The sequence below is a fragment of the Acomys russatus genome, chromosome 22, assembly GCF_903995435.1.
Source record: "Acomys russatus chromosome 22, mAcoRus1.1, whole genome shotgun sequence".
Lineage (NCBI taxonomy): Eukaryota > Metazoa > Chordata > Mammalia > Rodentia > Muridae > Acomys > Acomys russatus.
The window spans coordinates 10,722,839-10,867,017 of NC_067158.1; the positions used below are offsets into that span (position 1 = coordinate 10,722,839).

At 43.2% G+C, this 144,179-nt stretch overlaps 2 protein-coding genes across 2 annotated transcripts; both read right to left on the reverse strand.

Annotated features, from left to right (window-relative positions):
• Positions 1 to 1,152: 1,152 nt before the first annotated feature.
• Positions 1,153 to 1,353, reverse strand: LOC127206011 (28S ribosomal protein L42, mitochondrial-like). Its single transcript, XM_051165387.1, has one exon. It carries the CDS (start codon positions 1,351 to 1,353, stop codon positions 1,153 to 1,155), a length of 201 nt encoding a protein of 66 aa, XP_051021344.1.
• Positions 1,354 to 27,351: 25,998 nt separating this feature from the next.
• Mtmr3 (myotubularin related protein 3) lies at positions 27,352 to 64,609 on the reverse strand. The gene is given in 18 exon segments (XM_051165376.1): positions 27,352 to 27,792; positions 29,549 to 29,575; positions 30,152 to 30,240; positions 31,922 to 33,320; positions 34,335 to 34,480; positions 35,628 to 35,798; positions 36,456 to 36,641; positions 37,386 to 37,581; positions 39,952 to 40,063; positions 40,582 to 40,713; positions 41,375 to 41,580; positions 47,019 to 47,132; positions 49,867 to 49,963; positions 53,646 to 53,812; positions 56,544 to 56,626; positions 63,873 to 63,989; positions 64,522 to 64,539; positions 64,541 to 64,609. Coding segments are annotated over 18 exon segments (3,495 nt in total). The 5' UTR covers positions 64,604 to 64,609; the 3' UTR covers positions 27,352 to 27,620.
• Positions 64,610 to 144,179: the final 79,570 nt, after the last annotated feature.

Here is a 144,179-nt window from a genome sequence, read left to right on the forward strand (position 1 = left end):
GCATTTCTGTTGGGTGTCTGGGTCACAGCAGTGAGAAGTGATCCACTTCTCTCCTTGGCCATCTCCAGTTTGGTGGGCTGCTGCCTGGTCCCTCTAGTGGAGTCCTCACTTCCGCTACGGTGTTCTTCAGCTCCGAGGTGTCTGTGATCCCTTTCTTCGGATTCTGCCTATTTTGTTCTTCGCTATTATTCATATTTCCTTCAGTTGACTCAGTTCTCCTACAACTCACTGAGTGCTTTTCAAACGCTTCTTTTGAGTTGTCAAGTAAAACAGCTCTCTGAAGATTCATCTCAGTCCTTTGGGCCACGTGTCCCTGTTTTTCCGTATGTGTTATTTTGCTGGAGTACAAGCATTTGGGGAAACTCCTTGCTCGGTCTCTGCAGACCTCCTGCCAGCCCAGCTAGAGACTGTTTGTGACTCCCACGTTCTCTGGAGCTGCATCTCTCAGCGCTTAAGCATCCCTGGTGTGTAGGGTTCCCCAAACCCGAGCTTCTCGCGCCCCCTGGTGTCTGCATGCAATGCTGCAGCTAGCTGCGTAGTTCTCTGATGAGCACGGAGCCACCAGAGTTCCAGGAGGCTTCCTTTGTTTTCGGGGCTTCTGAGTTTTACCAGTTACACTTAGAATCAGATAAGATAAAGTCAATCCTTGGGAAGACTCCTAGGGAGCCAGATAATTGGGCATACATTCCATTCTTTCCTTCCAAAGGAAGAAACAAGAACCGGGCACTTTTCCTGGTTGCACGGAGCTGTCTGGTTCATTGGAGGACTGTTGTACATGGACAACCAACAACGGAGACGTGCCTATCTTTTTTTTTTTTTAATTGAAACATACACTTGAATATATGAAATTTTATTATTCTTTCTACATGACATCTTAAGGAATACACTCTGTACAATTTCTCAACTGGCAAATAAGACACAAAGCAAAATGTCCTTGATGCTCATAGAATCCTCTTTGGGAGGATTCAGTTTGTTACGACGTCTGTGATACAGTTCTCTTGGGTACCAGCGCTGCTTGGCAGTGAAGAACACCCTGCTGAGTTCTTCTATCATGGGTCCTTGCTCAAAGTGTTCGCTTTTTTCTTCTAATTTGGTTTTCAGCACTTCATTATTATGCAAAAGATCTGGTTGAGGGATAGGTTTGGTGTATTCCTAGGGGATGTCCACAGAGGGTGGTGGCACACTTGTCCTGCAGTTGCCTGTCAAAGGGAGTTCTACTTTGCAGTTGTAGTCATCTGGAAGAGAAGAATATGTAGACTTACAACAAGCACTTGATGAAGTTCCATTTTGGATTGGAAATAGATGCTTCCAGACAGTTCTGTTTGATGTCACCCATTTTACTGTTGCCACCATGGTCCTTATCAAGTGACTTGAAAAACCGATATTGTGAAGAGAAACTGCCTCAAAAAATCTGTGTCTAGGGACAGGGATTTTTATTCCTCCGGCCCGCCATCTTCCTTCAACCTGCCTATCTTTTTTTTTTTTTTTTTGGTTTTTCGAGACAGGGTTTCTCTGTGTAGCCTTGGCCATCCTGGACTCACTTTGTAGACCAGGCTGGCCTCAAACTCACAGTGATCCGCCTGTCTCTGCCTCCCGAGTGCTGGGATTAAAGGCGTGCGCCACCACGCCCGGCTCCAACCTGCCTATCTTAATACGGCCGTTCTTGCCTATGACTTTGCGGGTTTGGTGTCTTTCCGTTAGTTTCAGTTAGTTGAAGATTTATGGGCTGTATATTGTGATAAAGTCAGTGTCTTTGGTCTGCGACTTTTCATCCCACAATCTTGTCCTCCCCACTCTTGGAATTATGGCACACTGATAATATGATAAAAGCTGTGAAATTCCTACCTAGAATAAAAGCACACATACATAAAAATGCAAGGTATAAGCAAGGTGTGGTGGCCCGTGCCTGTAACCCCAGCACTTGGAAGATAGAGGCAGGAGGGTCAGGATTGCAAGGGCAGCCTCAGCTACATAGTGAGCTAGAGGTTAGCCTGGGGTATATAAGGTCCGCTGCCCTGGTGTGTGTGTGTGTGTGTGTGTGTGTGTGTGTGTGTGTGTGTGAGAGAGAGAGAGAGAGAGAGAGAGAGAGAGAGACAGACAGACAGACAGACAGACAGAGACAGAGAGACAGAGACAGAGAGACAGAGAGACAGACAGACAGAGACAGACAGACAGACAGACACACAGAGAGAGGCAGAGACAGAGAAAGAGACAGACAGAGACAGAGAAGAGATAGACGCATTTGGATAGTGTTAGGTCCGTATACAGGTAAATATATTCCTATGCACATGTCCTAATTTACAAACCTTGATAGCGTGTGCTGTGAGGAGCTAAATCAACAGGTTCAAGCTACACAGACTGCACATTCAGGAAAAGACTGTCCCTTCACCAGCACCGGGAGATGGCCTCTGGAGAACTGACTGTTCTGCCCCAGGCCTTTATCTGCCCAGGACCTTGGACCCCATAATACGCATTTGGCCCCAGGAAGTATGCTGACACTGAGACCCACAGTGGTCATTTAACAGACAGTTGGCCTGACTGTGTGAGCTACAGTAAAAGTCCTGGACTCTGAGGCCCAAGAGAGCCTCTACTTAGTGACTGACACTTTGTACATCGTTGCTGAGAGAATTAAGCACTCTCTCTGGGACCAGCAGTGGTCGTCTGGGATGCTTGTGTCTGTTTTCTTCTGGACTTTTTCCCATGTGCCTTTCTCCTTATGATCCTAATCCCTAGCCTTTCATTGTAGTATGCTTTAAATCGTTTTTTAAGGATTTATTTATTTATTATTTGTACAGTAAGTGTTCTGCCTGCATGCATGCCTGCAGGCCAGAAGAGGGCACCAGATCACATTATAGATGGTTGTGAGCCACCACGCGGTTGCTGGGAATTGATCTCAGACAGTGCTCTTAACCTCTGAGCCATCTCTCCAGCCCCTCCCCCATTGTGAGCATAGCAACATTTTCTGAGCCCCATCAGCAAACTACCTTATCTTGGAGCCCATTTGTGCTCTAAAGCACTTATACTGGGCGGCCAGCCTTGCCAGGCCCACTGCAGTGCGTGACTCTCATGTCACTCAGCACTTGCAACATATATAGGATGATTCCAACAGAGTGTTATTGGCTACGAGTTACAGAAGTCCAAGGAGTCCAAGGTCAATAGGTTCAGACCTCAGTGTCGACCTTTCCAAATCTAAGTGGTAGACCTCTGCGTGTAGCTCATAGCCTTCCTAGCCTTCTTGTTTCCAGTTTTCTCACTCAGCACGCCATCCTCACCTGGCAGGGACACTCCACGGCCCCCAGTGGATGCCCGAGGCAGAGGCCAGTGCCAAAACTCTCTGCCGGCTCTTCTTGTGGCAGCTAAATGCCTCACAGGCTGCACTCATTACTTCTGCAGTTGGAAGCAGAACAGCAAAACCAGCACCAGCACGGGCTGCTTTTCACTTCTTCATGATCTCACAAAGAAATCTCCACTTAGCGTAAGTTTCAGCACTTTCTCCCATTGCGCATGACTTTTTTTTTTTTTTTTTTACTTACTAGCTCAGAGCTTTCACCTTTCACCTACAGGAAGTTGGTTATCCCCCCACCCCCACCCTGACCCCCACCCCCACCCCACCCCCTTTCTCTCTTCTTCTTCCTTAACTTCTGCTTTCAGCTTCTCTCTCCAGACCCTTCTTAACAGATTCGGTAGCCCTGGGCACCACTCTCTTGTTTCTACCACATGGTTTCAGAATTATACGCTTTTGTGTCTGCCTCTTCCGCCTCGTTTCTTTAGCTTAACGCAGTGTCGTGTCGCTGCTGTGGCTTTTTGTGAGCTTCATCTGTGTTACGTGTGTGGCGTCTGTCCCTCTCACCGCTGAGAAGTGCTCTGCTGCCTGGATGTGCCACCGTTCGTTTTAGTTATTTCCAGTTTGGGGATACCGTGAACACATATTTAGTTCTTTATGTGGATATACTGCAGTACTTTTATGTAAAACACTGGAAAAGATGATTGCTTGAGTATGTTTGGAAAGAATTGCCTAATGTTTTCCAAATGGCTTTCCAATGTTGTATTCTAACTAGCAGTGTGGGAAAGAGACCCAGAGCTTCGTCAGTGCTACTGTCAGCCTTTCTAACCCCAGCTGCTTACTGAGCGCATAGTGGTTAACATGGTTCTAACTGGCATTCATCTGGTGACTAACCCTGCTAAACATGCCTTTACAATTACATTTAGCCAGGCACGGTGGCGCAACCCTGTAATCCCAGCACTCAGGAGACAGAGGCAGGCAGATCGCTGTGAGTTCAAGGCCAGCCTGGTCTACAAAGAGAGTCCAGGACAACCAGGGCTATACAGAGAGACACTGTCTCAAAATAAAATAAAATAAATGAATGAACGAATGAATAAATAAATAAATAAAATTACATTTATATGGGGACTGGAGAGATGGTTCCAGGCTAATGAGTCTGGTTGCTTCTCTGGAGGGTCTGCGTTCAGTTGGTGGGTCACAACTGTCTTTAACTCCAGTGTGGCTCTGACACCCATTTCCGACCTCCGCAGACACCAGGCACGCATATGGTGCACAAACATTCATATAGGCAAAATACGCATACATAAAACATAGAGTAAATAAAATACTTAAAGGTTATTTATTTATTCGTATGTGTGTGCATGGGAAGGAGTGCAGGTGTACCACAGCATTCATCTGGAGGTCAGAGGACAGTTCGTCTTATTACAAAATTTTACAAGCTCTTTATATAAACACATACATATTTGTATGTGTATTGGCTGTTGGTGTTTTGTTTGGCTTGGTTTGGTTTTTCGAGACAGGGTTTCCCCGTGTAGCTCTGGCTATCCTGGAACATGCTTTGTAGACCAGGCTGGCCTCAAACTCACAGAGATCTGCCTGCCTCTGCCTCCCGAGTGCTGGGACTAAAGGCGAGCGCCACCACACCTGGCTATGTAGTGGTTTTCTGAAGAGGGTCTTGTGGTACATCAAGCTGATGGCAACTCTCCTGCTTTGTCTCTTTAGTGCCGGATTACAGGTGCCCACCACTTGCTAGAAGGCTGTCACAGGTCTGAACACAGGCTCTTTATCCTAAACCCTCACTCTGCAGCCCAGGATGTCCAGGAATTCACAATGTGCAGCCCAGACTCGAATTCCCAGCAACCCTCTTGTCTGGCTTAGCCTCTCACATTCGAGGCTCACAGGCAACCCGGCACTGCCCTCCCCAGTTGCTTCTTCCTAGTTTGTGGCTTGTGTTTTCATTCTTTCTGACAGTGTCTTCAGCTGAACAGCTTCTAGTTTCGAATAGGAACGGTTTATACTTCCAGCTCTCATTTTAGTGACATGGATCTGAGGTGAGGGTCTGAGCTGGGATACAGCTTCTGCAAACGGATGAGCTGGTTTTCCAGCACTGTCTATTTAAAACACCTTCCTTCCTCCCACTAACATATATTGGCACCTTTGAAGAAAACCGATGAGCCGGGCGTGGTGGCGCACGCCTTTAATCCCAGCACTCGGGAGGCAGAGGCAGGCGGATCACTGTGAGTTCGAGGCCAGCCTGGTCTACAAAGTGAGTCCAGGATGGCCAAGGCTACACAGAGAAACCCTGTCTCGAAAAACCAAAAAAAAAAAAAAAAAAAAAAAAAAAAAAAAAAAAAAGAAAACCGACGGCCTCTGTGTGTGAGTCGTTTTTGGCCACTGTGCAGTTCTCTTAATCTGTATGTCTGTCTTCCGATGCTGATTTCCATGGTTTACGAATAAGACTTGAAAGTGTGTAGTTTAGTTTCTCCGGTTTCATTCATGTTCTTCTTCCACATTGCTATGGCTTCGACAATTTTAGAATCAACACGGGGTTTTTAACTGGGCTTCTATTGAATCTTTAGATCAATTGGGGCGGTTTAATATCTTAACGATTCAAGGCTTTTAATCCATGAGCATGGATCATCTCCCGTGTATCAGGTCGCCGTCGTCTTCAATTCCGCTCAGCGGTGTTTTGTAGTTTTCATTGTGTATGTCTCGTGATATTTTGTTTAATTGACCCCTTGATGCTTTCTTTATGTTGGCCGCTACTGCTTTCACCATTATACCTTCATTTCAACTTGCAATCGTTATTTTTTAGTATAAGGAAGCCCAGCTGGTGTGGTGGCGCACGCCTTTAATCCCAGCACTCGGGAGGCAGAGGCGGGCGGATCTCTGTGAGTTTGGGGCCAGCCTGGTCTACAAAGTGAGTCCAGGACAGCCAAGGCTACACAGAGAAACCCTGTCTTGAAAAACAAACAAACAAAAAACCCCACAAGTCCAATAGACTTCAACGTGTATGTTTTCATTTTTAAATAAAATGGAGGCAAGTGAACTCTGAATATGCTGAAGTTGTCGAAAGGTTTCTTGTTTTCTTTCTTTGGGCTCTGTGACCCTTCAATTTCATATTCTTTTAAAACATATGTGTCCATTCTGTTTACTTTAACAAACACAAGAATATCATATAATGCTTAATATTTGACAAGCAAACGCCCTGTGTTATAGTTACTGTTATTATCTCAGTTTAGAGATGAGGAAACAGAAACCTGGAGCCATGAATTAATAGCCAAAGTCCCACAGATAGTAAGTGGCTGGGACTGGAGACTGATTCTGGTCTCTGGCTTCTGAATCCTTGGGCTTCATCAGAAATACTTCGACCTGGTATGTGGACCCCATCATAGCTTAATGTTGAGTGAGCCAGCATGTGCACAGAGAGAGACCGTATGGCTGAGAAGTGTCGATTAAGAAAATGCTGGTGGACTTAACCACCAGATTCACATGCCTGCATAAGGCTCCAGATATGACCTGGAGTCTGAGTCTGGGGTCAAGTGTAGAGAAACAGGAGGAAAAACCGAGAGGCAGACTCTTAGTTGTGCTGTCCTCCCCGATAATCCAGCTGCCCCGACAGAAGCCTGAAATGCGGTAGTTTTGAATTCTAGTAGAAATCAGACTCTGAACTTTTAATTGTTATCGTTTCCTGGACAAGTAATCTACAGTGCCTGGCTCTGCTGGGAAGCTGGACAGAGCGTGAACAGCACACCCAGTCAGCCACGTGATGGCGGCAGTTAGCAGCGGGTGTGAGGTCGGCCCAGACAATTGGTTTGCCGAGATGACTGATTGGCCAGTGAGCAGTAAGGTATACAGTGCAGACTCTGAACAAAGCGATGATTCGTGCGGAACGCGATGGGGCGGGACCAGTAGCTCAACACCAGAGCACTTTGCCTCTTGTGTATGAGACTTTGGGTCCAGGTCCCAAAACCACAAAACAAACAAACAAAAAAGTAAAAATGGAATGGAATACTATGAGATTTCATTACATTGCTCTACACTGTATTAAAAATGAAGAATTTAAAAGTTATTGTTCGCCTTTAATTCCAGCACTCGGGAGGCAGAGGCGGGGAATTGCTGTGAGTTCGAGGCCAGCCTGGTCTACAAAGTGAGTCCAGGACAGCCAAGGCTACACAGAGAAACCCTGTCTCGAAAAAAACAAAAACAAAAATAAATAGATAAATAAATAAAATAAAATAAAAGTTATTGTTTAATTTGAAATTTTGCATTAAATAGTACTGAACCGAACTGTGAGTAGGGGTAAAACTATAGAAATCAAAGCCATGGGTGTGTGTGTGTGTGTGTGTGTGTGTGTGTGTGTGTGTGTGTGTGTGTTCACAGCCTCAATAATTCCATGGCTCGAGGGTGTGGAACAATGGCATAAAATGGAGAGTAAGGGGGCTGGAGAGATGGCTCAGAGGTTAAGAGCACTTGGCTGCTCTTCCAAAGGTCCTGAGTTCAATCCCCAGCAACCACATGGTGGCTCACAACCATCTATAGTGAGATCTGGTGTGCAGGTGTCCATGCAGGCAGAGCACTGTATACATAATAATAAATAAATCTTTTTTAAAAATGGAGAGTAAAGAACTCTACTCCTTGACTCAGACTGTACACCAATGTTTTCAGGTATTCTTGACCTATATTCAAAAGTTTTTTAAACTTCTAAATAAACAGGAAGAAGTCACAGGAAAATCTTTTCCTGATACTGGATTGAAGTAGGGAAAGTTTGTCATGACACAAAATAGACCAAACTGAAAACTAAGCATTGATAAATGGTGCCTAATGAAAATTAAAGAACATCTGAGCCAGTGAAATACAAGAAGAAAACCAACTCTTAAAAGCCGTCCTCTGACCTACATACATATGCTATGCTATGGCATGGGCACACACACACACACACACACACACACACACACACACACACACACACATACACATACACACACACACACACAGGGGGTAGGGAGGTAGGGAGGGATGAACAAAATTAATAACATCTGGCTATCAAAATATATCATTTACGCCGGGCGGTGGTGGCGCACGCCTTTAATCTCAGCACTCAGGAGGCAGAGGCAGGTGGATTACTGTGAGTTCGAGGCCAGCCTGGTCTACAAAGTGAGTCCAGGACAGCCAAGGCTACACAGAGAGACTTTGTCTCTAAAAACAAAACAAACAAACAAAAAACAAAATATATCATTTACAATGTGTTTTTATTTTCTGTGCATGTCTGTGGGAGTGCATGCCATATGCACACAGTCCGACAGGCCAGAGGAGGGTGACGGACTCCCTGAAGCTGGAGTACCAGGTGGTTGTGCGCTCTCTGATTTGAGTATTGGACTGAACTTAGGTCCTCTAGAAGAACAGCAAGCACTCTTAAGTGATGATGCATCTCAAAACATAATGTTTTAGAAAATAAGTAGAGGGCCTGGAGAGATGGCCCTACAGTCAAGTGTGTTTGCTGCTCCTGCAGGGGACCAGGGCTTGGCCCCCAACCCCCCACATGGAGATCCCCAACTGTGTGCAACTCCAGTCCTAGGGGAGTTAGCACCCTCTTCTGACCTCTGCAGTTTCCTGCACCCATGTGGTACACATAAAGTCACACAGGCATACACATTAGTAAAAACTAAATTAAGAAGAAAAGAAGTAGAGCCAGCTATAGTGACATATACCTTTAATACCAGTACATAGAGGGGGAGGCAGGGAGATATCTGAGTTGCAGGTCAGTCAAGGGCTACATTGTGAGACCCTTGTCTCAAAAAAGAAAGAGGGGGAGGGAGGGTAGACCAACTATGGACTGTTGAAGAATTTATAGACAAAATATACCAAAAAAAAAAAAAAAAGTCTTCAAATCAATAAGCAAAAATTAGTGCATTACCCACTAAGAGACTGCTACAAAAATGTTTACGGCAGCTCTGTAATTGACTAAAATTAGACAAAATCCAAATATGCATCAAGAGGAAACTAAAACAATTTGTGATATAGCCATATAATGTAATATGATTAGCAGTAATAAAAGAAATGGATTACTAATATACAGAACGCAGATGAATCTCAAAAGCACGCTGGGAGAAAAGCCAGATATGGGGCTGGCTTATGGGCAAAGCATGTTCCTAACATGCACCAAGCCTTGGAGTCAGTCCCCTACCCAAACAACAACAAAACACACACACACACACACACACACACGAATATAAACAACCGGTGCTCTGGATCAAATTTGTAGCCCCATCTACACAGGAGATTGGGTCAGGAGGACCACAAGGTCAAGTCCAGCCTAGGCAATTTAGCAAGACCATGTTCCAATAAGGGATATGGCTTTGGCTCGAAACCCTGAAGTACATACTATATGGTTTCATTTATATGCCATGAAAAACTAAGCCAAGTTAATATGTGGCGATATATATAACTGGTCACCTCTGATAGACTGTGCATTGACCTAATGAACACAGTGGCTCTTCCAAGGTGATACAGTGACCTGTTCATTAAAGTGGACACAGGTTAGGATGTATGCATTTAGTTAAAAATAAGGTATGTGTTTAGGATTTGTGTACTTTATTGTATATAAACTCTGTGGGGTTTTTTGTTTTTGTTTTTGTTTTGTTTTTGAGACAAGGTCTCACTGTGTAACTCTGACTGTCTGGAATTCACTCTGTAGATCAGGCTGGCTTGAACTCAGGGATCCACCTGCTTCTGCCTCCTGTGTGCTGGGACTAAAGGTGTGTACCACCATACCCAGCCCTAGAAGTCAATTTTTAAAACTTTAAGTAAAACAAATTGTTGAGGATCCCCCAAAAGCCTGTGTTTTTGTTTTCTGTCTATCAGCTTTTAACATTTTAGAAATTAAAAGGGAATTTTAAAAATATTAACTGATTAAAATAAAATTATATTTTTTCCATATTGATATAAAGAATATCTTTATGAAAAAACTATTTTTTACTCAACATAACATTTGTATTGATTCTTTGGGAGTTTCCCATCATGCACCCAAATCATACTGCCCATTACTTCCGTGTCCGCCCCTCATTCCCTTGTATCCTCCCCTGGACAACAACAACAACAACAAAAACAGGGGGCTGGAGAGATGGCTCAGAGGTTAAGAGCACTGACTGCTCCTACAGAGGCCCTGAGTTCAATTCCCAGCAACCACATGGTGGCTCATAACCATCTACAATGTGATCTGGTGCCCTATACTGGCCTGCAGTTAGGTGTACATGTAGGCAGAGCACTGTCTATATAATAATAAATAAATCTTGAAAACAAAACAAACATCTGGGCAGTGGTGGCACACGCCTTTAATCCCAGTATTCGGGAGGCAGAAGCAGGTGGATCACTGTGAGTTAGAGGCCAGCCTGGTCTACAAAGTGAGTCCAGGACAGCCAAGGCTACACAGAGAAACCCTATCTCAAAAAAAACAAAACAAAACCAAACAAAACACAAAAACAAACAAACAAAACAAGTCCAGTTTGCATTGTCTCTATACTGACTGGAGCGTGGCCAAACTCTTAGTGGGCTGCCCCTTAAATAGAGCTGAGTCCTTCCCCTCCCTCATCCTCAACGGAAGCCATCCACTGTGGATAGCTATCTTCTGCAACCTTATCCCACTTTTTAAGAGCTCTCTTCCATGGCTTCCTGTTTAGGCTGCTCTTTACTTTTTTGCAGGGGGTGAGGGTTGGGGTAAGGGTAGGGCTTGTCACAGAAGCCTTTTATGTCCCTCTTTCTCAACTGTGCAACTGCAGTCATATCACTGTCAGCGTGGCTTCCTTGTTCTTCACAGTCAGAGGGAGTGTGGAGAGCTCTATTTTCATCATCGTCATCGTCGTCGTCTTTGTCATCATCATCGCCATCGCCATCATTATCGCCATCATTATCGCCATCGCCATCATTATCGCCATCGCCATCATTATCGCCATCGCCATCATTATCGCCATCGCCATCATTATCGCCATCGCCATCATTATCGCCATCGCCATCATTATCGCCATCGCCATCATTATCGCCATCGCCATCATTATCGCCATCGTCATCATTATCGCCATCGCCATCATTATCGCCATCGCCATCATTATCGCCATCGTCAGCAGCAGCAGCAGCAGCAGCAGCAGGAACAGCATTGTCATCATAAGCATCAAGCCACAGGTGCATGCCTGCAATCCCAGCATTTGGGAAGCAGAGGCAGAAGGACTGTACATCCTAAGCCAGCCTGGGCTGGTAGTGAGACCTTGTCTCCAAAAAACATTCCTGAGAAAATTGGTATTCAGACTCTCCTTGGTGAGAAGGGTGACACGATTGTACTTCTTTGCAGATTTCTTTGGTGTCTGGCTTAAAAGAAAACAGCCGAGTTTAAAAAAAAAAAAAAAACAGAACAAACAAACAAACAAACAAAAAAACCTGTGCCTGCATTTAATTTGTTACAACCTCATATTAATGAGCCTTGGGAAACTCCAGTGTATACTTAGGGGCAAAGCAAATGAAAAGACAAACAGCAGGTTAAAATCATTAGGAAAACAGCTTGGACCTCATGACCCTCCCGAGTCTTGTAGACGTTGTACCCCCTTCCCCCCCCCCCCCACGCCCCTGCACCCCCTCATGGCAGGTTGACCCCTGGCTCTGACTCACCACCCTTGGTTGCTTCTTCAGCACGAGGCTAGAAAACAAATTAAATGCCTTTTCAGAGCGGAGTTTGCATCCGCAGGGCCTTCCAGATCTCCCACTGTTTCTACTCTCCCCTCCGCGACATTTTCCAGGTTTGATGGCGAGACCATATTCCAGCCAGCAGGGTAGATGAAAGCACAGCATGGCTGAGTCGGTGTCAAGGTGACCTCTGTCTCCACTTTCCTAGGGATGACGATCATCTGACAGCACAGCTAGAATGAGTGTGCTCTTATGTGTTCGGCATCCATTTATAAATACAAGGGTAGAAAGGTCACTTGTATCCTGTCTCAAACACTGTCCCATACACCCACCCCACCTCCACCCCCACCCCACCACCACCACTCCCGCAGGTACTCGGGATTTCTCAACATTTTCTTTTTACCTAAAGCCCTGTGAAATGTTTCTAAAGATTTTAATTTTTATTTATGGTCTGTGTGTTTATGCCACACACACATGGCGTCAGTTCTTGGGAGCTGGAGTCACACTGGGGGTTGGGAGCCGTTCACTGTGCATATTGGGAGCTGAACTGCCCCCCTCAGCAGGAGCAGCAAGTCTGTGAGCCGCCAACACATCTCTCCAGCTCCTGAAAGTTGTCTTTAAATGATTTGGGAAATCTTTGTATTACTTAGACCCCCCTGGTCTTCGTTTAAGTCAGGAACATTCTCCAATTTTTCTGTAAATCGCAACAGATAATGCTAGGGCTTTTCCCCCTCCCCTCACAAATTAAAATTATTTTAAATTGTTAAAACAAGAACAGATCTTCAAGCCACGGACCACATTAAAAACCTTTTTATTTCAATACTTAATTGCATCTTCCTAAGGGAGAATATATTTAATGGCTAAACTTTGAGAAGGAGAAACAGCTCTCTCATTTCCACATCTGGGTAGCAAGCACAGCGCTCAGTGGGGCTTCACAGTTGTGGGGAGTGATTAAAGCCAGGAGACAACAAGGCCTCTTGCTCAGACAGCTCAACCTCTTCAGGCAGCTCAGAGCCTTTCAGGGCTGAGGGAAAAATACATCCCATAACGCTTAATCATACACATCTCCAGGCTTTGTAGATAAACTCTGTTATCAAGAGACGTCTGGAGTCTCAGATGAATATCGAATGGCTCACTTATTCCCTCTTGCCCTACTAAAGTGGCTTTTTAGTGCTGAGGATCATTCTAGGCACGTCTGGGATGTCCTTGTGTAGACCTCCCCCTGTAGCGCACGTGGATGAGGAGCGTGACTCCCAATTCCACAGAGCTGCTACTTCTGTTTTATGGAGGACACAGAGTTTAGGAGGATTCAGACTAAGATGGGGGAGGGGTGGAGAGGAATGGGGGCGGGGCTGGGGGCGGGGCACACTAGACACCAACCTGTGGAAGAGAAATTGTGACCTAGGCCTTAGAATACTGGCGAACTGCAGCCCAAGTGTAACTCCACTGTCCTGGGTGAACCCTAAGGCATGGGGTGTCTTATGCCCACACAATCAGTGTACGGAAAGCTTTCGGATTAAAGGTGTACGTTAGGGCTCAACTGCACCAAACAAAAGACCGGTTTTTACAGTTCACACTCTGAGGGATCACAATGGGACCAAAGACAGGTTTTTACAGTTCACAATTGGATCAAATATCCTGCAGCTCTCAGTGACTCAGGACATTAGGACAGGAAGATTTACAAGTTCAAGGCTAGCCTGGGTAACTTAGTGAGACCTTTCTTAAAATGAAAAAAAAAAATTTTTTTTTTTAAAAAGTGGGGAACTGGGGATGTAGTTCAGTGATAGAGCACTTGCCTAGCACATGGGAAGCCCTGGGTGTGAGTGACGCCCACAGGTTGTAAGCACTTAAGCCAGCAACCCAGCTTGCCCATTAACATATCAACTATTCCTCAGTGTGTGTAATTGCACGCGCCATTGTTTTCACATGCTGGCAGCGCAGGAGGCTTGTTGACAGGAGCGCCAGCATAAACAGATGATTAATTCATTGGACTTCGACCTTAGGATGACCAAGATACAACCAGGCAGTAGGAAGTTTCAATTCCATCATCATTTCCTGGGACCACTGACAGCTATGCTGTTTGCCATCGCCCCAGATGTCATCTGGCAGCATGTGACTGCGGACAGTGGTGAGGGCGGGGTCTCCTGAAGAGAAGAAAGCGAGGGAGAACCTAAAAAACAGAGCAGTGGGAGGGAGGGAGGAATGGGAGGATACAAGGGATGGGATAACAATTGAGATGTAATATGAATAAATTAATTTAAAAGAAAAAACAGAACAATGACATCGCCCACAAGAGAACCCATGGAGATGGGCTTTTATGGGGCAGAGCGGCTAACCAAAAAATGCTGTTTTAGGATTTTTATTGCTGTGAGGAGACAGCATGACTACAGCATCTCTTATAAAGGAAAATATTTAAGATTTAGTCCACTGTCCTCGTGGCGGGAAGCATGGCGGTGTGCAGGCAGACATGGTGCTGGAGAAGGAGCTGGGAATTCTACCTCCAGATCACGACGCAGCAGGAAGGGAGAGTGACAAAGCTACACCTATTCCCACAAAGCCACACATCTTAATTGCTTCGAATAAGGCCGCTCCCTGTGAGCCTGCGGGGGAACATTTTTTCATTCAAATCACCACAAATGCCAAAAGTGGACGACTTTGAGCACCAAGAGTGAAGCAGGAAGTTAAATTTGTTATTGGAATTAGAAAAGATTGCATGACACAAGACCCTGTTAAAGAGATGCTTATATGGGGCTGGAGAGATGGCTCAGTGGTTAAGAGCACTGGCTGCTCTTCCAGAGGTCCTGAGTTCAATTCTCAGCACCCACATGGTGGCTCACACCGTCTGTAATGTGATCTGATGCCCTCTTCTGGCCTGCAGGTGTACATGCAGGCAGAGCTCTGTATACATAATAATAAATTTTTTAAAAAAGATTTATTATTTATTATTATGTATACAGTGCTCTGTCTGCATGTATATCAGGCCAGATCACATTATAGATGGTTGTGAGCCACCATGTGGTTGCTGGGACTTGAACTCAGGACCTCTGGAAGAGCAGTCAGTGTGCTTAGCCTCTGAGCCATCTCTCCAGCCCAATTATTATTTTTTTTTAAGAGATGATTATTTTTTTTTAAAGATTTATTTATTTATTATGGATACAGATCTTGTTATAGATGGTTATGAGCCAACATGTGGTTGCTGGTAATTGAACTCATGACCTTTGGAAGAGCAGTCAGTGCTCTTAACCTCTGAGCCATCTCTCCAGCCATCTCTGAAAGACTGCAGTACCAGCTGTGCAGAGATTCATGTCAGCCCTGAACTACGAACAAGCGTATGAAGTAAATACCGCAGGCAGCTATTTGCCTTTAATAAAGGATGGTTAAATCAACAGAGGAGATGGTAAATCCCCTCTGCAGAGGAACGCCAGATACTAACTATGTGGAATGGTTTTCTCCCAGGATGGTGGCTCTTCTCCGTAACTCCAGCGTTAGGGAGGTGGAGATGGAGGGTCAGGTGTCCCAGGCCATTTTGAACGAGGTAATGAGTTTGAGGCTACTCCAGTCACTAAGAATGAGCTTCCAACGGAAACACTATGAGCTGAGAGTTCGGTTCAGAGGTAGAGTGCTTGCTGAGCATGCTCAGTCAAGGCCGTGAGCTTGTTTCCTACCCCACCCCCCACCCTAGGGCTGTAGAAAATTATTCACAGTTCAAAGTTTCTTTTTTTTTTTTTTTTTTTTAGGTGCTGGGCCTTCAGCCGAGCGCCTCGCTGATGCACTGGCACCAAGCCAAGCCTGGAAAGTTCAGAGAGACATTAAGCCACCCAAAATGGTTTGGTTTTTTGGTTTGTTTTGTTTTTGTTTTTTACAAAAAAAAAAAAAAAAAAATCTAGGGATATTTGAAAAAATAAAAATAAATTTAGAAAATTATGAAATACCAGTTTTCATAGCTTCTAATGAAAATAGTCCTGTAGCATGCAAGATATGGTAGTGATGGATTGCCTGTGCTGAGCGCAGTCAGGTGAGGTTCAGGCTGCTGGTGACCCAAAGTGTGACCTTCCTGAGGTGTGGGCAGGGCTTGTGATGCCCAGGCTTAGCCAGGCAACTGTTTACAGGGGTCAGCAGAGATGGCACAGACTAGGTTTGTATTTTTGTCCTTTTTCTCTCTCGGGGCTGAGAGTATAAATCTAGGGCCTTCTATATGACAGACAAGTCTCTATCACTGAGATGACTCCTGCCCAGTTTGGCTAGCAATTTTATCATTTTATTTCTTTTGAGGTAAGTGCTCCCGGTGTCACCCTGGCTGTCTTAGGACTTTCTCTGCAGATATGACTGGCCTGGAACTCATAGAGATCCACCCGCTTCTGCCTCCCAAGGGCTGGGATTGAATGCGCGCACCACCACCGTGTCCAGTTGGTTTCTAATTTCAGGTAAAAATAAAATACATGCTGTTCATAAATAAAACAAGAAAACGCCACGGCACCAATCATAGCAGTGACACAAAGAGGGCTTTGGAGTTGGTTGGTTTAAAAAAGGATTTTTAGGTGAGAGTGGGATTTGCCACGGGGGACATGCCTTGACCCTGTCCTGGAGGCAAAAGGACCACACTGCAAAGAATCCAAGCACTGAAGAGCTAGAAGCAGCCCTGAGCCGCAGGTGTGGGGTGGCTCATGGAGTGGCACGTGATTTCAGCCTCGGGAGCTCCTTGAGCCAAAAACCCAGCCACTTGTGGAAGCAACGGAGAACAAACATGTGCTGCTGCCGCTGAGCTGATGGGAATGGTGCATCCAGGTCACGGGGTGCCGCTTAGTGAAGAGGGGTTACAACACACCCTGTACACAGCCATCCTAGGTGGAAGGAGATGCTCTGCCCTCCCTCTGCCTGTCACTGCCAAAACCATGGAACCCAGGGAACCACAGTGCCTCAGGAATCTCAAGCAAGAGAGGGAAAAAAGGCTGAAGCCCGGGGCAGCTGGAGGAGGAACTTGTCTCCTCGGTGGAGATTAATAAGTTCTGACACTGTGACAGACCACATAGCAAGAGAGCCTGGAGCCGGCACAATGGTGGTAGTGGGTCCTAGTTACGCGAAGGGTCTAGCCCTCTGTTTAAACCTAAATCTCACGCCAGGACCCGACCGATGAGTTTACGTGCACGGGCGGAAGGAGGTGAGGTCACTAGACATCTTTATTGGTTGTTCTTCCCAAAGCGGCAGCGTTGAATAAATCTCCTTTCTCCGCTTGACTGTTTAATTGAGAAAAGGTGGCTTGTTAGGGTTGCCAGGACCCAGGCTCCCCTCTCAACATTTCCAGTAAGAACTGGGAGGCTGAGGCAGGAGGATCACTTGTTTGACACCAGCCTGGGCTACACAGTGATACCCTGTCTCATAAAACCAAGACACACCAGCATGTGATCCCACCGGAGCACGGCCTGCTGACGGGATAGCAGCAGCCCTGACATCATGTAGACTGGTTGGTTATTTACTGCGGCAGGAAAAGCTCTGGATCCGCTGTCACCAAAGTCCTAATGGTGGAGTGGCATTTGGCAGACTGATACTTCTTTTGGGCGGCCTGGGGGGCGGGTATTGGGCTTTTTTGGGGGAGGAGGAGTTCGAGACAGGGTTTCTCTGTGTAGCTTTGACAGATATTTCTTTGATGATGGGTACATTTCTTTGTGGCTAGAGTTTATTTGGATGGGAGGATGGGTGTGGCCTTGTTTGATTTGCCAGGAAGCAGCAACTCCTTTTAGCCAGTGTGCATAACAGAGGCCTGACCTTTCCCCCTCTGTTGCCCAGACACTTTGTAGTGACCCCCTATGAGTGTCCAGTGCCTCCTGGAAGGTCTGTGCGGAGCACTCCTCTGTGCAGAGCACTCCTCTGTGTGGAGCACTCCTCTGTGTGGAGCATTCCTCTGTGTGGAGCATTCTTTGGCATGAAGCACCCCCCTGTGTGGAGCACTCCTCTGTGTAGAGCACTCTTCCTTGTGCTCCAACACACCCGCTCTATGCTGCCTTTGCTTGGACAATACCACGCTCTGTTCAGACAAGCTCCTCTGGCCCAGCTCAGATGCCGTCTTGCTCTATGGCTTGAAGCATCCACTTCCAAGTTACCTCCTTTTTCTCCTCTCCCCGTACCCCCTTGTTTTTCTCCTCTTATTCAATTTGCTGCTGCTGCTGTTGTTGCTTTGCTTTGGTTTGGGTTTTTTTTGGGGGGGAGGCATAAGGTCTCACTCAGCAGCTCAGTCTGGCCTGGAGCTCACAGCAGCTCTCCTGCCATAGCCCCTCAGTGCTGGGCTTATAGGCCTGAAACAGCTCCTAAGCTTTGTAATCTCCAAGAAGAACTTTCTGACACTCAGACAGAACCAAAGGCCCAATGGGGTCCCTGTTCCAGCCTCACAGCCAGACACCTTCCCTGGTGGGACTCCTGTGTTCCCGAGAACGGCTGTCTGCTCCTCCTTTGCATCCTCCAGGCCTAACAAGGGTGTCTCCCAATGCATAGAACAAGCAAGCTGTGCGAAGGAGGCAGGGGAGAGTGGAGGGGAGAAAGACACTGGTAAATAACAGCAGGGTTGGGGTGGGGGCTGCTGGGAAGGTGAGTGGCAGGAATCCAGACTTAGGGTTAGAGTCTGTGGTTGGAGGCTGGAGACATGTCAACTACCCATTAAACACCAGCTCTGGGTGTGGGGGAAATAGAATGGTCCGACAGATTTTTTTTTTTTTTAATTTTTATTTTATGTGCGTTGGTGTTTTGTCTGCATGTATGTCTATGAGAGGATGTCAGATCTTGGAGTTACAGACAGTTGTGAGCCGCCATGTGGGTGCTGGGAATCGAACCTGGATCCTTTGGAAGAACAGTTAGTGCTTTTAACCGCTGAGCCATCTCTCCAGCCGGACTGACAGATCTTTAAACATCTTGAATTGTCAGTCTGGGTTGATAATTGGCTCTGTCTTTGGAAACTGGCGAGAGGTATATTTTCAGTACTCCATGTTCACTGAGAATCTGGTATTAAAGTATTTCAGGGGACTGTGCTCTTGGCATCAGACTGCCTTGCTAAGGACGAGAAGGGATGTGACTATAAGCATTTTATAATCTCTCTGCATTTTTCTTAGCAGGAGATGCTTTAAATGTTTTGGGGGGGTTAATTTCTTTTTGGGAGCATGGGCCGGGGATTGAACCCAGGCCCCATGAATACTAAGCTAGTGTACTGACACTGAGACACACCTCTGTCCTACAGTAACTGAGATTGGAGCCCGGGAAGTGGGTGAGACCAACTTCTGAAGGATGCTGTGGTGTGCCTGTCAATCACTCGCACATCAGCAGGAGCTGGGACCACAGGGAAGGGCCCTAGTTACCCACGTTGGTGAGAGGTCTTGTTACTGGGTGTAGAAGCTGGGGCCTCAGGAGCCAGTAAAGGAGTCCTCTGCGGCTCCTGCCTCTGCCTCTCTGGGAGCTCCACGTCATATTTAAGCAACCTTCCTTCACTACCAGCAACTGAGTGCCCCAGCAGCTGAGCCCAGCCTCCACTGCAGGCCATAAAGAAACAATTAGGCACAGTTAATGGCCCATAATTTGTTACTCCTGGGTTCTGTTCCCAGGGGTTCCCCCTCCTAAGTTATTACCCAGGAAGAGACATAAAACTGTATCTCACGGAAACAAAGGCAGCGTGTTTTCCCTGTGTCTCCCTGTGATTAAAAGCTGGAAATGATGCAGCTCTCACAGACGGGAAGGACTGTCACTCACTGGCACACAGCACTGCAACGGAGACATATGGATAGGAACAACCACCAAATGTGTGGGCCTAGTGCAAAGTAAACACATGGGGCCTCTTGTTAACTATATCATGTCTGCCGCACAGACACCATAAGCCCGGAGTGCGGTCCTTCTCCGTGTAGGGGCCCTCGCACCACAGAGTCTGCGCCTATAGAGTGTGGCCATCTTGCAGGACCGCTTGCAGTGGGCTGCTCTCTTTGTACAGAGAATGAGCTGTCCAGTGACACCGCTCTGCAGGGAGAGGATGGAGCAGTGAGCTAGTTACTTTCCGAGTGTCAGAGACAAAATACTTGACCACAGCATCTGAAGGAAGAAAGTTTATTCTCGCGCTCTGAGGGTCCGGTCCATCGTGGCACAGGGGATGGGAGGCAGCGGCGGGTGGGGCGGGAGGTGGGGGGGGGGGGGGGGGGTGGGGACAGCGGTCATGCTGAATCTGTAGTCAGGAGGCGGAGGGAGACAAACACCAGCACTCAGCCTGCCTTCCCCTTTTCAGTCCGTTCTGAGCCGTTGCCCATGTTTAGGGTACCTCAGCCCAGTCTACAAACTTCCTTACAGCCGCTCCCAGAGCGGTCTCCAGGGTGATTCTAGAGCCTGCTAAGGTGATGAGCAACACAAACCATCACAGGTGACTAAAGACGTTACCTTACTGGCTTGGGAATCTAGGGCTAAGACAGGGGGGGGGGGGGCAGCCAGTATGTGAGAATTTTGGAAGGAAGAGGTAGTGGAGGTGAGAATATAGGGATTGGGGTGTGGGCCTCAGAGCAAAGGGTCCAGGCAGAGACTTAATTAACCCCATTTCTTTCTTTCTCTCTTGGTCCCCCCCCCACAAGACAGGGTTTCTCTGTGTAGCCTCGGCTGTCCTGGACTCACTTTGTAGACCAGGCTGGCCTTGAACTCACAGCGATCTTCCTGCCTCTGCCTCCCAAGTGCTGGTGGGATTAAAGGCCACCTCATTCGTTTTTATTTACTCAACCAATTTTACTTACTAAAGTAGAATGCATCAAGTTTAAATGAATGCCTTTCCCCTCCCTTTTCCCCTCCTGACCCACTCTTTCTTTTTCTCCACCTAGCCATAGTTTCGCTGTCCATCTCACTGATCACAGCAGACTCTGAAGCTGTCTGTCTGTCTGTCATCTTCACCCTACCTCACCCTTCATCTCCTAACTTCCACCATTGGAAACCCCGGTGAGCTCCTATGTGCTCGTGGGTCCATGTTTGCCGCCGACAGCGATGCCTTTGAATCGGGCAGACTGGAAGCGAAACCCTGATTCTGCCGTGTGCGATGCAGCATCTCTGAGACTGACTGTTCTTCGTCTGAAAAGTGGGAACAATGTCTGTCTTAGAGGGGTGCTGGGAGAGTACACTGGCTTTGCGCCATCCCTCTATCCCTCTTCATCTCCAGGCCTGAGCGCAGCTGACTTGGAGACTACTTTCCCACCTGGCTCTCTGTAACCCCCCTGGACTCCTCTGCAGCATCTTTCTTACATGTATCTTTTCTCAGTGGTCCCTCAGGAGGGCAAGGATCCAGGCTTGTCAGCCTAATGCGGATCTGATCGAAGCTTGTGCTCCTATTGCTGTGTGACCGGCAACCTCAGATGCAATGGAAGGTTCTGGTAACCGCTAGATGCCACGTCGTATAGCTAAGCAGCCATGCCTAGATTATCACACTGCAGGTGGCATTCCTGAAGCGTGGTGTGAGGTCCCTCCTCAGGAAACTGGGAGCTGCTGGCTCATGCCTGGAATTCCAGTACCCAGAAGTGAATTTAAGGCAAGCATGGTCATCCTGGGCTACACAGTGATACCTTATCTCAAACCACAACCCACCCCACCCCCGCCCCCAAATCCCACATCTAGGTCAGGGGTCACCCACAGCAGACCTGTCAGAGCCAGATAGGGAGCACTCCAGTCAGAAGAACTGGAGGGAATGGGGGTGCGATTCCTTGGTTCACTGATCCCAAGTCATCTGAGTATGTAGGCCACCCCCCCCCAACTGGAGCTCCCTGTACCAGCTGGTTTTGTGTCAACTTGTCATAAGCTAGTCATTAAAGAGGAGGAGACTCCATTGAGGAAATGCCTCCATAAAGATATGGCTGTAGGCCAGTAGGGCATTTTCTTAATTAGTGACTGATGGGCAAAGGCCAATGCCACTGTGGGTGGTGCCATCCCTGGGCTGGTGGTCCAGGGGTGTATGAAAAAGCAGGCTGAGAGCCGGGCATGGTGGTGCATGCCTTTAATCGCAGCACTTGGGAGGCAGAGGCAGGCCGATCGCTGTGAGTTCGAGGCCAGCCTGGTCTACAAAGCAAGTTCAGGACAGCAAAGGCTACCCAGAGAAACCCTGTCTCAAAAAAAAAACAAACAAACAAACAAACAAAAAAAAAACAAAAGAAAAAAGAAAGAAAGAAAAGCAAGCTGAGCAAGCCATGAAGAGAAGCCAGTAAGCAGCACCCCTCCATGGCCTCTGCATCAGCTCCTGCCTCCAGGTTCCTGCCCTGCTTGAGTTCCTTCTCCCTCCAAGCTGTTTCTGCAGTCAGGAGACTAACATTACCTGCTGACACTGACAACATTCTCCAAGCTCCTTCCCTGTAATGCCTGCCACTCACAGCCTCTCAGCTCCCGCACCTATCACACAGTGATGAAGGACACTTCTGGTGTGTGGGTGACGCGGTGAAATATGAGCTGGCATTCTCCAAAGCAGGAAGCATTTCATAGCACTAGGTCGAGAGGTTCCTGGAAAGTGCTCTCACAGGCCAGCCATTGGGAGATGGGGATCTGAGGGTGCCCCTTAGCTCTACACAGACCTAACCAGCTAGGTGCTTCATGAAGGACGAGCTGAATATCAGAGTTAAAGGGTTAAAGAGAAAAAGCATGACTGAATTTCATGAAAATGACCAAACATGAAATGCTATCTTACTGTGCAGTGTATAATTCTGAGAGAGAGAGAGACATCTAAAATATGTGTTTTGTGCTAATAATCAGCCTGGAGTTGCAAGCCCATCCTCTTGAAGTATACTTGCTTTAACAGAGGCCCTGGTAATGAGACCAAAGGATGTACGTTTTGGTTAGAAGGAAGAACTTCAGAGCTGCTAGTAATAAAACGGACTGCTACTGAAAATTAAGCCAATTTTACATTTTCTCATTATGAAGGGATAATTAACTCGGTCTAGCCACCCTACAATGTACATACACCCTCCCACCAAGCATGCACGTGATAAATAATGCAATTTCCTTCATTAAACTAGGAATGCAGCTCGGCAGGAGGGCACTAGCCCAGCTCATGCCCAGGGCTCCACTTCCCACACTGCAAAGCAACATTTCTTTTAAAAGATAACTAAATAAATTTGTCAGCTAAAAATTAATTCGGGGTAGGTGCTGAAGAAATGCCTCAACTGAAGAGCACCAGCTGCTCTTGCAGAGGATCCAGGTTCAGTTCCCAGCACCCACATGGCAGTGCACAACTGTCTGTGACTCCAGCTCCAGGGCATCTGGTGCCCTTTTCTGGCTCCTATAGGCACCAGGCATGCACAGGACGCACTGATATATGTGCAGGCAAGCATTTATACACATTAATTCTTAAGTATAATTTTTATCCTGAGAATTTCATACATGTAGTATGTTTTTTAAATCCTATTTATTCCCCCTTTTCTCCTAACTCCTCCCAAACCCACATCAGCTGCTCCCCTTTCTCAACTTTATAGCCTGCACTGCCCACCCACCCTCCCACCCACCGAGTTCAGTTTGTGCTGTTTATGTAAGCACTGGTGTCATGCCAGGCATTGGAGCAGTTAGCCTACAAGGGACCACAGCCCTGAAGCACCCCAGCCTACCCCACCCCTGCAGCCGCCATCAGCTGTCACCAGTTCTCAGCCAGGTGGAGGGTGATGCTGGTTTTAGTAACAGTGTATCTTTTCCATGTTTTTTTTTTTTTTCACATTTTTGTATGTTCATGTGTTTATTTGGAAGTGAGTACTCCTGTCATGCCTGCATATGGAGGCGCAGTTATTAAGTCTCTCAGTCCACCATATAGGTTCAGGGGAATCAAGCTTAGGTCGTCACACTTAGGAACAAGGGTCCTTATCAGCTGGTCCCTGCACCCCATAAAAGGTGACGTATTTTTGAGGACCCTCCCCCAAAAAAGCCAGAGACAAAATGTCATGCCATCTCATAGCACAGCAAGACAGGGGCACACCAGAGTCAATGAAGCCGCCAATGGCATGTTAAACACATTAGTTACTGGGTAGATTCATAGCTGATGGTAACAAAGTCCCCGTGCTGGTGCTCTGGTCAGGGTCCCCATGGTCATCGAGCGTGGGGATCTAGGGCATGCTCTGACTGGCCAGTCTACCAGTCTACCTGGAAGGTACAGAGTGGGCAAGGTACCGGGGCTGCCCTCCCGGTCACCCCTTCACCTTGGCATCACTCTGAACCTCATGTAGCAGTTTTAGTTGCTGGGATTCCCTGCTCCCCGCTAAGGGTCAGAACTACAACCAGGCTTCACAAACAGGCAAAACTCCAGGCCCAGACTATGCAGGTGAGGCCTCCAACCACAGACAGAGCCAGAAGGCAAACTTCCTACTTGGGGTTGTTGGCACTACTGTTGGCCAGTTTACCAGACTCGCAAGCAGAGGAGCACAGAGGCAGAGTCTGGGGAGGCCCTACTGCTCCACTCCATCCAGCTGACAAGGCTGGGCTAGTATAGAAGGGCGGGGTGAGGCACAGGGAAAGTGTGTTAGGGTGGGACACACCTGATGCAGCTGAGGAACGAGCCTCCGATGAACCTCTGGCACAGATTCATTACAGAACTGTGGTTCATAAAAGGCTCCTGTTTTGGGAACATTTTTAGAGGATGGGGTCTGTGGACTGAACCCTACCAACATTAAAAATAATTCCCTAACACAGAGCTGCTCTCTGCCTGATTGTTCAGTCTTCTGGGAAGCCAGCGCTCTAGATCGAGAGCTGGGACTCCAGGGCTGCTGTACCAGGGAGCAGCAAGGGGCACAGGGGCAGCTGCAGGAAGCACCAGCAGAGGTGCACTGAGAAGAGGTTAAGGCAGCCAGAAGGCCGGGTGACCCCTGGGGATATGAGCACAATCCAGAGCATCAGGTACCAGTCAGTCATGAAAGCTGGAAGGGCAGAAGACAGGAGCCCTTCTGGGGGGGGGGGTGTTTTTCAGGCCTTAGGGGCAGAAGGGGAAATCAAGCTGAGCTGAAAGAGCCCCATTCCACCTGGTTGCTGTTACCTGTCACTTATTTCTGTGTCCTACCCTTGAAGTGTTAAGGTCCCTAAGGTAGTAAGGTACCAGGGTTTGATGCTGAGGCTCTGTGGCACCTTATTTAAAAAGAGGGGGCTGTCAGAATGGCACAGCTGGTAGACGCTTGTCACCATGAGATACCACATTGTAAGCTGGAAAGAGAGAACCAACTGCTACAAACTGTCCTCTGATCACCACACGTGTACTATGGCATACACATCACACGCACATATGTATATGCGCCTAGTCAATGAATAAATAAATGTAATCCCATGCCAGGGACTGGAAAGATGACTCTATGGTTAACAGTCCTTACTGCTCTCTGGTGTTGGAAAACAAGAGCTTAAAAACAAATTCAATGGCTGTTTTTCAGCCCTTACCTATGTACCAAATTCAATGGCTGTTTTTCAGCCCTTACCTATGTACCAGGTATGAAACGCTGAAGGTTCTAAGCACTGAAGTGATTCAGAGAAAAGTCTTGGCAGTCAGCTGCTGCTGGACTCACTCACCAGTCTCAGTCAGTGGCCTTACAAATTTAACATGACAAGTTCAGGGGGCTGGGAGACTTTAGAGGCTGGAGGTATATTAACTACTAGCATGAATGTACAGTTGGCCCTTATGATGCCCAAGTGGTCTGCCCTCGTTCAGCGTGGAAGACCTCAGAAACAAAATTACGAAGAAAATGGTTTAAAGTGCTTGACCATCTTGGGAAATCCCTTTGTCAAGACCTAGAAGAGTTGAAATATGTCATTTTCCTTTGCTAAAGGTCAAATTCCCAGCAGTTCCTCAAACCACTTCTCCTGTGGGAGTGGGGGAGAGTAAGGGGAATCTATACAAAGAATTAGAACTCATTCGCAGATGCCACCGTGCGGACACTCAACTTTATTCACTTTATCTATATATTTAACAATTCTAAAGTATTTACTTCTTGCTTTGACAAAAAAATGAAAAATATAGGAGCACTGACTCCTCTTTAGGAGAAAAGGGTTATATGTACAGCTGCGGAGAGTTATGGTTCCTCCTTTACATACAAAGAAAATATTAATAAAAAAGTGCTTCGTTGATCAAAAAGGGCTAAGAGCTGCGAGCATTTATTCACACTGTACAACAGACCCAAGAAACCCGTATCATAACCTCTTGGCACCTGTCACTAGGAACTGCACAATTTTCAATTATGCCAACCTTGCCCCACCTGGAGGAGACTGTCACCCTGCTGCGTGACTCCCTGCTGGAGGAATGAGCAGTGCTCTGTGGCCTGGGCCACCTTCAGCCGACAGTGCTAGGGAAGGCTTCCAGCTTCTCGCACCCACACTCAGAAACACACAGAAGCCACCTTCCTGAGACACAGAAGGCCCATGGCCAGGTAACAGCTTCCGAAGGGGAGGGACAGGGACATAGGCCAGGCTAGAACTGAGATGGCCCACCAACCTCACCCAGCTCCCAGTGCTGTTACCAGTCTGCAGTTTTTAACAGTGAGCATAAACATAGATGCCAACAATTCAAAGCACAAACCAAAACTACTCTCCACCCTTCCCATACCCGCCTCCAGCACAGCTGACTACTAGCTTAAGGCTCTCTTGGACCACGTCAAAGCTCACTGAGGAAAGGTACCCCAAATCTTCTCCAGGCCATGTCATTTACTAAGAACCCTGCAATCACCAAGGGGCTCTTCACTGGTAGCAGAAGCCAGAAATGTACCCACTCAGGTAGCTAGAAGGGACTCCTGGGTCCTTCCTGCTGTCCCACAAGTAGGGGACGAGAAAGGCTGATTGTGTGGGGAGCCTCAGAACTATGAGGGTTCCGTCCCTTAGGGGGAGATGCATGATTGGTTTGCTTTGGGAATGGGGAATTTGTGGAACCCTGAGTCTGGATTTCCCTGTGTTGGCCGAGGAAGAGATTGCTATGGGACTAGGCTCCAGAGGGGCCTCCCAGGTGCCCAACTCAGTGCAAGCCTTGACAGCATTCTGGCCAGTCTGCACCTTTAGGTCTGCAAGCCCAAAGGAGGCAAAGGGAGCCCTACCCAATCTGGTCATGTTAAAGATAGGATCCATGTGGGCCAACATGTCAGCCCCCCAGTAACTCAAAAGCAGCATATACCTCTGTTTTCAAACTGAGGCCTGTAGAGTATCTCCCCATGTACCCTCCTCCCAGGGCCTTTCTGTTTTTTATCTGTGAGGTGGGATGGCCCTACTCCTCTTAGGAATAGTACTCTTAAGAAAGGGGCGTCTAGCCTCCCCAGCCCTGACACAGCCGTGATGTGAGGAATGGTAACTAATGTTAGGCTGACTTTCTGTCCTGCTCTCTCAGGCCTTCATTCTGGCTCTTTTCAGAGGGAAGCACTGCACCATCCCCCAGCATGCCTGATTGCAAGTGGCTCAGCAGTTTAAGAGCCTGGCAACCTCTGGGCTTCCGTTTAAAAAAAAAAAAAAAGAATTAAGACAACCAGGGAACATTTTGTTTTTAGAAGGCAAAGGAGCATGGAAAGGGAGGGAAAGATGAAACAGAAATCAATTTACAATCCAGTGGTACATCCCATCTCTATACAGATTGTTCCATGCCCCCATTCCAAAGCGAATGGGCCTCTCGGACTGCCCAGGCTGTGTATGAGCCTGTTAAAGAAACAGCAGCATGGTCTCTGCCACCCAGGTCACTTGAGCTTCAGTTTGAAGTGGCAGCAATAGGCTTATCCAGTTCAAGGTCAATGCTGGAGCTTGTGGGATGGAGGCTGCTATAGCAAGACTTGCACACTCGACTGGGTTCAAAGAGCTGCTGGCTAGGAACTGGAACCTTCTGGTTACAACAACTGGAGCAGAATACGTTCCCACAATTCCTTAAGACAAGAAGAAATAGAACAATATTAGTTTCAGCTGGTAGATTTTTGTGTGTAGGGGGAACACCCAACTTCATAGAGCAGCATGGGGTGTGTACAGTCTGGATGTGCTAGAAACATGTTCATTTCTCCAGGCCAGGCCAGGCCAGGGAGACGCTCAGTAGGAAGATGTATGTACCTAGTGAAGCCCTTTCACCTTGGGCCAAGCATGACACGTGATGCCTCCCCACTCTGGCACAAGGCTGTCAGACACACAGGAGAGCCCTTTGTGGGCAAATGAGCCCAGCACTGAAGCAGCTGCCAGCTCAGCACTACGTACGGACCTGGGGATGTACCCAGTGGCTGCACTAACCTTGGCACTGGCCATCTGGGTAGCTTGAGGTCATAGGGAGGTCAAAGTCAAATGGACTCAGCCTGTGGGCCCTCAGGGAAGAGAAACAACTATGCTGCCCAGCTGGAGATGAGGGCTTTGCCTAGCGGCCACTGCTTCAGAGGCAAGTTGGATGCAGACTGCTGCGGCAACATGCAAAACCAGACACAAGCAGCACGTGCCACATGCTCAGCATGAAAGGGAGGTGGAAGGACGAGGCCACGGAGCAACACATGCTCACATACATCCCCCGCAGACAGTGCTCAGTCAACTATGGTTCACTGCGCCTCCCCATGCATCTCTAGGCTCCCCTCTCTTTTCCCACCAAAATCCCTATTTCTTTGCACCTGTGCAGCACAGGTTTGTACAGCGAAACTGACCTCTCCCCCTCTCTCTTCTCTCTCCTCCCTCCGCCCCCCCCAACACACAGACAGAAGGTAACCAGTGAAGGATGAGTTCTGCTCGCCTTACAATCCTACATTTGCTGAGCCTGAAGTATAAGCCAACACCGGTCAGCTCCACAAGGGAGCTCCAAGGCACCTGACCCAGCTCTCCAGAGATGAAGAGCGGAGTTAAACAGTGCAGTTAAACACTGCACTAACTTCTCAGCCGTACTCCTCAGAATGCAGAGCACACTGGAAGAAGCCCTCAGGCAGGAGGAGCAGACACTGAAGACCACAGGAGACAAAGCAACAAAGAAGGGAAGGTGGGATCCAAGGCAATAGGACAGGGAACCACAACACAAAGCTTTTCGTTTCTAGAATATAGGAAATACTTTGTAACTTTCTAAGAAACATGAGCCAGCAAGAACTTGTGGTTCCACAGGCAATCTTCTGAACGCATATATTTGTTAAACATAGCTGCTTAAGAGCCTGACATGAATTTGATCAATTAAGCTTTCTATCTGACTTCCTCTGGGAGACCCTGAAAGACCTAAGTGGAGTTTCCCATGCTAAGTAGTTCTCTGGAAAGATCTGTTCATCTGTCCCTTTAAAAACAGAAGAAAGAAGTGATGCTGTTTGACTGGACAGTTACTAGCATCATCATCCTGGCATCAAGGAATGACTGCCTCTTCTCCCCGACAGAAAAAGCTCTGAAGCCCAGTGGCTCCCCAAAGAAGCCCTGAGGAAGCGCCACTTCTCATCAGGAGCCTAGAACCTAACAGCCCCAGCTGGCCTGTACACTCCCGAGTGGAGCAGGAGGCAGCAGCAGATACAGCCCTGGCAGTTTCTTTCATCAGCTGCTCTGGATCCCCCTCCCTCACCTGCCTGTGCTCTCCCTTAGAGGGCTGCAGCACCGTGAGTGTAGAGAGGGAATGGCAGCGTTAGTGTGGAGAAGTTATTGTGGGTGTGCAGACATCACACACAAGCTGTTGCAAATGCTCACCACGTTTGATCAACACGGTCAGTGTCCCTGCAAGGAGGGGAGAAAGAGCTCAGAGGAGAAACCATTTGGTCTAGAGGTGCAGGGTTGGGGAGACCCACGGTCCCAAAAGTGTCATGTGTCTACAAAGAGATGGTCCCATCCTTTTCAGCAGGCTCACTTCTACATGGGCCACTGCATGATTCTGATAAACTTCCCATCCTAAGAACACTGATAGTCAGCACCCAGCCTGGGCAAAGCAGCTGTAGTGATTCACTGGAGAGTGTGCTCAGCTCTGTCTACTAGTCCCCAACTACAGCTACTTAGCAGCCGCAGAGGGAATAGGGGAAGCAGGGACACCAGGCTCCCTGTCCACACAAGAAAACTGGTTTTGCTCAAAGTAGCCTCGGTCAGTTTGATGTTGGAAATGAGAAATGAAGATCTGCATGGTAGCTGTTACCTACCAATCTTGAAGATGAAACAAAGTTATGTCCACATTTCAAATTTTAATAGTGATCACCAATTTGGGAGGCACAGAAATATGACCCCAAGGGCAGGTCACGGCTGATAAGATGCCAAAGTTCAGACTTCATAACCATCCCACCCTAAAGGCCACCCCAATGGCACCTGCAGTGGTGCTTCCTGCTGGCGAGCCAGAAGGCACTGTCACAGGCATAGCAGTGGGCAGCCAGGTGGTCAGGTAGCCAACGGGTCATCTGTAAAACACATGGGACCAGGTTAGTGACAGGAGGCGGGCCAGTCAGCTGAAGTCAACAGAGCCACACCAGGGGGAGCAAGAGTCCCAAGGACTAGATGGCCTCCAGTGGCACCAGCACAGCAGGCCTGCTAATGGTATAAGAAAGGTGTCCAAACTATTTTCTGGAGGAGGTTCCAATCTCCCGAGACAGCGTGGCAGCAGTGGCACCCTGGGTTGCCATGAGAGCTGGCAGAGGCAATGGAGAGAGAGGGCCAGCTCGCTGGTGTGCCTGTCTTAGAACTGATGGATGAGGCTGAACACTGGCCATGACTCTTCCTTGCTTAGGGGCATGGGCAGGGACTGGAGTGGAGAAGAACTGTAGGACACCTGTATGGATGGCACGCAGAGCAGGGGCTGAGCCTGTACCTCTGTGTCCTGTTTATCCACCTGCTCCCAGCTGGCTTCAGAGAAAATCTCTGTGCTGCAGCGAGACAAACAGTTCTGATCCAGATTGCTTTCCGAGTCGGGGATTGAAGTCTGTTGGCAAACAAACACAGCTGAGCAGAATGAACCTGTCTCCTCCCAAAGGAAGAATGGAACCCTGGGGCCTATGGGCAGGACTGAGCGCTAAGGTGCCAAATGTGCAGTTACTCCAGCCATCCAGACCCTGGCTGGCCAGGTAGAGAGAAGGGCTGGGCTCAGAAGGCTACATGGGTTTTGTGAAGAGTGGAAAGATGGACGTTAGTGTCCAGGAAGCAAGTGAGGTGAGCTAGAAGAGGAGGGAACTCCCCGTGTCAGCTGTGCTGGTGCTCCAGTATAGCCCTCCTTTCTCTGAAGGACTCTTTGGGACAGCGAGAAACCATTATTAATTAGGATGAAGAAAAGGCCAAAGTCCCTTTGGTTGGAAAGTTAGTGATCTGGGATGACTACACCGTCAGGCCCATCAAGAAGAAAGGCCCTCCGGGAACCCAGGAGCCCTGGTACTCTCCTTTCCAGCCACCGAGCCTCATCGGTACTTTAGAAAAGAGCAATCCCTTCTCTCCATTCCTCCTGCCAGCACCTGCCACAGAGTGGGTACAAACATTTGTTCAAAAAGAGCAAAGCTCTCAACACTCTCCACGTCTGAGAAAGCAGGCAGCTTACTAGTGACTCAGGCAGGCCAAACACTCCACAAGACAGGATCAGCACTGCTCTACAAATGCCATTCTGAACAGGTGTGCAAGCCCTTCTAAACATACAATATTTTACTTGGGGCTAGAGTGAACTGAGATAGGGTCTCACTCTGTTGCTCAGGATAGCCTGGAACTCACTATGTAGCTCAGGCTGGCCTCAAACCTATGGAAATGCTTTGCCCCAGGGTCACAAGTGCTTGGTTACAGGCTTGGGCCACACAGCCTGGCAGACCCAGGACCCTCTCTGAAGAGATTCGATCCCATGCCATGCATGTTAACGCCCTCCCTTTCTCTCAACTGCTTAGAAGGGAATGAAAAGCCAGCACAGCAGAATAGAGGCAGACCTCTGTTTCCATGGCCAAGGCTAACTAATTCCCAAACAGTCTCTCTCAACATGGCAATTTAAGACCCTGCTAATCCTTTCAGAAATCTGTTTCAGTAACCATGTTTTGGGTGCAAAGGGTTACATTGCCAGCATCTGTATGCCACCTCCTTGGACAGCTTCAAAGGAATTGTGAGCGAACTTACCACTTCATCTCCAAAGTCCCCATTGAAGCGCAGAGAACTGGTCAGGTACTGGCTCTCCAGGCGACTCTTCAACTCCTGGACTTGTTTCTTCAAGGTCTCCACTTCCTGCTGGTGGCCCGACTCTATCTGTCGCAGGCGCTGTTGGATTGTGTCCGTGTACACAGGCATGCCATCATCATCCAGGTGGCTGCGGGAAGGCTGCTCAGGGCTGCTCGTAGTGGACGGCCTCCCCGAGTGGCTATTGAGCCACTTGTGGTGCAAGTTCCTTGAGTACAAGTGAGCAGAGCTGCAGCTTGTAGCAGACAGCTGGTGGCTCACTGGGTCCTTATTCCTCCCAGCCTCCCCATTGGCACAATGCCCATTGGGTGTGGGGTACTTCTGAAGGGTGCCAAACCCTGCAGGCTGTTCTGAGGCCTTGTTTTCAGTCTCTAGGGCACCGTTACACACAATTCCCTGTCTACATTTGTCTAATGGCAAGGCACAAGGAGCCCGCATCAGGCTGAGGGTGTTGCCAGGGGATGAAGTCCTGTGTACCACAGAGTCCCACTGGGGCCTCTCAGCAGACCTGGGCTCTGGTACTAGAGGAACCATGTCCTTGCCGCTGAACCTACCACTGCTTGCCAGGCAAGGTCTGTGATGGAGCTGGGGCCCACTCTCTGACTTCACCTTATCTTCTAGTAACACGTGCACAGAGCTGTTTGTGTGTGGTCCTCTTGTCTCAAATGGGACTTGGGAAGGCAGCAGAGAACTAGACTGTGAGGTACCAAGGCCAACTTTTGCATCTACCAGGACGCCAGGAGCTACACTCTCCCTGTCCTCTGCAGTATGTTCTACTTGAGGCTGCGCCACAGGAAGCTCCTGGGAGTCCTCTCCCCTGAAAGGATCTTGGAGTGAACTAGAGAGAGCATGGTGCCCGGCCTGCTGTTCAGGAATACCCTGTGACGACAAAGACAGACTGGGGTCTAGATGGCTTCTTAGAGTAGCATCATCCAGCTCTGGCTCTTGGTAAAGTACAACTGAGCCCTCAGCCGCCATCCTGCTCTCCTTTGCTAGGAGTGTCTCCTCTTTGACCTCTGGCACCTCGGTGTGCTCCCTGTGGGCAGGCTCTTCTGTCCCACTCTCCTCTTTGGTGGCCTCTTGCAAAATGTTCTCCATCTGCCCTTCAGCCACACCAGCTGCCACGGATAGTTCAGCCCCTCCAAGCAGCCTGCTGGGCTTCCGCAGACTGTCCACCGCAGGCGCCTCTTCCCCAGAGCCAGCAAAGCTGCTCAGCTCCAGGGAGCGCCCGTGCTCCTGCCACTTCTCATTCAGGCTGGGGTCACTGCTGCGCCGACTGGCCAGAGGCACCGTGTTGTCGCAGGCTGTGGTCAGATTGTCAAATGATCTAGTCTTGGGTAGGCTAAAAGAAAAGGGGTTGGGAGAAATGAGAATCTCAGTGGCTATTCAGAGTGCCGCAGGGGACAAGAGGCTTTTAATAAGCTACTGTTTCACAGCTGGCCCACTACAGCAACATCAATGAAGTGAGTTCAGAGAGGCGGGGCCCTCCACAGGCACTGTCTGCGCTGCCCTACTAACAGTCCCTGCCCCCAAATAAGCAAACAGCATATACTATTTCTAAAAGGCATGCTTTTATTTTTTTCCCTCTCTTTTTTGACTTCTGAGACAGGGGCACATGTGTCCTGGGTTGGCCTCATACTCTCTACATAGCCTAGGAATGAGCTTGAACTCCCGGTCCTTTTGCCTCTACCACCGATGTGCTGACAGTTCAGGAATGCGCCACCATGCCAGGTTTGTGCGGCACTTGGCCCCAAACTCAGGGCTTCATGCAAGTATTCTACCAACTGAACTGCATCTGCAGCCTTCAACAGGCACTCCTCCCAATGATCTGTGCCTCTTGGGTAGTGGCAAAGCGCCTCGCTGGCTCTTTGTACTATATGCACTTTAAGTTCATTGATTATCTATCACTCTGATCTTAAGGCATATTCATAAGGGCAAAACAGTTTCTCTCATCTCACATCATCTGACTTTCAAGCCTCAAAAGACCAATCAGAGCAGGGAGGGGAAGCAGAGAGCAGTATGTAAACAAAGCACAGTCTACAAAGATGCCACGGATGTGTTCCATCACCGAGAAACTGCTCAGCGCATGCGGCTGGATAATGTAGTGACAGGCCCAACTCACTTCCAGAAATAAGACTATCCTTCTTAAGAAGCTAAACTGCAAACAGATGTGGTGGTTTGTGCCAGTGAATTCAGCAGTCACAGCAAGCCTGAAGTTAGCTTCCCAGGCGGGGAGGGAGAAGGAGGGATAAGAGTGAGTAGAGAGGAGGGAAGTGGGAGGGAGAGAAAGAATACTACAACATGAGCGAAAACACCACATAGGACCTGGGACTTGTGGCATCAGCTCTGGGCTCACCGGCTCAGGGGGGGATCATCAGGGCTGGTGCCTGGGGCGGGGTATGGTGCACAGCTGTCGTCTGATGGGGTAGACGGGGATGGGCATGGAAGGTATACTGCGCTCCACAGCATCAGATTCCGCACATGGCACACGGGGTACAGCACCTGAAAGGGGAGGACACGTGTTTATGCAGGTCCTAGAACTAAGGAGCAAGAACAAACACACCCTGGTGGGCCGCCCACACAGCTGGGTCACAGATCTACAGAGAGGTGACACCGGTAAATGAAGGTCCAGCTCCCAAGAGGACAGGTACAGAACCAGGGCTTCTGTTTAGCAACATTTTTCACTAAAAAGCCTCTTACGAGCATAAAAATCTAAAGGATCCTTTAAAGGTCAACTTCTTATTAATTATCTCAGGTGATCTTTATTGAATGACTGGTTTTCATTAACCTGATTTACCACATATGAATCTTTGTTAAGTGATGAAAATGTCTGTTTTCTGAAGCTCAGCTTCAGCAGAAGCTGTCAAACCTGTTTTATAGAATCACTGAAATTAATCATGTACAAATAAGGATCCCTGCCCCCACTGTCACTTCCCCAGCAGGCACAGCTGAAGGAAGGAGAGACACGGTGTAATAAACCTTTTCTTTTGACTACTTAACTGAGATGAGAAGTGCATTAATTGCCCAGCAAAGCAATACAACCTCTGATTAGCCTGCCTGGACTTCTAAGGGCTTAAAATGCATCCGACCAAGGGAACACCAATACACTTTGATACATAAATGCATTGCCTCTCTTCCTCTAGTTAGCAGAGGTATTCTTTTGAAGGGACAAAGTCTTAAAAGGCCTGCCAGCTCTCCACGTATGAAAACAGTCACAGAGAGATACGTGCCAACATCTGAAAGAGTTCTGTGTAGAGACAAGAGCTGCAGCGGGTCCCATTGCCTGGTTTGTGGAAGAAAAGTAGGAGCCGTTCACTGGCCCTTCTTAGCCGTACAAAGCATCCAAGAAGGAACCTTAGTGCCTTTTCCTTTGGAGAGTGGCAACACTCTAGGACTGTGGAGGCGGCACAGGTGATGATTTATGTCTAAAGTGGCAAAGCAGAGATGTGCTCTATACCAAACAACCTCGAGCCCAGGTTGATCATGGACAGACAGAGCATCATTAGGTGGAAAGTGAAAAACTGGAGGCAGGACTTTGTGACAGCAGACACATTTTCATAAAAACAGGCACTACTCAAACTATCTCCCATATATGCCCCAACCCCAAACTCCTTCTGCTGATCTCAGAGACAGGCTAAAGGGTACATACGGCTTCTGACTGAGATGAATACAGGAGATTTTTGAAAGCTTTGTTGCCTGCTCGAAGAAGCGACCACACAGAGCACGTCCGTTCCTGAGTCTGCTTTTCCCCTCTCTCCTTGGCGTTGTTGCACAGGAATGTTCCAAAGAGGCAGGAATAGGTATGCTGTACCAGTTTCACCTGCACAAGTCCAATGAGGTACAGTGGGGTACATCGTCTCAGGAAGGAGGTCAGTCCTGAACAATCACCATAACATCCTGGGACTACTTCAGCTCACTCAGGAATGTAGGGGGTGTATACAGGCAGTTAATATATGGCCTCCTCTTCACAGTTACCAATTGCAGGGTCTGACTGACCCCAGCACCAGCGCTCCTATGTCAAAGACACGCTAATGCAGGAGGCATAGTGGAGAAATGCTGAGGCAGTCAGTAGAAATGAGGGGGTGGGAGCTGGAGGATGGAGAAGAGGGCACTAAGACAGAAGAGTACATCTTCCACCAAAGGAAAGAGAGCAGAAAACATGGCAGCCAGCACTGGTAGAACAGGAGAGGAAAGTGGCAACTTAGATTGCTCCTATTTCTAACTACCTGTTAGACCATACACATTAGAAGTCAAGTTTAAAACAATTCTATGTTTACTCTGGAAAACCTGGCACACCTAGATTCAGTGAGTGAAAAATAAAATGCCTGTTAACTGCTGTTGCTTTTAAATAAAGCAGTCACTCCAATTGAATTTGAAAAATGCATAGTTTGTGTGGAAACGGCCCACTAACACGTGTATCAACATGCCCCTAGTGTAGGTAACTCCCAAAATGTACAATCATTAAGTCCAAACTCACAAGGAATGCTTCATTGAACTCAAAAGAGCAAGGAAATTGCCTCTGCAGCTGATGAACACAGTCAAGCCATTGCAGAAACACTGGGCAACGCTCGTTCAGATCGTCTGAGTTCTCCCCATGACCACACCGGTCAGCAAACTTATGGCCAAAATCTAGCCATTCCATCTCCACAAGGACTTGGAAACCCTGCAGGGAGGAACCAAGGAGAGACCACTTGTACAGTACTGTCTCATCTGTGGCATCCTAAGCTTCATGTTACCAACAGCAATCTCCTTTAACAGTCTCCTGCTAAGTCCCCCTGGCCGAGGCTCAGAGCCAAAGGGTCTCTCCTTAATGGCTCACGATTCCACTCAGTACTCACTTGAAGGACACTGACTGTCTATCTCGGCATTTTTGTAGTCTCTCTCACTTACTACACAAATGCTATCTGCTTACCCAAATTTCTCTTTTATTAATGTTTGTCTTTGACGTTACATTTACAAAACTCTATTTGTAAAAATCCTTCCCCAGTACTGGTTTTTATAAATATTTGTATTTATACTTTATGCTTTTGTCTTTCTATCTTTCACCCAACACTGGTTACTTCAGAGCAGATGCTTCTTCCTGAATGCTGTGCAATTCTGTCTAGACCCACCATCGTAAGCATGTGGATATTCTTTTACAGAAGCCCATTTTCCTGAGGTAGACAAAATCTTTCCAAGTAGAGAAGCTGCAAAAAACCCATTTCTGTATCCTCAATGCCTGTCATCCAAACTGCTCCACTGAAAGAGGTGAAAGGACTCAGCATAAGGCGCTGCAGCTCTAAGAGACGAGGGCGTGATTTCAATGAACTGTACTTCCTATAGATCTAGCACACAGCCCTCCCTCCTAAAGGTTTCCCCAACCTATCCTGAGACACCCCTCCCTCCCTCCCTCCCTCCGAACGCTCACCTCTATTGTTCGGTAATAAGGGTCCAGCAGGAGCTTAGCCAGTGCCACAATCTGGGGAGTGCGATCCCAGCCATCTGAGCAGTGCACTAGCACTGGTCGCTGATCGCGGTCCACAGCATGCACCACGAGAAGTGCCGACTTCAAAAGCACAGACAGGTGATGGAGCCATTTTGTGCTTTCAAGAGCAGAAAGCCAACTATAAAAAAGAGGAAGATAAGAAAAATACTGATTTTTATGATTTTATGGCATCGTGTCCAATGCCTGTCAAATTAAAAAGCAATTCCCCAAGACCTATGTCTCCAAATAAAGTGTACCCAGGGGATAGAGTCAAGCTCCACAATTAAGAACAGACAACTTTAGGAAAAAAAGCAAGGGGAAAGCCAGGCGTGGTGGCGCACGCCTTTAATCCCAGCACTCGGGAGGCAGAGGCATGCGGATCGCTGTGAGTTTGAGGCCAGCCTGGTCTACAAAGTGAGTCCAGGATGGCTAAGGCTTCACAGAGAAACCCTGTCTCGAAAAACCAAAAAAAAAAAAAAAAAAAGCAAGCAAGGGGAAAAAGAAAACCAACAGCAATAAAAGCCCAAATGTAATTAACAATGTCACACTACATCTAGCACTTAAAAAAAAAAAAAAAAAGACTTATTTTTAATTTTTAACTATGTGTATAGGAAATGGTATATGTGTGAGTGCAGCTGCCTAAGTACATACTTAGGCACAATGTTGTTGAGTTAGTTCAGAAAGACTCCCTTCCGCCACACACACACTTTTTCAAAAATCCTTTAGAGACTATCAGATAAAAGGAATTGCCTCTTTGGCACAAGGTTACACAATCTACCCCCAACTATGTTAACATTTTGTTTCATGTACGTCTTCCTCCATCCCTCATTCTAAACAAACCAAACAATTCCACAAAAAAATAAAAAAGTCAAACAAGTTCCAGTTTTTTCCCCAACTGTAGCTGGATTTGTAGTTAAAGGCTACAATTCTAGCCCCTCAAAGACTAAAAGAGAAGGAAGAGTAATTCTGTCCAGACTGTTAGGAAGGCTTTGCCAAGATAAGGCCTGGATGAGGCCGATAGGACAAAGCTGGTCTACTAAACCTGAAGAAGGAACATCAACTTTGTAAGAGTCTAAGAAAGAGAGATCCTTCCTGCCAGGCAACAAATGGCAGAACAGGGTGTACAAGCTCTGTTTTTCCCAACTACACTGTGACTCAGAGGCTGACGCTCTGTCTCCACCATTGCTGTATCCCAAGCTTTGTCCTTAGAATATGGAAGAGTCCTTCTATTTAATGAACTGTAAGTTTGTCATAGGTAAACTGAACTTAAAAGATTTCCTATGTCCTAGTTAGATACACTTAAAACACTTTTTCCTGATGGGTCACTTATTTCTTTCTGTTTTAAAAAAAATAAATATACGAGAAATGATCAACAGGACTCCAGGGGAGGGCTCTCCTGACTACTGATTGGCTATGGGCCAGCAGCCGAGAGGTCTATGAACCACAGAGGGATGTGCTTCACCCATATTGATATAGCACCAACAGACATGTTAACTTGGAAAGGGTGCTCTCTCAGGATCCCACCCTGTGACAATGAACTGCATTGTAACTAGGGAATACTCATAATGAGACAAAGTCTTTCTTGGAGATGCATCCCCTAACTGGTTCTCTTAATACCAACTAGTCAGACCTGAAAAATCATATACAAGTAACACTAAACAGACCAAGCAGGGGTTGTTTTGTTTGCTGTGTGTGTTCATAGAAAGATACTTCACTCTGTGTGTGTGTGTGTGTGTGTGTGTGTGTGTGTGTGTGTGTGTGTGTGTGTCTTCACAGAAAGATATCTCACTCACAGCAAGTGTTACTGTAGTACTTCAGGGAACAAAGAATTACACTGTTTGGGCTAAAAGCAACGAAGAGAAAAAAGGGGTCCAATGAAAAACAAAAAGTGTTGCTTCTGTTCTGAGGAATAAAATCTATTATGTGCTGTATATCCTGAAACCCTGTGACAGAACAGTGCTACAGATGTTATCAGTTGAGGCTGGGTACCCTACACAAAGAACTACAGGCTGATTAAGGAATAACAAGATTGGAAGAAATCATCTTCCCAGAGGAAGAGCCTCCAAACTGATTATCCAATAGCAAGTGGTCAGCCCTGAAAAAAAATTACAAGTAACATTATATGGACTGAGCATGTCATATATATATTTAGAAATATGCACACCTGTAACAATAATTAAAGAAATAGAGGTCATGAATTTGAGAGAAAACAAGTTGGGGTGCATGGGAAATATTAGAGGGAAAGGGAAGGGGGAAAATAACATAATTATATTTTAATTTAAAAAAAAAAAAGAAAACAAAAAACCCTGCAATAGATCTGTTTTTTCCACAGCTCATGTTCTATGCTGTAGAAAAAACCAGCTCCTAAGCCAGGAAGAGTATCCACAGGAACTGAAAGTATAACCGAGGTTCACTAAAAAACAGAAGATACCTCCAAACTCGTTTAAAAACAAAACAAACAAAGCAGTAACAAGCAAAAGAAGCACACAAGCTAAACCTAAGGCCTTACTTCCCGGGGTCTGGCATCTGTGTGCACAGCAGTCGCAGAGACTGGAAACTCCTCCGGATAGAGTGAATGTTTGCCATTCCCATAAACACAACTTCACAGTTTGGATAATACTCTGGAGAGAAAAACAATATAAACACACACACAAATACATTCAATTTACAGATTACACCAGCAAATTGAAAAGCAGCAAAGTAGCAGCACCAAAAAGTACAGGTATAAACAGATTCAGAAAGGGCACCTTACTAGAATTCTGTATTTACTGTCTCAATTTGACCTCCACTTTTCTAAGTCTGTGGGGAGTATGGTGGAAAGCTAGTGATGATTTGTATATGTACTGTGAGAGACAACAAGTGCTTTTAGAAGAACAGACTGAGAAACAAAGCCTTGAAAGCAGCATCAACAGCCTTGTAGGGAAAGAACAGCTTTCCTATTACATAAGCTTAGCACACAGGAGGATAATCTGCACCTCATCCAGAGTGCACGAATGTCAAGGATCCAGAGAGATGCCCTGGCTTTCTGAGTGCAAAGTGAAGAATGTGCCTTGCCATTTGTTCTAGATTAAGCCTAGGTTGTGAGTGAGCTGTGCTGACAAGGACAGATGATAGAGGGACAGGTCACACACTCACTCACCTGGGCACTCACAGCCTCCCCCTTTGGCTCGATTTGCCACAGCTGCTGCATAGGATCGAGCATCCAAGATCAAAAGCTTCTGTGGCTCAAGAGCTAAACTTTCTGCTCCTGAAGCATTTGACAGAGAGGAATCTGCAGACATCAAGAAGGTAATAAAAACTAAGCAAACCTACCTCTCCCAGAACTGTGAAAAACTAGTACCAGAGGCACAAATTACAATAAAAACAGTAAGATGAACTCAAATCAATGAAACCCCTTAGCCAGACTCTTGCACTGAGTTGCCTTCACTCTACCCCCTGTTTTGCCTTCTCATTTATTTTCCAAACCCAATTCCCACAGCACATTAAGACCCACATCGTCTAGTCTCTTACTCCCATTTCAACACCACTAGTTCTTTCATAAAAGGAGGTATTTCTCTCTATACACTGGAGACAAACATTTCACTCTTGTCCCAATGGCAAGGAAGACAGCAGCAGGCTCTTAAGTCAAGCTGGAAACAGAAGGCCTTTCAGCGCCTTGTCAAGACCTGTCATTCCTCAAAGACGCTCACTAAATTCTCTCATAAAAGTAACTTCATAGCCAGGTGTGATGGTGCATGCCCCAACAGTCAGGAAGCAGAGGCAGGCAGTTCTTTGTGATGTCAAGGCCAGCCTGGTCTACGTAGAGAGTTCCAGGGCAAAGACATTGTCTCAAAATCCCAAAGTAACATCTTGTCTTCTAAGGAAAAGCTACTTTCAGAAAAGCTTCCCAGGTGCTTTTAAAAACTGCTGCATGGGCCTAGAGAGCACCTTACCGAACTCCACATCAGAAAGATCTCCTCCGTTGGGAAAGTCTCGACAACTGTTCCTAGTGGAAACCTTGCTGACACTTGACTGAGAGTCAGAAGCACAAGCCTTGGCCACTGACTGTACCAGGTGCTCATCATCAGCATTTCGCCAGCCCCACCAGCTAACCTCCGGCTGTCCGCAGCGGGCAATGACCGCTCCATTGCTCTGGTGCCTGTGTGGAGACAACAGTGTACTATTTCAAGGCCCCCAATCTGATGCTCCATGCTCACAAAAAAGGTGTGGTGGTTGATTGTAAGCTCTAATGAACAGCTTGACACTAGGTAAATACTGAAACGGTCACAAATCTTTACAGTACTAATAGGAACATAAATAAAAAACAAAAACTACATAACTTTCTCAATTATCATAGTATGTTCTGTAAAGTTACCAACAAATGATAAATGAGTATTCTTAGAGAAAATAAACTAACACTAACAATTTAGATATTCTGAATCGGTACTTTTGGGAATTTTTTTAAAAGAGAATTTTCTTTGAGTCTTATGTATACAGTGTTCTGCCTGTTTGTACACCTGCAGGCCAGAAGAGGGCATCAGATCACATTACAGATGGTTGTGAGCCACCAGGTGGTTGCTGGGAATTGAACTCAGGACCTCTGGAAGAGCAGTCAGTCCTCTTAACTGCTGATTGTCCAGCCCCGGGAAAAATTTTTTTTTAAATCTATGACTAGTAAACTAATTATACTATGCAATAATTATTATTAATTATAAATATCTCATATCTGACACTGAACCCAACATATACTAGATTCTATGGCACAGAACAAATTGCTTTGCCTCACTTGGGAGGGTCCACAGAGTATCCATATACTCACTACTGCTGGCTTAAAGATTCCTTTCAAACATATCCTATCTCTGCAACTGAAACATTAACCTGGCCCACAGTGAAATCCTTTATAAAACTTGCCTGAGACGTCATGAGTCAGAAGTTATTCTTTTTTTTTTTTTTAAAGAAGTTTTAAAAAAAGATTTATTTATTTATAATGTATACAGTGTACACCTGCATGCAAGAGGGCACCAGATCTCGTTCTAGATGGTTGTAAGCCACGATGTGGTTACTGGGAATTGAACTCAGGACCTTTGGAAGAACAGCCAGTGCTCTTAACCTCTGAGCCATCTCTCCAGCCCACAAGTTATTCTTACTATGGACATAGCACTCAATGACCCAGCCATGCTTCCTCAGGCTCTTAGAGGGAAGAAATCACAATCCCAGTAAACTATACTCTTGACAGATCCTTTTCCAAAGGCAGAAATAACTCTCATAGTCTATTCTGAGGTGCTACTAAAATTTCACGTATTTTCTAGTATGTCAATTAAAAAGTTGGAAAAAATGTAGTATTTACTAGTAAAAAATAAATAAATAAATGAAGCTCATACACATGCTATAATGTGGCTAAATTGGAATGTGAAATAAGCCCATCAAAAAGGACACATATTGTAAGATTCTATCATATATATATATATATATATATATATATATATGGCATATTTATATTCTGATACAATCAGAATAGGTAAATCTAGAGGAACAGTGTATTACTGGCCATACCTTGGGATAGAGCAGTTGGGGAAGTAAGGAGTGACTGCTGACTGCTAATGAATATGAGGTTCCTTTCTGGGTAATGAAAATATACTTACATTGATTGTAGAGGTGAGTTTTACATCACAAAGTATAATATACTAAAGGGTGCTAAGTTGTATTGGCCTGTTTAAAGCTTTTTTAAGCTATAAAAGTAATTATCTGGCTATGAAGATGGAGAGCTCAATGGGTGAAGCACACGCCTAAGCAAGCCTGGTACCCTGCACTATCAATTCCACAAAGTTGTATCACATGTGCTGTGGCATGAATGTTTACACACACACACAAATCAACAAATAAATAAAATTTTATAAATCTTTTTTAAAAAGATTTTTGCTTCTTCTTCTTTTTTTTTTTTTTTTTTTCCCCATTTCTATGTGTGTGTCTATGTGGGCTGTGAGAGGCTAGATCACTAAAAGCTGCAATTACAGGCAGCTGTGAATGCCCAGTATGAGTGCTGGTAACCAACCTCCATTCATCCATCTGAAAGAGCAACAAGTGCTCCTTAACATTTAGCCAACTCTTCAGCTCCAATAAATACATAGGAAAAAAATCTGGTAAGCAAAAATCCAAAGGTCTACTGGTTCTATGTACTGATGAAAATGCCCATATTCTTTAAAATGTTCTTGAACTTGTACCTGCAAGCCTGTACACACATAATACAAATGAGTCTACACAGAGTACAGTATTCCATCCCTTTTCCTTCTTTAGGGACAATGTGAGAAATTTTAATCTTTAAATTCACAAATAATAAATTAAAATTGGTGGTAACCAAATCCCACTAGAATAATTTGCTTATAGGTTTCAATCCTCCCTCACTGTGCACCGCAAGTAGCACACTGGCTCACACACAAATGAAACAAATGACATGAAATTCCATGGATTTTTGCCATGTCTCCCTATTAGGCTGGAAAACCACTGATCTGAATGACTGCAAACTTCCCAGAAAAGGGTGGTGGGTCCTTTCCTGAGCATCTTATCTCTCCAAGGCTTCCTAGCACTGAGACAGAACAGCAGATGGCACTCTGGTCTTGGGTCTTCTGGGTCAACTGGGTCACTATAAGTATCAGCAGACTCTTAATCTCCTTAAATGCTTTATATTGAGTGAAAGATTGCTCAAACAGTTAAGTTACAATCACTTTAAAAGGTAAAATACAAAAGAAAGTAAGAAAAAGAACTTGGAAAAATACAAAAAGGTGAAAAAGTCTAGTAAATAAACTGACTTACTAGAACAGGATGCTTCCATTTTACATGAAAACACAATGGCTTTAACTGCCTGTAATTCAGTGGTCAGGCAAGCTCCCCATCAGATGTCCACAGACAGAGGCGCTGTGAGCTGCACTGCAGATGGAGGCCTTCCAAGATCCTGCTGTGTTAGAGCTACGCCACAGCTGTAATCAGGTCCTGCATCAGCCAAGTAGCCGCTGCTCAGGACTCACTGCTGCAGTCCACACGTAACTAAGTAACTAACCGTAGGAAATGCTGGATTTAGAGGCCTTTTGCCACCTGTGGTGGTTTAAGTGTGCTAGGTTCAATGAGAATGGCCTACACAGCTCATATGTTTAAGTGCTTAGTCATCAAGGAGAGCCACTATTTGAGAAGGATTAGGAGGTGTGGCCTAATTGGAGTGGGTGTGACCTTGTTGGAGGAAGTGTGTCACTGGGGGTAGGCTTTGAGATTTCAAAAAGCCCACGCCAAGCCCTGTCCCTCTTGCCTGTAAGTCAGGATGCAGCTCTCAGGAATTGCTCCAGAGCCCTAAGTACTGACCTGCTCCACGCCATGATGGTAGTGAACTGAACCTCTGAAACTGGAAGCAAGCTCCCAGTTAAATGTTTTCTTTTAGAAGAGTTGCCTTAGTCGTAGCATCTCTTCATAGCAATAAAACAGTGACCAAGATATCACCTCTGCTGGCATTGAAGAGTGGTGGAGTGTCCCAACATTCTTCCATACACTCCTTACAAAACTAAACAACATAGAAACCCAATTTGGAGAACAGAGAGCTATATAAAACGCGAGTCCTGGGAGAGAGCAGCTCCAGGAGACCTGCTTGATTTACATGGGCTACACATAAATTTTCAACTGTAATCTTGAGAGATTTTTCTCTCCAAGACTGACAGTGAAAATTTCCACCTATTCTAGAGTCTCTTTAGAAAAGGAAAAAAAGAAAAAAAAGAAAAAAAAAAAAAAAAAAAGCTTAAAAAAAAAAATCACATTCTAAGGAGCGTTTCTTAACTAGCACATTTAGGCTTTCTGCCTAAGGGGAGGATTCACTTAGGCCCTTTACTCAGAAAGTGAGAGTACTTTCCCCTTCTGTTCCAAGTCATCGAGTCTCATAAATGCCAGGCTAACACAGCAGTTGGTCAGAACAGCAGCCAGCAGCTTTCCCATTCTCATAAATCCCTTTAGCTTTCACTGCTCTCTAATTCCCATGCCATTCTCAGCACTTGAGTGACAGGTAAATTTGGTGACCTACTTTCCAGTAGTGTCTGAAAACAAGTGATGAAAATGGAAAGTGAAGGCTTAATGGGACCCATTGAGGCACAGCAAATATCTTTCACATTCTGTGTTCAGCGTGAGCATCAGAATTTGTCTTCTTCAACAGGCTAAATGAACAAGTTAATTATCTTTATAGGAATGCCACAAGAAATATATCTTCCTATAGCATCAATATTTATTTGAGTGCAATGGCTCACCTTGGGCAGAGTGTAAAAAGTCTACAAACTGAAATTTTAAATGGAGAGTGTTAACATTACAAGACACAATATAACTTCCTAAAAACTTAGCATGATTGTGAAAGAGCAAAAAGGTTTAAAAAAAAAAAGTCATTGACTTAAAAAACTAGCACTCTACTCCAAATGTCACTTGTTAAGGGGCCTTCATTAACATGCCACAGCACAACTGTATGGTAAAAACTACCTTTTCCATTCTACTAGTCAGCAGCAGACTGGAGTCAATTAGAGTGCTACAGTTAGAACTCACAGGAAGTCAAGTCTGTAACTCCAAAACCTAGACTGTCTCTATCTCTGTGTCACCCACCCCTTTCTAAAACTTGCACCCCTAGACCATATTTACATAGCCCAAGAATAAAGTCCCTCTTGCAGGAGAAAGATTGTAAGAAGCTCATGACACAGAAACACGGCCCTGTGTCTGAGGCTGCAACAGCAGCAGGCACTTGCTGGGAAGAACTCCAGTGGAGCTGCTTACAGAGCTGTAGGGATTGAAGTGGGAGTTTGTCAGTGATGTGGCTGCGCACTTGTGAACTGTCGACATTCCTCTCACTCACTCCTCACCCATGCGCCTACAAGCAACCTAAAAAGCCCCACTGGTCAGCAAGCTGGCCTCAAGGGGAACCGTTTCTTGTGCGCGCAGTCGATGTCCTATCTGGGTTAATAGAGGTGTGTTGACGTCTACCCACAAGAAGTCACACATCCGCTTCCATGCCTTGCATCTCTGACATCTATTAGCCCCACCGCTTCTACCTTCCACACGTTAAAGTGACAACCATGAACACCGTTAGAGTTCATTCAGCTCTATTCTAACCCTCACCAAGCTTTCAACACAACAGCCCTGTTAAACATCTGGAGCTAAGTGCAGTGAGTACAACAAGGAATGTTAACTTGAACTAACTTTGGGGGGGGGGGGGAAAAAAGACAAGGTCTCCCTGTGTAGTAGCTCTGCCTAGCCTGAAGTCTTTATGTAGTCAGACTAATGTCTAAATCACAGAGACCACCTGTCTCTATCTACTAAGTGCTAGGATTAAAAGTGTGCACTGCCAAAGGTGGCCCAGACTTTACTCTATTTAAATGAGGTTCACACACATCAATCACCAGCTTGAGTTCTGGACACAGTAAGCACTACTGTTTTTCTTTCTGCAGGCACAGCTTTAGCAGAAAGAAGCAAGGAACTGCTAGGGACTGTCTCTGAGCCCAGCCCCACCTGCACTTAGCAGGCTAGCAGCAGGAGAGACAGAGAGCAGCATGCAGTGGGGCAGCAGCGGGGGCTGGCCTGACTCACCTGTAGATGACAGCAGGGATGCGCTTCCAGGATCTGAAGCCTGCCACACTCTCTAGTTCTTTGTCAGTGATCCACGCAGGCACTATGAGTTCTTGTGGATAACTACCACATAATCTGTTGGCAATAGAGAATTGTGGTGAGAAAAAAGGAGAAAGAGAAGGGGATAAGATGGGGAATGAGAGAGAGGTTTGCAGAAGGACACTACTCATGCCATCACAGAGCAGTTAAAAAGACAGTGAGGGTGCTTGCCCGCCATGTTCAAGGGCCTATACTCACGCTCTAGCACGGGGGGGAAAGGAAGGAGAGAAACTGAGGGGGCATCACTTGAAGTTTTGGTCTCTTTAACAAAACGGACAGCCATAGGGTTTTTGCTCATATTATACACATTGTCTTTGATGGTTCGATCTGATGCTACCTTTTGGAATCTGAAAATCTAACAATGAAACGAGACAGTGTAAGGGACATGTTCATATTCTCTCTCTCTCTCTCTCTCTCTCTCTCTCTCTCTCTCTCTCTCTCTCTCTCTCTCTCTCTCTGTGTGTGTGTGTGTGTGTGTGTGTGAGATTTCTAACCAGTTCAGTAACAGAGAAAAAAAAAATCTCTATCACCTCTCTGAGCTTTAGTCTTCTAGGCTCTTGTCAAAAAAAGCATAAAAAGGAGAAAGCTCACCATTTCAGAGCTCCAGAGACCTCTTCAGATGAACTTACTCACTCTCTGATTTGAACCAGGACAGCCTAATTATAAGTAACAAGTGCAGCCAGGAGTTATACGATACAATACACAGTAATAGTCCCGGTGAGACAAGTAAGTAATGTGAACAAGCTGTTAATCATAATTTTTATAAAATACACTACAGAAGAAGCTATACAAGCAAAAGGTGGTAGATGCATTCTAGTCAAGCTGGTGACCTGGGACACAGTACTTTTGACAGATTTTATTTACAGGACAGTATCACTAGGTAATCTTCCTCTTCAACAGTGAAAGCAGTATGAAATTTAATCCTAAAACTCAAAAACCATCTGTGCTGGCTCATTTTTATGTCAACTTGACACAACTAGGCTCATATGAGAAGAAGAAACTTAAGAAAATCCCTCCATAGGACTGGTGACTGATGTGGGAGGGCCCGGCCCACTGGCAGGTGGCCGTGGATGGTAGAGAAAGCGGGCTAAGCAAACCATGGAGAGAAAGCCAGCAGCAGCACTTATCCACGGCCTCTGCTTTTGTTCTTGTCCTGAGGTTCCTACCCTGAGCTCAGGCCCTGACTTCCTTTGATAAGTGTAATGTGGAAATACAAGCAAAACAAACACTTTCCTCTTGAAGGTGCCTATTGGCCACAGTGGTGTTTTATTTCAGTAATAGAAATGCTAGCTAAGATACCATCACCTCCACTACCCTGCCCTACTCTATGCATTAGAAGGAAACTTAGGACTTCGGGGTTTTGATCACTCTACACATTTCTTTCCTTCTTCTTCTCAATTTCCAGAAGATAAAGAATCAGAAGTTTAAAAGCCACCAAACCAGGAGGACAGTTGTGACTGAGAATAGCTACACAAACTTCATAACACCCATTCAAACTCTTAAAAATGACCTGTGACAGTGACATGGCAACTGCTCTAACCACTTGTCCTATGCTCTAATCTTTGGCAGTCCTGGAGGGGACTTGCTCATGGTGACTCAGTGCTCACTGTGGAGCAGACACCACACCTGCTCCACTCAGAGGTCAGCTCTGCTCACTGTGGGTAAGTGGCTCCAGCGCACTCAGCGAAGCCTATTTTCTGCAGCTTTTCTCTCTCCAACTTGCCCCTGAGAACTATGCCATGTGAAGCTCTTGTGTCTTTGTAACCCCCAGGCTCTTAACTTCTTGGCTAGGCCCCATGTGAAGAGTTGCAAAGAGTTGTAGATTTTCTAGTGAAAAATGGCCAACAACAAATAGTCCAAGAAAATGGCTATTATAATTTGAGATAACTTAAAAGATCAAAGGATGATTAATGCTGCAAAGAAACTTATGGGGAGAATATATTCATTTCAGTCCCTTGGACTATGCTGTTTTATAGAAACTGAAGATTGCCAAAATCACAATTTTTAGCCACCTTCTCTCACCAAAGCACTTACATGTTTTAAAAAAGCAGGTAATGAATGAACATTTGATGACAGTTACTTAACATTTGATGGTTAAATGATCATAGCTATGAGAATTTGCCTTTAAGATTAACAAGGAGGGACTGGGGATGTTACTCAGTAGGAAAGTGCTTGCTATGCTATCATGAGAACCCAAGTTCAGATCCCCAGTGAAAAGCTGGTGTGGTGGCACACACCTGTAATCCTAGCACCGGGGAGGTGCAGACAAGTAGGCTCTCAGAGCTTGCTGGTCAGCTAGTCGTGCTGAACTGGAAAGCCCCACGTTGGTGAGAGACCTTGTCTCAAATATAAGGTGACCAGTGATAAAGGAAAACACTCAATACTGGCTAGTTGCTGGCATCTGCCCACACCTGCCCATACACATAAGCAAGCATGTGTCTGTCCCTGCTTTACATACACTGATTCTCTCTGACGTAATGCTAAAGTGGTGATGAACACACTACTGCCCACGGTAAGCACGGTCTCATCTAGACATGCATGTGGCAGGAAGAAAAGAGGCCACCGAGGCTAAAAGGAAGGTTTCAAGAACTCATGAAGCAGTATCATTTTCCACTCTAGAAATACTGAGTAAAAGGTTCAAGAAGAAATCTGAAGAACATGAATTTAGAGGCAAAAAAAATTTATCTCAAAAGACCTAAATTTAATGTTCTGCCACCTGAGAATTGAGGCTTCTGCTGTGAAACCGTCTACAAGTATCCATGTAACTCACTTGTATTTCTCATTGATGTTGGAAATCCTCCAGGCATTGTTCATATCAAAACCCATCCGCTCCACTTCATTCTTAAACCTTGAAGTCACATGCTCCCCTAAGGACAGAGACAGACACCAGAAACAAACAAATACATTTTGCAAAAAGGAAAACAAAATCACCACTGCTTTTACTCTATTTAAAAAATTTTTAAGGCAGGAATATATAAATAGATAATATATATTTAGCTTTAGTGGAAAAATAGGCAGGTTAAGACTACAGAAAGAAGCCAAGCACTTGAGAGGCAGAGGGAAATGGATCTCTGTGAGTTCAAAGCCAGCCTGGTCTACAAAGCAAGTCCAGGGCAGCCAAGGCTACACAGAGAAACTATGGGGTGGGGGGTGGGGTGGGGGAGCAGGTGCCTCGGAGAAGGGAAGGGGAGGGGAGATTACAGAAAGAAAACAGGACTAACTTAGATCAAGAATCATGTTGTTTTGCCGGGCATGGTGGCTCACGCCTTTAATCCCAGCACTCGGGAGGCAGAAGCAGGTGGATTGCTGTGAGTTCGAAGCCAGCCTGGTCTACAAAGCGAGTCCAGGACAGTCAAGGCTCCACAGGGTATTCAATACCCTCTCAAAAAACCAGAAAAAAGAAGGAGGAGGAGGAGGATGAAGAGGAGGAGGAGGATTAGAACTATTATGTTGTTTTAGGCACTGCACACCTTTAATCCCAGCACTCAGGAGACAGAGACCAGTGTATTTCTGTGATTCAAAGCCAACCTGGTCTACAAAATGAATTCTTGGCCAGTAAGCCTACAAAGTAAGACACTGTCTCCGCAGGGGCGAAGTGTATTACTTAAACACTCTCTGAGTATTGCTGTGTTCATTTGCTTGTACTTATTTTTTGAGAGGGAAAACAGCCTGGGGGAGGTTAGTATAACATATAATTCTGGCCCCAAAGTCCAAGTTCTTTCTTGTAACCACATGGCCTGCTTTTTTACTTCCATACTCAGACTGACAGTATACATAAAAAGAAATAAAATCCATCTTCAGTCACCAAGATTAGTAAAACAGATTTAAAATTCTTTATCTGAAACTCTGTGGGTCATGTTTCAGAAGCTGGTGTTCCCTGACTGTTAGAAAGCTGAGCAGTGTATGTGTTCTCACACTACAGTTACAATTTCGTCAGAGGCTCCCCAGGGGAACTCATGGGTATGTCACACCAAGTGAGATAACTGTCAGCTCAGCTTAGGTCAAACTGGTTGAGCTTAGGTTAAGAAATGCCTTCCGGTTTTCAGAGACTGCGAACAATCAGGCAAATGGTCACAGGATCCCAACTGCCAGTGACCAGAAATCCCAGGGAACACCACATTATTAAAAGAAACTCTAGGCATCTATAAGAACACACCTCTTTTGCCTATATAACTTGGTCACATCTCTCTGAAATGGGGTCCTTTCTCCCTTAAGATCGTAACAAAGGCAGAGCCAGCCCTAGTCAGATTTAGATGGTGCTTTCCTCCTTAAAGGAGTGCATGGTTCTAGAGTAGTACCTTACTAGATAAATCCACCGAGTACATTGCTGATGTGTGCCACTCGTGTTGCCAAGCTGTAAAACAAATGCTAGCGGAACTAGACGAGAAAGCACAACGAACAAAAGTTCACAACAGACTGCTGCTGCTGTGGAGAGAAGGACAAAAGTTTCCCTGGGGGATGAGCATCAGAGCAGAAACACACAGACTGCATGGATGAAGGCCAATCCTGTGAAAATATGTCCCATTTAAACAACCTTTCTTGAGTTTAAGCTAAGTATCACAAGATTCCAGAAGAAGAGCTCTAAAAAGATGATGTTCAGACAGGCAGGGAGAAATAACAGTTAAATCTGGTCCATTTGGAAAAGCTTTAGAAGTAATACAGCAGGCTCCCAAATAGGATAAAAAGCTATCTGAGCTTGGGGCCATCTGTCTACAAACCTGTAAGGAGTACTGGCCCTTGGGAGACTCAACAGGGGGCTCCCACTTAAAAGCTGTAAAACTGTGGCAGCTTCCAAGTTTGTTAAAAAGAAGATATCCCGTGGGGCTAGAGAGATGGCTCAGCAGTTATAAGCACTGGCTGCTTTTGCAGAGGTCCTGGGTTCAATTCCCAGCATCCACATGGTGGCTTACAAGTATCTATAATGGTATTCAATACCCTTTTCTGGTATGCAGATATATGTGCAAACAAAGTACCCATGTACTAAATTATATAAATAAATACACCTTTAAAAGATATTCCCTCTTGTTTTACAAAAGTAGAATACATTTTCATTAACGGTCTTTTATATTAACACCTCAGTTTTAGGATAAACTGATATCCTAGACAGAACTTGTAATTTACAAAACAACCGCTGGCATCTGCGTACCACCTTGTAGACAATTATTGTTTAAAATTGAGCTATGCTGGAGACCTGCAACAGGCAACAGCCATAGGGCAGGAAGCCCGTTTAACTTGCCACAGCCAAAAGGATAGACATTTTGAGAGGCAGTTGTGGCCAGGAGCAGGTCTCATTCACTGACAGTAACTGTAGACTTGGACAGTCCTGAGCTTGAGCAACCTCTCTACTGTACACTGGCGTCTGAGGATGCAGAAGCTCCATGACCAACACTGTCGCTTAGAGCGTATGAAAACAGGTCCTTCACCCATGCAGACCTTAGTGCTGTAGGATGCTTTTCTCACTCTTCACTTGGAGACACTCTTTAACTAGACCCCAAAGGGAGTCTACAGTAGGTGGGAGAATCTAATCTGTCTAGGCCACCAACTAAAAAGGTGGGTGTGGCACCAGAAGCCTCTGGTACACAAAGATGGGAAGCTACCCAAATGAAGAAAACAGTGGCAGATTCATCCAATACAGGCTCAGAATCAACATTTTTTTTTTTTTTTTTTTTTTTTTTTTGGTTTTTCGAGATTGAGTTTCTCCAATGTAGCCTTGGCTGTACTAGACTCAATTTGTGGACCAGGCTGGCCTTGAACTCACAGCGATCCACCTGCTTCTGCCTCCCAAGTGCTGGGATTAAAGGTGTGCACCACCACACCCGGATGAATCAATATAAAATAGAAAGCTGACCTTCCCCTTCTTCTCCATGCCATCTACTAACACTTCCTCTTTTCCCTTTCCCTCCTTTTCTTTTATACTACATTTATGGTAATATTTTCACTTAATGGTGCTTTTAAAAAGTTTTTATTTATTTAAAAAATATGTGTGGATGTTTTGCCTGCATGTATGTCCATGCATCAGTTGCATGTCTGGTACCCATGGAGTCCAGAAGGAGGCATGGAGTCCCCTGGACCTGGAGTTACAAACGGCTGTGAGCTGTCATGTAGGTGCTGGGAACTGAACCCTGGTCTTCTGGAAGAGCAGCCAGTGCTCCTAACTGCTGAGCCATCCATGAAGGTCCAGCTTTTATGTCTTTAGTTCTTATTCTTAGAAGTTAATCTAGCAGAGTATTTCCTTTCTTCTCTTTTTCCCCCTTATATCTCTCATTATTTTTCTTCCTATGATATTTTGATAGTATTTTGACTTTATTTTAAAGATTTATTTATTTATTATTATGTATATACTGCTCTGCCTGCATATACCCCTGTGTGCCAGATGAGCACATCAGATCACATTATAGATGCTTGTGAGCCACCATGTGGTTTCTGGGAATTGAACTCAGGACCTCTGGAAGAGCAGTCAGTGCTCTTAATCTCCGAGCCATCTCTCCAGCCCACTGACTTTATTTTAATGAAGGCCTCCAAGCAAAGTTCCATAAGAAGTCTGCCTACCTGGTCTGCACAGGTCTCCATGTTGTTCTTTTTCACTGGCGTAGACCTCCATGCACCAAGCATGGTATGCAAATGAGAAGAGATCTTCTATTTTACCAGGTGGTCGGATTGCATTATTCAATCTCTTAAGCCAATCTTGACATTGCTCAAAGGTTGGGAACTGACACCTTTGTAAAGCAAAACAGGTATGAATATAATCAGGTGACAGTTGATAATAAAGTCTAAGCAAAGCCACCATTTCAAGAAGTCTATTCTTAATGAAGAGAAAGACAACTAAGAGTGAGACAGTCATTCACTGCTGCTTACAATAAAAACAGATGCAACACATTTTAGCCAATGGTGGGGGAAAATGTGGGCATGTGGAAAATCTATTATTTTAACCTAATGGATCTCTTCTGAAAGTGATTATCAAAGAAAGTATTAGTCGTTTGTCTCCTTGATGATCAGGTCTCACCCTACGTCTTCAGCTAGGTTTACAGTTATATCTCTCAAGATATATGTTCAGGTTGGGCAGTAGTGGCACACACCTTTAATTCCAGCACTTGGGAGACAGAGTTAAGGAGATCTCCATGAGTTCAAGGTCAGCCTGGTCTATAGACTAAATCTAGGACAGCGGAGGCTACACAGGGAAATCCTGTCTCGAAAAACCAAAAGCAAAAAGGAAAGAAATATATTCAGAAGAGCCCTTTTTCTTTTGTTACAACACAACAGGCCAACCTAAAAAACAGACCACAATACTATCCATAGCCAGCTGGGAGATGGTTTCAAAATTTTGTCTACTCATCAAATCAGGACAATCAGATCCAAAATAAGGCAGAAGACACATAAACATTCAGTTGCAACCACCAGAAAACAAAACAGTTCTATTATTAGCAACAGAAATTTCCAGAATATACAATTAAAGGGTTAAAATAATTAATGCTGCCAGGCGGTGGTGGCACATGCCTTTAATCCCAACACTTGGGAGACAGAGGCAAGTGGATCTCTGTGAATTCGAGGCCAGCCTGGTCTACAGAGTGAGTCCAGGACAGCTAGAGCTGTTATACAGAGAAGCCCTGTCTCAAGAAAAAACAAACAAAAAACCAAAAATTAATGCTAAATTTATTTTTTGAGGACTTATATAATTTATATTTTTAAATGTATTTCTAAAAAATGAAACTAAGTAAAATTTAAAGTCTGAAAGGCGCCAGTTATCTATCAAAAATTAGATGGGTGTGCTGGCTCATTTCTGTAATCCCAGTACTCAGACAGCTGAAGCTAGAATATTCCAAGAAGTCTTGGGCAACCCTGGGCTGCACAGAGAGTTTCAAGGAGACTACCAGCTGGGCGCAGTGGTCTACTCCTGTGATCCCAGCACTTGGGGAGGCAGAGGCAGACAGATCTCTTTGAGTTCAAAGCCAGCCTAGTCTACAAAAGTGAGTCCAAAACAGTCAAGGCTATTTTTTGAAACCCTGTCTCAAAACAACAACAAAACCAAGGAGACCACTAAAGCCTTGCCTTGTCCCAGTCAATGCAGTTCATCAACATGACAATACGGTGTTTACTGGTACCCCAAAACAGATCAAAGAAGTAAAAATGTCAACAACTGGACATATCTAGAATTACTAAATTAAGAACATATTTCAGGCATCATAGTGTTTTCTCCCCCCCCCCCCACACACACACAAGGTTGAATTATTTATTATGTATACAGTACTGTGCCCGCACATAACACCAGCAGGCCAGAAGAGGGCACCAGATCTCATTATAAATGGCTGGGAATTGAACTCTAGACCTTTGGAAGAACTGACAGCAAGCACTCTTAAAACTCTGAGCCATGTCTCCAGCTCCCTCTCAGGCATCATTTTTCAACCATCATAGTTAAAATTAAATTTAATAAAATCATGAATGCTAAACGTAGAGAAACAAGACACCTGCATTTTCTCAAAATGTTTCCCACATTGTTTATTAGTTTCAAGAAAGAAAATATAGAAATTATACAGAAATTGGATAACACTTTGATTGGACTAATCAAAACTCATCAATAGGAGACCAGTGGATTGATGTCTCCAGATGTAACACAATACCTTGTAAAGGAGAGTGTGTGTGCACATGTGTATGTGTGTGCACACATTCTATTTTAAGACATATAACTTCAATTTAATCTTGAGGAAACTCTAGACAAGCAGAAGGTGAGAAACAATCTAATAAACAGAAAACTGTATTATTCAAAATGTTACTGTCGAAGGCTACATAAATTATATAGTCATAGCAGCTAAATGCATTACGTGATTTTGAATTCTTTACTGAATGTGCTGAATAAGAGTGCTGAGGAGCGCTATAGAAGCCATCACTGGAGCAGGGATAGTAGATTTGGCTAAAGCACTATCATAGTAAAATTGTAAAACTGACAATGATGCACTGATTATATAACAAAATATTCTACTGTTAGAAAAGCACGCTTAAAGAGTTTAAGGTTGGCTGCATGTGGTGGCACACACCTATAATCCCAGAACTCAGGGAGGGAGACAGGTGGATCTCTGTGAGTTTGAGGCTAGCCTGGTCTACACAGCAAGTCCAAAAACAAACAAAAAAAAGTTGAAGAGCCAAATGAAGAAACTTACTTTAATTTTTCAGAAAAGATTCTCTGTCTCTCTCTCTCTCTCATACCACGCACAGACAGACGCACAAACACAGACACACACACACACACACTGCAAATAATAAAGTTGGGGTAAAGTTTCAGGGTTAAATGTATCTGTTTGTGCAGCAATATATACCAAAAATAAAATATTCCAGGCACTAACTACTCAGAAATTATCCTAACAAAGTTGACCTTCAGAAGATATTTTGTTAACAAACTATGTAACCACTCTTAAAGACTATTTTCCCCAGTATTTCACAGCCTCATAAACCTACCTGATAACTTTGCAGTCTTTGCATGTCAAATGAAGCTGAAATATATCACGGCATTCAACACTTTCTATAAGCTGTAATGGAACCTGCAAAAATTAAAAAGGAAAGAGCATTCTTACTCAAAAGGCACTGACTTTCTAAGCACATCAGAATTGCAAATTTAGTTGGATCAGTGTACTAAAGAGTGGATTAGAGTTTCGCTTTCCCTAAATCAGTGAGCTCAAGTCACAGCATGATGACCACCAGGAAGACGTATGAACTCTGGAAAAGAAAAGGAACTAAGTCCTTGGGTATCAACCCCACAAGCTCATCTCTCAAGGCACTACTTTAAGAAGCTATGATGTGCAGTAATACAAAAGTTGGAGAGCACTACACAAAAGCACGACAGGCCAAGTGCAAAGAAGATTGCATGTATTCACTGTCCCAGATGGTAGCGTCTGTTTATGCCTCAGTTCTTAGCCAAGGAGGCTTCTAACCGCCTGCAGGTCACAAGACCAGTAGAGTAGATCAAAGATATCAAGAAGGTATAAGGTAGTCAAAGAACCTAAAATAGGTTAGATCCAACTTGCTCCAAAAGCTGAAGAGCCTTGATTGCCAATTGGGTCAGCAGGCTCTACTTAACAATGGTGGACAGAGATCAAATATGCAAATGAGATATAAGAAATACCTCTGAATGGGAATATACAAGTGATGGTATAGCAATTGAGTTGTAATCTGAATAAATTAATAAAAAAAGAAAAAAGAAAGAAAGAAAAGAAATACCTCTGAAGTGTGTAAACCACCCTCAGGCTGACACGAGGACGTACCTCCTGAAAATATCTGACTCTCTGCCTCCCTAACGCTGGGATTAAAGGCCTGTGCCACCACTGATTTTTTTTTTTTTTTAAAGACAGGTTCCTATGCATTCCAAGCTGGCCTTAAACTTCCTATGTCACTGAAGACAACCTTGAACTCTGACTCTCTTGCCTTCCCAAGTGCTTGGATTACAGGACAGTGCTACCAGGGCTGGATGCACGACGCTAGGCACACACGCTACCAAGTGAGTTACATCCAGCACTGAGTGCATTATTAACACCTTGGAGGAAAAAGTAACTCACTTGTCCCCAACACTGTTTCAAACTCATTCAAACTGTGGCTATGGAAGCTACAAGCAGTATTCTGACAATTTATTTAGGTTTGTTCAGGTGGAGGCAATCTCCTCCGAGGCACAGGGAGAAAAACAAACACGCTGCCTGCACATGGTGGCCCCATGTCAGTCCTGCCAGTTTTGGAGCTGACTTACTACAAACTCTGACCTACCATGCAGCTGCCAGAATCAGCAGAGAACCCTCAGAACAAGGATGCTGGGTCAAAAAGAAGTGCAGGGCTAGAAGGCTGAAACACAGAAACAGACACTGGGGCACAGATTGAAAAAGAGCAGCAAACTAAATAATATTGTTCAGAGAAGCCTAGAAGTTTTTGCCTTGGGGTGAAGGCCTTGTTTCTAAGTATATAATCTATAAAAACTCCCTTACAATTGTAATAGAATTGGAGTAAGAGGAATACTATGCATTCTTGCTTATATTCCAAGAAAAAAAGGAGCATTTGTCTCTCTGCTTGTTTAACCCCTTAACCCCAAGGTGCTGCATCAGAAACTGCAGCTGATGCAACTAAAAGAGCCTATAACTCAAGGGCAGGAAGGGGAGGGAGAGAACTGTCAGTAAAGATAAAATCATCACGAGGGAATAGGGAAATCAAGAGGAAAGAGATTAGGGCAGGAAAAGAAAGGTGCTTGCTGCCAAGTCTGGCAACCTGAGTTCAAGGTTCATACACAATAAAGAAATACAGTATTCTTTTTTTTTTTTAAAAAAGACAAGATTAGAATATAACAATGACTGGTTCTCAGGCAGACTCTTTGTTTTGATATATATATATATTTTTTTAATGTATTCCTGCAAGCTAGCTATCTTTCCCCATCTCTCAATACATGATGAGGTAATCTGCCAGTCTGGCAAATGAGAGACCTATAAAGCTTTTATTTTTATTTGTAATTATGTGAATGTGTGTATGTCTACATGTGGGTATGTGGATGTGAACACGGCACCCTCAGAGGACAGAAGTGTTGGATTCTCTGGAGCAGGAATAACACTTGGTTGTGAGCCATGCAAAGTAGGTGCTGGGAGCTGAACTCAGGTCACTGGCAAGGGCAAGTTTGTGCTCTTAATCACTGAGCCACTGAAGAAGAAAGAAGAAAAAGGGAAGGGGGACAGGGAAGAAGAAAGGGAATTAGAGGAGGAGAAATAATAATAATAATAATAATAATAATAATAATAATAATAATAATAATAATAATAAATAATAATAATAATAATAGTTCTTGTATCCAAGTCAATTGGAATCACAGATGTGGAGAAATACAGATTTTTTAAAAAAGATTTATTTATTGGGCTGGAGAGATGCCTCAGAGGTTAAGAGTGCTGCCTTCTCTTCCAGAGGTCCTAAGTTCAATTCCTAGCAAACCACATGGTGGCTCACAACCATCTATAATGAAATCTGGTGCCCTCTTCTGACACATGCAGATAAAGCATTCATCTATAATAATAAAAATAAAATTAAAAAAAATCTTTAAAAAAAGATTTATTTATCCTGTGTGTACGGGTGTTCTGTCTGCATGTATGTCCGTATATCATGCACACAGTGCCCTCAGAGGCCAGAAAGTTTCAGAGGTCCCCTGAAACTAGAGTTACAGATGGCTGTAAGCCACTGTGTGGGTGCTGGGAACCAGTCACAGGTTCTCTGGTAGTGCAATAAATGTGCTTACCACTGAACTACCTTCCCCAGGCCCACAAAACATCAAATTTTAATACAAAAATTGTCACACTCAAGAGCAGCATCAATGAAATCAAAAAGTAAGAAAACAAGAGACCCCTGGTTCTACTCTGTCCTTTGCTTCTCCTTTCTGTCCTAGGCTCGCTCCACCTCCTTTAAGAGAGAGGACTGGCCACCTCTCCTCCCCATGCATCTAAGCAAGCTTCTCCTTTCTTAAGGCTTACAACACTGCTCTAGCTTTCCCAACACCCTTCACATACTCAAAGCAAAACAAACCCCTCTATTTCGTAACACCTCTCCTACCCAGTATACAGCCTCATAAACAAAGAATGAAAGATTCAAAGGCTCAGGAAGAGTAAACTGCTGTACTTATAAACACAGCCACGTCTGCTCTGTAGCCCAGGCTTATTCCACCATACATTATGGCATAACACGGTGAAAATAAAGCCAGTAAGAATCAAGCCTACGATCTGCCATAAGCAATAGAATAAGGCACCAAAATTTCTCTTTTAAAAACCAACGGGGGGGGGGGGGCAGGGGGAGACTGTCACAGATTAAAGGGCTCCACTGACTCCTGTTCGTTTTGGATATAAATAAGTTTTACCCTCCAGATCTACTTTCAGTGGCCCCCATGGTGTAATCATAAGCCAAAAGGAATGACTAGGTGCTAACGAGATATACTTCTGAAGCCAGCCTGCTCAGTCCTGTAGTCTCAGCACCCAGGAGGCTGAGGCAAGAGGCCTGTCGGAGCTCCATAGTCAGCACCAGATCTGCTATGGCTATACAAAAAGACCCTGTCTCAAAAATAAAACAAGCAAATAACAAAAATGTCTTTCTGGTGTATGGTGAGCAAAGGTGACTGCTAGACAGCTGCTATACTGCTACCTTAGGCACTGACAGATCAAACACAATTTTATAAATCATTTCTGCTTAAAACTCGTCTACATTTTTTCTAAATTTTATGTTATTCTGTGTGCACCCATGCACCCACGCACCCAGGCACCACAGCAAACACACAAGGGTCAGAAGACAACAGCAGGGAATTGGTTCTCTCCTTCCACTTTCATGTGGGTTTCAGGGGCTGAACTCAGGCCAGCTGCCTTGTCCAGCAACTGCCTTTAGCTGCTGAGATATCTCTTCCATCCTCAGTCCACATTAAAAACAAAAATATGTATTTTATGTATATGTCTGCACACCAGAAGAAGGAATCGGATCCCATTACAGATGGCTGTGAGTCACCATGTGGGCAGCGCAGGGGAACTCAGGACCTCTGTAAGGACAGCCAGTGCTCCTCAGTGCTGAGCCATTTCACAGCGCCTCTGTCTACATTTTGAAGGTCATGATTTCCCTGTAGGCTTTATCTACACCCTACAAAACACGCTCATAAGAGCAAAACACACCAGTAAAAGGGAACAGGCTCCAGCGAGCGGCTGCTGCAAACAGTGAAGCAGCCCCTGCCCGGGCCTCAGGTGCCACCTACTCAAGCTTCTGAAGCAGCAGGCTGAGTGAGAATCAGGTTATTCAACAGCAAAAACTGTCGTAAACATTCGTAACTCCTACCTGAACATTTAGTTATAAACTTCAAAGAACACAGTTTAGGAAAAATGAAGAACAGATTGCTCATACCAGGAAGCTACAAATGGATTCTACCACAGAGGAGCTTCACCCTAGGAACTGTAGCGGGTGTGACTGAGCTTGTGGTGATTAGAGTAATAGTGCATACAGTATCCAAACCTATAAACAGCCAAGGTTCTGTGAAAAGAATGTTTGATATTGGGTAGCTATTTAAAACCTGCCGTCAATGGCAAGTCATTTTCTGAAGTACTAAACAACATAAAGTGGGCATGCCACCACAGAGATAGCGCATGTGCGTTCCAACGGCTTAAATGTGCAAGCTGCAAATAAAACAACCTTTACTAGGGTCTCTTGACCTCCTGTGTTCTGCTGCAATATGCATCTGCTGGAGAAAGAACAGAGCGATGGAGAGAACCATCTAGGGTGCAGTGTAGAGAAACTAGCCATCTTTGTCCTGCAGTTACCTGGGGCTTCAGGAAGGCTAGCACTAACTGTGGTGGCTCTTCATTGATGATGTTCATAGCCCCTACAATGTCAAGATAATTTTTAAATAATCATTTTCTGCACAAATACAGCATCTGGTTTTGTAGATGACACAAAGGCTTAGAGCCTTAGAGAGTTATAATGCTGGAGGAAAGAAATGTGAGGAAAGATTAAGAGTAAGTGTAGTAGTCCGCTTCCTTAGACTTTGGTGAAAATATCAGAGTGCAGCCTACTCATATAGCTGCTGTAACAGGGGAGCCTGACTGACATGGCCTAGTCACAGAGGCACACTTTCACAGTGAACTATGGGCCTAGTCACAGAGGCACACTTTCACAGTGAACTATGGGCCTAGTCACAGAGGCACACTTTCACAGTGAACTATGGGCCTAGTCACAGAGGCACACTTTCACAGTGAACTTCACCATCTCAAATCCATATTAAGTTCACTCACTGCACACTTACTGAGGTGGATCTGAAGATACAAGGACAGATCCACAAGAGTTACAACATGCCTAGTCAATGTGTCAAAGCGCGTTAAGACACAGAAGCGGCCCACTGACAGCAATCACTGCCAGGAAGGGGATGGGATGGAGCAGAACTTCACAGAGCGTCCCGAGAGATGAAAGGTTCCCAGGCACGAGAGAAGGGGAAAATGTGCAAAGTATGAGGTCGGCCTGCTATCTGTGGTCCAGGAGGGCTAGTTTTACTAGTAAATGAGGACAGAAAAGCTGGCAGGGACAAGAACTGCAGGTGCACATCATGCTGCACAGTTTGACTTTCACAGAACAAATTAAGAAAACAATGAAAGCTTTAAGATAGTGGGTGAAGTGATTCTCCAGCAGACCTTATTCCCAAACAAACCTACAAGTAGACCTTTAAATACTTACCCAACCCTAGTAAGCTGATAAACAGGATATGGGAAAAGTAATGGAATAAACCGTTATCATTCTCACAGGCAATTTAATTATAAGTTCACTGATTCTAATCATTTAAAGAAGGAAAATTAAGTTGAAGTTGAGTAGTAACGTTACTCCTTCCGTGGGACATGGCAGGGAATTTTCCATTGCAGTTATGTCACCACTTCCATCTTTTCCCCACCGGTCATCACTGTCAAATCCAGGTGAACCCTTGTTGTGCTAGTTAGTTTTTGTTACCTTGACACAAACTAGAGTCATCTGTGAAGAGGGCCCCTTCAACTGAGGAACTGTCTGCATCAGATTGGCCTGTGGGCATATTCTTGATGTGGGAGAGCACAGAGATCAGAGGGCAGTGCCATCCCTGGGTTCTGCTTCAGCTCCTACCTTGGCGTCCCTCAATGACACACTGCAAGCTGAATGATGAAGTAACCTCTCCCTCCCTCCCCCAAAGGCAGGGTTTCTCTGTATAGTCCCTAGCTATCCTGGAACTCTGTAGACTAGCCTTACCTTCAACTTAGAGATTCACCTGCCTCTGCCTACAGAGTGCTGGGACTAAAGAACTGAACCACCACACTCAGCTGAAATAACCCTTTTCTTCCCCCAAGGTGCTTTTAGTCACTAGAGAACTGTGAGCATAGTATATTTTCTTTTTCCTTGACATAAATGTTTCTTTAAACATAAATGTTTAAAACTATGAAAATAAATAATAGTAAGTGCCAACTCAAAAATTTCATAAAGAATGAAACTTAGGTACTTAGGTAATTTCTAGAAAGGTGAATGAAATGAATGCAAGCAATGGATTTCAAAAAATTCCCCCACTAGCATAATCTTAATGTAGGTCTGAGCTCTGAAAAGCATCACAACACACTTCTATGGCCTGGCACTCAAATGCAGAAAGCCACAACACTGGCAAGTAAAGGAGGAAGAACATTCCCCACCGTTGGCAATCTGTGAACTCGGGGGCCTTTCTGGGTTGTCTTATTGAAGACTACTAAAACAGCAGTGGACTGGAAGAGCCAGTTCTACAGAGTGGACTCCCATAGCTCAAAAAGGGCAAAGACACTCGTAACAACTTCAAGCTTCCCTTTTCCTTAGTAAGAGTCCACTATGCAAATAAACAATGTATTAACATCTATTCTTACCTACTTAATAGCCACCAGAGCACTTTACCCAATATGACTATTTATACTGAGCTCTAAGAACATTTTTTCATTTAATATTAAGACCCAAAAAGTGATCTGGGCTGAAGCAGCTGGTAACTACTAAAGAACGAGGGAGACAGAGAAAGGCCCATATGGTCTTTATACCATAAGAATCCAGCAGCACCTGGTACAGGCTATTAGTACTAACTAGGAATGGCCACCTTAGCAGACAAGAGCATTATTTTAATAAAGCAGAAGAGTACCTCATTAACCTGGTATTCCTTGAGCATGAAAGTAACTGAGAGTAAAGCATAGCACAACTCTTTCACACACCTACACCTGGACAACTCACACCTCTTCCTTTTCCTGTCTCCCTGTACAGGGAGAGTGGCTGGTAACCACTTACATTAACAAGAGACTCCTTAAACTTGATGTGAAGTCTGTAATTAGAAAGGGCAATGACGGCATCCTCAGCACGGCCCACATACTCGGTGCTCTCTCCATGAAGTTCAAGAAAAGGGACCTGAAAAACAGAAGAAGAAACCTTTCAGAGCTCCAGAGCAGAGAAGCCAAATCTCCAAAAGCAAGCAGGTGAATAAACCATCACGTGAACAAGTAGACAATAAACTCTCTGCCATACAAGTTTAAAGAAAGAATCCAAAAGATGGCATATCCAAAAAAAGTCTAAAGGGAATAATCATCTCAAACAAAGACTTTTTAAGAAATAACTTGCAAAAATGAATGGCGTTTTCCAGATTGCATTTTTATAAGTACCATTTAAGATGTGTCTATTATATATTACTTCAATCCACTAGTTTTGCTCCATCATTACTGTGATGCCAAACACATATTACAGAATTATTTATTTATTTATTTTGGTTTTTCGAGACAGGGTTTCTCTGTGTAGCCTTGGCCATCCTGGACTCACATTGTAGACCAGGCTGGCCTCGAACTCACAGGGATCCACCTGCCTCTGCCTCCTGAGTGCTGGGATTAAAGGCGTGCACCACCACCGCCCAGCTCATATTACAGAATTTAAAATGGCCTGTAATTACCTGAAGATTCTCATCCTCCCCGAATCAGCTGCTTCCTGGGAAAGATCTGATTGGCCTGGATGCACTCAAGGCTATGCCGCATTTCTTCATCCTGGAAAATCCCACAATGTTTAAATAATTTTAAAACTTTTACTAATCATCCATATTTTATTTTTCTGCCATGTCTACCTACATAATCACAATAATAATCCAATGACTAGCACGAAATACTTTAGATACAGGAACGAACACTCTGTTCAAAACAAAACTACATACATACACAACACACTCATCCATCCACACATACACTCATCCATCCATACATACACTCATCCACACATACATACACTCATCCATCCACACATACACTCATCCATCCATACATACACTCATCCATACATACATACACTCATCCATACATACATACACTCATCCATCCATACATACACTCATCCATACATACATACACTCATCCATCCACACATACACTCATCCATCCACACATACACTCATCCATCCACACATACACTCATCCATACACACATACACTCATCCACACATACATACACTCATCCATACATACATACACTCATCCATCCACACATACACTCATCCATCCACACATACACTCATCCATCCACACATACACTCATCCATCCACACATACACTCATCCATCCACACATACACTCATCCATACATACATACACTCATCCATCCACACATACACTCATCCATCCATACATACACTCATCCATCCACACATACACTCATCCATCCACACATACACTCATCCATCCACACATACACTCATCCATACATACATACACTCATCCATACATACATACACTCATCCATCCACACATACACTCATCCATCCACACATACACTCACCATACATACATACACTCATCCATCCACACATACCACCATCCACACATACACTCATCCATCCACACATACACTCATCCATCCACACATACACTCATCCATCCACACATACACTCATCCATCCACACATACACTCATCCATCCACACATACACTCATCCATACATACATACACTCATCCATACATACATACACTCATCCACACATACATACACTCATCCATACATACATACACTCATCCATCCACACATACACTCATCCATCCACACATACACTCATCCATACATACATACACTCATCCATACATACATACACTCATCCATACATACATACACTCATCCACACATACATACACTCATCCTCATCCATACATACACACTCATCCATACACATACACTCATCCATCCACACATACACTCATCCATCCACACATACACTCATCCATCCACACATACACTCATCCATACATACATACACTCATCCATCCACACATACACTCATCCATACATACATACACTCATCCATACATACATACACTCATCCATACATACATACACTCATCCATACATACATACACTCATCCATACATACATACACTCATCCATACATACATACACTCATCCATACATACATACACTCATCCACACATACATACACTCATCCATACATACATACACTCATCCATACATACATACACCATCCACACTACATACACTCACCACACATACATACACTCATCCATCCACACATACACTCATCCATCCATCACATACACTCATCCATACATACATACACTCATCCATACATACATACACTCATCCATACATACATACACTCATCCACACATACATACACTCATCCATACATACATACACTCATCCATCCACACATACACTCATCCATCCACACATACACTCATCCATCCATACATACACTCATCCATCCACACATACACTCATCCATCCACACATACACTCATCCATCCACACATACACTCATCCATCCACACATACACTCATCCATCCATACATACACTCATCATCACACATACACTCATCCATCCATCCACACTACACTCATCCATCCATACATACCTCATCCATACTACATACACTCATCCATACATAATACACTCATCCAACCATACATACACTCATCCATACTACATACACATCCATACATACATACACTCATCCACACATACATACACTCATCCATCCACCATACACTCAGCCATACACAATACACTCATCCATCACATACATACACTCATCCATACATACATACACTCATCCATACATACATACACTCATCCATCCACATACACTCATCCTACATACATACATCATCCATACATACATACACTCATCCATACATACATACACTCATCCATCCATACATACACTCACCATCCACATACATACACTCATCCATACCTACATACACTCATCCATCACATACATACACTCATCATACATACATACACTCATCCATACATACATACACTCATCCATACATACATACACTCATCCATCCATACATACACTCATCCATACATACATACACTCATCCATACATACATACACTCATCCACACATACATACACTCATCCATACATACATACACTCATCCATACATACATACACTCATCCATACATACATACACTCATCCATACATACATACACTCATCCATACATACACTCATCCATCCATACATACACTCATCCACACATACATACACTCATCCATCCACACATACACTCATCCATCCACACATACACTCATCCATACATACATACACTCATCCATACATACATACACTCATCCATACATAACATCACCATCCATCCACACATACACTCATCCATCCACACATACATTCATCCATACATACATACACTCATCCATACATACATACACTCATCCATACATACATACACTCATCCACACATACATACACTCATCCATACATACATACACTCATCCATACATACATACACTCATCCATACATACATACACTCATCCATCCATACATACACTCACCTACATACATACACTCATCCATCCATACATACACTCATCCATACATACATACACTCACACTCACCATACACTACACGCATCCACACATACATACACTCATCCATACATACATACACTCATCCATACATACATACACTCATCCATACACACATACACTCATCCACACATACATACACTCATCCATCCATACATACACTCATCCATACATACATACACTCATCCATCCATACATACACTCATCCATACATACATACACTCATCCATACACACATACACTCATCCACACATACATACACTCATCCATACATACATACACTCATCCATACATACATACACTCATCCATACATACATACACTCATCCATCCATACATACACTCATCCATACATACATACACTCATCCATACATACATACACTCATCCATACATACATACACTCATCCATACATACATACACTCATCCATACATACATACACTCATCCATCCATACATACACTCATCCATACATACATACACTCATCCATACATACATACACTCATCCATCCACACATACACTCATCCATACATACATACACTCATCCATACACACATACACTCATCCATCCATACATACACTCATCCATCCATACATACACTCATCCATACACACATACACTCATCCACACATACATACACTCATCCATACACACATACACTCATCCACACATACATACACTCATCCATACATACATACACTCATCCATACATACATACACTCATCCATACATACATACACTCATCCATACATACATACATACACTCATACACTCATCCATCCATCCATACATACATACATACATACACTCATACATACATACATACATACATACATACATACATACATCAGACGATGTTACAGAGAACAATTTCTTTAGTCCTCAAAGCTTTGCTTATACATCCCTAGGATTAGTGAGATGTACCTGGCTGTGTTCCATCTTTTCTGCCAATATGGCCCAGATGCCACTGAAACACCCACTGTGTTTTTCAGTGAAAGATACGGGAAGGGTATGTACATCACCCCATCTGCTATGGGGTCAAAAGAGTGTTGAAGACACAATAGGAAAGGCAGGAAATTGTTTCTGTCTAAAAAACAAATTTATATAAATGTGTGCTATGTGTGATCAGGTACGTTAATTAGCTCAATGTGACCATTCTATAATATATGCTTATTTTGCAATACATTTCACAATAAATATTTCACAATTCTGCCAATCAGTTAAAGAAAAAAGCATGAGTGGCTATCTCACAAGTCCCTACACACACACACACACACACACACACACACACACACACACACACCATTTTCACTGTGTCTTGCTTCCTAGAATTATTTAGGAAGAGAGAGGAAGTGAACCTGAGCCTCACATATGCAACATGCACTGAGTTACACCCCCAAACCAGCTTCCTAGTAAAGGAGGAAATGAAAATCCTGGAGTCAAGCATTCCCTATTTCACTCTTGCCTCCACTGACTGACTGACTTAATGTATGCTGCTCTTAGGATTCAGCTTCTATAAATATAGCCATTCTATTCCTATTGGATTGGTACTGAGAAACTGACAAAGGAGGTAGAAATAAATTAGAGACTGGCAAAAAAAATTATTTCTTACAAAAGAAAAACAGATGTATTAGTGTTCATGTATTATCAAGACAAAAGTCCAACTCTAATTTTCTGATTTTTGGTGCTTACCATGACCAGGCCAGGTCAAGAAAGAGTCCGTCCTTCTCCAGTCTCTGACAAGGCTCTTCTTTCTCTTCTGCTTGAGACCTTTATTTTAGGAAGAAAAAAAGAAAGGGGTAAAATTGCCAATAGTTTTTCCCCTAGTTGGCCATACCCTAATTAAAGAGGTTGCATATATAGACCTGAAAGTCAACCATAGTCAGCCCAGAAAAAGTTGCCTATCAGCCAGCTAAATTGTCATCATTAGTTCTAAACCGAATAATGCCTTTGTGACACTACTACTAACTTTAACTAGTTCTGTAAGAAAAGTGAAAACACTAACATTCCTGTGTTGACAGTAATTTTCAAATGTTACAAACCTTGCAGAAAGACTTTTAAAAAGCAATAATGAGGCTGGGTGCATCTCCCAGCCCTTGAGATGCAGAGGCAGTTGGATCCCTGTGAGTTCGAGGCCAGCCTGGTCTACAATGTGAGTCCAGGGCAGCTAAGGCTACAGAGAGACACTGTCTTGAAAAACAAAACAAAACAAAATGCAATAATGAAAATCAGCCTGCAAACAGAATAGTCTACTAATGTTAAGATGTTTGTGGAGCCTATCTTACTGAAAATGGGTCTCCCCATCTAAGGATACACGGTATTACTTTATTATTCTGATATCCTGTGCTTACCTGAAAAATTATTTACTACTGTAATAATTTCACTTGTGTTTCTAAGAACAAAAGGAGAGCACCCAACTAGAAATGCAAAGGTGGGCTACTAGGAGTGCTATGCCTTTCTCTGCATAGGTTAGCACACACATACCCAGTATTTTATTTTGCTGAATGAAGTTTGAAAGAAAGAAAGAAAGAAAGAAAGAAAGAAAGAAAGAAAGAAAGAAAGAAAGAAAGAAAGAAAAGAAAAGAAAGAAAGAAAGAAAGAAAGAAAGAAAGAAAGAAAGACAAAAAAATGACATTTGAGGAGTCTGATCCTCATCCGTTGCAGGAGCAGCATGAAGGGAAAGAGAGCATCAAAGGCAGGCAGGGCCAGGGCCGAGCGGAGCGCCTCTGCTGGGCTATGAGAAGAGGCTGACTTTCACAGAGTGCTCTGGCTGGGGGCTTGGTACTAGTTGGCTGATGGAAACAAGGGGCAAAGGAAGCTACTGAGAGCTGCTAGAAGTGACAAATCCAATAAAAAGCACTGGACTGACAAGGCTGCATGACACAAACGCTGTTGCCAGATTATATCCATAGTCTTTGAAGCATCTAGTCACCAAAACAACAACAAAATCAATCCACTAAATGTGAACGTTTCCTCAAGCCTTACTAGACTGGAAAACTGGAGCACTATAAAACCTCAGACATGATGTCATAAAAACTCGGGAGATTCATATACATATATGAAATTATTAAAGAATAAATTAATATTTTAAAAATGACTCATGCTTGAGAGTTGGCTCACTGGTTAAGAACATGTATTACTCTTCCAGTGGCCCTGAGTTCAATGCCCAGCATCCTTATCAGGCGGCTGGGAACCTCCTATTGCTCCACCTTGAGGGGATATGCTGTCTTTAGCCTCCAAGGGGACCAATACGCACGTGACATATGTTAACACAAACAAACACACAATAAAAAATAATGTAAGGGCAAGAGAAATGACCCAGGGGTTAAGAGCCCTGGCTGCTCTTCTAGAGAAGCCGAACATCCCCAAGGCCACGTGGCTACTCACAACATCTACCTAGAACTGCAGCTCAAGGGCCTGATGCCTTCTTCTGGCCTCCATGGACACCAGCCAGGCACATACATGGCACTCAGACATACATGCAGTCAAAACACCCATACACATAAAATAAAATTTTAAATTAATAAATGTTTATTTGTAAAATATAAAATAAATCTTTTTTTTTTTAAGATCAAGATGATTTATGAGCCAACCTAAAGAGATTTACTGGTCAAAATAGTTAAGAGCAATGAACTGAGCTTCACTGTCTTTAAATATGAATTCATAACAAACACATTCTCCGATACATACCCACTGGAGATGCAAGGGAAACAATCTCTTGTTTTTAAATATTGGCTAAGAATCAGCCTGTGCGGGAAATCTAGCTCATGCCTAGCACATGCAGTATAAGGCCCTTAGTTAAATTCCTAGCACAGTAAGACTAACACCCTGCCTTTCATATACAAATAAAACCTATGTAGTTAAGAGAGAAGTATTCTGCCTACTACATAAAGGGGAGAATCAGGCACTACTCTTATGACTGCTGGTAAAATGTAAGATGCAAAGAATGATCTGGTCTATAAGAGAAATTACCCAAATTCTCAAATAAATTTCTAGACAACAGAGTTGAAAGGGAAGCTTATAAATTAAGAGACTCTAGTGGGGACTGGAGATATGACTCAGCAGTTAAGAGCACTTGTTCTTCCAGAAGAGCAGAGTTCAGTTCCCAGCACCCACACGGCACTCACAGCTATCTGTCTGTCACTCCAGTTCCAAGAGATGTAACACCTTCTGACTGAATGGGCACCCAGCATGCACACAGTACATACACATACATCCAGAATATATAAATAGCTCTAAGATAAGCAACTGCTTCAACCAATTGCAACATAAGGACATTACTTGGATCCTAATTCAAAAAGAGTATAAAAACAAATTGAAACATTATGAGAACTTTGACAACAATACTTGATGTTATTACATGGCTTATTAACTATATACACAGTTGTGGTATGGATTTTTTGCACGTGGTTTTAGGCTTGTTTTTTCTAAATTTAAATTTATCACTGAACTACACACAGATGAAATGGTAAACAAGGGGGCAGGTGGAATGAAGAGGACTTCTACAACACCACGGGGCACGAGTGCTGGACAACACTGTAGAAAACTTCTCATCCAATTTGGACCATCATTTCAATCTCCTACTAAGCCTGGAATCTCTCAACATCTAGAAACTGAACCACAAATGCAATCACTAGATTGCTTAACTATTCTCTCCAAATTTGGGGCGCCCACTCCAAAGTATTATGTGCCCCAACTGAACCTGAAGAAACCTTAAGAGAACGGTGTCCCATTCCCTCAAATGGGGGGGGGGGTGTTGGATAGGTTGCTGTATGCTCGCTTGATCTACAAATGCTTAATCTCATCAGGAGGTGGCCTTAAGTCATTATTGGTCTTATACAGAGAAAAAATTAGGGGAAACGCAGGAACGTCTCTTTTTGCCTTTATCTTGCATACACAGGCAAGGAGATGGGAGCCGAAAAGAAAGAAAGGGAGATTTAGGAACATGGAGGACAGAACAAAAGCTAGATGATTGAACCTACTCTTTAACTCGATGCCTTAATTGTTACTTATAAGGACTGTTATGTCTAAGTCATTGCTATAGAATTTAGTATTTTGATACAAAACATGGGCATGTCAAATACTTGGCAGATTTTAACACACGAATATATGTCCTAAGTCTAACAGATAGATATGACTCTATTGATATATGAGGTAAAATAGTTGAATAAGGTCTTCAAAAGCCTCAGAGGCGCACAGAATATGGCATTTAAAGCTGTTCTTACAATCCTAAATTTCTTTGACAACAAAACAAGTTAACTCCTGACAACACCCAGCCGACCTCAAAGAAGATGATGAGCAAAGAGCCTCCTTATGGACATGGCTTCAAAGGTGGCAAAACAGCCACTGAGCAAAATGTCCTTGTTCCTGCCACAAACAGAATCTGTCTGAAAATGGGCAACTTAGAGGCAGCCATACTCTGCCAAGTCAGGGTAAGCAAGTCCTCAATAGTTCCTACCCTGTGAACAAGTCTGGAAGAAATATTAGGCCAGAAAGTTGAAGATGAGTCTCCAACAGTATAAAGTGTATTGGGTGACTGGTCAGGAATTAAACTGTCTTAAGTCAATTTGTACATTTTGGAAGCTGCTAACCCACACTGCAGGTTCAATCAGGATTTTAAGTTTTATTCCTTCTCAAGTCTCTGGGGGACATTGAAGACAAGATAGTATAGTTTTATAACCAAGTTTAGCTGGTTAGGGGACAAGATCATTTTAGATCAAGATAAAGAAGTTAAGCTATTAGAGTTGAGATAGGATAAATATTGAATCTCATTCGGAAATTTAGATCCAACAAGACAGGAAAAACTTCAAATGAGACGAACGCAGATGGCCAAGTCACTATGAATGTAACATGTATAGAACTCAGTATTCTCATAATTGTCACATGGTTCTCCCTGCTGCATGTACTTTTGTAGTTTGTTTTATACATGTGTAATAAAGTAAAAGTACTAAATTTAAAAAAGAAAAGAAAAAAAATGGGGCACAAGCTGTAATTTTTCAAGACCAGCGAGATGGATAAGTGGAGATGAAATTATTTTCTCCACTTTTGTATTCATTTTTTTTTTCATAATAAAATTTCCTTACCATCGTTCAAGACTCTCAAATATACAGTGTAGCACTTTTAAGTTTTCAAAGGAACTACAAGGAGGATGTTGAAGCTCTAACTGCATTTCTGTTTATTTCATCTCTATTATTCCGTATCTTGATAGGCAAAATATGCAATCAACCTTGATGTTCACCGAATGAGTAACTATATATACAATGAAACAACAGTCAGCCATAAAAAGAAGAGAATTCTATCATTGTAGCAATGTGATGGAATTAGAGGACATTATGTTAAGTAGATTAAAAACAGAAAAATAAATACTGTATTTTTACTTTATATATGACACATGAAAACTAAAATTTTGATCTCAAACAAGTTGAAAATGTAACAGTTGTCACTAGAACCTGGGAAGGGTGCTGGGGAAGGAGATGAGAGAGGTAGTTGGTGAGTAAACAAGTACAGTGGTTAAAAGAGGAACAACTTCTAACACCTGACAGCACAAGAGACTACATACAGATAGGAAGGAATTCCGGATGTTCCTCACACAAAGACACTGTGATGTATCATATAGGTTGTATTCATATAGAGAAATGCACTAACATAGTCTACAATTCATAATAATAACAACTGTGTGCCAATTAAGCATGTGTGTTTGTATATATGTGTGTAGATATATATACATACATATATACAATACTGGAGAATTAATTTAAAAATCAAAGTGTTAGCCTCATAAAACTAGTGTTAATATTTATCAAAATGCATCTAGTATCTATTAATATTTTTTCTAAATTTCCAAAGAAAATTTAGAGAAGGACACATATATCAAAGCTAGCTATAAGAAATAAAATGCAGTCAACATCAATGACAGTGAAGTATAAATCAAGACCCAGTTACAAAGTAAGCTCTTGATGAGTAAGCATATCATATACACATAAGCTATGTTTCCTAACAAATCCTTTTTGGAGGGCAGAAAGAAGCCAGGATGACAGGATCTTTCTGGAACTCGCTGGCTGGCCTCAAAACTCACAGAAATCCTACTGCCTCTGCCTCCCAAGTGCTGGGATTTAAGGCATGTACTACCATGCCTGGCCTAACTTTTTTGTAAGTATAAATCCTATGAAAGTTGTACTCAATTTAAAGTATTCACTCAAAGATAATGTCTATTTCTATAACAAATAATGATCCTGAAAAAAGGCTGCAAAAGGCTTACTTTTAAATAAAGGTGACCAATCAGAAATGATAGTCTTCTGGAATAGGGACCACCATCCATTCTTGACCCAACAAAGACCTTTACATATTAAAACAAAAAACAAAAAACCCTAAAAAGCCACTGAGGCGAAAACGTGCTGGTGGGATCAGAAAGCTGCAGATGTTGAAGGTGGAGATTTGCATGAAGGACGGACCATGTCAACACAGGGTTAAGACTGCACTCCAAGTACAGTAACTACCAAGTGGTTTCAAACTGCAGACAGACAGGATCTGATGACTTTAAGAGCCCTCTGGCTGATGTGGGATAAATGGATTAGAAGAAGAAAACAATTTTTAAAAATTAGGAAACAACTATAGGAAAGGGATGGTATTTCTATTTAGAACAGAAGACAGGGCCATACAGACAAGAAAAACTAGGTATTTGAAGAATGTTTGAAAATTTAACAAGGGTGTATATTAAAGCCTGGCGGTGAGAGCTAAACAAAATTAGAGAATTTATAATTTAGGCCAGAATTGCACTGCCTGGCGTCACACTAACCCAGCAATCTGCTCTAATCTTCTGGCTTCTTCTCATTTCCTGGCTCGTTCCATCTTCACCTGAGTTCTCTCTCTGTAACCCATCTCTCCATTACTGTCCTAGGAAAACTGTCTCCTCCTCTCTGTAAAACTGCTTAAGTAGCTTCCCTTTCCTCTCTCTTCTCATGAGTGTTGGCCGTATCCTATTCCGTCATGTCTTCTCTGATTCGAGACCTTTTCTGCCACTCAATCAGACATCACTTTCAAACATGGGTGCTTCCTTCTACAAACTAACTCTACCTTCATTGTTTGGGATTAAAGGCATGTGCCACCACATCTGGACCTAAGCTTTTCTTACTTGATACTTGCTCTATACCAAGCTGGCCTTGAACTCTGATCTGCTTGCCTCTGTCTCCTGGATTAAAGGCATGTTTGTAGTCCAGCCAGATGATCTCACAGACCTACAAGGTCTTTGGATGTGCTCTCTTGCCAGAACAGCCAGGTTCTGAATTAACATTCCTCTGCTGCACTTCATTCCACCCACATTTATGTACAGCTACCATTAACTATTTTATACTTTTAATTCAAAAAAAAGTATGTATTTATAAAAACACATAAAACATAACCCCAGAAGTGGAAGGGGAATTAAGAGAATCACACTATATTTACTATTCTCTAATTTTTTTATTCTAATAATAAATCAAAATCTTCCTTTATCAGTACATACATTTGGGTTGCAGTTCAATATTTCATTATATCTCAATCTATCATAATCTACAGACTACTTGGTCAAATATTTATATTGTTTCCATTTTCCCATTATCACTCAAAAAGCCATTTAAAACAACAATAAAACCTATCCTTCCATCTCTAGACAAGTCACTATTTCAGTAGTACTGGGTCTTAAACAATTTATTAAATGAAAAATATAAACCTTGAAGGAAGGAATATAAGGGCTATTATTACTAAAGAGTACACATACATATGCTTCTAAAATCACCAGCATATCAACCTGACTGTGTTGGTTTTGTTTGTTTGCTTTGTCTTTTGAGGCACAACCAGGAAATGAAAGCACAGCTGACCTCAAACTTAGAATTTTTGGTTTCTTGGAAGCTGGGATTATAAGCACATCCCCACGCCAGGCCTCAACTCTGTAAAAGTTCTAAGTGTTCTGTTTTTTTTTTTTTTTAATTAAGGTAAATTACACATAAGCAATATCTGTATTAACTATAAAGCACTTTTGTATGTGTACAGAAAAATGACACAGTAATAGTTAACAATCCCTCTAAATGGGGCAGGAGGGGAGGAGGACTAGGGATGCAGATGCAGGTCAGCTGGTAGAGTTAGTACAAGGACCTGAGGCTCCATCACCAGATCCCAAAAAACTGGGTACAGTGACACACACTTACAGCCCAGCAGTTGGGAGGTAGAGTAAGACTGGAGTTCAAGGTTGCCCTTAGCTACAGAATGAGCCAGGGACTAGTCTGTGGCACAAGACCTATCTCAAAGAGAAGGGAGCAGGAAGAGAGCCTTCCCATCTCCATACTTCTACAACACTTACCTTACCTTTCTAATTAGATGGGTTTAGTGTCGTCTGGTTAGTTCTAAGGCGGGCTCTTGTTGTATTAGACCAGGCTGGCCTTACCTCTGTGACCCTCAACCTTCTGAGTGACGAGGTTACAGGTGTACACTACCCCGTCAGGCATTATTATCACTACCACTTACCACCGCCACTACTACTTTTTATGTGTATGAGTGTTTTGTGATGTGTACCAAATGTATGCCTGAAGTCTAAGATCAAAAGAGGGCATTGGGTGCTCTGGAAGTGGAGTTATAAGCAACTGTGAGCCACCATGTGGGTGCTGGCAATCGAACCCACATCCTCTGTAAGAGCAACAAGTGCTCTTAACCACTAAGCCGACTCTCCTGCCCCTGGCTTTGGTTTTCTAACACAGTCTCATACTATAGCCCAGGCTGGCCTGGAACTCACACTGTAACCCAGAACTGGCAGAGCGCTTTCTGCCTCAACTTCCCAAGTGATCAGATTACAGAAACAAAACTACCATGCCAGCTACAAGCCGTACTTAAAAGGAAATTGAAAACAACTATTATATAAACGAGTTTCATTTAACCAGATTACAAGTATAGATAATAGCCTCAAGAAAAAAACAATTACTGATATAAAGCAATGACTGAGCATGGAGCAGCTGTAAGTCCTGACTATGCTGTGCACAAGTGGAGCATCTCTTATCAAAAATGCACCAGATTGGCAGGGTTCAGATTTCAGGATTTTTTTTTTTTCCTTCAGACTTTGGAACACTTAAGATTATGGGTTTGGGGGTTAGGAATGCCAGGCCTATATTGGAGTTATGACTTAAGTGAAAATCATATTTCTGTGAGTCTCAGCTTCATGTGATATTTTTAGGATTCTCAGCAGAATAATTATCTTTTTATGGTCACTGCTACTACCACTCAATATATGATAATACATGCTCCTACAGGTATAGGCTGACTTTGGTAGGACAGTGTCCCCAAAATAGTCTTTATACACTTCAAGCTTTAAAACAAAGGTGGAGGGCTGGAGAGATGGCTCAGAGGTTAAGGGCACTTGACCTGGCACGAACACTGGGCAAGGTCATTGTGTATGGGTGACTGAGGAGAGGGCAGGCTAGAAAACAGGCCAGTATTCTTTAAAATTCTGTTTTCTCAGACCATTACGTTAGGGAGTAGTCCCCCAAAGCTAAGAATAATATATTAAAAATCTGTAAGGAGAACCGGAGAGATGGCTCAGCGGTTAAGAGCACTGACTGCTCTTCCAGAGGACCCAGGTTCAATTCTCAGCAACCACATGGCAGCTCACAACTCTCTGTAACTCCAACTGACACCCTCACATAGACACATGCAGGGAAAATGAGATAAAATAAACTAAATAAATTGAAGTAAATAATAAACTAAACTAAATAAATTAAAAATATTTTTTTAAATCCATAAAGAAACCTGCTGCTTTGTAAGCTAATCACAAAATAAAATTTAAGACAAAAAAAGTTTCAGCAGAGGTACCTTGTATAAGTAGATAAAGCTAATCCCAGAATTCATGGGTCACTAAAATGCCAGGATGACCTACTTCTCTATGAACTGTTAGTCAAGAAGGCCTGTGGGTTACCCAAACACTATGCCACTACATTGATTGCCCACTAGAATTACACAGTAAAACTCTATTCCTTACGACTCCACAAGCTTTGGCCAAAGGACATACAGAAATCAAGTTTTAACTAAACTGGAAGCTTCATCCCTTTTAGCAGGCTTTCACAGAGACAGAAGGTGCTCCCCATGCAGGAGAACTGTCATTAGCAGTCGGACTCAGCTGTGAACCCTGTGCGCAATACTAGTCAGGCAAGACATGCCCACTAGAGCAATAATGGCAAGTCTGTTAAAGGAATAAGGGCTTCTGGTTGAGTTTCCCTCTCCACTGAGGGGAGCTCTTGCCTGGTACTGTAAACTTAGTGAGAACCTCCTGGTTTGGGAAGTCATACACCGTACTAGGTAAGCTACTGTTGTCCTTTTCTTAAGTGAGTATGGCATTCCTGTCAAACTGCCTTCTAAATATTTTTATTTGTCCCCACAAAACAGTGCTACTCTTGTCTCTGGTCAAGAAGCTTATTTTTGCAGGGAGCCGAGGTAGAAACTTGTAACTGGTCAAAATAAGTGATGAAAGCTGAGCTATGTATGAGATTCCTGCACTACCTACTCCAAACTCAGGAAATGATGTGAGGGGGCAGGAGGTGGGGGTGGGGAGGAGGCGGAGAGAATGCATAAGTGGAGAAGAGGCGGAGTATGTGCATGTGTGCTCAGGAGGGAGTGTGAAGGCGAAGGCTGGCCGTTGGCATCTAATCAGTCACTGCTGTACTTACGAAGGCAGGGTGCTCTAGCTAGCCAGCTTGCACCAGGGATTCCCTGTCTCTGCCTCTGAAGTACTAGAATTACAGACAAGTAGCTTTTATGTAGGTGCTGGAGACCTAAACTCTAGTCCTCGTGCTTGCACAGAAACTCTTTATCTGAGCCATCTCCCCAGGCAGGCCACCATACTCTTGAACTCACAGCAGGAGTACAGGTTGGTCAACGTTATGTCAGGAGTGGGATGTGAGGAGGGTAGGAGGAAGGCCCATTCTTTCTTGAGAATATCAACAAAGTTAATGGTAGCTGGAGGCAGAAGAGGCATTTCCTTTTTTTCTTTTTTTTTGGAGAGGCACTTTTTCCAGTGGTACAGCCACAAGTAAAGTGATCATAAATAACATTTCATCCAGGCAACCCTAATTAAACACAGTGGGTCATGAAAGGAGGAAGGGGAAAGAGAGGGATACAGGATGAAGGAAAGGAAAGACATGACAAAGGATCAGTGAGAGAGTGAAAAGGAAAAAAAGGCCATGGGGGTAAACATAATCAAAATATATACAAATGTGAAAATATTATAATAAGCCCATTACAATGTATAATTAATATATGCTAATTTAAAAACAGAGCTAAGTATAGTGGCATACACTTTTAATCTCAGCACTCAGGAGGCAGTGGCAGGCAGATCTCTGAATTCAAGGACAGCCAGGTGTACACAGTTGAGATCTTGTCTCTGAAAATAAATAAAATAAATAGTTGGAGATGTAGCTTAGTTGGCAGAGTGCTTTCCTAGCATGCATGAAGCTCTGAGTTTGGTCCCCCAAACTTGCTGATAGTGCAAGTCTGTAATTCCAGGAGGATCATGGGCATCTTCATCACATATCTGTCACATAGTTAATCTAAGGCCAGACTTTGCTTCAAAATAAACAAACACATAACACATCTCGCAGCTGTACTGCTCACTCCAGTAATGAGATCTTGACTTTCACGTAAATATCTATTTAAGATAGTGTAAAAATAAGAATTGAAGTTCGGTTTCAAAAGCTCCAAAATGGTGGCAGGAGACATCGCTGAGTGGTTAAGAGTGATTACTGCTCTTCTACAGAAATTTGAGTTTGTTTCCCAGAATCCACATGGGACACTTTTCAAACCACCTGTCACTCCAGCTCCAGAAGATTGAGCGCACGCGCACACACCCCCCACAAATTAAAAACTCCAAAAGCTCCAGAAGGATAAACATCTACTTGAGACAAAAGAGTTAATGCTATAGCGCAAAATCCAACTATTTAACAGTTTCAGGCATAAAGAACATCACATTATGACACAAATACATATGAGAAAGGTAATCTGGCCTGAGTCCTAATGAAAATGGACAGGGACAAACAATGTCACCAAACTAATTTGTAAATACATTTTCCCTGCTTCAAATCAGAAGAGCTCTTGCAGGAGAAAAACAAACTTACCAAATGAGTACTGTCCTGAGAACTTTTTCATCTACAAGGTTTCACAAGGAAATCTGCAAGAGAAACAAACATTCTCTCGTCAAGTCATGCCATTGCAGAGCCTCCTTTCTACACCAACAGCGTCTTGAACTGCTGTATGGTCTCTTGGTGAACTGTCAGACTTGCTTCTTACATGGACCAGAACCCTAAGAAGCTCCTATATGAGCCGAGCAAGCGTTGCCTCTCACAGCTGGCCAGGGGAGTCTTTGTGGCTGTCACAGCCATTCTACCCTAGCCTTGGACTTGTAGTTTAAGGTTTGTTGTTGTTGTAGTTGTCCATACAACCGACTTCTAGCCGGGCGGTGGTGGCGCACGTCTTTGATTCCAGCACTCGGGAGGCAGAGGCAGGAGGATCTCTTTGAGTTTGAGGTCAGCCTGGTCTACAAAGACCCAGGACAATCAAGGCTACACAGAGAAACCCTGTCTAAAAAACAAATCAAGTTAAGCCAAATAAACAAGGCCCTCTAAAATATCTTGGCCGGGTGGACAGTGGGCAAACAGATCTTGTTGGCTCTGGTATGTCTTTGGGGAAAAATGGAGTACTTTCTAGATGGTCCTGTCTCACTTTTCAAATGGAGGGTAGGAGTTCAAAACTTTAAGAAGGTAATATTAAATCTTCATTTCTAAATAATCTTATTTTCCATGGAAATGAAAACAAAAGGACTTTCTTGCTTATAAAGAGTAAGAAATAGAGCTGGGTGTGGTGGCCCACGCCTTTGATCCTAGCACTCGAGAGGCAGAGGCAGGTGGATTGCTGTGAGTTTGAGGCCAGTCTGGTGTACAAAGTCCAAGGCTACACAGAGAGACACTATCTCAAGGGCGGGGGGGGGGGGGGGAGTAAGAAACAGATTCAGACACAATTGAACACAGAGGAGATATTTAAAAATTCGTGGCTGGAGAGATGGCTCAGAGGTTAAGAGCATTGGTTGGTCTTCCAAAGGTCCTGAGTACAATTCCCAGCAACCACATGGTGGCTCACAACCATCTAGAATGTGATCTGATGCCCTCTTCTGGCCTGCAGGTGTACATGCAGGCAGAACACTATACATAAATAAATCTTTTAAAAAATAATAACAATCCAGGTCTGCGGAGTGGCCCCATTGATAAGAGTGTCTGCTTAGCAAGAGCAAAGGCCTTGGGACCCTGGTTCAACACCCAGAACTGCATAAAACAGGAATGGTGTTGCATGCCTGTAAGTCTAGCATTCAGAAGTGGAAGCAGAAGGGTCAGATTTCAAAGTTATCCTTGGCTATAGAAGGTTTTGTTTTGTGGGGTTTTGTTTTGTTTTTCGATACAGGATTTCTCTGTCTGTCCCGGAACTCGCTCTGTAGCCCAGGCTGGCCTTGAACTTATGGAGATCTGCCTGCCTCTGTCTCCCAAGTGCTGGGATTAAAGGCGTGTGCCACCACGCCTGGCCTTAAAAGAGGTTTTTAAGGGAAGACTAAGTTACAGAAGATCCTGAGGAAGGAAGGAAGGAAGGAAGGAAGGAAGGAAGGAAGGAAGGAAGGAAGGAAGGAAGGAAGGAAGGAAGGAAGGAAGGAAACTCAGTGGTGTTAAATTTTAAGAAGCATTTTACAACTGGCACTACACTTATAACTTTTTCTCTCTGCATCTTAGTGCTTCCTCACTATGTTTATTAAAGTTTCTGACACCCAAACTAGCTTTCTGTAGCATGTTTAGCGAAAATGACTGAATCACAAAAATTAACCCAAACCCAAGCACTTAACAGCTGAACAAAATGACTATGATTAACACTTGTTCCCTGAACCTACAGTTCCTTTGCAGTCTTTGCTACTGAAACCAAGAATAAATGAAAACGGAAAGTAGGACACATTTCAAAGAATGAGGTAATGGAGGGCCACTCATCTAACAGCACGTGTGGATGGGCAGGTGATGTGGCCCCTGTGCAGCTGCCATCTGGTCTGAGTGCAACTTTCTCGAACTGTGACATTTTGCCATTTATAAGCATGCTTTGTCAAGACAAACATCAGCACATACAGAAGGAGTCAGGGTCCTGGTGCAGTGAGACCACCAAGCAACAGGTTTAACATCAGCACCAGAAGCTGTGTCTCTCACCTTTCCAGAAACACTAAAGACTAAGAGCCCTGAGTGCAACTGCATGATTACTGCATTTCTCTGCCAGCTGTGGAGCCCAGATAAGTAGCTAAAATATTATCATGCCTTGCACAAAAACAACCATCCTTTTCTGGAGGGGAAAAAAAAGCATAAGTTGTCAGAAACAGCTAGACTCCATGTTATTCCACTTCCATATCAAAAAAAGCATACACTGGTAACAAGGTGCTTTGAACAGCAAGCCTCAACTGTCAATGCTAAAAGAAAATGTTTGGTTTCAACAGAAAATAACCAAAGGACCAATCTGGTACAACTGTGGTATTAGACAAGTGATGTACAGTGTATGGCTCATGAGTTATAAAAATTTCTTTTTCTGACTGTGGGAGAGATTCTGAATACACTCCTCGAAAGAGTGTATATCTGCAATAGGATTTCAGCTGGTGATCAATGTTGAGTTGAAGGTCATTTGTGTTCAATCAGTAGCCCAACTGCTGGCAGCAACTTTTCTAACAGTGGACCTCAAAATGTAACAAGTCTACACCAAAGTAACTGTGCTTAGCCATTTTTAGATATTAAGATTTTTAACCACCTGCTTGCCTTTAAGCCCAACCAGCACTCAGGCGGCAGAGACAGGTGTGAGTTCAAGGCAAGTCTCATCTACAAAGCTGAGTCCAGAACAGCCAAGGCTACACAGAGAAGCCCTGTTTCAGCCAGGCATGGTGGTGCACGCCTTTAATCCCAGCACTTGGGAGGCAGAGACAGGCGGATCGCTGTGAGTTCGGGGCCAGCCTAGTCTACAAAGCGAGTCCAGGACAGCCAAGGCTACACAGAGAGCTTGTCTCGGAAAACCAAAAAATAAGAAAGAACAAAAGAAAGAGAAAAAAGGAAAAAAAAAACTTCAAAAATGGAAAGAAAATACATTCTTCTGATTTGCTCTTCATAATTCTGTGCAGAATACATTCTGTTCCTATTTGACTTACATGTATTAAGCCATTAACAGAAATATAAGAAAGTTCCACAAGTAATCTATAGTGTTATTTTCTGACTTCCCCTATAAAGAAGGCATTACTTTACTACTGAAATTAAGAATTCAAAACCATTTTGGAGCAGGAAGATAGTTCAATGAGTTAAGTAAAAACCTCAGGTTGGGGTGGGGTTGGGGGCTGGAGAGATGCCTCAGCAGGTAGAAGCTGCTCTTCCTGAGGGCCTAAGTTCAATTCCCAGCACCCAAATAGTGGCTCACAACCATCTATACTGGGATTTGATACCTTCTTCTGGCATGTAAGAATACATGAAGACAGAGTACTCATACATAAAATAAATAAAAATCTTTAAAAAAAAAAAAACTCAGTTTGGATTCCATATAAAAGCTACATACCTGTGCTAGGGAGGTAGCGACAAGGCCCAGGTTCAGTGACTGTGTAAAAACTAAGGTGGAAATAAAGACACCCAATGTCAACCTTAGGCTTCCTAACCCACGTGTGCACACCCCCACACACTATAAGGCAGCATTTAGGTAGGCTTACCATCTAAAATGAGGGAATGTTCCCTACTTCCTGGGGGGGGGGGCATAATTTACTGAAAATAAAAGTGTGTGGGATTGGAAGTGGAGTTCAGCAGTTAGCAGCATTTGCTGCTTAATTATAAGGACCCACATTCAGTTCCCAGTGCCCACATCGGGCAGCCAAGGGGCCCAAGGCAGCCTCTGAAGGCAGCCACACATCCATGTGTGCACACACAAACAAGTAAGCAAACAAAAATTAAGTAAATAAAATCATTTAAAATTTTCTCATTTTATTTTACATGTATGGATATTTTGCCTGTGTGCATATACATACAGGGCCCAGGGAGGTCAGAAGAGGATTTCATATCCTTTGGAGCTAGATACAGATGGTTGTGAGCTGCCATATGGCTCTGTTAGGCAATAAACTCAGGTCCTCTAGAAGAGCAGCAAGTTTTCTTCACTTTGAGCCATCTTTCCAGACTCTAAAATTATTTTTTAAGACTGTTCAAGTCTCAATTATTTGGGAAAAATGATAGAAAAATCTATGGTGCAATCACTAGAAATTAATATAATTAAAGGCCAAGTGGGATCAATTTGTCTAAGTGTCAGAGATAGTTTATTATTTATAATTGCTGTGGAAACAGCAGAAAGACTATCTAGAGCACTGGAAAAAAAGTTTCCTGGCTTTTGTTCCTTTGGGAAGGCAAATTTCCTACAAACACACATTAATGTCTTACCCTTGGCACTTGCTCTCGGTTAACTGTGGCCATTGTCCACATTCCTTTCACCCTACCTTGCACTAAATCAGTCCTCAATGCATAGATCAGATATTCTATTAAAATAGAAAGACAATTCAAATTCCAGAAGGTCATAAAAACTGAAATTCTCCTAATATTAAGTTTACAATTACTTCTCCTCCCTTAACATTTTCTTAGCACTAAACCACAAAATCTATCCACTCTGCTTCCTAATAGTCAGAAAAAATTTAAATGGATTTTCTTAGATAAAAGATTTAAAATACCTGTCCCTATGAGGATGGAGAAATTTAAACAAATTCTCAAAAGGATTTTGTAGTAATCTATAAGTTAAGAACCCTTTTTAAAGAATTTTAAAAGAATTTCATACATGAGTACTATATTTACATTGCAAGGACTATTCAACCTGTAATTATATTAGAAAGACAAAAACAAATTTAAAGGCCACTAAAGCTCTATATAAAATTTACCAAAAAAACAAAAACAAAAACAAAAAAAAACAAAAAAACAATGTAGTTTTGAAACCTGCCAAGTTAACACTGCTTATGTATTTATGCCAACATACTTTGTTCCTGAATCTTTCTACAAAGCAGAATTTCTGAACACTATTCCCTAAACCTCACATCCAACAGCTGCCTACCAAACTTCTCTTAAAAAAAAAAAAAAAAAAAAAAAACAGCCTAATCTGAAGGTCAGCATGCTAAAACAACCCAAAAACTATTTCCATGTGTGTCTTATTTCCCTATCTCCTCTAGACACTTGACACGTTAACCATGAATTCTTGGAAAAGTATGAAAGTAAACTACACTCCAAAAAAAAAAAGAAGAAGAAGAAGAAGAAGAAGAAGAAGAAGAAGAAGAAGAAGAAGAAGAAGAAGAAGAAGAAGAAAAGAAAGAAAAGAACCAGTACCCCAAACTGAGCTGATCTTTTACACTGCTTATCATATCTGAACATTTTCTTAGGACAGCCATGGCTACACAGAGAAGTCCTGCCTCTAAACAAACAAATAAATAAGAAAATAAACTTCACACTTATGTCATCACAATTAAACACTGCTGTGCTTGAGGCTAAACAGATACTCAGGGTTAATTAAATGCATTTCTCACTCTTGTAGATGGCCTGGATTTGATTGTCAGCCCCAAGCAGTGGCTGACAACTATCCCAACTATCCGTAACTCCAGTTCTGGGGACAGAACGCCCTCTTCTAACCTTTGCAGGCACTAGGCATGCATGCGGTGCACAGACAAAAGTGCAAGCAAACCAGCACACACATAGGGTTTTTTGTTTTTGTTTTTTTTTACCTAGCATGTACAAAACAAAAAACTCTGGCCTTCAAAGTGCATTCAGAAAATAGTACACTCAAAGAAATAAAGCTCACAAGGTAAAGGCTGTATGAAATAAAAAAGGGCCTACTCTTCTACTGGCCTAGTTAAAATTTATGCTCTGGCAATTAGGTAGGGGGCTACTCATATTTCTGGAAAAAAGCCAATAAAAACTCAAATAACCTCCAATAACCACATACCACAATGAGTGCTCTGTTTGTGCAGCAAACTCAAATACCTAGCCTCTCTAAGCAGTCCTTCTTAGAATATTTAAAGCCAAGAGACCAGAAATCAGCATCTTCAACACATATTCAGGGAAAAACCAAAACTCAAACCAACCACCCTTTACATTGGCAATGTTTACTCCTATAAGCAAAAGGGTATATATAGCTGCCATTATAATATATACAGGAAAAATGAAAGAAAAAAAAAACCCAGAATTTTTCAACTAATGCAAAAGAGTTCATCACTATGTTTTATTTATTAAAAGAAAATCAAAAGTATCAAGTTAAGGACTAATCAAATTTTTTAAGTAAAAGGAATTCTCCCTTGTGCTGTTAAGTAGCTACATTGAAGTCAGCAGGTCAGAAAAGTTTGAACAACCTTGAGTCACAGAGAAGACCAAATCCAGAACAATGGCTTTAAAAGCTTCTTCAGCTATTTTTTTTTATTATTATTAAATTTTTTTTCTTTTCCTTTTTTCTTTTTTTGGTTTTTTTAGGGTTTTCTGTTTGTTTTCCTTTTTGTTTGTTTGTTTGGGTTTTGTTTTGTTTTTCAAGACAGGGTCTCTCTGTGTAGCCTTGACTGTCCTGGACTCACTTTGTAGACCAGACCGCCCTCGAACTCACAGCAATCCACCTGCCTCTGCTCAAGTGCTGGGATTAAAGGCGTGCACCACCACTGCTCAGCCAACTATTAATCTTACTCAGTTGAAAAACCAGGAGACTTCTGAAACAGTCTCAAGATGAAAGAACAGCCAAACATTATATCCAAAAACAGTGCTCACACATCAAAAACAGAAAGCAGCTGGGTGCAATGGTGAGGCTTACACAGGAAGAGTTCAGGGTCAGGCAATGACTTCCACCTCTAAATAAGTAACTACTACTCAATTCAGAAAAGAGAAAACTACATAGTTAAATAAACAAATCATCCAATGAAGAAAAACAGTCGTACATATAAGAAACTGTACAATGGACATAGGTCGTATGAAATAGCTATATGTAGCAGCCCCCACACTTGGAAAGACAGTAACACACACACACACACACACACACACACCATACAATAGGCGGGATACATGGCATTCATGCCTACCAAGTTGCTTTTTGAAACTTCCTGTTTCAATAGTAAAGTTAAGCAGTTGAATGCCACTGACACTAAGCCAAACCATGGGTCTTGCTTCTGCCCTGTGTGACCTTCCATGTGGCAAACCCCAAGTAATGAATGATAAACACGGCCCTACAATCTGTCCTACATTATTTACCAGTAAGCACATTAAAGTGCAACCATGAGCTGTGTATCCTTGGCTGTCCTGGACTCACTTTGCAGACCAGGCTGGCCTTGAACTCACAGCGATCTGCCTGCCTCTGCCTCCTGAGTGCATTTTGTCACACTGTAAAGCAAAGTGTATTTCAAACCCAGGCAGTCTGCTTTATCTTTTTTTTTTTTTTTTTTAATTTATTCTTGTTACATCTCAATGGTTATCCCATCCCTTGTATCCTCCCATTCTTCCCTCCCTCCCATTTTCCCCTTATTCCCCTCCCCTATGACTGTTCCTGAGGGGGATTTCCTCCCCCTGTATATGCTCATAGGGTATCAAGTCTCTTCTTGGTAGCCTGCTATCCTTCCTCTGAGTGCCACCAGGTCTCCCCCTCCAGGGAACATGGTCAAATATGAGGCACCAGAGTTCGTGTGAAAGTCATATCCCCAGTCTGCTTTATCTTTAAAGTTTAGTTTTGTTTTGTCGGTTTTTCGAGACAGGGTTTCTCTGTGCAGCCCTGGCTATCCTGGACTTGCTTTGTAGACCAGGCTAGCCTTGAACTCACAACGATCTGCTTGCCTCTGCCTCTCGAGTGCTGGGATTAAAGGTGTGCGCCACCACACCCGGCAGTTATCTTTAAAGTTTTAAAAGGTATCTTTGAGTTTCAGGAGAACCTGGTATACAACCTGGTGATACCAGTTTTTTGTTTTTGTTTTTGTTTTTTAAACTCACATCAGCCCATAACTGATACACTATGCTCATTTAAAGTGTATTTTTTTCCAAATATTTAAGTCCACAGTTTAATGGGCATTCACATTGCTGTATAATCTATATCTAGAAAAATCACTATCCATATTGTAGAATTTTTCATCCTACTAAGCTGCATCTCTCCCTCATGCTCTTGTAATTCATTGCTTCCTCCTCTCAGTCTCTATATTCACAATCACTTTGTTTTTATGGATTTGGCCATTCTAGGTAGCTCAAATAAATGAACTCATAAAGTACTTAATTTGTATCTGGCTTATTTGGCTTAGCACAGTATTTTCTAAGTTCGTTGTGTGCAGTATATAAAGAACTGTATTCCTGTTTAAGACACAGTACCATTCCTCCATCTACATATTCTTTGTTGATAAATTTATCTGCTGATAGACATTTAAAGTGTTCTACCTTTGAATACTATGAACAATGTTGTGAACAATGGCAAAAAGAACTGTTGAGCGGTCAAGCATGGTGGCTCACTTCTGTAACTCTAGCTTTGGGAGGTTAAAGCAAGAGATGATGACAGAGTTTCAAGCCAACCTCATGTGTTTTGTGAGTTTTCCTTTTTTAAAAGTTTCTATGAATCCTTCTATTTCTCTTTGTAGTATATAGCCAGAAACAGAGCAGCTAAATCACACAGTAAGGTAGTTTAATTTCTGAGCCCACCAGACAAGTTTTCCATGGTGCTTAAAACAAGACACCAGTGTGCTAAATTTTTATACCCTAGTCAATACTTTCACCTTTTAAAAATATTTAAAAATATTTATTTAATGTCTATACATTTGTGTGTGTGCGCCTCATGCCTACAGGATTTGAGGGGGTCAGAAGAGGGCACCGGATTCCTCAGAATTGAACTTGCAGGTACAGGTGCTTTTATAATACTGAGCTATCTTTCCAGCCTTCTCCTTCACTTTTTGGATAATAGCCATCCTAGGCTGGTCTAAGTAACAAGTACCATCTTAAATAAAACTAAACTCAAAATAAACACTATTATCTCCATACTTTAAAGCAAGAATTACTAACCTACATGCCAATCACTATGGTATACATACTTTTCATGCATTGTCTCATTCTATCAGCATAGGACTGTCGAAGTGCGCCATATGGTACACATTTTACATTGGGGGCTTCAAGCTCCCCAAGGATTAAGTGACTTGTCCAAGGTCAAAGAGCTAGCATGTTTCTAGATTCTAAAGTACCAGAGTAGAGCAGAACTCATCGCTCGACAAAACAGTTTGTCTCAATTCTCCCCTACATTAGTAAGATCTTTTCAAATTCTCCAAATATTACAAGATATCATAAACTACTAAAAATCATTTAGTAAAAGAGATCTGACCAAGTTTCCATTAAAATGTAAACCTGAAAATTGCAGAAGTTATCTATACTAGAAAAAGCATTAGCTGTGGAATATGCAGACTAGTGCCACCTTCTCAAGTTTTTTAACACAGGGTTCCTCGTTTTGTTTAGCTGTGTGTCAAGACCTCTAGTGCCTTAATTCTGACAAACAAATTTAATTGATTCCATAGATAATATAAAGAAAATAATGTTGGGGCTGGAGAGATGGCTCAGAGGTTAAGAGCACTGTCTGCTCATCCAAAGGTCCTGAGTTCAATTCCCAGCACCCATATCGTGGCTCACAACCATCTACAATGAGATCTGGTGCCCTCTTCTGGCAGGCAGGCATGTGTGTAAACAGGACACTGTATAAATAATAAACAAATAAATCTTTTTTTAACAAAGAAAAGAATGCCTTTAATCCATAAATTAATACCCTAAACACAGGGGCTACTACATAAAGAATAAGGGGACCTGGACAAGCACGATGCGCCATTTGCACAGGCCTGAGGCTGTAGATTGCAGAAAGAACAACTAAAAATGACTGCTCTGTTAAACTGGCCCTCTGCGAGTGCCTGTGTGTGCATGCATACATGCTTGTGTGTGTGTGTGTCTTGGGAACTGAACCTAGGACCCTGCTGTCTACCACTGTACTTACTGTACCTGTGACCTATACCATCATGTTTCTGTCCAAAAGACTGATAGATGCTTCTCTCAGTTAAAAATTAAGTGAAGATACTTTCAGACAGAGTACCTGCTAACAACATCAATGAAATATAAACAAGACTTCAAAATGTCTTGACCAATAATAAGACAAGGTACATTTGCTTTTAGTTAAAAATTTTAAATATACTAATATTTTTAATGATATGCCAATTTGAGGTAATATGTAAAATATTTTGCTAGCTGTGAGGTGTATCCAAGCACATGGACTTAAAATTCTACTCAAGTTTTTTCTTTGTCTGGAAAACACCAAATGGCACCAAATGGAAGCGGGTGCAACGGAAGGGCCCAGAGGACCAGGAGGGCCTAGGGGCCCAGGATTAGTGGGCTGCAGCTTCCAGGGCTTCAGAGGCCTCTAGAGGTAAAACCGAAGACAAGGAGTGGTTGCCTGTCACCAAGCTGGGCCCCCTGGTTAAGGACATGAAAATCGAGTCCTTGGAGAGCTACCTGTTCTCTCTGCCCAAGATTACTGACTTTTTCCTGGGTGCATCCCTAAAGGATGCAGTTCTCAAGATCATGGCAGCACAGAAGCAGGCACGGGCTGGCAAGTGGACCAGGTTCAAGGTTTTTGTCGCTATTGGGGACTTCAATAGTCACATTGGTCTTGGTGTTAAATGCTCCAAGGAGGTAGCCATTGCTATCCGAGGGGCCATCATCTTGGTCAAGCTTTCCATTGTCCCTGTGCGTAGAGGCTACTGAGGGAAGAAGACTGGCAAGCCACACACTGTTCCAAGCAAGATGTCAGGCCACTGTGGCTATTTTGGTGCATCTCATCCATTCCTGCCCCCAGAGGCACTGGCATTGCCTCTGCTTCTGTGCCCAAGAAGCTACTGAGGAAGGCTGGTATTAATTACTGGTACACATCAGCCAGGGGCTGCACTGCCACACCAGGCAACTTTGCCAAGGCCACACTTGATGCCATCTCCAAGACCTGCAGCTACCTGACCACCACCACCCATCTCTGGAAAGAGATTGTGTTTATCAAATAGCCTTATTAGGAATTCGCTGGTCACCTTATGAAAACCAACACCAAAGTCTTCGTTCAGAGGAGCAGGCTCCAGCTGTGGCTACCACATAGGGGTTTTTATACAAGAAAAATAAAGTAGATTAAGTCTATTTTAAAAAATTCAACTGGCCGGGCCCAGGGGTCCCGCTCAAACTAAGGCACAAGCCAAGGACAATACAGGAGGTAAACTTTAAACCCCTACCCAGATCTAGCCAATGGTCAGAACATTCTCCACAGTTGAGTGGAGAGTGGGATATGACTTTCTCACGTACTCTGGTGCCTCACAATCGACCATGTCCCCTGGAGGGGGAGACCTGGTGGCACTCAGAGGAAGGACAGCAGGTTACCAAGAAGAGACTTGATACCCTATGAGCATATATGGGAGGGGGGGGGAATCCCCCTCAGGAACAGTCATAAGGGAGGGGAATAAGGGGAAAATGGGAGGGAGGGAAGAACGGGAGGGTACAAGGGATGGGATAACCATTGAGATGTAACAAGAATAAATTAAAAAAAAAAAAAAAATCAACTGGCCAGACAGTGGTGGCGCACACCTTTAATCCCAGCACTTGGAGGCAGAGGCAGACAAATCTCTTGTGATTTCAAGGCCAGCCTGGTCTACAAAGCTAGTTCCAGGACAGCCAGGGCTACACAGAGAAGCCTTGTCTCAAAAAACAAAAGAAAACAAAATTCTACTAAAAAATACTATACAAAACTATCAAAAAATGTCAGTGGGTAGGATAGGGTGGTGGTGTACACCTTTAATCCAAGAACTGGGGAGACAAAAAGCAGATCTGTGGGAGTTCCAGGCCCATCAGGAGTGAGACAGTGAGACCCTGTCTCAAAAAAAAAAAAAAAAAAAAACTGTAGATACATGGGAATGCTCTTATTATTCTTGGTAAGTAAATTCTCAAATATTTAGGAGGAAAATACAGTGCCTCTAATTTATTCTCAAGTGATTGCAAAGAGGAAAAAAAAAAAAAAAACCCGGAGAGACAAGTATAATAAACAAAACAAACAACTATTCAAAGAGTCCAGAACATGTGTTAACTTTCAAGCTACACTGCTCTTTTTTTTTTTTTTTTTTAAAGTGTGAAACAATGAGACAAGATAAATATTGGTTAAGATGGGTCATAGCTAGGTATGGAAGTCATTACATCACTTGTTTCCTTAAGGTTAAAAAGGAAAGGGAACTTTATACTCTAATTCTAGTAAAGTGTCCTTGGACTGACTGCTAATCAGCTGAGTCATATCATTGGCTTCACTTCCATGCCTTCCTTTGATTATAACTTTGCTAATCGTTTAGGTATGCCGATTCAGTGCTCTGTAAACTTTAGAACCAAAAAAAGGAACATTCTGAAAAGACTTTCTAGCATGAACCAAAAAAACAAACACAAAGGTACCATGGTAATCAATGTCCAAAATGGCAATTATCTCAAGTATGTGCTGAAAAGGAACAGGAGGAAACCTAAGGAAATAATTGTAAATGCTGTAATTCATATTTTATGTATAAATCATGGGTCTGCATGTAGATAACATTTTAATAAGCCTCACTGTAAAGATACAGCACCAGTGGTTCTCAACCTTCCTAATGCTGCTACCCTCAATTTAGTTCCTCATACTGTGGTAAGCCCCTCAGCATGAAATTATTTTTGTTGCTATTTCATAGCTGTAATTTTGCTATTGTTATAAATCATAATGTAAATATCTGCTTCCTAATGGTCTTAGGTAATCCTTGTCAAAGAGTGGCTTGACACCTAAAACAGTTTCAACCCACAGGTTGAGAACCATTGCCTGTAATCTCAGCATATTCTACATACATCCACTTTTGTTAAAGAAGAGAAACCAAGAACAGTGCTACACACCCTCAATGCCGGCACTGAGAAAATGGAAGAATCACTATGAACTGGAGGCAAGCTCCAGAACAGCCAACATAAGTAGTGAAATCCTGTCTCAATAAACAAACACACACCAAAATAAAAAAATAAAAAGGGAAGGAGGGTGGTTGTGGTGGTTCCTTCTCCCTTCTGAGAATAAGAATACTGTGTCACTTTATATGTTTTCTGTTCAAAACAATGTTTATATGTACAAGACAATACAAAGCAAATGTCAATGTATTTAACAGTCAGCAGGGCTGGGAGGCGAACATGTAAAACACAAGTCTGGCAATAGAGAAGGGCAGACCAGGGCTGGAGAGATGGCTCAGAAGCAAAACATACGAGAAGGCAGATCAGCTACTGTGTCGTCCTTCCACTGTCTTATATCTCATTTCAGAGATTCAAGTTCTGCTAACTTTGTTCTGTCAGTATTTCCACTGCCGAATTTAAACACACACACACACACAGTGTTTGTAGCTTATTAAATAGTTATGTAAAGTTGCCAAATCATCATTCAGAAATAAGCCACAACTCTGGGGGAAACAAGATTTTTAACTAACAGTTCTTAAAATTGATCTTTTTTTTTTTTTTTTTTTAAAGCTCATGAAGGTTTTTTGTTTGTTTGAGGTGTTTTTGAGACAGGGTTTCTTTGTTTTTAATAACCTTTGTATAATCATAAGCTCAGAAGTCCTGTTAGAAGATCTGGGTATGAACATTCTATTAATTATAAGAGTCCAAACTAACCTCTAATGACAGCAGTCAGATTAGTCATTTGCTAGGGTAACAGAGAAAAACAAGGAATGGTATCTTCATTAGGTAGTAATTTTATAAAAATATATATTTGTCAAAAATGCACTAAGTAAGCTGGGCGTGGTGGTACGTCTTGTGTGAGGCAGAGGCGGGTGGATCGCTGTGATTTTGAAGCCAGCCTGGTCTACAAAGCAAGTCCAGGACAGTCAAGGCTACACAGAGAAACTCTGTCTCGAAAAATGGGGGGAATGCACTGAAGTAAATTTCTTGTAGATAAATTTACCTTAATTTTTTTTTTTTTTAAAGCAGAAACATGGAGGGTGTTGAACAAAGATGACTCAAAGTTAAGAGTAGCTGTTGTGTCAATGGTGGTGCACACCTTTGATCCCAACAACTGGGAGGCAAAGATAGGTAGATCTCTGTGAGTTCAAGACTAGCCTGATCCAAAGAGCAAGTGCCAGGACAGCCAGAGCTACACAGAGAAACCCTGTCTCCATAAAACAAAAACAAACAAGAATTTACTGACATTGATTTAACTTAAAAACAAGTTAGGATATTTAGACTTCCGCCTTATTTTGTTTCCAGGGGGTATCACTGTGTAACCCAGTTAACCTCAAATTTGTAATCCTCCTGCCTCTACCTCCTTAAGTGCCTTACTACAAATCCTACACCTGGCTCAAATCAGATTATTTGTCTAGAACTGAATCAGTGAGCCTCCCAGAATTCCCTGGCCCTCAGCTACTGTACTCTTCACATAATACTCCCATTTTCAGTCAAAATATAAACTATCTTTAGCATAAGAATGCCATTAAAAATGATGAATCTAATCATTACAGAAAACCACAAATGTTCAAAATGTGGAGTTGTGAGGTCCAGTCCTACAGGATACTTCTACAATACCTCTTCTGCACCTAGGCTTGGGCACACTGTACAAGACGGAGCAGAAAGATCAAAGGAGACAAACCAAAAGGACATCTGCCGTAAGACTTTGTCTCCTAGAATGTCAGAGGCTATCCCCATGAAGTCTCACCAGCATGGTATCTAAACACAACCTGAACAGCTGCGAAGAAAGTGGTAAAGCTCACAAAGCCTCAACCCAAAACAAGGAACTACATACAAGCAAGTAAGGAGTGATGAGAGTAGGAGGAATCGTCTTCCCCAGGAAGAGCACAGCAACTGGTTATCCTATACCAAGAGGGCAGCCCTGAAACTACACACACAAATACTAAGTTCCATTTATATACTTAAAAATATATCCATGGGGGCTGGAGAGATGGCTCAACAGTTAAGAGCACTGGCTGCTCTTCCAGAAGTCCTGAATTCAATTCCCAGGAACCACATGGTGGCTCACAACCATCTATAATGTGATCTGATTTTCTCTTCTGGTGTGCATGAAAACAGACCACTCATGTACATAAAATAAATAAATAAATCTTGAAAAAAAAATATATCCATATTATGTTAACAAAGAAAAAGGGGCCATGAATTTGAAAGCAGACAAGGGAGATTTGGAGGGAGGAAAGGGGGACATGATGTAATTATATTATCAAAAAATCAATTTTATCAAATATTATCAATATTATAAAATATTAAGTACTTAAAGTTACAAAAAACAGTCTAAATAAATAATAAATATACCCTTTTTGAAAGCTATCATACAATAAATAATCTATAAAACTGAGTATATTCATTAATAACTTTGTTTTGAGTGAAAAAACTGACAAAAAATAAAAGTGCAAATATCTAATACACTAAAAAGATATCAACCTCCTAAATAACAAGAAAAGTGCAAATTAAAACAGTGATGGTAACTACTTTTTTAACCAAAACAAACAAACAAACAAACAGATATGGCTAGTGACTGTAAGCATAGCCCTCAGGAAGGCGCCCAAGGCAGGAGGATCATGTGTTGGAGACCAGCTTGAGCTACCAAGCAAGATCCTGTCTCCAAAAACAAAAAAGCAGCCAGCATGCTATTGATTAATTTTGAGTACTGGCACTGGCGTGGGGTGGGAGATGAACACAAAAAGCACAGACTCGTGTACAGTTTTGGTGGTGGTAAAATTGCTATAGCTACTTTGAAAAGTTGTCTTGGAAGTATATTATGGTTAGAAAATATAATATGATCAAATAACTACTACTGTTTTTTTAACCATTTTCGTGTGTGTGTCTGTCTGTCTGTCTGTCTGCCCGTGTGTGTCTAGGAGGAGGAGGAGGTCAGAAGGGCATCAGATCACCTGGAGCAGGAGTTACAGGCAGTTGTAAGCTGCCTAATGTGAATGCTGGGTATCAAACTTGGGTCCTCTGCAGAACACTAAGTTCTCTTACCCACTGGCACATCTCTCCAGACCAATAACCAAATAACTAGTACTTTTTATAAACCCAGACAACTCAGCCATGTTCACTGAAGGCACCTTTAAAAATCAAAACTTCACTGTAGCATGAGAACAGAAACTGAAAATAACCTATTATGCATCAACAGAAAGAAGACACATTTTTTAAAAATAGTGTGTTCTTAAAAGAAAGTTATGGGGTTGAAGAGATAGTTCAGTGGTTAAAAGCACTGGCTGCTTTTCCACAGGATCCAGGTTCAATTCCGAGCACTCACATGGTAACTTACAATTATCTGTAACACCAGTTCCAGACACTCCAACAATCTCACATCAATATACATAAAATACACTTAAATAAATTATTTTTTTAAAGGTTACACATTAATTAGGGGTACATATGAGGGCTGAGAGGACTAGCAGAAAAAAATAGAAACTCAATATAAGGATTGAGAGACAGCAAAAAAGACCAGGACTGAAAATATGTGTAAAAGGAGCTGTGTGTATGGTGCCTCATGCTGTAATCTCAGCTCTTGGGAGGCTGAAACAGGAGGGCTGCTGAGTTTGAGATTCACCCAGGCAACATACTAAGTTACAGACCAGCCTGAGCTATACTAGAAGACTCTGTCAAAGATGATTAGAAAAAAAGGGAAGGAAAGGAAGAATGACGAGAAAGGGGTTTAGCCTTATGTCTTAATTCTTTTACAAAGACCCTATTGTCTACTAAGTGAGTCCAGGATTACAAGAGAAACCCTGCCTCAAGAAACCAAAAAAGAAAAAGAGAGAGAGAGAGAGAGAGAGAGAGAGAGAGAGAGAGAGAGAGAGAGAGAAAGAAAATAAATGAGCTCTGGAAGGTGCAAAGCAGCAGCTGACAGGAAACATTATCGCTTTGGAAAAGTCCATCTACACTCAAAGCCGTCTTATTTTGGTAGCTACTACTGCTCTAGAAAACTAAAAGTGCTCATTATAGGCAACTTAAAATCAAGAGGAAATGAAAAGTAAGAACTTTTTTCAAATTCAAAACTAGCAGGACATGATGATACATGCCTCTTAACTCAAGAGGCGGAGGCAGGAGAATCTCTGTTGAGCTCCAACTATCCTAGGCTACACTGTTAGTTCCAGACAGCCAGGACCAGAGTGAAACCTTGTCTTTAAGTTTTGTTTTTGTTTTTTCGAGACAGGGTTTCTCTGTGTAGCCTTGGCTGTCCTAGACCTCAGGCTCCAGAAAATATTTTTAAATTTCCACAACTCAACCAATAAAAAAAACTAAGCAAAATTATAAAGTGGGCAAAGGACTTTGTTACGGTCTTTATGGCCCCTCAAGCTTCAAGTGTTATGCACTGACCTCCAATATCACTGTGGAGGTAAGACCTTGACTGTGGTAGGTATTGTTAAGTGAGGTCATATAGGTAAGGCTTGATCCTACAGGATCACTGTGCTTATGAAAGACACCAGAGTCAACCCTAGGCAAAAACTAAACCATGCCAGGACCTCAAATAGAGACTTGAAAGATATGTCATTGTTCCAAAGAATGTCTATGAAAGGCCAATAAGAAAAGATACTCCCAACATCACTAGTAATTACAGTCATAAAGAAAAACCACAATTAGACTAGAATTGCTTATTTCTTAGAGCTTCTATTTAATCTTTAACTTCTTTTGTTTTGAGACAGGGTATCATGTACTTCAGGCTGGTCTTGAACTCACTACTGAACCAAGACTGACCTTGAACTCATAACCACCCTGCATCCAGCTCCTAAATACTAAGTTTAGAGATATATACCACCAGGTCTAGTTGATAGTGTTAGTTAGGGTATGGGGCAATAGGATATGGAATAGTATGTAATTAGTGGGATAGAAGATATAGCCATTATTTGGAGAGGAGGGTTCAAGACAGGGTTTCTCTGTGTAACAGCTCCGGCTGTCCAGGCTGGCCTCAAACTCACAGCGATCCGCCTGCCTCTGCTTCCCAAGGGCTGGGATTAAAAGTGTGCGTGCGTCACCATCGCCCGGCAGATACAGTCATTATAATAGTATGGAGATTATTCATAAATAGTAAGCACAAAGTAACAACATGATCTAGTAAACGCACTGAAACAGAATCAGTTAACTTGAATAGATACTTGTACATCAATGGGCATGGCAGCATTATTTACAATACCCTAAAGACAAAAGCAAGCAGCTGTCCATCAGTGGGTGAACATATAATATGACACATATATACTATGGAGTATCAGTCACCATTTAACTGTAAGATAATTCAGACATACCACAAAAAAAGGTACTTTAAAACACTATTCTGAAAAAAAAAAAAATTAAGTACTCCCTTTCCCAAAAGGGAGATATTGTACATTTCCACAGTAGTCAAATTCATAGGAACAGAAAATGGAAGAGTGGTTGTCAGTACGAGGAGGAGGAGGAGGAGCAGGAGGGGCAAATGGGAAGTTAGAGTTGATGACTAGAGTGTCCCTAAAGTCTTACTCTTAATCATGGATTTCTTGTTGGGCACATTCTTTTTGTTGCTTTGTTTTGTTTTTCAAGACAGGATTTCTCTGTGTAGTCATGACTGTCCTAGAGTCACTTTGTAGACCAGGCCGGCTTCAAACTCATACCTTTAGTCCCAGCACTCCGGAGGCAGAGGCAGTCAGATCTCTGTGGGTTTGAGAGCAGCCTGGTTTACAAAGTCTAGGACTGCCAAGATAACAGAGAAATCCTGCCTTGAAAAACTAAAAAAAAAAAAAAAAAAAAGAAACAAACAAACAAACAAACAAAGAAAAGAAAGCTACAGGGACTCTTAACCACTGAGCCATCTCTCAAGCCGGGTGTGGTGGCCCACTCCTTTAATCCCAGCACTTGGGAGGCAGAGGCAGGCGGATCTCTGTGAGTTCGAGGCCAGCCTGGTCTACAAAGCGAGTCCATGACAGCCAAGACTAACACAGAGAGACCCTATCTCAAAAAACAAAAACAAAACAAAACAAAACAAAACAGATAAGATCTAGAAATTAACAATAATTCTACTAAATGGTTTTTTTTTTTTTTTTTAATGGAGGGGTAGAGAGATGGCTCAGAGGTTAAGGGCACTGACTGCTCCTCCAGAGGTCCTGAGTTCAATTCCCAGCAATCACATGGTGGCTCACAACCATCTAAATTTTATCTGATGCCTTCTTCTGGCCTGCAGGTATACATACAGGCAGAGCACTGTATACATAGTAATAAATCTTTTTCATCAAAATGTTCTATTTAATAAGCAGTAAATTGTTATCTATGACAAAGAAATAATAGGCAAAATTTATTATTTATTAACACAAAATCCTGTTAAATTGTGAAAAATCAGAGTCAACAAAGGTGAAGCATTATGAGAAATATGAGTCAAGATTCTTGGCTTATAACAGCTAATATGTACAGAACATTCTTCTAAGAACTTTACCATTTATGAATCAATCTTAAGATTCTACAAGGCAAAGCCAGGTGTGGTGGCACACACCTGTAATCCCAGCACTCGGAGAGGCAGAAGTAGGCAGGTCGCTGTGAGTTCAAGGCCAGCTTAGTCTACAAATTGAGTCCAGGACAGACAAGGCTACACAGAGAAACCCTGTCTCAAAAAACAAAACAAAACTAAACAAAAATACTCTACAAGACAGGTAATATTGCCCTTGTTTTACAAAGAGGGAAACTAAGGCACAGATAAATAACTTTCTCAAGTCAAACTTAACCAATAAATAGTTTAAAGATGCAGATTTAAATCGTAAGGACCAAATACATGCAGAGCCAATTCAAAAACAAAAGGCCAGCTAAGGGCTCAGTACCAGAGTACTGCGTTCAATATCCCCTGTATGCTGTAACTAAATGAATTAATTGTTTGGGGTTTGTTGTTTTGTTTTGCTTCTTAGACTTATTTACTCATGTGTGTAAGTGTTTTGCTTGAGTGTATGTGCACTGTGTGTAAGCCTGGTACCTACAGAGATAAGAAGGAACTTGCTTTCCCAGAACTCAGGCTTATTCTAAAAAATACTTTAAAGTAATTTAGGTATTTTCTTATCCTTGTAACAGCTTGAACCATAAAACTGGCATGCTCCTACATTTTTCATTCATCACTTTTCATGATGGTTGTGAGCTATCATGTGGGTGTTAGACTTGAACCTAGGCTGTCTGCAAGAACAAGTGCTCTTAACCATTGAACCTTCTCTCTAGCCATGCTTACTTTTCTAAGGTCATAGAAAAGGCTGGGAGGCTGGAGAGATGGCTCAGCAGTTAAAGGCATTGACTGCTCTCCCAGAGGACCCAGGCCCAAATTCCAGCACCCACATAGCAGCTCACGACTGTCTCTAACTCCAAGATGTGACACTCTCACATTGATATACATACATGAGGCAAAACACCAATGCACATAAAATAAAGGTAAATTTAAAGAAGACAAAGAAAAAAGAAAAGACTGAAAAAGCATATGAAAGGAAACTAAGAATTTCTTTTCTTTCAACGCAATGACCAGGTCAGATGACAGAAAAGGTGGCAATGTATTTACAAATTAGAGATACACACACACACACAAAAAAAAATCAAAATGTAATGTATGTTAAAGCAAATACTTAAAGCAAAGCACCTGTAACTTTTCATTCCTAAATAGTAAGCTTGAAATACATCAAACAGATAAACATAATCTTCCATCTTATTTATAGCAAAACATTATAGTATTGTGCTTAACATTTTTTCTAGGAGTAACACATCTTACCAAGAAGGCAAATGTTCTACCATAATCAAAATGAGTCAATCTTGAGTATACTCAGACTTATTCTAAAAAATACTTTAAATTAATTTAAACGTTTTTCTTATCACTGGAACAGCTTTAAGCATAAAACTGGCATGCTCCTGAATTTTACATTCAAACTAGTAATAAAAAAAAAAACTTTGTGAGATTATAAAGTTTAGTTGACCACCGAAAACCTATTATGGCTATGAAATCAAATTTAAAAATGGAAGTACAATCATTCCAATCCACAAAACCAAAATAGTTAGTATCTACTCCACAGTACTAAAGCAAGCTCCTCCTCTTCCTCCTCCTCCTCCTCCTCCTCTTCTTTTTTTGAGACAGGGTTTCTCTGTGTGTATTTCTGGCTGTCCTGGACTCACAACTATCCTCCTGCCTCTGCCTCCAGAGTGCTGGGACTAAAAGTATGGGCCACCACGCCTGGTGCAAGCTCATTTTCTAACCATTTCTGCTCCTAAAATGTGCAATGCAAACAGGCAAAGGGCCTGGTCTTGCTTTGGTTTCTTGCAGGCTGTTTAATTAGGAGACAGAGGCTACAGTGTCTGGCATGAACATGATACGTGTGCTTACTTCTGAGCTAAGTATATTCCTTTAGCTCTAGAAAACTGATCTGCATTGAGCTTCTTGAGTTAACCCTTAGTCACCATACAGCTATTCTTGTGCAGACCCAGAAAAGGCAAAAGGTACTTCAGTCCCACAGCCACCACCACCGCCATTATGAACCCTCAATTTATTGCCCATCCCAAAACTCCTAGCAAATATATAAAATAAAGACTATATATAATGGGAGACTAGTGCACACTACTCTGAAAGGTCCTTCCTATGTGTAGCATTACTCCCAGGAGGTCCAAGAAAGAGCTCATCTTGATTTCTTGGCTGCCTTTTACTGAGGTAATCACAGCATTAAGCTTTGAAATAAAACCCTGGGATAGGTCATTCCCTTCGAAGTATCTATCATTACTCCTAGTGAGTCAGCTTCTGGATTATTGCCAACATGCTTTCTACTGGATTTAGCATGAAAACATTATTCTGGTAGAGTAGGAACAGTGAGTAAAACAACACATTTCAAGACTCCCTCAAGTACTTATCCAGCAAGGGATACAGATACATATCAAAGCAAGGCACTCCAATGTTTGACTAACATATGACCTCCCCACATACACAAAAGGTTTGAGTAAAAAATAAGAGTAATACAGAGAAGCAGGAGACTTTTACAAGGCTGTCTTGTATACAAGTGTCCAAAACTGTCCTGTAAATTTTCCTGATTTTCTTTGAGTAGATTTTACGCAAATAAACTCTGAAACCAGAAAAGTCATATTAACTTTTTCATATCAGGCAAGACTATCACTGAAATGCAAGAAAGTCTACTCCCCTATACCTTATAAGAGAATGTTATTTATTTTTAAAAAGGAGGATGAGGAAGAAGAAGAAAGAAGAAAAAATAATTCTTAGAGAAAGTGAAACTTTAAAAAAATAAAAAATAAGCCAGCCATGGTAGTGCATGCCTTGAACTGAGTTCTACAAAGTGAGCCAGGGTTATACAGAAAAACCTGGTTTGAAACAAAACAAATTTGAATTTTTTTTTCCATTGGAATAAATGACCAGTATGAATCTAAACTGTCATATGTGAAACCATATGGACTTTCTATGCCTGTCTCCGCTATGAATAATGTCTACTTATAATAGCTTTAGGCCTGTGGTTATTCTAGTTTCCAACTAATTTCTTTTTTTTCTTCTTTTTTTTTTTGGTTTGGTTTTTTTCAAGACAGGGTTTCTCTGTGTAGCCTTGGCTGTCCTGGACTCACTTTGTAGACCAGGCTGGCCTCAAAGTCACAGCAATCCGCCTGCCTCTGCCTCCCGAGTGCTGGGATTAAAGGCGTGTGCCACCACGCCCGGCCCAACTAGCTCTTACAACTTCTATTAGCCCATTTATATTATTCTATGTCTGCCACGTGACTTGTTACCTTTCAGGGCTAGTCTTCCTGGCACCTTCTTACTTCCTGTCCAGCTGGCCACTTCTCTCTCAGTTCCCCCAGACCCTCTCTCTCAGCTGGAATTCCTGCCTCCAGCCCTAGCTATATGCCACTCAGCTCTTTATTTAACCAATCAGAAGGTGATGGAGAACAATGCTTACAAGCAACACTAAAACAGGAGATGCTTTATAAAAATAACACCAAAGGCATGTAACCAGATCCCTCCTGGCACAGAAATCAGCATTTGAATATACAAAAGCAATACTTACACAGTGCACAAAAACATCACTCCAGCACAGATTCCTGGCCTGTTTCAGTTTTGTTATTAAATGGACATATAATTGTTTTGAAAAAAACATTTGAATTAACTGATTTTAAAAACTCAACATTGGGCTGGAGAGATGGCTCAGAGGTGAAGAGCACTGACTGCTCTTTCAAAGGTCCTGAGTTCAATTCCCAGAAACCAAATGGTGATCTGACGTCCTCTTCTGTCATGCAGGCAGAGCATTGTATATAATAATAATAATAAATAAATACATCTTTAAAAAACAAAAAACTCAACATTAAGCCAGGCGGTGATGGCATGCGCCTTTAATTCCAGCACTTGGGAGACAGAGGCAGGTGAATTGCTGTGAGTTTGAGGCCAGCCTGGTCTACAAAAGCGAGTCCAGGACAGTCAAGGCTACACAGAGAAGCCCTGTCTCGGAGGAAAAAAAAAACTCAACATTAAAGCACCACTAAGACTACGGTCTTAGCTGGATGCAGTGGCGCACACCTTTATCCCAGCACTCGGGAGGCAGAGGCAGGCTGATCACTGTGAGTTCGAGGCCAGCCTGGTCGACAAAGTGAATCCAGAACAGCCAAGGCCGCACAGAGAAATCCTGTCTCAAAAAAAAAAAAAAAAAAAAAGCAAACAGAAAAAGGTGTTTCAAAAAAAAGACTATGGCCTCGCCTAGTGGTGGTAGCCCACACTTTTAACCCTACCAGCACTCAGGAAGCAGAGGCAGGCAAACTTCTGAATCAAAGCCAGACTAATCTACAAATTCATGGAGAAAATTCTATCTTGAAAAGCAACAACACAAAAAGACTATGTCCTTGAATGGTGGCACATGTTTTTTGTATTGGTTTGGGTTTTTTGTTTTGTTTTTGTTGTTGTTGTTGAGTTTTTGGTTTTTGGTTTGTTTGTTTTTGTTTTTGAGACAGGGCTTCTCTGTGTACCCTTGGCTGTCCTGGACTCACTTTGTAGACCAAGCTGGCCTCGAACTCAGTGATCCGCCTGCCTCTGCCTCCCTTTAAAACCAGCCGTAGTGGCACATATTTTAATTCCAGCACTCAGACAGCAGAAGCAGGTAGATCTCTGTGAATTCAAGGCCAGCTTGTACTACATAGAGAGAGGACATGGATAACTGCATAGAAAATCCCATGTAAAAAAGAGGGGGAGTGGGGAAATGTACATGCACTTATGAAGCTTTAGTAAATAAAATCTTCACCAAAAACATAAAAATTTATTTAATAACCAAGATGAATAAGCTGTACATATATAACAAAAATAAAAATTCTAGATATTTTTAGGATATATAAACTATGTAACTCTAAACTATGTAATTCTATTTACTAATTTTATAATAAAGGCAAAATAGTCCTTAAGAAGTAAATTCAAACAGCTTGCATTTAAGTTAGAATACTTTTTTTAAAATCTTTTTTTTTTTTTTAAAGATTTACTTACTTATTAAGTACACAGTGTTTTGCCTGCATGTACACCAGAAGAGGGCACCAGACCTCATTATAGATGGTTGTAAACCACCATGTGGTTGCTGGGAATTGAACTCAGGACCTTTGGGAAAAGCAAGCAGTGCTTTTAACCTCTGAGCCATCTCTCCAGCCCCCAAAAACCATTATCTTAAACCACTTTATGCAAACAAAAGGGTCCAAGCACCAAATCATAAATCATACGACCCTCTAACATACAAACAGCATTTGCTTTTCATGTTCAAGATCCTGGGTTCAATCCTCAACACACAGTTATGTTCTCAAGAAATATTGACACAGATAAAATTTTAAGAAAATGGGTCTCCCACGGGGCATGGTGGCACATGCTTATAATCCCAGCACTGAGGAAGCAAAGGCTGGCAGATCAATGTAAGTTCTGAGTTTGGGGCCAGCCTGGTCTACAAAACAAGTCCAGGACAGCCAAGGCTACACAGAGAAACCCTATCTCAAAAAACCAAAAAAAGAATGCTCATATAAACAGGTTATTGTCTTAAGCAACTAACAATATTCCATAAAAATTAGCAGCCTTTTCAGACCCTGTAGTAAAGTTACAGATGGTCTAGCATCCAGGCATGTCCAACCTGAGGCTCATACATGTGTCCCAGAATAGTGACGAGTATGCCCCAACACATTCACAGATGTCAATGTCATGTCACAACATCAGAAAGTTGGGTCAGAGGCAGGTGATGGTGGTAGGCACCTTCAATCCCAGTACTCTCAACAGGAGGCAGGGGCCAGCCTGGTCTACAGAGTGCGTTTTAGGACAGCCAAAGCTACACAAAAGAACCTGTCTTAAAAAACAAATAAACATAAAAGGTGGGTCTGCGAGATATTGTATTTGTGTGTACATATATGTAGAGGCCAGGTCAGTATGTCTTCCTCAATTACTCTCCACTTTATTTTCTGAGACAGGCTCTCTCACTGAATCCAGAACCCAATGATTCCACTAGGCTTGTTTACCAGTGAGGTCCCTTGCTTTACCCAGCACTGAAATGACAGGCACTTGCACACCTGGCTTTTATATGTGGATGATAGGTATCCAAACTCAGATCTTTCAGACCTACATAAGTTCTATCAAGCACTCTTCCATATGAGCTATCTCCTCAACCTCAGGTACTTACTTTTTCATCATAAAACATGGGCATGGTATCACATGCCTTTAATCCCAGCACTCAGGAGGCAGAGGCAGGTGGATCTCTGTAAGTTTGAGGCTAGCCTGGTCTACAAAACGAGTCCAGGACAGCCAAGGCTACATAGAGAAACCCTGTCTTGAAAAACCAAAATAAATAAATAAATAAATAAATAAATAAATAATAACAGCAACAACAATTAAATTAAGAATAAATAAATAAATGCTACATGTCCCATGATCCATATATAGAATTCTAAAATAGACAAAGCCATAAAGACAAAATAAGTAGCCAGAGGCCAGACTAGCTACACAGAGGACCATAAGAAAATTGTCTGAGGGCTGGAGGCTCAGAGGTTAAGACCACTGGCTGTTCTTCCACAGGTCCTGAGTTCAATTCCCAGCTCATAACCATCTATAATGGGATGCAGTGCCCTCTTCTGGCAGGCAGGCACACATGCAGGCAGAATACTGTATAAAATAAGTATTTTAAAAAGTTGCTTGAGATAATGAAACTATTCCTTCTTGATCATAATACAGAACCACACTTCCGTATGTAAAGTGTATCTTTGTAAAGAAGATTTTTAAACCATGGATGTGATAGAATCTCAATTATTTCCAAAACTAGAACCAGATATTGAAATAAAAACAAGAATGATGGACTTAGCCTGGCATGGTGGCTCACGCCTTTAATCCCAGCACTTGGGAAGCAGAGGCAGGGGATCGATGTGAGTTCGAGGCCAGCCTGGTCTACAAAGCGAGTGCTGGACAGCCAAAGCTAACACAGAGACACCCTGTCTCGGGGGGGAAAAAAAGGATGGACTTTTCCCCATCATATATTTTGCCTAGAAATCTAAAGAATGTTTGTAACTCAGTCACAACTTCCTTTAGGATTAAATATAAATAAACATATTTTTTAAAAGATTTGTTTGTCTATTATTTATACAGTGTTCTGCATGCATGCCAGAAGAAGGCATCAGATCTCAAGGTAGATGGTTGTGAGCCACCATGTGAGTGCTGGGAATTGAACTCAGGACCTTTGGAAGACCATTCAATGCTCTTAATCTCTGAGCCATCTCTCTAGCCCCAATAAACATATTCTTAAAAGAAAATTACAAATCGGGCATGGTGGCGCGTGCCTTTAATCCCAGCACTCGGAAGGCAGAGGCAGGTGGATTGCTGTGAGTTCAAGGCCAGCCTGGTCTACAAAGCAAGTCCAGGATAGCCAAAGCTACACAGAGAGACCCCGTCTCGGTGGGGGGGGGGGGGGAAGAAAGAAAGAAAAAAGAAAAAAAAAAAAGAAAGAAAGAAAGAAAGAAATTACACGGACATCCAAATCTTAGTAGTTTTAGAGGAAAATTAGTTTATTCAAGAATCCTCAGAATTCAGGAGGCAGAGGCAGGCAGATTTCTGAGTTTAAGGCCAGCTTGGTTTACACAAATCCAAACCCACCAGGGATACTAGTGAGATCATGTCTCTAAAAACTAAAAGAACCCAAAATATTAATATAATTTCTCCAGAGTCATAATGGTAGTCAAACATGAGGCTCCTCTCCCAATTCTGATTCCAGTAATTAAACTTAGACAGTCAAGAGTAAATAAATGTTACTTAGATCAGTGCTTGCTTTGTTTAAGTAAACCTTACTAGATATTATGATAAAATAAATGAACGACATTAATAATTATCAGCTGTGTGGCCTTGACTCAGTCATTTTACTATAAACTACAATCCTGCTCTATAAGTATATTCAATGACCCAAACAAATGCCTGTCTAGAAATACTATTAGAAAGTCCTATAATTTTACCTAATCACTTTACAAAATATTTAAATGTTATCCCTGTGTTGCAGAAAAATCAAGAGGTCCAGATAAATTATATGATCTGTCCAAAGAAATAAAAATGTGGGCCGGACATGGTGGTACAGGCCTTTAATCCCAGCACTCAGGAGGCAGAGGCAGGTGGACCTCTGTGAGTTCTAGGCCAGCCTGGTCTACAAAGTGAGTACAGGACAGCCAAGGCTACACAGAGAAACCCTGTCTTGAAAAACCAAAAAAAAAAAAAAAAAAAAAAAAAGCCAGGCATGGTGGTGCATGCCTTTAATCGCAGCACTCAGGAGGCAGAGGCAGGTGAATCGCTATGAGTTTGTGGCCAGAATGGTCTACAAAGTGAGTCCAGGACAGCCAAGACTACACAAAGAAACCTGTCTGGAAAAACCAAAAAAGAGAAAGAAAGAAAGACAGACGAGCATGGAGGAGCAGGAAAGGGGGTACCCCAGAGAGAGACAGAGAGACAGAGAGGAAGATAGAGACAGCAGGAGAGGAAGAAGGAGAGAGGTGAGAGGGCCAAAACCCAAACCCTTAGAAGAATAAGGATGTGCTGCAGCAGAACTGCTTTCCTGAACAGTATGCTACTCCACTTAGTATCAACTCTTCCTAAGGCAGCAGACTGTTTATACTGTTCCCTATATCATATGGTCTGTCTCTTTAACTCAGTCAAAAATCACAAAAAGCATCAAGTTGATGCTTTAGGTGTATATTACTCTTATTACAAATATGACTTTCAAGAGCATGGGGCACTTTATATAAATTATCATAATCCAACTAAGCAGAACTATTTGTAAAACTGCAGAAATGCCCAATGAGAAACAGAGGCAAGTGGGTCTCTGTGAGTTCCAGCCCAGACTAGTAGTCTACATAGCCATTCTTTCAGCCTAGCCAGTCACATGGCTAAAAGCCTATCTCAAAAAAAGAAAAAAAGAATTTTCCATCCTGGTGGGGGATGGGGTTGTTTGTTTGTTGTTGTTGTTGTTTTTTCTGGTTTTTAGCTGTCCTGAAACTCTCTTTGTAGACCAGGCTGGCCTTGAACTCATAGTGATTGCCCTGCCTCTGTCTGGCCATCTTAGAAATCTTAAGCACTGACAGCCAGAACAAAATACAATATACCTCAAGAGGAACCCAAAGATGCTCCACTGGGTGAAAGAAAAAGGGATTTGAGCTTCATGTATAACTCTCACCCTTGTTCATTTTGTGACTTCCATTTCATAAAGCACAAATACACAGTTTGTAAATTAAACACTAAGGTATTAAAGATTGGTGCTCACACTTTTCTACTGATAGGGCAAGCAATCAAAGAGCCTCAACACCAGAGGCCTTAAGTGCTGCTTTGTTTCTTAACTCATCTTTACCCCTCACAGCTAAACTATAGAGGCTAAGTCTTAGTGCTGAGAAAAGAATAAGATCTAATCCACTTCAATGTTACAATGATAAGCTATGTGGTAAATCACTAATAGGGTTGTGTGAAGATAGGCTGTGCCATGTTGATGAAAAACGAAGACATCCATCCTATCACTGTGACACCTTCAACATACCCAGATTTTAAAACACCTCTATTTCAAGGGATGGAGGCTCTAAGCATTGTTCAAGGCTCTTGATTCAATAGCCAGAAAAGAAGAAAATAAAAAACAAAAAAGCATACCCTTTGACCTAATAAGCAAACTTACAAGTATATGAAAATAGCCTAACTTCAGAAAAATATCAGGCCGGGCGTGGTGGCACACACCTTTAATCCCAGCACTCGGGAGGCAGAGGCAGGTGGATCGCTGTGAGTTCAAAGCCAGCCTGGTCTACAAAAGCGAGTCCAGGACAGCCAAGGTTACACAGAGAAACCCTGTCTTGAAAAACAAAATAAAAAAATTTAAAAAAATAAAAAAAGAAAGAAAGAAAGAAAGAAAAATATCCATACAAGTTCATCACAGTGCTGTTTAAAAAAAAAAAAAAAAAAAAGGCCCAGGCAGTGGTGGCACACACCTTTAATCCCAGCACTTGGGAGGCAGAGGCAGACAGATCTCTGTGAGTTTGAGACCAGCCTGGTCTACAAAGTGAGTCCAGGACAGCCAAGGCTACACAGAAAAACCCTGTCTCAAAAAAGAAAGAAAGAAAGAACGAACGAACAAGCAATGTAAATTAACAAAAAAGTATTGTAAACTATGATTACAGAATGCTAACTACCCACTATGAGAATATAAACTTCACTTGGAAAGCTTTTCTTCTAAGTATTCCAATGGATAATGAAAGATCTAGAACTACATTCAAGTCGGATAGACCATCTCTATCTTTATGTATTCTGGAATGGTTCAACTTGTTTGGCATGGGGTTGGCTGCTTGGGTTTGGGAATGTGTTCTGATTGTTCGCTTTTTCAGGCAGAATCTCCTGTAGCCCAAGCCGGCTTTAAATTCATTATGTAGATAAAGGTAGCTGATCCCTACACCCACCTCCCAAGTGCTGAGATTTCACATGTGCACCATTATACCTAGCGTCTTGTGGAGTTTTTACAATGAACATGTACTATAACATTTATGATCAGAAATAACTTTATTTTAAAATAGAACTATATGAGGAGAGACAAGGGAAAAAGGGGGGGAAGGTAAATAATGTCTTTCATTCCCCCATGCAATTTAAATTTAACATGTGTATGTGTATACATGGCATATATAAGTACATATATATATGTGTGTGTGTATCTATATATGTGTACACACACACACACACACACACACACACACACGACGTGAAAGCATGAAATCAGAAGAGGTGGGAGAAAGCCCACCATAGGAGGGGGGAACAAAGGACAATGGGTAAATGAATTTAAATGCAAAGTACAATGTTATACATGAATGAAATTATTTTTACACTGAGAAGAAAAGAAATTTTAATTTTAAGTCAGCAAGGTAGTTCAGTAGGTGCAGAAGCCTGCTATGAAGAGCGACATGACAATCTTAGTTGAATCCTTGGGACCAAAAAGGTGGAGAGAACTGACTTCAGCAAGTTGTCCCCTCACCTCTACATGCACTCTGTGGTATCTGCATGTGCCCACCTACACCCATACTCGAACATGAACACATACAGAGACACAAAAACAAGTTATAACTTTATAACTGGTGAGGCTATGGAGATAGCTCAATAGGAAAAGGGCTTCAGGAGGACCTGCATTAAATCCCCAGAAACCACCTAAAACTCTGTGTGTTGGTGGCACATGCTTGTAATCCCAGTATAGGGGAAGAGGTATAAACTGGTAGCTCTTTGGAGCTGGAAGGCCAGCTAGCTGGCTAGTCAGCTTAGACCAATCCAAGTACAGAACACTGGGCCCAATGAGAGACTGTCTCAAGAACACAGTGGGTTAACTTCTAGCCTTTGTGTACCTGTGCATATCCATGAACACACATGGCGTGGAGGTCACTATGTAGAACAGGATGCCCTCAAACTCAGAGATCCTTATGCCTCTGCTTCCAGAGTCCTGGGATTAAAAATGTATGCCACACCCAGTATAAATTTAGATAATAATAAACACAGTTCCCAAATCAACAGTATTACCATTAGCAATGTACTAATTTTTAATGCTTTTTTAAAGTAACCACACTGATTTCATTACCCTGTAATATGCCACTTGCCATTTAGAAAACACAGTTCTGGGGCTGGCGAAATTGCAGAGGACCTGAGTTTGGTTCCCAGAAACCACATGAAGCCTCATAATCATCTATAACTCCAGCTCCAGGGGATCTGACATCTCTCTGACCTCCACAGGCTCCTGCACACACATGCACATAAAATAAAAAATTTTATTAAAAAAAGGATCAAAAACACCGCTCTAAAACTTTACACAGAACATGCTAAGCTCTTTGGTCCAACCACCTTCCACCACAACTCCAAAGTAAGAAAATGGATCAAATACAGTTAAGCCCATTCAGCCTGGTCCTTATGGGCACTGAATTGATGAGCTTTACTTCAGTTCAGTAGCAAGGCCCAACCAGGGCTCACCCTACAAGATGAGATCCACTCTCCTGGAGCTCCTGTAACCCCACAAGCATTTCTATTAACAGATGCAAGTGCTGAAAGGTTTCCCCACTTCTGTTGCCTTATCAGTCACATTTAAAATTCTGCATTTAACATACTCATGGTTTACTTTTGCACACAAGCCAACTATGGCTATTGGGGAAGAGAGGGGAGATAGGGTTTCTTTGTGTAACCCTGGCTGTCCTCGAACTCAAAGAAATCCGCCTACCTCTGCCTCCCTGAGTACTGGGATTATAGGTGTGCACCACCAACCCTAGCTAATAATTTTCATTTTTAGTGTAGGATAGAAATATGAACTTTAAAGGTATTATTTAGTTTCTAGATACAGCACAAAAATGAAAATGAACGCATGCCAGTATCAAGATCAAAAGATTAAAAATAGCAATGACATGTTAATAACTGTAGTAGCAGTCTTGAATTACTGGGAACCCTAGTTCAATGCAATATAGATGTGCCCTCATACTTAGTTTTAAGTCAATGATTCACTGATTATGATGGTACACAGACATTCACCATAGACGGTCTAGGGAGGTAGCTCAGGGGATAGAGGCAGTGACAGACAGCCCTCACAAGCTCTGCTTCATCTTCAGGACCCACATGATGGAGAGTCAACGCCTACAAACTGTCCTCTGACCTACACATGTGCACCATGTTGCACCCACACTCATACGCACAAATAAATTTTATTTCTAAAACTTAAAAACAAATCCACCATTTAAAATTACAGAACTGGGTAATCTGTTAAAAATCAAAAACAAAAACAAAAAACAAAAAAAACTAGACATATAGCGTGTACAAACTTCTCCCAAAACATTCTTAGTATTGTGCCTTCACACCACATTATGAAGTTCCCTCTGTGAAACTTGACTTGATTTCAACATTAAGAGAATTACAACAGCACAGGCATGTTATTTCTGCATAGTTGCAACATGCACTCAATTTCTAGAGTACTTTTGGGAAACATATAAGATCCATAAGCTAAAAGCAAAGCCCAAGACACAATACTTTTTTTTTTTTTTTTTAAACAAAAAGGAGTTTATTTATTATTCTATTTTATTTTTTGGTTTTTCGGGACAAAGTTTCTCTGTGTGGCCTTGGCTGCCCTAGACTTGCTTTGTAGACCAGGCTGGCCTCGAACTCAGTGATCCACCTGCCTCTGCCTCCCGAGTGCTGGGATTAAAGGCGTGTGTGCACCACTGCATGCATGTGGAGGTCAGAAGACAGCCTCTGTCAACCACATGCGTCCAGGGGATCAAACTCGGTGTCTTCACCCAGTGAGCCTTCTCTCTTGCTTCTGGTTTTTTGTTTTTGTTTGTTTCCAGTTTTTCAAGACAAGGTTTCTCTGTGTAACAGCCCTGGCTGTCCTGGAACTCTCTTTGTAGACCATGCTGGTCTTGAACTCACAGCAATCCGCATGCCTCTGATTCCCCAGTGCTGGGATTAAAGGCATGCACCACCACCACCCGGAAGGTTTTCACTTTTTAAGGCAGGGTCTTACTATGAAGCCCTGAAGTGCCTAATGTGGCACTTGTTTATGCGGCCCACAGTGGTCTCAAATTCCTGGCAATTTTTAGCCTGAGTTCTATCTTTTAAATAAATTGAGAGAGAGAAGGGTGGGGGGGGTGGGGGTGGGAGAGAAACCCTGTTGGGGGGGAAGGAGCCCGGCATGGTGGTGCACCCCTTTAATCCCAGAGGCCAGCCTGGTCTACAAAGCGAGTCCAGGCAGGCCAAGATAACAGAGAAACCCTGTCTCCAAAAACAAAAACAAACAAAAAAGATGCACTTTCCTACATTAAAAAAATTTATTTAAAGCGTGCAAAAACTTGGTCTCAGTGTGAGCTCTAAATTATGTTGATAAAGTGATACAAGTTCAGAGAATATCCCAACAGCAATTAATGCCACAAATGAAATCATAATCCAGATCTGTCTCCCAGTGCAGAATTTCCCAACAGTCCATACCACCTCTAAAATAAATAAAATGTATTAACACCTGAAGTTTTCAATATATTAAGACTCAAAAATAGAGTTCACAGTCTACAGAAAACAGAGTCTTTTAAGGAAAAGTCAAAGTTGCAAAGAATGAACACTCTTCAGTGTAAGACATCAAGTAATTCTTAATAACTAACACTTGGGTTTCTCACACCAGTACTATTCACTTGCTTTAAAAAAAAAGAAAGAAAGAAAGAAAGAAAATTCTGAGAACTATGCTAAGTGCTTGGGAGATATCAGGAAACAAAGCAAGACAAGGCCCTGGTCTTCAGTGAACTGAGTGTACCTCTCTAAAAATATTACTGTGATATGACAGGGTTTGAGCCTATGCAATTACAACAGTTTCTTTCACCTCTTCCAAGATTGTAACAACCCTCAACACACACCTCTGATATTACGAAGACATCCCTTGATAACTCCGAATTCCACTCTACCACAGGAAGTATTAACCAGGACTGTAAGCGGGTTTTTAAACTGACTTTACCACGCCTCACAGCCTGGGGCAGATTTCAAGAACTTTTCACAACCCACAGTACACCTTCCAGGTTCACAACCCTGGTCTCAAATGACTGTAACACACCCTGCTACCCTCCACTTTACTAGAAACCTGAGTCAGATGGCTCAGGAGTGACGACAATGCTGGCGCGTTAGGGAGCACCTCCAGGACCCCTCTCTGGGCAGGAAGCAGACTTCATGCCTGGCTCTTCTAGGTTCTTGCCGGTATCTCTGGACATGCCTTCAGTCCGACAGCATCTAATTTGGTAAAAATGTGTTCTACTATCTTGTGAACAAATTCACTACTCTGCTCAGGACTCCCTAAATGTAAAAATGGTAGCGGTGAAAGAGGTCTTCACGGGCTATCAATCTAACCTTCTAGAAGCTTCCAAACTTAGCATAATAACATACAGCATGGCGTTTACCCAAAACGTCTGTCATTCTGTAAACTCTTAAACTCTTCTACTCACTCAAGTCATGGAAAAGAAGTCTTTCGTTGGCCACCAACGCGCATTATTTGGTCTCCAAGGAAAAACAGAGTATGTGTCTCTTACCACACTAAACCATCTCAGAATCTCAAAGAGTCTCCTTCCCAACCCTACAAACAGAATCGTTTTGATAAAGAATCATCTTCTGTTCGAGGCCAGCCTGGTCTACAAAGTGAGTCCAGCACAGCCAAGGCTGTCTCAAAAAAAAATGTTTTTTTTTTTCATTTTAAATCATCTATCATTCAATCATAACCTCTGACGGCTCACTTTTTACCTTATGGGAAACAAAGCTGAGCCTCCACTACAAGAATATATGCACACAACACAGAAAATTAAATGTCAAAAGGCCAAGTGGATGTCAAGATAGTAAGAAGAGCAAAAATGTAAACCTCAGGCTGAAGACGACGACCGAACGTCAATACCTTACAGAAGTCCCTGTGTAAGACTCACAAGTGAGACGAGCAGTCCAGGGTGCCTATTAGAGTGCGCAAACTCTACTTCATACATTTTGAAAGAAGTTTTCTGGCCCCAACAATATGAACTCGAGTCATTAAATGCAATACATCCAGCACCATTTCTACCAAAGAAAGAACACTCTCATCTTTTGCAGAGCTATCTGACCAGTGTTCCCTGAGCTCCTTCAACCACTCCAGAACCTTCGTTCCCCTTCAAGTCCTACCAGGTCAGGAAGATGCCCTGCTGCAGTCAGGCTGAGGCCCGCACGGCTCGCCCGCGGGTTCCAACAACACGATCTCAGGCCTCTCGACACAGAGGAGGACTCTCGGAGACTCGGCCAGGGGCTCAGGCCACACGCTCACCTTCCCGGGCCCCAGGAGCATTTTCCGGGGCGCTCCACGGGAAGCGCCCAACAACCCGAGTGCTACGGCCCGCCAGGTTCAGGATGGCCGCCGAGCTCCGCGACCGACCCCGCCTCCCCCGCGTCGCCCGGCCGGACCTCAGCGCTCCACTCCGAGAACTTGCCCCGGGAGGCCGCGTCCCACCCAAGCCCCCGCCCGCCGCCCGCCGCTGCCGCCTCCCCTGCCGGTGACAGCCGCCGCACCCGGCCCAGGCCCGCCCCTCCTCCAGCACCTCCTCGCCACCGGAGCCGGTGGGGTGGTCTTCTTACCAGACGGCAGGACATGGCGAGGCCCGCCACCGCACGGCCTCCTCCGCCACCCCACGAGGCTGCCAGCCAGGGTCGGCGGGGGGGTGGGGGGCAGCGCCTGGGCCGCTTGGAGCGTCTCCGCCGGCTGCTCCGCCGCTGCCGCCGCCGCCGCCGCCGCCTTCTCACAACCACAACAACATGGCGGCAGCGGCCACACAGAGCGCGCTCCCGAGACGGATCGGAGCTGAGAGCGGGGGCGCGCGCGCACGCTCGGGCGCGCTGTCCGCGGTCGGGGAGGGGGCGGGGAGGGAAGGAGAAGTAGGCCTGCGGTCACGGGACGGGCGGGGGCGGGGCCTGGCGCCTTGGTCACGCCTCTGGAAGTGGGTGGGGCTGCAGGTTAGCTGGAAAGGGGCTGCAGAAAAGCTCCGGGGAGGAGACAGACGCGGGGAAAAAAAGGGTAGAAAAAAAAGGGAAATAAATAGAAGAACCGTTACAAATTAAGAAAAAGGAAAACAAGGACTAGAAAGATTCTCAGGAATCTTTCCTAACCTAGTGGACCTAGAGTAAGCACTTCAGCTTACTCTACTTTCTATTAAAACAGAACAGTAGTGATATTATTTCCCCAGCAGGCATAGTCAATATAAAGCTAACTTAACATGGTGCGTGTGAATATAGTGTACTACAGGTTATGCCCAGAATACAAGTTCAAACTTCCTCAACCTCAGCTCCTAATAGAAATCTCAGTATTAAAAGAAAAGGGAAAAATAACTTACTTACAGTGGCCTGAGGAAGAACCCCATAGTCCGACTTTATAATACCTTATCTTAGGTCAGCGGTTCTCATCCAAGGGGTCTCACATCAGACATCCTGCACATCAGATATTTATATTATGATTCATACCAGTAGCAAAATTACAGCCAGCAAGACTATCTTATCACTCACGAGGCTGTGGTACCCACCACATCACAAAATCTCAAGGAAGGAATTACATCACAGTTCAGTTAGGAAAGACTTCACTTTATTCTCCAAGAAACTGCTGTCTTCTTCCTCAATGCAGCTGATTGTGTCCACTAGAAAAGCTCAAGGCTAAATTTGTTGTTGTTGTTGTTGTTGTTGTTGTTGTTTCGAGACAGGGTTTCTCTGTGTAGCCTTGGCTGTCCTGTACTCGCTTTGTAGACCAGGCTGGCCTCGAACTCACAGAGATCCGCCTTTCAGGGTCTGTACTAAGATGTGTTTCAGCTGGCAACACCAAGCCCCGACATGAGGTGCTTCATCTCACAAGTCTGCTCCCCATCCCACACTTGGGATCAAAACAAAACCATGTGTACATCCAGTACAGATGAGCACATCAGATCTCCTGAAACTGGAGATACAAATGGTTGTGAGCTGCTGTGTGCATACTGGGAACCAAAGCCAGGTCCTCAGCAAGAACAGCCAGTGCTCTTAACCATTGAACCATCATCTCTCCTGGTCCCAAGGTTTGAGGACATTTTATATCTTATGGACAAACTGTGACAGTAGATAAGATCCCTGCGAGCAGAAGACAAAACCCAAGGGACAGTCACAGGCAGAGAGAAAAAGCAAGCCAGTTTAGGAAGGTTCTTCTCACTGCCCTACTTTTCACATACGGCTTCCTCTGCCCACCTGACCCTCCTCTCCTCTTCTTGCTATCTTTCAGCTTCAGGCCCCGTCCCCCATATTCTTTTTTTTTTTTTTTTTTTTTTTGTTTGTTTGTTTTGTTTTGTTTTGTTTTTCAAGACAGGGTTTCTCTGTGTAGCCCTGGCTGACCTGGACTCGCTTTGTAGACCAGGCTGGCCTCAAACTCACATCGATCCGTCTGACTCTGCCCTCCGAGTGCTGAGATTAAAGGCATGCGCCACCATTCTTCCCGCTTCTTGAAGATTCTCTGAAGTAGCCCAGGATGACAAAGCTTACTGTTGGAGAGTGGAGGCTTCCCAGAGTCTCACAGTGCCCCTGGGGATCCCTCAACCCCTAAAAATGCAGAATCCCTAACACTAGGTCATGAAGCTTAATGATAAAAACCATTCGCTTCTGTGATGCTTTGTGTGGCTTAGCCTCCAGTCCTCAAAAACTTCAGGCCTAGCATCTGCCAATCCGGCTCATCCACACGGTAATTAAGGTTCCAGCTGCTGAAAAACAACTTGTCCAAAGCAGACAGAAATTGGAATGAAGTCATGTTTCTTTCAGATGTGAATTCAAGACAGACAGAGAAGTTTTGGAACTTCCTGTCATATCCAACTAATTTTACATAGTCCCTAGTCCAAGTTGCATTAACTACAATATAGTCTTTTTTTTGTTGTTTGTTTTTTGTTTTCGAGACAGGGTTTCTCTGTGTAGACTTGCTTGTCCTGGACCTACTTTGTAGACCAGCCTGGCCTCAAACTCACAGCGATCTGGTTGCCTCTGCCACCCGAGTGCTGGGATTAAAGGTGTGCGCCACCACACCTGGCTCAGTATAGTCATTCTTATCATAGTGCCATCACAAGACGTTAACACTGGATTGGAATATCATTTATGCAGATTTGTCTCTGGGTCTGTTTTTAAGGTCTTTTTGAGATTAAAGATGATTACATTATTTTCCCTTTTTCTTTTATCCCTCCAAGCCCTCCCATTTACCATCCCCCCTTTGAAATCCATGGTCTCTTTTTCTTTAATTGTTGTGAGATATATATATATATATATATATATATATATATATATATATGCCTATTTTAAAGGAAACTCTCTATATTTAAAAAAAATTTAAAAAGATTGCAGTGACATTAATAACATTAATGATAAAAAACATTAATGATATTATAATTACTTTAGCAAAAAGCACAAAAGTGATAATTTTTAAAAGCAATATGCCATTATCAGAATTGTTACTTTTATCTGTATCCAGTGAAATAAACCTAAAATAAGGAAAACATATCACTGTGTGTGTGCTTAAATTAAAATTGCCAAGGCCAGGCATGGTGGCACACACCTTTAATCCCAGCCTCAGGAGGCAGAGGCAGGCAGATCACTGTGAGTTCGAGGCCAGCCTGGTCTACAAAGTGAGTCCAAAACAGCCAAGGCTACACAGAGAAACCCTGTCTCTAAAAACTTAAAAAAAAAGGGGGGGGGCAAAAAGTTAAACAAATCTCCAAGGATTTTTCACCCAGCACATGCTTCCCCTATACATCAAAGTGGATCATTTCTATTTCAGTCCTAATTCAGTATGAAACAATGGGTTTCAAAGTGTGATCCACAGGTACTTCAGGTAACCTGAAAGTCTCAGGGATCTGTAGGAGTTAAAACTGTTTTCATAACAATACTAATTAGTTACCCGACTTTTAACTATGTTGATATTTATACCAATGGCACAAAAGGACCCTAGTTTCATTGCTGGTGCTTTGTCACATTCAAAGCAGTGGCACACTGTGTTCTAATAGCCATTGTATTCTTCACAAAGTGTGCTGGTACTAAACAAATCTCAGTGTGGCATAAGAGTGTCCTTTATGGCCAGGAGTGGCGGCCCATGCCTTTAATCGCAGCACTCAGGAGGCAGAGGCAGGTGCATCACTGTGAGGCCAGCCTGGTAAACAAAACAAAATGCCCTTTATGAAACAGTTAAAAATAATAATAATAAAGGTTAATTTCATTGGCTTCAGGCCTTTGACTAACAGCCTTTGAACTTCCTCATGATGAAATGGAAATTCTGTATAAAGCATTTTTTTTTTTAAAGGATTCAGCTGAAATTCACAGAACAGTCAATTAATCTTTTTAAAGCAAACAAATTGGCGGCATTTAATACCATCACCGTGTTATGCAACCACCATCTTTATCCCATCCCAAAGCATTTCATCACTCTAAAATAAAATCCCATGTCCTATGAGCAGTTGCTCCCTACATTATCTCAAAGAAAAGCCTTCTGCCGTTGTCTGAGTTGCTGGTGAATTAGTCTCTTTTGTTTGTCTGTTTGTTTTTTGGGTTTTTTTGTTACTGTTTTGGGGGGTTGTTTGTTTTTTTGGTTTTGGTTTTGGTTTTGGTTTTTTTTTTTTTTTGTTTTGTTTTGTTTTGTTTTGTTTTTTGAGACAGGGTTTCTCTGTGTAGTCCTGGCTGTCCTGGACTCACTTTGTAGACCAGGCTGGCCTCGAACTCACAGCAATCCTCCTGCCTCTGCCTCCCAAGCCCTGGGATTAAAACATATGTCTGAAAATATGTTTAAAGTTTGTGACTTCATGCAAAACAGTTTATTGTATTTGTTACCAATGATAAAAATTAAAGCCTAATTTTGATTTTGGGGGAAACTTGACTGTCCTACAATAAGTCTGACTGTCTCTCAATACATAAAGCCCCTTCTAGTGAAGATTGGGCACAGTGGCGCAAACCTTTATTTCCAGCCCTCCGGAGGCAGAGGCAGGTGGATCTCTGAATTCAAAGTCAGCCTGGTCTATAGAGCAAGTTCCAGGATGCAGAGAAACCCTGTCTCTAAAACAAAACAAAAGAAAGTGTTTTCTACTGAGATGAGTAACAATACTAGCAAAAGCGAATATTTGATAATGCATAAAGAAATGAGCTGAGAGAGCCCAGTGCACTAATATTTTCTATAGGATCAGCTCAGTATGTTACCAGATGGTACCATTCCAAAGGGAAGGCAGACCAGTGAATGTCAGTGTAGCAGAATGCTAAAAGTTCATTGGTACAAATTACCCAACCAAACTGTAGACTCTCGCAAGTCTTAGTATACCAAGAAAAAAATACCCCCAAATATCTTATTTGTACGAGACAAGATTTTCTTTCTTTCTTTCTTTCTTTTTTTTTTTTTTTTTTTTTTTTTTTTTTTTTTTTTTTTTTTGGTTTTTCGAGACAGGGTTTCTCTGTGTAACCTTGGCCATCCTGGACTCACTTTGTAGACCAGGCTGGCTTCGAACTCACAGCGATCCGCCTGACTCTGCCTCCCGAGTGCTGGGATTAAAGGCGTGCGCCACCACGCCCGGCCTTTCTTTCTTTCTTTCTTATGTATATGACTACACTGTCTTCATGTACACCAGAAGAGGGCATCAGATCATAATACAGATGGTTGTGAGCCACCATGTGGGTGCTGGGAATTGAACTCAGGACCTCTGGAAGAGCAGCCAGTGCTCTTAACCACTGAGCCATCTCTCCAGGCCCTTCTTTAGCACTTTCACCAAAGCAGACTGCCACAAACCAAATGCAGATGCCAATGCAACAAGTTCAGGTTTCACATTTATGCAGGTACACACACATACACAGAAACAAAAATAGATTTATTTACTTATTTATTTATATATTTATTTATTTATTTATTTGGTTCTTCAAGGCAGAGTTTCTCTGTGTGATAACCCTGGCTCTCCTGGACTCATTTTGTAGGCCAGACTGGTATTGAACTCACAAAGATCTGCCTGCCTCTGCCTCCTGAGGCTGGGATTAAAGGCGTGTGCCACTATGCCCAGCATTTTAATTTTTTTTTTTTTAAGGAAGAAGAAGAAATGGTGTTGGGAGAAGGATGTGTGGTGGAATTCAGAAGTTGAAGGGGGAAATAGGGGTAGATAATGATCATACTCTATTGATTACAAATATGAATTTTTCAAATAATAAATAAGGAAAACCAAAAATAAATGTAAAATAAATCACCAGAGAAACAAAGCCTCCATAACATTGATCTATGCAATGAAATTATTTATTTATTTATTTTTGATTTTTCAAGACAGGGTTTCTCTGTGTAACAGCTCTAGCTGTCCTGGAACTCTTTCTGTAGACCAGGCTGGCCTTGAACTCACAGAGATCCTCTTGCCTCTGCCTCCCAAGTGCTGAGATTAAAGGTCTATGCCACCACTGCCCGGCTTGTTTTTTTTTTTTTTTTTTTTTTTTGGGTTTTGGTTTTGTTTTAGAGACAGGATCTCTCTACAGATCCCTGACTGTTCTGGAAGTCACTTTGTCATCCAGGCTGGCCTAGAACTAACAGAGATCTGCCTGCCTCTACCTTCCAAGGGCTGGAATTAAAAGTGTGTGCTGCTATGCCCATCCTGATTTTAAAATATGGCATAGGCAAAATAAATGAATAAGATTAATCAAACTAAAAGGCTTTCGTATAGCAAAAAAAAGCAACAGTGAACATACAACTGTATTTGCAAACCATGTATCTAGGAAAAATACAAACTATTCAAGGAATTCAACTCAAAAATAAACAAACAAGGGACTGGAGAGATGGCTCAGCAGTTAAGGGCACTGACTGCTCTTTCAGAAGACCTGGGTTCAACTCCTAGCACCTATGTGGCAACTCACAACTGTCTGTAACTCCAGTTCTGGACACCAACACCCTCACACATCACACATACATACATACATGCAGGCAAAACAAACAATACATAGGTTTGGATTTATGGCAGACTTGTTGCCCAGGACCTCAAAAAAAAAATTTTTTTTTTAAAAGCGAACAAATAACCCAACTGAGAAATAAATTTAGCCAGATGGTGATAGCACATGCCTTTAATCCCAGCACTCAGGAGGCAGAGGCAGTCGGATCGCTGTAGGCTTGAGGCCAGCCTGGTCTACAAAGAGAGTCCAGAACAGCCAAGGCTACACAGAGAAACCCTATCTTGAAAAACAAAAACAAAAAAGAAAGAAAGAAAGAATACGATGCCTTTTAGAGTGGCTTTTATCAATAAGACAGGCAAACAAATGCTGCTGAAAATATAGAGAAAAGAAAACTCCACTGTTGGCTGCCATGGACAATCACTAAAGCATTATGGAAAACAAACGAAGACACTTCAAAAAAATTAAAGAAGTGCTGTGACGTAACCCAGTTAGCAGAATGCTGCCAAGGCATACAAGAAACTCTTGGCTTGACCCCCACCCATGGCCACATCAGCCTGGAACAGGGGCACATGCCTGTAATTCCAGCACTTGGGAGGTGGAGACAGCGGGATCAAAAGGTCAAGATCATCTTGGGGGGAAAAAATCATCCGTGGCAACATAGTAAATTTGAAGCCAATACAATTCCAGGTCCAAAAAACTAAAGATACCAGCAGACTAGGATCCAGCAATCTGAGAACTGGGTACATATCCAAAGGAGATGATGTCATGTGTAGAATAAATATCTACCATCTTGTATTCATTGCAGCATCAGTCACAATAGCCAAACAATGGAAGGAATCCAAGTGCAGATTACAACAGCAGATGAATGGATAAAGAAAATGTGATCTAGATACAATGGAATGCTATTCGGTTTAAAAAAGAAGAAAACCACCAGGCGTGGTGGCGTAGGCCTTTAATTCCAGCACTGGGGAGGCAGAGGCAGGTAGGTGGATCTCTGTGAGTTCGAGGCCAACCTGGTCTACAAAGTGAGTCCAAGATAGCCAGGGATACAGAGAAACACTGTCTTGAAAAACCAAAACCAAACCGGAAGAAGAAGAAGAAGAAGAAGAAGAAGAAGAAGAAGAAGAAGAAGAAGAAGAAGAAGAAGAAGAAGAGCAACAGCAACAACAACACCCTGTTGTTTCCAATAAGATAGAATAAGATAGACTATTACGCTAAGTGAAATAAGCCAGACACAGATAGAGAATACACTCACTTATATATGGAATCTAAAAGGAGTCAGTCCCAAAGAAACAGAGTAAAATGGTAGTCACAGGAGGTTAGGACTGAGGCCAACTGAGAAACTATGGTGGCACACGCCTTTAATCTCAGCATTTGGGAAGCAGAGGCAGGCAGATCTCTGTGGGTTTAAGACCAGCCTGGTCTATAAAGTGAGTCCTGGACAGCCAAGGCTACACAAGAAACCCTGTCTTGAAAAACCAAAAAAAAAAAAAAAAAAAAGAGAGAGAGAGAGAGAGAGAGAGAAAGAAAAAAAAAGCCCACAAGATATTAGACAAAAGGCATTGGTTCAAGATATGATCACATCACAAGTGATTCTAGTTATATGGCGCATAAATTGTATAGTTACAGCACATATCATATTTTAGCAATGTATTGTGTAAGAGAGTTGGTTTTCAAGTGCCCTTTCTGCTTATTTTATTGTAAATTTTTTGTTTGTTTGTTTCCCAAATGACTGGGCTTTGCAAAACACTCATGGCTGCGCTTTTTGAATCCAGCTTATCTGCTAGCCCTCTTTACTGCATGTGGCTTCCATCTGGAAAACAAGGCACTGAAGGAGTTAAAAGAGTAAGGTAGCACGTGACTTCTGTTGTCCTCTCAGGAGAGCTACCTACAGTCTAGCATCAGAGTGACTGAGGGAGGTGGAAGGCCTGCGTCACTGACTCACTGGCTGATCCGACCTCACCCAGAGAGCCTCGGTTTTCCCGTCCAGAAAATGACAGGGTGGGACGTCATGGACTCTGGGGCCTGCCTGTCAGGCCTTTCCCACCATCCTCTCATTAAAGGACCAGCCTTTGTTTGATCACTGCATCAGAGAATCACAGATTCGAATCACCTGGAAAGGACTCAGGAGCAAGCTGTCTTCCCTGGCACCCACATCCCATTTCACAGGATAGCAAACTGAGACCTAGAAAAGTTAAGCAATTGCTTTAGCCACGTTGCCAAGAGTGGGGAGAAAATGGCAGGTCCTTACTAGGGCTCAGTGGGGAAAATGACTTTGAGAAATGACTCTGAGGTTTGGCAGTTTAGCCGCCGCATGCTTTCACAAGCACTTGCAGCTCCATTGGGGATACAAACCTCACTTGAGCCTGAGAAAAATCAATACGGTAGGTTAACAAGCTTGATGGATGCTTTATGTTTTTAAGTAAATCCACCTTTAAAAGGTCAGGTGACCCCTCTAAACTCTCCCCGGAAAGGCAGAGGAAATGAAATTGGCAAGACGTTAGAAAGGGGCTGATGGCTCTGGTCTCTCCTTCTCCCTCTCCTCCCCTTTGCACGGTGTAACGAGACACACCCCTCTCAGCACCAGTTTGACTGTGCAGCAGGCTTCACTGCAGCCTCAGCCAACTCGCCAGCTACAAATAGAACCAGAACCCAGTGAAAATAGCTCCTCTTTCCTCTCGCCCAGGACTTCCAAGCGCTCATTAGGAAACCCTGCCCCCACTTGAGCAGGCCACAAAGCAGGAACTCAGACAGAAGAGCACCAAGCAAGCCCCGCCAAGAGTTATGGATCACCAGCACAGGAGCAGGAGCCCCAGTAATGGCTGGCTCTTCAGTGCTGGCTCCCTGCCAGCATCAAGGTCTCCTCCTAGCTAGAGTTCCCAGGAAGCCAAGAAAGAGGGTCCTAAGGCCGGGTGGGGCTTGAGGTGGAGCACACCTTATTAATCCCAGCGCTGAGGAAGCAGACGCAGGTGGATCTCTGAGTTCGAGACCAGCCTGGTTTATAGCATGAGCGCCACGATCTCCAGGGCTACACAGAGAAACCTTGTCTCGAAAGCACAAACAAGCAAACAAACCAAAAACAAAAGACACAAAGTCTCTGCTATTGATGCAGGAGTCCACTTGATGCTCAGAAAGGTGAGGCGCATCCCCCAAAGCCACACAACCAATGGGAGGTAGAGACAGAGTATGAATCCTTTCCTTCCCCGTAGGTGAACCACTGTGGTACACTCATCTCCACTCAAGACCAACTAACTTCAGACCCTTGAGGCTGAAAATGTTGCCATGCTTAGAGTTGGGCCTGTGCCAGGAGGGACCACTCATCCTTGACAAGCAAATTCAAAGTGCCAAACTAATAACGAAAAAGATGTATTCACTGTGATCCCCATCGGAAAGAGATAAAGAGATCAGGGGACCTCCAGTACAAGTCTATGTGAGGGTCCTAACATGAGGGTCAGGTTAAACAGAGGGCAAAAGATACGAATACTTAGCCGGGCGTGGTGGCGCACGCCTTTAATCCCAGCACTCGGGAGGCAGAGGCAGGTGGATCGCTGTGCGTTCGAGGCAGCCTGGTCTACAAAGTGAGTCCAGGACAGCCAAGGCTACACAGAGAGACCCTGTCACGAAAAAAAAAAAAAAAAAAAAAAAAAAAGAAAGAAAGAAAAAGAAAAAAAAGAAAGGAGAGAAAAGAAAAAAGGATACAAATATTTAAGTAGTCTCCCACAAGAAAAATGGTCAGAAAAAAAAAAAAAATCAGCATTCTAAGTTCCCCTTCTGGCTGGCACCAGCCTCAACATCTTCTTTCTCCTAGAAGCCCTGGGGGAAATTTCAACCCCTTGGGGTGTGTCTCATTTCAATAGCCCAGGGAGCCGGAGTGCCACATACAGTGCCAGTTTAAGAGTGTCTTCATTCCTTCACGACTCACCAGTCACAAAGGGAGCTCAGACCGTGCAGGCCAGCCTTTGACAGCTGGAGAAACTGAGGCACACAGCGAGAGAGGACTCTTCTCAAAGCACGCACTTAGTAAGTGTGCAAATCGGGCAGCCAGGTCTCTCGGTTTGGAAGGCAATGGGTTTGTTTTTTTTTTTTTTTTTTTGCAGAACTGAGGCAAACAGAATCTCCCTTGTTTCTCCTGGCCCCAGCCGCCCCCAGGCAGCAGGGTAAAGCCCCTGCTGCTTGCTCTGGGATCTGGCAGGCAGACATCCTAAGATTACCTCTTCTTTCCCGCCCTGCTCAGGGTGTTTAATGTTCTAGGGGAAGAAAACAAACAGCAGGACATAAATCATGGGTGACACAGGCCGGCTTTCTCCTTTGCTGACTGTGAAGCTGACAGGACCCAGCAAGGGGAGAGGATTTGCAGGAATCTGCTGGCTCATTTAAATCCAAGGCCCGACTGCCCGCATTTTTCCTGCTCCTGGGAGCTAGATATATTTTCCTCTTCCCCGCATCAGCAGTGATGATGGCAAGACCGAAGAGAATGAGGCCAAGGGAATTCCTCCTGCTGGGGGAGGAATTGGGCTGTTTATGAACAGTTTTAGAGGCTTGAAAAGAGTTTACAACTAGTGTGTCAGAGAGTCTCAGTTCCATTTCCAGCCCTGCTCTGCCTCTGTGGAGTCTGCCAGGCTGTTACCCAGAGTTTGGATTCAACTAAGGAGCCACATGAGATGCACACACTTGCTCAATCTTTTCTTTCTTCCTTCCTCTCCTCCGTCTCCTCTTCGTCTTTGGTTTTTCTTTTCTTTCTCTCTCTCTCTCTCTCTCTCTCTCTCTCTCTCTCTCTCTCTCTCTCTCTTAAACAGGGTTTCTCTGTGTAGCCTTGGCTGTCCTGGACTCACTCTGTAGATCAAGCTGGTCTCAAACTCACAGAAATCTGCCTGCCCCTGCCTCTGCCTCCCAAATGCTGGAATAAAGGCATGTGCCACCAAGCCTGGCTCAAAATTCATGTTATTTCTGACAAGGAATCCATATGCAATCTCAGTTGGCTTAGAACCTACTGTATTGACCAAGCTGGCTTTGAATTTGTCTTGATCTTCTTGCCTCTGCCTTGAGGGAAAATAAAGGCAATCACGCTTCTGTCTGTCTCTCCGTCTCTGTCTCTGTCTCTCTCTTCTCTCTCTCTCTCTGTGTCCCTCTTTGTCTGTCTCTCTTTCTCTGTCTCTCTCTCTCTGTCTCCCTCTTTGTCTGTCTGTCTCTCTCTCTGTCTCTCTGCCTCTCTTTGTCTGTCTCTCTCTCTCTGTCTGTCTGTCTCTCTCTCTCTCTCTCTCTCTCTCTCTGTCTCTCTCTCTGTCTCTCTGTCTCCAGTGCTGGGTTTGGAGCTTAGAGCTTCATGCTTGTTTGACTACACACCCACCCTTGTCAATCTCTTTGTTGCCAGCATTGGTTGACAGTGCCTTGATTGAGCACAGAAACAAGTTCTGCTCATGCAACAATGAAAAATCCCAGCCCCCTTCTTTCCTAAGACCCACAGCCTAGTCAGGTAGGCAAACAAGCAGCCCAGGTCAGTGCTCAGATGGAGAAACTAAGGATTCCCTGCGGGGACGATGTAGGAGAAGCCACCCTAGACTCACAAAGGCCCTGATAACATTGATTTAGAGACTGAAAGGGGAGCCAGATGTACACTGACCAGCCAGGAATGGTGGTTCACATCTGTAACACCAGCATTCAGAAAGTCAAGCAGAGGCTGGGGCAGTGGTGGCACATACCTTCGATCTCAGCACTAGGATCTCTGTGAGTTTGATGGAAGCCTCATCTACTGTGAGGTCCTGGATAGTCAGGGCTATACAGAGAAGCCTTGTCAAACAAAACAAAACGGAAGGAAGGAAGGAAGGAAGGAGAAGAAGGAGGAGAAGGAGAAGAAGAACAAGAAGAAGAAGAAGAAAAAGAAGAAGAGGAAGAAGAAGAAGAGGAAGAAGAAAAGAAAATGGAGGCGGGAGGATCAGGAGCTCAGGGTCTTCCTTTGTTACGTAGCAAGTCTGAGGAAACCAGACTACATGAGATCCTGTTTCAAAGCAAAGAAAAACAAGCAATCAAAACAGATGTGTACATTAGATAAAACTTGAGGGGAAAGAAAAAGGACACAGCACAAACAAAGACCCAGAGGCAAAAGATGGCTGATCTACTCACAGAACCATTGAACCAATGAACTGAAGCAGGTATAGGTTTACTTAAGCAGCTCACTATGGTCCTGAGAGAAGAAGGGTGCTGAAATGCTATGATTTAATGTGGTGTTAGTCATAAAGTGCAGGCTGGGTTCCATTCAGTTACATTCTTTCGCTCTGACAAATGCTTCATCAGCACCTCTAGGAATAGCCCTGTCCCTGGAGTCTCTAGACGGTGATGGGTCCTTTTGTGGTGCTTGTTCCAGCTGCCTCCTCATGTCCCACATTCCTGACATTTTAAATTTTTTTTTAAATAATTTATTTATTATTTTAATTTTTTGTTCATTGATATTTTGCCTGTGTGAATGTCAATGTGAGAAGGTGTCAGATCTTGGAGTTACAGACAGTTGTGAGCTGCCATGTGGGTGCTGGGAATTGAACCCAGGTCTTCTGGAAGAGGAGACAGTGCTCTTAACCACTGAGCCATCTCTCCAGCCCCATTCCTGAAATTTTAAGGTTGAGTTTGCATAAACTGATGGACCCCATCCTCCCTTATCAGGGTACATGTGACACCAAAGGGCAACTACTGTGACATGGAGGCCTCTGGCTCTCCAGAAAAATCACAGAATTGTATTCAGCCAGAGACGTTCTGACTCTCAGCCCTAAGGTCTGGGAAATAAATAGGCTTTAAAGTCCCAAATCAGGAGTGCCAGAGTGCATACAGAAATTAGTCTCCAGCTCCCATCAAAGACCCAGAGAAGCTGGCTGAGTCTGTCTCAGACAAAGAGGCAGCCAATCCAGCCCGTGACTTCTGAATTTCCCGTGTGTTGTGAGGTGTGCTATCATAGTCAGTCTTAAAACTAAGGAGAACAAGGAGCTGGCATGCTGACTATGACTTGCAGGACTGAGGAGGAAAAGGAAAGTGGACTTCTGTGAATTTGAGGCTAGCATGGTCTACATAGTGAGTGCTAGGATAGCCTGAGCTACATAGTGAGACCTTGGGGTGGGAGAGAGAATGAGACAGAGACAGAGACAGAGACCAGAGACAAAGAGAGACAGAGGGAGGGAAGGAGAGAGAGAGAGGGAGAGAGAGAGAGAGAGAGAGAGAGAGAGAGAGAGAGAGAGAGAGAGAGAGAGAGTCAGAGCCTTGTTATACACTAATGCACACAGTGTTCTCACAAAAGAAAGTTACAGCCAGGTATGGTGGTGGCTCAGACCTGTCATCCCAGCCCTTGTAAAGGGGAAGCAAAAAGAATGTCACACGTGTGATGCCAGACCACAGAGTGAGTTCTAGGCCATCCTGGGCTACAGAGCGAGAGAGCCTTGTTTCAAACAACAAGAAAAAGGAAATTATAAATTTTGGAGAGCAAATTCCTGCAACTTACAACCCACGTGGGTAGCATTGGATACTGTCCTCATAACTTGGTAAGCATATATTCTTAGGTACAGGCTGAGCTCAATCAGCAACTCGGATGAGTGAATGGATGTTCAGCTCCTTGGTGTGTGATCTCCAGGCCTATAGTGCTCTCCCCTTGGGTTGTTAGGGGGTTTGGTTGGTCTGTGCTGACATAAGAGTCTCACTATGTAACCCTACCTGGCTTAGAGCTTGCTGTGGAGAACAGGCTGGCCTCAAACTCACAGATCCATCTGCCCCTGCCTCCCAGTTCCGGAGTCTCATGCTTAACTTGTACAAGGTACAGGTATAGCAAACTATTTCCATAAAGGACCAGACAGTAAGTATTTTAGTCTTAGTAAGCCATATACAGCTCTACAGCACTCCCCCACCCCCCAGCCCCCATCTCTCTCTCTCTCTCTCTCTCTCTCTCTCTCTCTCTCTCTCTCTCTCTCTCTTTTGAGACAGGCTTTCTCTGTGTAGCCTTGGCTGTCCTGGACTCACTTTATAGACCAGGGTGGCCTTGAACTCACAGCAATCCACCTGCCTCTGCCTCCCAAGTGCTGGGATTAAAGGTGTGCATCACCACTGCCTGGCTCCAGGGTTTCTTTTTTAGGTAGAGATTTTTAAATGCCAGGCCTGCAAAGAACACACAAGACACTAATACTTAGGAGAGAAGACACTGAACCATACTGTGTAATTGTAGCATCTCTGCTTGCAATTGCTTAAGAGGATGCTAACAGAAAATGTGGGGTAAACCTTCAAACTATTCTTTAGATCTGCCATGCTATGGCTACTATAAAAAAAAAACAGTGTCAGGGGCTGGAGCACTGGCTGCTCTTCCAGAGGACCTGGGTTAAGTTCCCACCGCCCACATGGTAGCTCATAAATGCCAGAAATTCCAGTTCCAGGGACTCCAGTGCCCTCCTCTGTCATCCTTGGATACTAGGCTCACAGGTGATGTACAGGCATAGTACTTCAGGAGAACACCCATAAACATGAGATAATAAACTAATAATAATAAGGGCCAGGTGTGGTGGCACACGTCTTTAATCCCAGCACTTAGGAGACAGATGCAGGTGGATCGCTGTGAGTTTGAGGCTAGCCTGGTCTACAAAGCGAGTCTAGGACAGCCAAGGTTACACAGAGAAATCCCATCTCCAAAAACCAAAAATAAATAAATAAATAGTAGTAGTAGTAGTAATAATAATAATAATAATAATAATAATAATAATAATAATAATAATAATAATAATAATAATAAATGTCAGTCACTTTGTAGGGCCCATCTCATTGGGCCTCAAACTAATTTTATGAGGCAAGTTAATGTGATCTACAGTGAATGAGCGTAGGGATGCTCCAAAAGGCTAGTTAATGTGTTTACCTGCTCAGGGTCGGGTAGCAAGTGACAGACTCACAGCATAAATGCCAGGCTCTCTGGCTCCACGGTCAGTGTTCTGATGATTTGAACCACTTTCCTGAACTCCTGATCAGAGTAGTCACTGTCAGTTCCTTACAGGGTCGAATTTAGTTACATAGAACATTAGATAGTTTGATAAATGTTTCTCGTGTTAGTCTTCATTCAGTCTCTATATGGATTGATTTCTTGCATTTTGTTCACCCAAGTTCAATATTTGAGTTAAAATTCCAATTGGGTTCTTGGCTCAGAAGTAGAGTTATATAAATAGATTCAATCAGTATTTCACAGATGCCAAAGTAGTCCAGTAGAGGAAAAAAATAGCCTTTTTAGGCTGGGCATGGTGGTGCACACCTTTAATGTCAGCACTCAGGGATGCAGGAGGCAGGCGGATCTCTGTGGGTTCAGGGCCAACTCTGGTCTCCAAAGTGAGTCCAGGACAGCCAAGGCTACACAGAGAAACCCTGTCTCCAAAAACAAATGAAAGAAAAAAGAAAAAGAAACTATAATGATGAAACCAATAAAAAAGAACTTAAAAAATAATATCTCAAAGGCATGCATACCCTATGTGCTGGCGCCCTATGTGGTGGCGGATCTTCAGTTTCAACTTGAGGACAGACTTTTGGGGGGGGGTTGGGTTTTTGGGTTTTTTTCGAGACAAGATTTCTCTGTGTAGCCTTGGCTGTCCTGGACTCACTTTGTAGACCAGGCTGGCCTCAAACTCACAGTGATCTGCCTGCCTCTGCCCACTGCCTCCCCCCCCCCCCCAGTGCTGGGATTAAAGGTGTGCTCCAGCATGCCTGGCTAAGGACAGACTTCTGGGCAAGTCTGTGAGAGAGTATCTAGACTGAGCTAATTGAGCTGTGAGGACCCCTCCTGAACACAGGCAGCGGCGCCGTTCTGTAGACTGGGGTGCTAGGCTGAATAAGGAGGCAATGAACTGAGACCTGCACTCGCCTTTCTCTGCTTCCTGGCTAGAGACAATGTGACCAGCTGCCTCCTTCCTGGGCCACCGTGATAAACTATACTCTGGAAGTGGGAGCCAAAAACAAAACAAACAAACAGAAAACCAAAACACCCCTTCCATTCTCGAGCTGCTCTTGTCAGATATTTTGCTGCAGCAATTGAGAAAAATAACCAATCCACTGTGTGATTCTATTTATAAGACATTCTTTATATGAGAAAATTGTAGAGGCAGTAAATAGATTGGTGGTTACTTGTAATTAGGGAGAAACGGAGAGGGCTGTGGTGGCACAAGGCATGCTTTCAGTGGAAATGGTCTGTATTTTGACTGTGGTGCTAGCCAAACAATTTTACACACATGATAAAATTGTATAGAAATAAATATACAGACAAAGATAAACACATAAATGAAAGCTGTAAAACGGGTAAAATCCAAAGATGGGTAAAGTTGTGTTAAACGCCGAATGTGCTTATTCATCAGCCCCTTAGTTTATTCATGTGGGTGTGTGTGTTTCCAGACAGGGTTTCTCTGTGTAGCCTTGGCTGTTGTCCTGGAACTCACTCTGTAGACCAGACTGGCCTCGAACTCAGAGATCCACCTGCCTCTGCCTCCTGAGTGCTGGGATTGCAGGTGTGTGCCACCTGTACCTGCCACCACCCAACAGCTGCTGCTGTTTCCTCTTCTCTTCTTCTTCCTCTTCTTCCTCTTCTTCCTCTTCTTCTTCCTCTTCTTCTTCTTCCTCTTCTTCTTCTTCCTCTTCTTCTTCTTCTTTCTTCTATTTCTACTATTTCTGCTTCTTTTTTGTTTGTTTGTTTTTGTTTTTCAAGACAGGGTCTCTCTGTGTAGCCTTAGCTGTCCTGGACTCACTTTGTAGACCAGGCTGGCCTCAAACTCACAGTTATCCACCTGCCTCTGCCTCCTGGGTGCTGAGATTAAAGGTGTGTGCCACCACGCCTGGTGCTTTTGCTTCTTTTAGTCTTATGAAAGAGTTCATCTTGGCTTATAGTTCCAAAAGAATAAGAGTCCATCATAATGAATAGGGTCCAGCAGGAAGTAGTAGTCAGCATAGCAGGAACAGGAAGCTGAGAAATAGCTTCTTTGGAGTGATTTTCTTTTCTTTCTTTTCTTTTCTTTCTCTTTTTTCCAAGACAATGTTTCTCTGTATAGCCTTGGCTGTCCTGGACTGGTTTTGTAGACCAGGCTGACCTCAAACTCACAGAGATCCACCCACCTCTGCCTCCCAGAGTGCTGGGATCACATTACGTGTGCCACCTCGCCCGGCAGAGTGATTTCGTATAGCTGCATTTAAATCTATGTTTATCTCAGAAGAGTTTTGCTGTTCTTAACTTCCAAGATGGCTGCCTCATGGCTCAAGGTGAGTTTGCCATTTATTTGTCACTCAGTCTTCTCTAAGAATCTGTGCCCTGTATACACGTCATCTCTTTAACAGAGCCAGGGAACAAAGAAACATGGCTGTTATGTCTCCATCTAGCATAGGAGGAAATGGAAGCTCAGCCTGGAAAGGCGAGCTCCAGTCCACACAGAGATTAGCAGTCAAGAGCAAGCCAGAGCCTCCACACCCACAACCTTGACAGCATGCTTCCTCTCTGTCAGATGCCCTGTCTCAGATCTTTGGCCTGAGACTAGCCAAGGCTTCCCATCTATATAATTCCTTGTGGTTCCCTCAGATCCTTCTAGTTCCCAAGACTGGGCTTACATTCTGGGAGCATCACATGTCGCCTCTCTCTGAGCTTGAGATTCCAGCATTGTCAGAGGATCGGATGAAGTCATGCGTTTCAAAGGACTCTGGGCACAGCAAAGGGGGCAGTTATTATTAATGACAGGGCACGATGAAGTAAAGTCTAAATATAGGCCGCTCGGTCCGGTTTATCCTCTGGTTTGATGGGGGAATGCTGTGAGACTGCGTTTTAAACCTTTACTTTATCTTAACACCTTCTAAATGCCCCCTAAAGTGGTAGGTCTCCAAAGGTTCTTGTTTACTATGATTCTGATGGAATGCGATCAGAAAGTATAAAGAAGAGTATTGATGATAAAATAAATAAATAAAAAGCCCTGTGCCCTAACTGAATTTTTCTCGGAAACTGTGATGAGAACAGAGAATGGTCTCAGGCAGACATTGGCCCCCGGGTTTCCTGTCTCTTAACCCCAGGTAACTCCTTGTTTTCAACTTTGCAAATGTGGACTCTGTCTTTTCAGGAGCACACAAGAATGTGGAATTTGCAAAGTACTTTTAAGGTACAACATGCCCTTGCTATTTATACCAACCAGGACCTGTGGGCTGGTTTTGGGACAAGATTTTTCCACATAAAATCAACCTTTTTTTTTTTTTTTTCTTTCTGCTTTCCCAACTATGACAGACAACCTTGCAAATTCACAAACAAATTCCTCAGCTTTATTGCTAGTGCCAGTAACATGGGCTTTTAAAGGTACCTTTCATCTCCACATCTTAAGCAACATTGCAAACAGTAATTAAAGCTCCCCGATGAGGGAGGAGGCATATATTATTCAACACATTTCCAAACAGGTAAACCCAGACTTACAAATTAAAGGTCTGTCCACAGGTCACCAGGGGCTGGAGCAGGGAGGAGAATAGAAATAATTCTAGACTTAGAAGCCAGGCGTGGTGGCTCACACCTGTAATACCAACACTTGGGAAGCAGAGGCAGAAGAATTAGGGGTTCATGCTCAACTACTTATCAAATTTGAGTGCCAAGGAAAAAAAATGAAATATAAAATTCTAGACTTCCTAGCTCTTGGATTCACCAAAATGTTGGGTAGTAAGTGCTTACAAGAAGCGAAGTGGAAATGTCCCCCTCACAGCTGGCAGAACATATACTGGACTTGGAGTTGGAAAGAGGAAAAAGCCTTATGATAATACTACAAAAAGCCAGCTCGGTCTACAAAGTAAGCCCAGGACAGCCAGGGTTATACAGAGAAACCCTGTCTGGGAAAACCAAAATAATAATAATAGTAGTCCTAAGGGTCGTAAGGGAAGGAATTAAAGGATATAAGTGTGTTCATAATGTATTGTGAAATTCTCAAAGAATTAATAAAAACTTTTTTTTTTTTTTTTTTTTACTTTGGTTGAAGTTAAGTGTAACGTCACTAAAAGAATCCTATCTTTAAAAAAAAAAAAGAATCCTATCTTTAGACCACCAGATTTTAAAATCTAGACAGAGAGTTTATTTTGAAATTTGGAATTACAGACTCACAAGAGACTGCAAAAAGGTCATAGAGGAAGGTCATGCATACCCATTACGCAATGCCCATCTCACCCTGTAGCAACTTCTAAAGTAACTATAGTGCAACGTCAAAGCTAGGAAGCTGTCAGAATATAATTATTGACTACAGATTGTAATCAGATTATACCAGTCTGAGAGGCATAAAATCTGTTTAAAACTTTCATCTCATGCATGCTGGAGTCCTGGTGTTAAATGTTCCAAGTATAGGGTTTAATCCTGCCAGGTATGGTGGCACACACCTGTGATCCCAGCACTCAGGGAGTCAGAGACAGGCAGATCTCTGTAAGTTTGAAGCCAGCCTGATCTACAAAGTGAGTCCAGGACAGCCAATGCTACACAGAGAGGCCCTGTCTCAAAAAACAAAAAACAACAACAACAACAAAGGCTTAATCCTAGCCGGGCGGTGGTGGTGCACACTTTTAATCCCAGCACTTGGGAGGCAGAGGCAGGTGGGTCGCTGTGAGTTCGAGGCCAGCCTGGTCTACAAAGTGAGTCCAGGACAGCCAAGGCTACACAGAGAAATCCTGTCTCGAAGGAAAAAAAAAAAAAAGCTTAATCCCCAGAGTGATGCTGTTGTTGGGAGACCATGGTATGCTTTTTGTTTGTTTTCAGTTTATAAAAATGACACTTACTGGGGCTGAAGAGGTGGTTCAGCAGTTGAGAGCCCTTCTTGCTTTTGCAGAGGACCCAGGTTCAGTTCCCAGCACCCGCATGGCTGCTCAGAGCTATCTGTAGCTCCAGTTCCAGAGAATCCAACACTCTCTTCTGGCCTCCATGGTACACATGCACATGGTACACAGACTTACGTGCAGGCAAAATATCCATACACTTGAAATAAAGATAAATAATTTTTTTTTTTTTTTTTGGTTTTTCGAGACAGGGTTTCTCTGTGTAGCCTTGGCTGTCCTGGAGTCACTTTGTAGAGCAGGCTAGCCTCGAACTCACAGGGATCTACCTGCCTCTGCCTCCCGAGTGCTGGGATTAAAGGTGTGCGCCACTATGCCTGGCAGGGTATATAACTATTTAACTAGATTTATTTACTTATTTGTTTGTTATTTTAGGGAAGGGCACATGGTGAGTGTGTGGAAGTCTGAGAACTTGCAGGAGTCAGTTCTCTCCTTTACACATTAATCTGATGTATGTAAGATACCTATAGCTACACTATTTTCTTTGCTTCAAATGTATCTTTTTTTTTAAAAGATTCATTAATTATGTATACAGTGCTCTGTCTGCATATACACCTGCAGGCCAGAAGAGGGCATCAGATCACATTATAGATGGTTGTGAGTCATGATGTGGTTGCTGGGAATTGAACTCAGGACCTCTGGAAGAGCTGTCAGTGCTCTTAACCTCTAAGCTAATCTCTCCAGCCCACATTTTTTTTCAAATGCATCTTTTTATTTATTAAAAATTGTGTATAGTTTTGGTGGTCAATTTTTTTTTTTTTTTTTGTGGTGGTCAGGATGTGAGCGAGAGCCTTGCATGTTGCAGAAAAATACCTTATCAATAATCTATACTCCCATCCCTAACATAATTTTTTTCATCAGGTGTAGTGACCCAGTCTTTTAATTCCAAATGTCTGCAGGCCTCGGAGGCTGCTCTCTGTGAGTTCCAAGCCCAGCTGGGCCGCCGTGACTCTGTCTCAAAATAATTGGTTTTAATCGACATGGAATGGTATCACCGCTTCCGCCATGTTTCCAGGCCCCTCCTCCCCTCTTTGAGTCAGGATTTGCCCTCCTACAGAGCCACCACTCTTTTTTATTTTTGTGTTATAGCACATGGGTTGGAAGCCAGGGCCTTGTATATGCTAGTTGAACTCTCTGCCATTGGGCCGTAACACCAGCTCTTTTATTGTTATCATTTGTTCTTTCTTGAACCTTAAATAAATCAAGCCAGGTTCCTTCCTATACCTGGCTTTGTTCAGTCAATCCTATATTCATGAGACCTGTGACCTGGCATGTGGCATGGTTCATTGATTTTCCTTGTGATGTGCAGTATGTTTTTAATCTACTTTTAAAATTTTATTCACTTTATTTTTAGGTGTATGATGTGTTGCCTGAATGTCTACGTATAATCACATGTGTGTCCGGTGTCCCCAGAGGTCAGAAGAGAGTGTTGGATCCCCTGAACTAGAGTTACAGATGGTTGTGCAGTACCGTGTGGGTGCTGGGACTTGAACCCGGATCCTCTGGAAGAACAGCCAGTGCTCTAAACTGCCCAGCAGTTCTCCAGCCCCATGTACTTGTTGTTTTAATAAATAGACGAAAGTTATTTATACGTTTCCTGAGGGTGGATCTAGGACTTGTATCCGATTTCTGGCACCATGAATAAGAGAGTTCTGCGTCTGCTTGTATACATGTGATGTTTGTAAACTTTTTACATTCATTTATTTATGGAGAGTGACAAAGGGAGGTGCGTGCACACTTGTGGAAGAAGATGACAATTTGCATAAATCAATTTTTTCCGTCTACCATATAGGCTCCAGGGCTGGAACTCGGGTCATCAGGCTTGACAGCACACACCCTACCTTACCCTCTGAGCTATCTCACTGCCCCCCCCTTCCTCATTTCTGATGGAAAAATGTGCTGGAAATGAATTATAGATTCTAGAACAGGTTTCTTTTGTTGTTATCTGATTTTTATTTTTCAAGACAGGGTTTCTCTGTATAGCCTTGGCTCTCCTGGAACTCTCTTTGCAGACCAGGCTAGCCTTGAACTCACAGAGATCAACCTGACTCTGCCTCCCTAGTGCTGGGATTAAAGGTGTGCACCACTACGCCCAACTTCTAGAACAGTTTTAGTTTTCCAAAGTAATCAAACTAATCTACTTCCCAGCCAGCAGTGTGTGAAACATCCACAGGACTACACAATTTTTGCATCATTATTTATTACACTCTAATAAATGATTTCACACAAGTCAAATTTTGATCATTCTTAGCCTCAGAATATTTTTTTGTTTTTGTTTTTGTCTTTTTGGTTTTTTCCAAGACAGAGTTTCTCTGTGTAGCGCTGTCTGTCCTGGACTCACTTTGTAGATCAGGCTGGCCTTGAACTCACAGCGATCCACCTACCTCTGCCTCTGAGTGCTGGGATTACAGGCGTCACCATGCCCTGCTTCCAAGTGTTTTCTTATTCAGAACCAATAACAGAGGAATGACTAAAAGAGATCTCAAATGCTATGGGGCAGGAAGGTGACATCATGGGTCAGAAAGTTAAGAAACTAAAGATATTTTATTGGGAGATTTGGCATCAGTCTTTGTATTAAGCCTTAGTTTTTTCTATCTCTAAAAAAGCAGACCGATGGGACCATTTCTAAAGTTCCTTTTTGCTTGAAAGGTCATCATTCCAATTTGGAAAAAAAATGTTGATGTTGTAATGCTCAGTGAAAGGATAGAAAAAGCATGTGCTGCTACTTAGGAAAATATTTTTGCCCAGAGGCAGGGGCTAGCAGTAAACATGGTGCTTGTGTTTTCTGTTGCTGTATGCTTATTTTCTGTTCACATTTAATAATAGTTTTTAGTTTGTGCTTGTATGGCTTTTTTTTTTTTTTTTTTTTTTTTTTTTTTGGTTTTTCGAGACAGGCTTTCTCTGTGTAGTCTTGACTGTCCTGGACTGGATTTTAAGATCAGGCTGGCCTCTCACTCACAGAGATCTACCTGCCTCTGCCTCCCAGAGTGCTGGGATTAAAGGTGTGTGCCATCACACCCAGTTTGTGAGACTCTTAAGATACTTGCCTATGCAAATATGTATTTCATATGTTAACATAACTTGATAATACTAATGTGCCATGTTAACATGTGAATTATTATTCTTTTTTTTTTTTTTTTTTTTTTTTTTTTTTTTTTTTTTTGGTTTTTCGAGACAGGGTTTCTCTGTGTAGCCTTGGCCATCCTGGACTCACTTTGTAGACCAGGCTGGCCTCGAACTCACAGCGATCCGCCTGCCTCTGCCTCCCGAGTGCTGGGATTAAAGGCGTGCGCCACCACGCCCGGCTTATTATTCTTTTTTAAAATTATATGAGACCCGAGATTTCATTTTCTCTGAGTACACCCTCAAATAGACTTCTTAGATACTTTTAAAAATTATTTATTTATGAGACATGATCACTATATAGCATTGGCTGATCTGGAACCCATGGTTTTTGTTTGTTTGATTGGTTTGGTTTGGTTTTTTGAGACAGGGTTTCTCTGTGTAATAGCCCTGCCTGTCCTGGACTCACTCTGTAGACCAGGCTGGTCTCAGTTGTTTTGTTTTTTCGAGACAGGGTTTTTCTGTGTCACTCTGTCTGTCCTGGATTCTCTTTGTAGACCAGGCTGGCCTTGAACTCACATAGATCTGCCTGCCTCTGCCTCCCTAGTGCTGGGATTAAAGGTGTGTGCCACTGCACCCAGCTTGCTTCTGTCTTTTGAGAGCTGAGATTAAAGGTATGTGCCACTACACCTGAAAAAATTGATTTATTTATACCTGTATGTATTCAAATTCATACATACACAAAAATACATTCACCAAAACACACATGTTAATTCTGTTTGTTTGTTTTGTGTTTTTCAAGACAGGGCTTCTCTGTGTAGCCCTGGCTGGTCTGAAACTCACTGTGTAGACCAAGCTGGCCACATTTTAATTTTTTGTTTGTTTTTTGCTTTTCTTTCTTTATCTTCTCCTCCTCCTCCTTCTTCTTTTAAAATATATTTCATGACAGACTTTCTCTGTGTAGCCTTGACTGTCCTGGACCTGCTTTGTAGACCAGGCTGACCTCGAACTTACAGTGATCCACCTGCCTATGCCCCCCAAGTGCCAGGATTAATCTTTTTTTATTTTTCAATACAGGGTTTCTCTGTGTAGCCTTAGCTGTCCTGGAATTCACTTTGTAGGCCAGACTAGCCTCGAACTCAGAGATCTGCCTTCCTCTGCCTTCCCAGTGCACCACAACTGCCCAGATATTTAAAAAATTTTTAAATTTATCTTATCTATTTATTTACCTTGTGGGGGTGTACATAGTTAGTGTTTAGAGGTCAAAGGGCAACTTGCAGAAGTTGCGTCTCTCCTTCCACCATGTGAGTCCCAGCAACCAAACTCAGGTGATCAAGCTTTGGTGGCAGGTGACTTTGCCCATTAAGCCATCCTGACATCTGAAATTCTTTGGGGCGGGTGGAGGGTAGGAACAGTGCCAAGAACTGAGCCCAAGGTTTCACACGCGCTAAGCAATTGCTCTACAGCTGAGCTCCTTTTACTTAACGTCTCAACCAACCACCTTCTCTATGTGACCCTGAGGGCCTGATGAGTCAACCCAAAATGGGACCTGAATGTCTAGGAATTTATTGCCTACTGTAGGAGACAAGCACATAAGCAGATGGGCACAAGGCAGCGTGTTAAGGCTTGTTTTAGGCAACCTGGGAACTTAGAGAAGAAACATTGCTGAGCTGGAGCTAGCAAAGACTCCTGGAGTGCATAGCTGGGACCTGAAAGATGACTCAGAGCATGCCAGAGATAAAGGCATGCATTAAACAGAAGTAGATGGAGCATCCTGCAGAGAGAGACCTGGCCTGCTGGGCCACAGGCATGGCAGAGGAGTATAGCATGCGCTGGTTAGGCAACACAGCTGGTTTAAGGATGGATGGAAGTTGAAGAAGTGACATACAAGACCTTAAACTCTCATGGGAGCCACTGAAAAAGATCAGTCTGGGATAGTCAGTCCTGCCTCCATCCCGAGTGGACACTGCTAGATGTGTATAAAGCAGGCACTTTGAAGACACTGCTGTGGTTCTCTGTTACAGAAAAAAGTAAGCAGCATCTTTGGCCATCAACAAGGAACAAGGAGGATTTTTATTCTGGGAAATCGGCCAACAGCCTTATCCCAAAGGAGGCACAGTACGTGGTGGGGCAAGGGTCAGACAGTTGAGAAAGTGACACATTCCTCTGAACAATGTCAGGGATTATCGGCAGGCATGGGGGAAAGGAGCCTGAGTCCAGGGCAGCAAGCAGCAGAGATGTGTTGGTCATCTGTGGTCAGTGGAGGACAGGCTCCTGCAGACAAGCTGACAACCGTGCTTCAGTCCCTCCCTCGGGATCTCCACAAAGGCTGTTTTTCTGCCTTTGCAGGCAAGCTACCCTAAGCAAGTTCAAAACGCTCAGGGACGTGGTAGTGTCCTCGGATGCCTGAATCATAGGAACTCAGCTGGAGTCAGGGCAGCCTTCCCTGTTTGGCCGGTGACATCTTGATAAAGCCTGCAAGGCCAAAAGTCAGTCCTTGACAACCTCTCTGGATGGCAGTGCATCTTGGGACACTTCTTCCATTTGTCTTGTCTTGCCAGATATGAGAACTGCGAGGGTGCAGCCTCCTTGCAGGAAAGGCCTGGGCCTCATGAGGATTACAAAGTCTTGACTTTCAGACCCTGAGATGCGGCAGCCCCTGAAGAAAAGTCAAGACACTAATATGAAGCTACAAATCCTGCCTTTCATGCTTCTGCTGGGGACTGAACCAAGGATCTCATGCATAACAGACAGTCTACCACTCATCTACAACCTCAGGCCTCCAAACACTTATTTTTTTAAAAGGTTTATTTACTTATATATATAGTGTTTTGCTGTCATTTACACTTGCATGCCAGAAGATCTCATTATAGGGAGTTGTGAGTCACCACGTGGTTGCTGGGAATTGAACTCAGGACCTTTGGAAGAACAACCAGTTCTCTTAATCTCTGAGCCATCTCTCCAGCACCAAACGTTTATTCTTTTATATATTATCTATACATGTGAAGACAGGCCAGCCAGATGGCTTCTCAGGTAAAGGTGCTTACTACCAAGTTTAACGTCCTGAGTTCAACCCCCAGGTCTTACACAGAGGAAGAAGAGAACTAAATCCCTAAAAGTTATTCTCTGATCACCACATGTATGCTGTAGCACATGCGTCTGTGTGCATGCACATACTCTGCCACACACACACACACACACACACAGAGAGAGAGAGAGCAAACAAATGTAAAACTATAAACCTCTGAGTATAGGAATCTTGGTTGTCCTTAATTGTCCTTGGTTACCCAGAATGCAGGTCTGATGTAAAGCTTCCGAGTGGACAGTTGTTGTTGGTAACCCCAGGAAGCGGAAGGCAAAGAATAAAAGCAGGAATACAGAGCTGGGCCCAGTGACACACGCCTTTGATCCAGCACTCAGGAGGCAGAGGTAGGAAGATCTCTGTGAGTTCGAGGCCAGCCTCGAGGTCTACATAGTGAGTTCCAGGACAGCCAGTGCTAACATACTGAGTGTTGAAAACAAAACAAAACAAAACAAAACAAAAATATGGGAGTAAAGAATGTGGCTCAGCTGGTAGCGTGCCTGTGATTGAGAGGCTAGCCTTCTTTACCTAGCAAGTTCCAGACCAGCCAGGGCTACAGAATGAAACCCTGCCTTTTTTTTTTTTTTTTTAATATGTTATAAAACAAAAAAAGGAAGGAAGGAAGGGGGAAAAAAATATTTAAGAGCATCATCCTCAGAGTACACAATAAATTGGAGGAGAATCTGTAATTCATGAGACCCTGTATAAAATGAAATAAAATGAAAATAAACCGGGGGGCTAATGTGTTAGTTCAATCTATAAAGTGTTTGCTTTGCAAATGTGAGGAAATAAGCTCCCCACATTCCCTGCCCCCCACCACCACCCCTACACCCCCCCCCACCTGAGGAAAAATCCAGGGCTGGTGGAACGCACTTGCAATCCCAGCTCTGGGAGGGTAGAGACAAGCAGATTCCTGGGCTTGCCGGCCAGCCAGTCTAGCCTCACTGGTGAACTCCAGGCCACTGAGCAATCCTGGCTCAGGAGATGCATGGCATTCCTGAAGATGACACTTGAGGTTGGCCTCTGGACTCCACATGCTCTCTCTCTCTCTCTCTCTCTCTCTCTCTCTCTCTCTCTCTCTCTCTCTCTCTCTCTCACACACACACACACACACACACACTCTCTCTCGCGCGCACGCTCAGTTTTTTTTTTTTTTAATGCTAAGATTAAACAATGGCCCTAATATGGTAACTAATGGCTCAATCCTTGGAGGCCTTCTGAAGAGCCTCAGGAAAAACATCCTGGAAAGATGCCCTCTGAGTAACAATGGGCAGCACATTTGTCGGTCCCTTCCTATTCCTGTTGGGCAAGGGTTGCCTCGCTGGGGACCGATTGCCTATTGTCTAATCCTTCCTACTTACATATGGATGAGCATTTAGCTTGGCAGGTGCTCCACACCCTTGTGGCATAGGATGAGAGAGGCCAGGTGCTGTCAAGCTGTCCCTGAGAGCGCCAGTCTCTGGTTGGAATAAAGGAGGATCAGACAGGGTACACGGGAAGTATCTGATACACTCTGTAGACACCCTAGCACCAGTCTTCACTGTCTCTCCCCACCTCGTGCAGTGGACATCCACCCTTCGTTCCTATGGGTCCAGCATTCATCTACGCTGTTTTGACAGCGTCTCTATTTTGGGATAGGGAATCTGGTGACTGAGTGAGGCAGGCTGACCTCCCAATTTTTTTGGATGCCACTAACCCTAGGGGTAAGTTAGGTGCCAGGTCCGGCCAATCAACAGCCTCTGTCCCTTCTCTCTAGTATAATGATTGGTTTCAAAACAGT

Coding starts and splice junctions, on each gene's coding strand:
- LOC127206011 (XM_051165387.1), bottom strand. CDS start 1,353: ATGGTGGCAACAGTAAAATGGGTGACATCAAACAGAACTGTCTGGAAG.